Source organism: Saccopteryx bilineata, chromosome 1 (assembly GCF_036850765.1).
Source record: "Saccopteryx bilineata isolate mSacBil1 chromosome 1, mSacBil1_pri_phased_curated, whole genome shotgun sequence".
NCBI classification, from domain to species: Eukaryota; Metazoa; Chordata; class Mammalia; order Chiroptera; family Emballonuridae; genus Saccopteryx; species Saccopteryx bilineata.
Window position 1 is genome coordinate 90,336,035 of NC_089490.1, and position 135,701 is coordinate 90,471,735.

The 135,701-nt window shown below is 46.6% G+C and overlaps 1 protein-coding gene across 1 annotated transcript; it reads left to right on the forward strand.

Moving 5' to 3' along the window:
- Positions 1-2,689: 2,689 nt before the first annotated feature.
- CACNG2 (calcium voltage-gated channel auxiliary subunit gamma 2) lies at positions 2,690-117,083 on the forward strand. Its single transcript, XM_066259290.1, has 4 exons — positions 2,690-3,951; positions 103,112-103,195; positions 115,290-115,430; positions 116,493-117,083. Exons 1-4 carry the CDS (start codon positions 3,741-3,743, stop codon positions 117,026-117,028), a joined length of 972 nt encoding a protein of 323 aa, XP_066115387.1. The 5' UTR covers positions 2,690-3,740; the 3' UTR covers positions 117,029-117,083.
- The last annotated feature ends 18,618 nt before the right edge of the window (positions 117,084-135,701 follow it).

Below are 135,701 nucleotides of genomic sequence, written 5' to 3' on the forward strand. Positions count from 1 at the left end.
TTTATTGAGTGCCTACCAGGTACCAGGAACTTTACCTATATCATACCATTTAACCTCACTATGATTACTCAGCCATTGTGTATCAAGTATCTACTATGTATCAAGCCCTAAACTAGGTACCAAAGATATAATGGTGAATAAGACATAGCTACTGACTTCTAAGGCTTAAAAGTCAGTATGGGAGTTGACACATACACACTAAGGTCCTACACACAGAATGATAGAGGCCTGAGCTGGGTGGCAGCAGTAAAAGGGAGGGGGGTAACTGGGAATAACTTCAGCAAAAAAAAAAAGAGGCAGGTACTAATGTGCCCATTTTAGATATTGTAAAACTGAGGCTCTAGGAAGTGGAATTGTTTGGAGTCATGCAGTTCCCTAGTAGCAGAGTCAAATTATGCCCTCAGATCCGTTCTCTCTCCAGAAGTCTCTCTCTCCACACTGGCAGCCTAAAACGTTGACCTTCTTTCCCAACCCCCTTTCCTTTGCTCAATGATTATCTGGCCAGATGATTAATCAAATGTTGCTAAAACTGTGGCCACTGGTAGTGGCTGAGATGTTAGCAGCTTCTGTAGACAAACAGAAGTTTCTGAGCCTCTGCTACTGATTTTGTTTGAGCAAAAGACTCAAGAGTTGGCCTGACCAGGTGGTGGTGCAGTGGATAGAGTGTCAGATTGGGATGCGGAGAACCCAGGTTCGAGACCCCAAGGTCACCAGCTTGAGCACGGGCTCATCTGGTTTGAGCAAAGCTCACCAGCTTGGACCCAAGGTTGCTGGCTTGAGCAAGGGGTTGCTCAGTCTGCTGAAGGCCCATGGTCAAGGCACATATGAGAAAGCAATCAATGAACAACTAAGGTGTCGCAACGAAAAACTAATGATTGATGGTTCTCATCTCTTTTCGTTCCTGTCTGTCTCTATCTATCCCTCTCTCTGACTCTCCCTCTCTGTCTCTGAAAAAAAAAAAGACTCAAGAGTTGGTGTGAAAGGGTGGGGAGATGAGAAGGAGGCTTCTGTCTCCAGTCTAAAGAAACTTCTAGGACAGGTCAAAGGCAACCAAGGTGACAAGAGTAAGTGAGGGCAAGCTTCTTAGGCATATGTGGCTATGCCAAGCCTCTCTCCACTGCTCCCAAAAGGCCTACCCAATCTAAAAGATCTTTCTGCTTGCCCCTTACTTATTCTTCAAAGAAGGAAGCCGAGGAAATCACCCACCTGAACCACTGGCTGAACTTGCTAGGTTTCCTGCTGAGCAGGAGCCAAAGATCTGCCCCTCTTCCACCCAATTTCCAACCTGGAGAAATCCTCAGTCTGCAAATGTAGCTTTTTCTATACCCTAAAGGCACCTTAGTAGAGGTTGCTGAGATCTTGGTTCTGTTCTCCAGACACCAGGATCCTCTCCAGGTGCCCGGAGCACAGCAGTCACCCTTCATAGGAGTCCTTCCCTTCTGAGAAGAGAACAGAGAGTGAGAAAAGTAAGTTTAATGCAGAATGGCAAAACAGTTTTTCTACACAAAAAAGAATGCATTGGCTGTGCCTGCAGACCAGCTCTGAGCTAAGGGAAAGAAGTTAGGCAACACTAGAGAAAGTCTCATGTTAATTCAGTCATCTACTATACACTCTTTAAAAATCACCAGATCACTGAGAAATTATCAAGACAAAAATGGAGAGAGAAGAAAGTATGGAATAATTGAGTTATGAAGTTACAACATCTCTAACCCCCAACTGACCCATCAGACTCACAGCTTTCTCTAGGCTCCTCCCTTCCCCAAAAATTAAAAAAAGCAAAACCCCCATCATGCCTCACGTACTCTCACTCACTTAACTACGAGGCTGATCAGAGAAAAATGGAACCAGTAGCAGCAAGGATTTGATGTGCTTCTTTTCCAGGGTTCACATTAAGAAAGAGTTGTACATAGAGAAACAAGAGGTGACACTGTGATTAACCCAGGATAAGGATCCTGCAGAAGAAAAGATGTGCTATGATGTGTTTCAATGTTCACAGCAAGGAGATTTTTATCTCTTCCAATCCAGGTTATGAATGGCATGGGAAACTTAAGAAGTATTCACATTTCACTCACTTCCCCCACAAACATATTTGTCCTTAAGATAAAAATCACTGCCCAAGCCCCAAGCCACCATTCACCCTTCCGCACCCTTTCCCACAAATAATCTTTCCAAAATGTCTGCTTGTAGAAGCAAGATTTGGAATTTCACGGAAAACTACAGAAGAGACACACACAATGCATTAAACACCCCCAGTTAGCCAAAGAGAGACCAAGATATGAGAAAGGAACAACCAAAAGGAGACGCAGCTAATGTGCCAATAAAATAAAACAAATCACCGAACAGCAAAGTGAAAAAGATGATTTAAAAAACACATAAAGATCGTGTTTGTAATTACCCATCCAGGTTATATTTTCACCACTTTCAGGCAGAGAAACGGCTGGTTGAAGTTTTGTGCCCATCTGATTGTAATGGGAGGGTTGTATTTGAAGCTCTGGGCACGTAGAGATGGCATGAGAAAGAGGCTGAGCTGGAAGAAGCACCAAGGGGGTGGGGGGAGTGAGAGAGCGACGGGGAGAGGGAAAGGGAACGAGCTATCTCTAGCTACGCCTTCCTCTAAGCTCTGGGAGCCCAGGAGAGCGCTCATTTTAGGATTTGGGAGAAGGGTAAAAAGAGGAAAGGCAACCCCGCTCTGCCCCGGCCTCGCTGCCCGCGAGGGGAGGGAGGACTCTGGCCCGCGCCCCCCTCCTGGCCGGCCGCCCTGCCAGCCCTGGCGCGCGCGGAGCGGGAGGCGCGGGGAGCTGTCCAGTTCAGCACCACCCGGTAATGCAGTAGGTGGGAGCGCCTCTGCCGGGGCCGGGCCGGCAGGGAGTGGGGGGGCAGGCGGGCGGCCCATCCTGCAGCAAGACGCCGGCTCCCTTGTTTCCAGGAGCTTTGCAGATAGGGGGAGGGAAACCCGCCTCGATTCTTCGGGAGAAACCCCTTCCCTCCCCCACTTCGCCAACACTACCCTGCAACCAACAACAATAACCGCCGCCGCTGCTCGTCCTGCCGCCGCCGCTGCGCCTGCCCGCCCTGCTGCCGCCGCTGCTGCCGCTGCCGCTGCCGGGGCAAAACCATGGAAGGCGAGACCCCCGCACCTGTTCAGCTGAGATCAAGGGCTTACAGAATACTGGGAAATCTGGTTTGAAACGAAAGCGCCCGAGACCCCCCCAAGGAAGAGAACTGGCGAAGCCAAGGATTTTCATGGCGCAGGCCGCAGAGACGGAAGGTTGCATCTCGGCTTTTACAATCTCTAACTGTCTAGGTCCCGAACCATGAGAGATTGTGTTGAGAATGCGGCTGTTCCTTGGTTCACTGTGGAAGCCATCTCCAAATTAGCTATCACATATGGAAACTGGAGACCAGAATTTTAGGAAAAGAGATTAAGGCATCTCACTTGGGGGGTGGGGGGTGTCTTTTTATTTTTTCCTTTTTTTAAAAAGAAAAATCACTGCAACTGGAACAGTTTCTGATCTCAAAAGGCAAGCCTCTCTTCCCGTGTGATCTTTATAATTTATACTCTTTTCCGTGAGCTTTCTTACCTCCCTTTTTTTATATCTCTCCATATTCTCTACTCACACATATATCCATTATATTAGTAGTGAAATTATTTTTATTTTATTTTTGCTTTAGTACTTGCACCCTCACACACACACTCCCAAGAACCAGAAGTCGGTTGGGTGTTTATATAATGAAGAATTATGGGGCTGTTTGATCGAGGTGTTCAAATGCTTTTAACCACCGTTGGTGCTTTCGCTGCCTTCAGTCTGATGACCATAGCTGTGGGAACCGACTATTGGCTCTACTCCAGAGGGGTTTGCAAGACCAAAAGTGTCAGTGAGAATGAAACCAGCAAAAAGAACGAGGAAGTTATGACCCATTCTGGATTATGGAGAACCTGCTGCCTAGAAGGTACTTGATTTCCCATCTCCTCCCTCTCTCCATCCCACCCCTCCCCTTCCCACTCCCCCTCCCCACCCTCCTCCAAATAAGTCCCCTTTACATTCCACCATTTTCTTACTTCACTCCTTCCACCACAGATCAAGGTTGCTTGGGTTAGTTTCAGAGGAAAGGAAATCAATAAGCAAAAACCATTCTCAACTCTCAAGCCTCCACCACCTCCCTTTCCCCAAACCTCTTCATTGGAATAATCTATGACATGATGAAAACAATCTCTTGTTTAAAAGTCGTATGTGCTCTGCCTATTTCGGAATCATTAGGATTTGCCATTTGATGTGGTCTTGCTGTCTATGAGGGGGGGGAAATAATTGCCTCTCTCAACGCTGCTCCGCTTTTCATAATGAGGAATTTAAAAATGATCTTCCTTTCCCCCTCCTCTTCCCCTTTCCCCCAAAAGTCCCAGACACATCATTATCTGCAAATCTCCTTTAAAAAAACAATGTTGTTTCTAAGAATCCTTATTTGGTAAATCCTAATTATTCCAGGATCTCAAGCTGAGTTCAAGAGCATTTCGTAATGCCTGTGAGCCACACATCGTTGGAGGCGACTGGCTGTGTGTGCATGTGTGTTTTAACATTTACAAAGTCTAAAAATACATACGTCTCTCACAGGAAACAAGTCCAAGTTCTAATAAACACTTGCAGGTTAAGCTGGGAGCCAATTCACTTCCACGCAGAGTGACATGTCTGTTATCCAGAAGCGAGTAGTCAGCATTGCAGCCAGCTGGAGAATCAGACATTGTGCAGGGAGGCCAGGAGGAAGGCGAGGGCATGGGAGGTGGTGGTGGGGGGGGGACGACGGACAGGAGAGCAGTGGGGCAGGGGTGTCAGCTGTTTGCCTTGATCTTACAGAGTCTTTGGGACATGTGTGCTGTTGATGCATGTGCTGTGGGAAAAGGGGTCCCCACAGTGCAAAGCCTGGGTGATCAGGGTGCGGATGAAGGAATGTGCTTCTCAGACATGTTAATAAGGACTGAAATAAAACTCAAGCTGGTCATACAACCTGCATTTAGCAAACAGACTTTAATGGGAGGGGCTGCATTTGAATGGGTACATATGTCTGTGTGTACAAGCTACAGCCACCCATAGAAAGACGTGCACAGAGAGATAGATACATGTTTCGTGTGGACAGAAGGCTTATGTGCTTTGCTTCCGATTTGAACCAATACCGGAGGCTGTTGGAGGCAGCGTCGGGAAGCAGGACTGCAGGATTGTTTGTTAAGCTCAACATGGGATGGTGATGCAGGGAGTGGAAGCCAGAAGATGAGGGAGAAAAGAGGAAAATGGACAGGAGAGGGAGAAACTGATATGACCCTAGGGTCTAACCCAAACTGAGCAAAAGCCGCTTTTTGGGAAATGGTTGTGTTTGTGAAAGAGTATCAGTTCTGTGCCCCCCCTCCCAACATTCTTGGTGCAAGCGGTTGAGTGATGGCTGAACATGTTTTGAATAGCTAAGTGACTTCATTGAGCGATGGTCTATTTGACGCATACTGCATTTGGTGCCCTTTCTCAATCCAAACTGCTGCCTCGAACATAGTCTGCATAGCAGCTCTATGCTGAATACTATATGCTCTTCCCAGCCAGAGAATCAATATCAGGAAATTAATAGAGACTGTTTTAAACACACCCCTCCTTTAAAAAAATGAAGAGCCTTTCATGCAGCTAGTCATTAACAGCAGAAAGACTTCCATTTAATTAAACATTTATGGCAGACTTTTATTTCAAAAGAGAAGAAAAGCAAAGTGAATGAGGGCTGCTATAGGGAAATGATCATGGTAGCAATTTGCTTCCCTTGAATTTGAGTTAGATGGATGGAAATATGTGGCCAAGAGATTGGAGAAAAGGCAGGACCTTCTTATAGGAGAAAAATACCCAGAGATGGGTGACTTGGTATACATAGACTTCTTTATGAGGCTTATATTTGCAAATTCTTAATACTATGATCTTTTAAACATTAAATAAATCCCAGAAGAGAAGAGGACTAGACGGAGCTTTGGATCATTGTGCATTAAAAAGCTTAAGTATTTTCATTAAAATTCCATCTGTTTGGTGTCCACATTCCCAAACATGCTGACCAACCTCTTTAACTTTCTCTCCAAACCACATACCCTCTCTCTCTCCAAATCATCCTTACGAAGGTTAGAACTGCAACACTTCCCAAGGATTGTGTGATGTACACAGGAGCTATGGGTTTGGCCCCTCTCCCAAGGCCTGGAGCCTCCAAGCAGTGCGGGGAGGGCTGGGCCAGCCTCCCTTCCGGACTAGCATTCCGTTTTCACTTGTAGCCAAGGCCCAGGCAGGAAGAGCGAGTGTCCAGGCCCCTTATTCAACCTGGCCTTTAATTTCCAAAGCCTCTGTCCATATAGGGCGTTGCAGGTCCAGGACCCCCTTAGGAAGTTGTACCTTGGCTGCTTAGGAAGTAGTTTGAAGATTTTAAGCCACTTATTTTCAAAGATTGTGCTGATTTCCAGAAATTGTAAGTGTACTTGTTTCTGAAGGTTGGCACAGACGGTTGTGGGGCTTTCCTGTCTTGCTTTTTTGTGCGTTCACAATAGGGCCATCCTTTACAGAAATCAAGTGCTCAGGGCTTCAGTTTCCCCAATCTTTGTTTTTTGTGAGAAGTCAGACTTTCAAAAAAGATCCCCCATCATCTCTTTATTGTGCTTCCTGTCCATACTTGAGAGCTTGTGAACAGATTTCGAATCTTCTCCCCAAGAGGCTGCTAATGACTCCAGACGAAAAACAACCCTGTCTGCTTCTGATCTCTCCTGCTCCCTGGCTTCACTCTGGCTTTAGCTCTTGAGGTTTTTTTGTTTTTTTTTTTTCATTTACTTCTTGAAGAAAATAAGAATCAGGAAATATTTCCTTGCCTCTCTTTGATGCTTTTGAACTGAACTGGTCTGCTGAAGAATGTCAAGGGACAGGACCACCTGTTAGAGGCAGACACAGTGGGAGGGGAGGGAAATCAAGGAGAAACTACCACCTTTATTTTTCCCTCTGCAGAGTCAATAGCAGCAGTGTCTCTGTGTGTGAACCTGAACCTCTAGCAGGCTGGTGTCCTTAGTGGGATTGAGGGTGTAGGGGATGGGATACACGTGGATACACATGGATACAGGTAGGTGGAGAGTGATAGAAGTTTCTGAACTTTTCACGAAAGCTGCGTTAAGAGCCTCCTAATGGAGAGATGAATTTGGCCATTTCAATAAAATCTTCGACAGGACACTAAAACAGTTTGTTCCAAGCAAGGTATCTGTGGGTGTGCAGTGGTTTGCTGCCTAAGACATTAACCTCTGTTGTCACCAAAAGGAATCATTGTTTCTGGGGACAGCAAGAAATTCACCCCTTGTGTTTATTCTCTCCTGGCCTTTTTTACCCTGTCCCAGCTGCATGTTTCCCCCAGAGGCTGTCCAACCCTGCAGAGGAGCAGCCCCGTGGTGCACATGGTCTGTAGCAAAAGCACACCCTGCTTTCTCTCTCCCCCTCTCACCCCTTTCCTTGCTGCGAGGCACAGCCAAAATCTTTCTCTCTGCTCAGGCTGTAAAATTCCCTCTGCTGAATTTCTGAGCTCCTCTGCCTTCCATGGCTCCTCCTGTCTTCCCCTCCACATGCTACTTCTCACAGAGGCTGTGCCGTTCTTCTACAGCCCTGCTTTCTTTGAGCAAGCCGTGTCTGTTTTCCTGAACTGTCTTTTCCCAGTTCGCAATTGCATAGCCTTTGCTAGGCCTGCGAGGTGGCAGGTGCTCTATGCTGGGTTCAGCCACAGCTCTCTTGTCCTGAAGAGGAAAGGATATGTCTTGTATTTCAGGAAAGCCAACTGCCTTCCCTAGCACTCCTGCCTTTACGTGTGGATGGGCTGAGTATGGAAGTTACTCATTGCGTTCACACTGTGTACATATGGCTCCATAATTCCCAAGATAATCTGACTGTCTTTTGGTACTTTGCACACAGTAGATGCATAAAAAGTAGTTATCAATGGATTGACTCAGAAGTTCTTAAAATCATTGAAATTAATTCAAACATCATAAGGACACGTGACTATGACAACCCAGGGGGAGAGAGAGAGAGAGAGAGAAGGATGAGAAAATCAGGCTGGTTTGTTTGTTCTTCCTGGAATTTTTTTTTTAAGAATAATAATGAGTCATGAATTCATTATTATAAAATAAGAGAATTCAAAAGGAGTCAGTCATTGGGGTTGCAACAGCTCCTAATTGTTTAAAGAAAAATTACCAGTACATTCGGCCTCTACAGGGAAGGAAAAAATAACCCATTGATTTTCTTCCCTTTTCTGCTTTTAAAGTATATCAAAGGCCCGTTTGATCTTGATACTCAACAGAATAGACACTTTGGGCAGAGAGCAGGCATTCTGGAGCATCCCTATTTAGCTTACCCAGAACATTCTATTATTTACCACCAATTCTATTATTCCCCATCAATTCCCAGGACCCTGAGAACACTCCCCAAGATCTTGGGTTTCACTCAGCAGTTTTCCATAGAGCCAGGTCCAGCATCCCTGCCAATCTCACCTTGGAATGAGGAACAGCTCTGCAAGTCCCAGGTGGGACTTGGTGGATACACTGCCCTCCCTGCCCCTGCCTCCCTTCACAGGTGATCAGAATGAGGCACACTGTGTGACACAGGCATCAAGGCACACGGGCAGAAAGTGGCAGAGCCAGAACTTGAATCCAGGCCTCTCGTGTCCACCCTTCAGGCCTCCAGTGGGCTTTGTGCACAGCCCCTGGCCTATCTGTACTTACCTTCATAACTAGTACTGGACTCTATCTAGTCTATCTGCACCCCACGGAGCATCCCCCACTGAGTGTCAGCCTGACCATGTCAGGAAACCTGAGTTCTGACCTACATGACTCCCTGACATCCTGTTACCCTGCACCATGCAGGCTGACGACAATTCCGTCCCCAAACCCTTTATTCCCACGAGGCTGAGAGAATGCAACAATGAACTTCAGGTGCCTCTCTGGTTCCACCCTTTCATTTCAGAAGTGTCCTCAATGGAAACTATCCACTGATTTTATGTTTCCATGCATTTTGCAGAAAATGCCAAATTTATGTCCCCTGTCACCCATGAAAGTTTTCAGATGAAGCTTTGTGGGGTGTGGTACAGTTGAAAGAATCCTGCAGCCACACAGACCTGGGTTCACTTCAAGCCCTGCAGCCTTATGAGCTTATTTAACCTGCTAAGCCTCAGTTTCCTTTCTGTAAAAATAAAGTATAATAGTCCTCTCACAGGATGGTTGGTGGTTGAGGAACTAAACAAATGGATGTCTGTCACCTGCTTTCTGCTGACTGCCTTGCCAGAAATTGCAATCAACACCCCCCAGCCCCTTCCCCTCATCCATCCTCCTTATTCTGTTTTACTTTTGAACAGAGTACTTACCACCTTCTGGCATGCTATGTAATTAGCTCATGGTGTTTGTTGCCCATCTCCACCACCAGACTGTCAGCTCCACAAAGGCAGGGATGTTTGTCTGTTCTGTTCATTGCTGTAGCCACAGCAACTATGACAGTGCAAGACGTCAATTCACCTTTGCTAGAGAATGAGCAAATGGCAACCGCCTGCTACAGGGTGGACATTTAGAGATGGTGGTCCCTTCATCTCATCAAAGAATTGCTCTTTAAATTATACACAGGCAGCGGTGCTGGCAAAGGCATCATATTTTTGACATTCTAAAAAATAATGACCCTAATGCAGAGAAAGAAGGGGAAGAGGGAAGGGGGGGGGCTCAACATACAAGGAACAATAATATAAAGAAAGATAAAAAATAAAAGAAAGTGGAGAGAAAAGGAATGCCTGAGAAGGAAGTGCTGGGGGTGAACATCCTTTAAATAGATCCTGGCCATGTTTTTCTGCCGCCACACATCGAGTGCGTCTGTCAGAGATCCTCAGGGAGCGCTCCCCATGAGTGTTGGCTTTCAGGTCAGTGGGGGAGGAGGAGACATACACCCAGACGGATAATGCACAAGAGTCTGAATTTTTTTCAAAATTCAGTGGCTCCTTTTAGACCTAACTAGATATATTTCAGCCAAAAACCCATATTCAAATGAAATAGGCATTTTTGAGTTTACAGCCACAGATCAGTCAATTTCTTCATTCATTTATTTTATTTATTAAATGTTTGAAGAACCCCTGCCAAGTGCCAGGTGCTGGGCCAGAGCTTAGGGTCATAATGGGAACCAGCACCCTTCAGGGTCATTGCCCTCAGAGTTCTGAGAGCCTAATGAGAGAGACAGACCCAACTTCAGGTAAACTCCCCAGTGTAGACACAAATTACAACTATGATCAGTGCTCTCAAGGAGAGTCACATGGGACTGTGCGTTTATAATATTAAGATTGTATCTAATCAGAGACGGCATCCCTGTATGTGAATGGGTTTCTGAAGGATGAGTAGGAGTTAAATGGATGAAGAGAGCAAGAGAGAACGTTCCAGGTTGGAGGGCAGCAGGTGCAGAAATGAGTGAGGAAGAGAATGAGATAGCATGGGAGAAGGCCCCGGCGGCTGGAGGACAGAGGCGGGGGAGGGAACAGTAGGGGGACGGCTGATGGTGGATGGTTTGGGAAGGAGGATGCCGGGTAGTTAGGATCCCAAAGTGGGAGCTTGTTAGTCTTGCTAAAGAGTTTTGCTCTATGACTTCAGGTCTCTTGCTTATAAGCTGTGTGACCTTGAGCTAGTTAATTTTATCTCTGCACCTCATTTACAACATCTCCTTAATGGAGACGATAATGCCTATCCCGAGGTGGTTGTGAGGCATAGAGCACTGCTCCCTTCTCTTCTTTGTCATGCTCTTTCCATTTCCACCCAAGTCAGATTATGGTGTCTCTTTGGCCTCAAAATTTCCCCTGACAGCACAGAAAAGGGGAGAAATAGACTGATTCAACTCCAATGAACAAAATTCAAAATATACTCACTGGAGGTGTTTAACCAACCCTGTGCTAAAAATAGGGAGGCAGTGGTGGTGAACAAGACCCCAGCCTGACTCCAGGACCCTCCACGTGAGTCTCACCCAGCAGACCCAGCGATTCTAAAGAGCAGGCACCTCACAAAACAGCTCTTCGTATTGGACATCTGACATAGCCTATTGCCACCTCTCCTCTCCTGCCCACACACTCAGAGGGATTCCTGGCATATTTTATGATCATTGAGAATTCAAGCTGGAATTTAAATGAGACTCAGTTATAGCATCAGACTTTTTGAAAATAAGAATGATAGTAAAGAGATGTTGACAGTATTTCACAACTCCAAAAAATTACATGTCAACTTTTGTAGGATTTTCTTTTTCCTTTTTGAATTTATTGGGGTGGCATTGGTTAACAAAATTACACAGGTTTCAGGCACACAGTTCTACAACACAGCATCTGTACACTGTATTGTGTGTTCACCGCCCCGTTAAGTCTCTTTCCATTGCCGTTTATCCCCCCATACCCTTCCCTTCACCTCCCCCCCAGCAATCACAACACTATTGTTCATGTCTATAAGGGTTTTTTCCTTTTTCTCTTAATTCCCCCCTCCTCCCAGCCCAACCCCCAATAGCTGTCACACTGCTCAGTTCTGTTTTGCTTGTTAGTTCCTTCTGTTCACTAGAGTCCACATATGAGTGAAATCATATGGTACATGTCTTTCTCTGACTGGAGTATTTCACTTAGCATAATGCTTTCCATGTCCATCCATGCTGTTGCAAAGGGTAAGATTTCCTTCTTTTTAATGGCCAAGTAGTATTCTATCGTGTGAATGTACCACAGTTCTTTTATCCACTCATCTACTGATGGACACTTGGGCTGCTTCCACATCTTGGCTACTGTAAATAACGCTGCAATGAACATAGGGGTGCTATATTCTTTAGAATCAATCTTTCATGTTTCTTCTGATAAATTCCCAGAAGTGCAATTGCTGGGTCACAAGGCAGTTCCATTTTTAATTTTTTGAGGTAACTCCATACTGCTTTCCACATTGGCAGCACCAGTCTGCATTCCCACCAACAGTGCACAAGGGTTCCCTTTTCTCCACATCCTCGTGAGCACGTGCTGTTTGTGTAGAATTACTGACAAGCCTCTGCGGCCTAGCATCCTGGTCCTTCCTCCTAGGTATATAAAGGACTTTATCCATCCGGTTCCATCTTCCCTCAGTTCTAAGACATCATCAATTACAAAATGAACTATCTACTCAAACAGCTTTCAGGGGAATGGAAAAGGAATTTAATGTACAAATCAATTGTAAAACACTCTAATTTCAGAAATGTTGAAACTTAAAATACGTGCCTTAGAATCAAGGGAAGATGGTGAACTCTCTTGCTGGCAGAGAGAAATGCAGGCAGGGTGCTGAGGGAGCCCAAGGGATTTCTTTAGCATGCAGCTGGTACCAGTGCCGTGACTCAGGAAGCAGCAGAGATGAATGTGGCTTTACCAGCACCTTTCTTAAGAAGGAACAGGGCAGTAGTTGATTTTTGTTCAACAGCTGTTCCCTGAGCACTTTCCAGGTACTACATGAGAGTCAAGGACAGAGTCAAAGGCTCAATCTCTGCCCTCGAGGAACTCTTAGCCGAGTAGAGAAGACATACCAGTGAACAGACGACAGTGATGGTGCAGGGGATTCTGGGAGCAGAGGCTGGGCAGGGAAGGATGTCAGGGAAGACAAGAGTTCTGAAGGTTGCATCACAGGGGTGAGCAATCTAAAGAGAGGAAGAGCACTTCAGACAGAAGGAATGGCATGAGCAGAAACACAGATGCCCAAGCAGACCACTATGCACAGAAGCAGAGAGAGGTAGTGGAGACGGGATCCATAGGGGACGTAAATGGCTCACAGAGCAGTATGTGTTTCAACATGGAAGAATAAGGAGACCTAGAAAGCTGGTGAGCAAGGGAAGGTTGCAACTAGCTTTGCCCATCAGTGAGATCACTGAATGTTGAGGCTCTAATGAAGGGATCCGGGTCAGAGCTGGTGAGACTGACAGGGACAGGACAGGGGGAGGCACCATGGGGAGGATGTTGCTGTAACCAGGTGACCTACACTAAGTCAGCTGTCATAAATGGAGAAAAAAGGGAATAAGGTAGAAGCTTGCAAGCGATGTGCAATAGAGGTGCACCAAGATCCTCTCTTCTGTACTCACATCCCAGTATAGCAAGCCTCTGCTGCACAGAGATTATGTGCTAGGCCTTGGGGTTCAAGATACAGAAACTCTCTGCTTACATGTCACTTCCCCAAGAACCTTCCTAACCACCCTAATTTAAAGTAGCCCCCAGTCCCATGACCTAGTTTTAGTTCCTTCTTGAACTTTTTTTTTTTTCATTTTTCCGAAGCTGGAAACCGGAAGGCAGTCAGACAGACTCCCGCATGCACCCGACCAGGATCCACCCGGCATGCCCATCAGGGGGCGATGCTCTGCCCCTCTGGGGCGTCGCTCTGCTGCATCCAGAGCCATTCTAGCACCTGGGGCAGAGGCCAAGGAGCCATCCCCAGCGCTCGGGCTATCTTTTGCTCCAATGGAGCCTCAGCTGCTCCCGGGAGGGGAAGAGAGAGACAGAGAGGAAGGAAAGGGGGAGGGGTGGAGAAGCAGATGGGCGCTTCTCCTGTGTGCCCTGGCTGGGAATCGAACCCGGGACTCCTGCACACCAGGCCGACGCTTTACCGCTGAGCCAACCGGCCAGGGCTTCCTTCTTGAACATTTTAACATCAACTTCTTTTTCTTTTTAGCATTTATTTATTTGTGACCTGTGTCCCCCCTCCCCCCTGTAAGACTATAAGCTCCATGAGGGCAGAGGCCATGTCTGCCTAGGCACAAACCAGGACTTAGGAGCTACATGTTGAATGAATGACTAAGGAAAAGTGGTGCCTGCTGTCAGGGAGCTTCCATCTAAGGAAGGAGATGGGCTTTGAAACAGAAACTCCAAGCATCCTGTTGACCAGTCTCCCCCCCACCCCATCCCCCAGGCTTGGCTAGGGTCACATTCTTGAGAATAGGCAAGGGTTTTCCTTGTACTCTTAACTTGGGAGGCTCCCTAGGGGGGCCTCCTGGGCCACAGCTCTGCCACAAAGCTTTGGAGAGCTGATCAGCCGCTGCAAGCCTGCCCCATCCTGCACAGCACTCTCACCTCTCCTCTGAATCCTTGTTAGTTATTGCCTGGCCCAGAGCTACTGACTTAGCAGCCCTGGGTGCCTCTGAGGAGCTGCCACACCTTTTCCTTGACACTATATTTATTCACTCTTTCCTGAACTTCCCAGACCTTGGGTAGTCTTCTGGCTGCTAAAGAGAATGCCAAGGATCAGGTAAAAGATCCCAGGTGCACAGTTGCTGTGGCCTCATTGTGTAGGGAATCAGCACTCTGAGTTTGAATACCCCACTCGCTGTGGCCTTGCTATTGGGCAAAACTCACTGGTGACTGGCTGTGGCTGGCCCTGAGACCTTTCCTCCTCCCATTCGGCCCCATTGCTCTCCTTTCTTACTCTCTCTGCATAAAGGGCCATTTATTCTTTTCTGTCACATTTCCCCCCAACCTGGATCTCAGTCTGCACTTACATTTTATCCTTCTTGAATTTTCCCTAAGGCTGAGAACTCTCCTCCCCATTTTCCTCCAATGCATGTTACAAAGAAGGAAACCTTGAAAAATGACCATTCTAGCATCACTCCAATACTAAGAATAACAATAATAATAATAATAACAAATCAATTGAGTGCTTTCTTTGTGCTAAGCACTTTTTAAGATGCTTTCCAGAAGTTAACTCTTAGTCAATCTTCACATTTCACATGGTATGTGTCGTGATATCCATTATCTTCACCTTAAGAGACTCAGAGAAGTTAAGTTACTTGCCCAAGGTAACACAGCAAGTGGCAGACCTGAGATTCCAACCCAAGTCTGTCCAACCCAAAAACCTGTGCATAGACTTCTATTATATTAATTAGATTTACAATTTTCCCCTGTCTCCCCATCTATAAATAAATATCTTGGAGAAATTGAAGGAAAGACTCAGCAGAAATTATACTCCATACACAATGAAGTCTTCAGAAGCTTGAAGATTGAATTAGGATATGCTGTTTACCCAGGGCAGAATGGGGGAAAGGGGAGGGGCTGCCGGGTTTTCTCATTACTGTGAAGACAAAAGGACGCTTCAAATGCGCTATTGCTCTCCTTGAAGTCAGTGGAGAGGGAGTGAGTACATGTATTGCCTCTCCCTGCCCTCTGCCTCCTAGAGGGCTTATTCCAATCACATTCTACTTGTCTTCAGGACTCAGCCAAGTGGTCGCTTCTCCCCACACCCCTGCTGCCTCCCATCCTGGTTGCTCCTGGGTTAGGTTCCCTCCCTCTTTCTTTCCATAGCATCCACACATGCCTCCAACAGCATCTGCCATCCTCTCTGTTGCTTGTTCCCATCTCTGTCCCCACCTCTAGACCATGAGTTCTCTTGTCTATTTCTTCAACAAAATGTACTGTTACTGCCATGTGCCAGTTACCGTACTAGGCTCCTGGTTACAAAGGTGAAAAGATAGGGCATCTACCCTCAAGGAGCTAATGCTCTAGTGGGGAGTATAGGGACACAGCAGGCATGCACAGGGGCGGAGGGACTTCCAGGAAGAGGTCTGAGAGAGCATGGGGTGTTTAGGAAACCATGCAAGGTTTTCAGTATGGCTGGAGGACGGGTGTGGGAGGGAAGGTAGAGGAAGGTATTAGTACTGAAGGATGAGATTAGACAGGCAAGAAAGATTAGACTAACATGAAGACTGCATCATGAAGAGATGGTTATATGGTGTAAAGAAGCCAGAGAGGAGAATGTGGAGAAGGAAATGATATGCTGAGATCTGCATTTTAGAAAGATGGCTCAGGAAGCCGTGTGAAGTAGAGATGGGGGACGAGGAGGACAGAGCAGGGAGTCCCGGAAGGAGATGACTGCCCAGCCCAGTGAGTGAGGAGCAGCTGACCCGGGCAGGGGCCTGACGCGAGAGGGTTACAGGACCTGGGAACTGTTACTCATGTTGAGTAAGGCAGTGGTCCCCAACCCCAGGCTGTGGACCGGTACCGGTCCGTGGGCCATTTGGTACCAGTTCGCAGAGAAAGAGTAAATAACTTACATTATTTCCGTTTTATTTATATTTAAGTCTGAACAATGTTTTATTTTTTAAAAATGACCAGATTCCCTCTGTTACATCCGTCTAAGACTCACTCTTGACACTTGTCTTGGTCACATGATACATTTATCCATCCCACCCTAAAGACGGATCCGTGAAAATATTTTCTGACATTAAACCGGTCCGTGGCCCAAAAAAGATTGGGCACCACTGGAGTAAGGTGTGACAAAGAGTGACCTTCACTGAGACAGAGCAGAGGCGAAATGTGCAGGGAGAAGATGGTAACTTAAATCTTGGCTAGAGTGATTCCACACCTGAGTTCCCAGGCCTAGCCTAGTGCCTGACATGTAGTCAGTGCTCAGTCAGTGTTTGTTGAATGAACAAATAATACAGAAAAAAAGAAAAAGCTTTGCATTAAGATTAGGATGCATATTTAATCTCAGATTTTCTCCAGCACCATCATAATGAAAGTACGCATCATGTTCTAGCCACGCCTGGAATCCGTGTCAGCTTTGATATCTGACAGCCTGGGTTCAAATCCTAACCTTATCACTTACCACCTATGTGACTTGGACAGGAATTTCACGGCTCTAAGTTGATTTTCTTGTGTGTAAATGAGGAAAATTATATCTCACTCATGAGTGGGTTGTGAAGTTTCTGTGAGATGCTCCATGCTAAGTGCTTAGCAAGGTGTCGGTACCTAGTAAGCCCTGGATAAACGCCAGGTGCTGTTAGTACCAGAAGTGTGTTTGTTATTGATTGTACTACCAGCAGCAAATAGTGACCTGCAAGTGCATTTTTGGGGGTTTTTTGGCTGTCAAATATTCTACAAATTGAGAACTTTCCTATATTAAAAAAAAAATTCCTATTTTGGGCTTTCCTTGAAAAAAACATCAGATTTTTGTCACTCTGGGCCCCATTCCTGCTTGGCAACAATCAGCAGGAGCTGGGCAGCAGATGTCCCTTCAGGTGTGGCAGATGCTCTGCAGTTCCCCAAAGTCCCCACTGCTCCCAGCTTTTCTCCTCTGGCCTTCCTCTGGCCTCTGTAGCGTCTGAGTTTGCAAACACTCCTCTCCACCAATGGCAAATCACAGGTGGAGTCTTTGTCTCCCAAGGGCTGAAAACATTAGCAAACATCACCAGCCCAAGCAGGGTGTAGCAGCTAGGAGGGAATAAACCCTGGCTTCTGTAAATAAATGCATAAACAGCCCACATTCCCAAGCAGTGCTCACTGATAAGACTCAGGCAGAAGGCGGGGCCATCTACTCCCTTTTCCTGTTCATCTCCAGAATAAGTTCTTGTTTTTAAAGAGAGAGCCCCTCATCCAACTGATGCCAGCCTCGTAGCTCTCTTTCAAAGAGTGACATTTTCCGACCTTGACCTCAGTTTGGGAAGTGCACCCTGTTGTGCAGACCACGTGCCGCGCTTTGTTCAATAACTAAATGACAGGCACCAGGGAGACAGTCCATGTTGTCAATGTTGGCTGAAGAGAGGGGGATGGGGGCTGTCGCTGAAAATGGGAGTTCTTTACTTTGAATTTTTACCTCGGAAGACTTCAGAGAAAAGAAGGAAATTTCAGAGGCTTTCTTGGCAGGAAAACAATTGCTCAGAAAGGATATGGATGCACAAAAACGTGCAATTTGGTTGGGGAGAATGGTTGGATCTGATCCAATCTGACAATATATGAATGATATGCCAGGTTCTGTGCTAACTCATGGAGCACAGAGAGAAGTCAGCTCCTGAAGTGGTGGGGGAGGGGGTGTCCTGATCCTCCCAGCTGATGTCACTCATCTTCTTCCCAGGTTCTCTTGCCAAAGTCTATTAGTTCTCTCCCAACCAGAATGTGAGCTCTGTGAGACCAGGGTCCTTGCCTGTCCTATTTACTGCCATAGCCCCAGGACAAGCCCAGCACCAGGCACATGGTAGGGGCTCAGTCGATGTTTGTTGGATGACAGAAGGCACACTCCTGCTCTGAAGGAGGTCAAGGCCTAGAAGAAGAGCCAGGCATGTACTGAGACCATCCCCACTTAGCTCAGGCCTGATGAAGACATGTGCCAGGGCCAGACAGAAGAGCAACTCTACTTGGGGAGGTCAGGAATAAGGTCCCCCCTAACCTTATCACTTACCACCTATGTGACTTGGACAGGAATTTCACGGCTCTAAGTTGATTTTCTTGTGTGTAAATGAGGAAAATTATATCTCACTCATGAGTGGGTTGTGAAGTTTCTGTGAGATGCTCCATGCTAAGTGCTTAGCAAGGTGTCGGTACCTAGTAAGCCCTGGATAAACGCCAGGTGCTGTTAGTACCAGAAGTGTGTTTGTTATTGATTGTACTACCAGCAGCAAATAGTGACCTGCAAGTTTTGGAGGATGAACAGGAGTCTGCCAAGTAGAACAGAAGAGAAAGGTGCAAACCAGACAAAGGAAATGAAATCACCTGAGGCTGCTCCCAAAAAGGTGAGGTCAAGGGGAAGGCAGAGCACTGCAGGTCTAAAGCAGCACTTCTCAAGTGTTAATGTATACACTAACCATCTGGGGACCTTGTTGAACTGCTGATGCAGAGGTCCAGGCCAGGGCTGAGACTGTTTCTAGCTTCCGGGTGAGGCTGATGCCACAGGTCTGTGGGTCACACTTGGAGAAACAAGGCTTTGAAGTCTGGCCAGCAGTCTGTGCTGGATGTAGATCTAAATCCTACCTCTGAGCCTGTTTTCCCACCTCTAAAATGAGGATGATGACCTTCCTCCCAGCTACTGAATAAATTCAGAGTGCGTGAATTTGATAAAGCCATTAGTTCAGTGCTGAGCATTTCACATAATCTATTTCAGCTAATGTTGTCATTTATGGCTAAAGGTGGTGACTAGAGGTATGAGGAAGGGATGGTTTTCCCTGAGAGTTAATGTTGTTTGAGGGTCTTCTGTGTGTTGGGCCCTGTGCTAGGCCCACACAAATGTCATCTTCCTTAAGCCACATAGTATTCTATAACATGGCTGTTACCATGATTCTCATTTTACCACAGGAAACAGAGTGAGTGAGTGCATTAGTCTCCTATTGCTGCTGTAACAAATTGCCACACATTTAATGGCTTAAAGCAACACAAATGTATTGTCTCACTGTCCTTTAGGTCAGACATGGGTTTCCCTGGGCTGAAATCAAAGTGGTGACAGGGCTGAGCTCCTCCTGGAGACAGGCTCTAGGGGAGAATCTGTTTCCTCGCCTTTTCCAGCTTCTAGAAACTGCCCACATTCCTTGGCCAGTGATGCCTTCTTCCATCTTCAAAGTCAGCAGCATCAGAGTCCTTCTCATGCTGTGGCCCTCTGATACAGACCCTTCTGCCTCCCTCCTCCATGTTTAAGGATTCTTGGGAGTACAGTGGGTCCATCTAGATAATCCAGGCCAGCTGATTAACAACGTTGATTGCCCTCTGCTGTGCAGTGTAGCACAGTCACAGGTTACAGGAACTGGCAGGCAGTATTCAGCCTAGCACAGAAGAGAGTGCTTGAAGAACTTCCCTGATGTCGCAACTTCAGAATGGCTCACCTGGAAAGGAATTTAGAGCTTGTATCAGGAAGGATTAGATTTGATTGCAAGTAACAGAAAATGAAAATTAAAAGTGGTTTAAATAAGACAAAAAGTTTCATCTCTCTCAAGTAAGCCAATCTGGAGACATGAAGTCCAAGTCTGGTCTGGAGGCTCTACAAACCGGCTAGCAGTGCAGGCTCCTACCAGCCCGCTGCTCCAGCATCCCTACAGTGTGGTCTTCAACCTCACAGCCCAGTATGAGCCAGAGCTTCAGCCACTGCTTTCACATCCCAGGCATCAAGACGGAGATGGCACAAAGAGACAAAGGCAAAGGGCACCTGTCACCTGGCTTTTGAAGAGACTTTTGTAAAAGATGGCACACATTTTTGCTTTGGTCTCATTGGCCAGAAGTTTGTCATGTGACCACACATTAGCTATAAGAAAATCTGAAAAGTATAATCTTTTTTCCAGGTGGCCACATGCTCATTGAAAAATTAGAGGCTCTGTTGCTCCAAAAAAAAGGAAAGAAGAAAGGCAACTAGCAGTTTACAGCAGGGTCCTCGAATATTGTTTCATTCAAAGTTGTTTCCTTATAGCATTGATGAGAAAAAAAAATCTGATTCTCTGCAGGGGCCACTGTCTGGGAGAGAACTTACTGAATGAAACCCATGAGTAAACATCTGCTCCCGTGTTTGCATGGGTCTTCTCCAAGTACTCTGGTTTCCTCCCACATTCTGGAGATGTGGACGTTAGGTGATTGGCGAGTCTATACTGTCCCAGCCTGAGTGAGTGTGGGTGTGGGTGTCAGTGCCCAGCGATGGAAGGGTATCCCGTCAGAGTGGTTCCTGCCTGGTGCCCTGAGCTGCTGGGAGAGGCTCCCGCCACCCACAAGCCTAAACTGGAATAAGCAGGTTGAAAAATAATTCTCTTATTTGTTTTTATTAATCTTTCTTAAATGTACATGTATGGTTCACATTTATTTCAATGCTTAATATCAGAAGTGCTTTGGGTTTTTATATAGAAGTTTGGTGATGCATTTATGGCCAGAAATATGCTGTGGGAATGTAACTCTTGTTTCTATTAATTAGCCTATGGTCAAACTGGTTTCGTTATAAGTCGTTTCACTTAAAGTCGCAGTTTCCAAGAACCTATTGACGACTTTAAGTGAGGACTTACTGCATCCCGGGAGCTCAGCTACTGCAGGCTCTCACCTTATGACTGAAGAACCTGAGGCCCAGGGAAGGAAGGGACTTACAGGTGCCATAGAGCCAGCTGGCACCAGTGCTGAACTAGAACCCAGTGCTTGTGTCCCAGTCCAGCCCCTAGCACAGTGTCTGGCGCACAGTAGGAGCTCACAGAGTAGAAGCCTGTGGAACTGAGGGGGTCTGCCATCCCAGAGCACCAAACATTTCCCTCTGGACCACACACTCTGCAGCTGCCTGTCAGTGCAGATGAAACCCTACCTCTGCACAGGGCCAGCTGCTCTCCTGGGTCTCTTTATGCCCCTTCTCCCGAGCTTACAGCCCTGTTGATGCCCTGGGTGAACTCCGCGCTTCTCGCTCCATCCCACAAAGTCACAGGAGAAGGCAGCAGGATCAGGTGAAAGGGAGCCCTCAGAGAGCACGAAGAGGTGGAGCTTTTCCTTCTCCCAGATTTGTGCTACTATGGGGACACCGACTTTAGAGATGGGGCTTCATATCTGAAGTGGCTGTGGCAGGAAATGGCATCTACTGTCTTGGCATCCACAGCCTTCATTTTGACAGAATGAAGAGAGGGATGGGGACTGATCAACGCCAGAAGCCATGGGGCAACTCTTGCCCTTTTCCCACAGGCTGCAAAAACCAAAGAGCTCCGCTCTGGGGTGCCTGCTGCCCTGAACATGCGCATGTGTGTGAAGAAGATCTGTGTACTTTCCTGTACTTCTCAGGTTCAAGTCTTTGTCTCCTCAACCAGAGAGTAAGGCCCTTGAGACGGATAATGTGAAGTTTGCCTCTGTGCCCTGTTGCCTGGCACACCACGAGGACTTGGTGAATACATAGGGGACTGGCCAATTCATCAGGATGAAAAAACTATGGCAGGGTCTGGCACATAGTAGGCTCTCAGCAAAATCTTTTCATGTAAGAAGGAAGAAAAGGTGAAAGGAGGAATGGAGGAGGGGGGGGGTGTTAGCTTGCCAGGGAAGCAACAACCCGGAGAAGAAATAGTGGAATCCCTCCCCTGACCACTGACTTGTCAGGAGAACATGAGAACCTGGCCCGGAAGGTCTGTGTCAAAGGGCCTCCCCTCCATCTTGAGAACACTGTGCCTTTCCTGCTTTGCAATGGGCCTCAGCAGCCACAGTGCCCGGCACAAGGATGTGGCCAGAGGCAGAATGGCTGGGGTGGTTGATGTGGAAGAAAGAGTAACGCATGTCTAAGTCAGTGGCTTTTCAAGCCAGGGGAGAGCAGGCCACAGGAGTGGGAAAAGGATGACAGGAGACAGAAGCTCAGCATAAGGAGGCTGGGGTGGGGGAAGGGCAGGAGCACAGAAAGGATGGGCAGAGGCTGCCGGGAGAGAGGGGAGATGCGGGCACATCCGCTCTCAGAGCAGATGGAACACTGGAGCCAGAGGGCTCGCGACAGTTGGTCACAGCAAAGAGAAGCAGCAGCGGAGTGTGGAGAGAGGACAGACACCCCCTTCTAGCCCCGAGAGACTGCAGAAAGAGAACTCGCTGAGACCTACCAGGCAGGGGAGTAGATATTATAGACTGAGCAAGGAAGCCACAAAGCTTGTGGCCAGGACTCAGGCTAAAATTACAGGCTAGACGATGGGACCGCACACCACAGCAGCCCAGGACCATAGATTTTCCCTGGAACCCAACCACTTCCTGCCCTAGTTTCTTCCCGGGTTGACTGGGCAGCAGGATCCAGCAGAAAGAGCCCTGTCTGAGCATCAAACAGGCTTGGGTTCAAATCCCAGCTAGCTCTACAATCTCAAGCAGGTACTTAATCTTGCTGAACCACTGTTTCTTATCTGCCACAGAAAACAGGAATAACAGTGCTTACTAAGCAGTGTGTTATAAAAGTTTAAATAATCTGTATAAAGGCTATGCACGCAGAGTAGGGGTTTGAAAGATGGTTGACTTTTAAATCAAGATTTCCTACCCTTCAGTCATTTGGGTGCCACCATCATCATTTTGGTCACATCCAAGTACCACCTATATATTGCTATTAATCAAACATGTATTTTTTTAATTGATCCTGTCTTAGCTTTATCGTAAGCAATAACATTCAAGGAATCTCTGGTTTAATCTACTAAATTTTCAACACATTAAAAATATTCAGTTTAAATTTAAATGTCATCCCTATACGAATTAGAGTCATCTCAGATTCCACATGGTCCACCACTCGCTTTGCAAAAGCACTGTTCTGACTAATAACCATCCATGGAGTTTGAAAGAGATGGAGGGAATGTTGTCTCTCCAACCTCATTACTCACCAGCTTTACTCTTTAGGTAATAAAAGGGCCCCAGGATGGAAAGTGAAGAGAAAGGTCAAAGGCCAGCCCACAGAAATTGCTTGGATGCCAAGAGTCTTTCTTTGGTGTCAAGAGCACTGGACTCTTAGTTACAATCTGACCCATTCTTCCATCTAGAAAGCACAGTGGTGTGGATGACAGCCCAGGGAGAGAGGTGGGGAGCCTGCCTCCCTTCCTGAAACAGTGGCTTGAGCTGAAGAATTTTCCCTTTTCCTGCAGGGTCTTCAGATGTCCCCTCCCAGGACCACCAGAATAAGAGGAATTAGCTCTCTCCTCTGCATCTACCAGAAGTTAAGGGCTTTCTTTCTCCACCCTACAGTCTTTCAGACATAGAAGACTTTGCCCCTAGTATGAAAAGATACGACTTGGAAGAAGCTATGAGATTTCCCAGTAATGATTGTGCCAGGGATTTGGGGTGGGAGAGTAGAGGAAAGAGAGCCTGGTAATAACAGTAATGACTATCTCCCAGGACAGGTGAGAGAGAGGATTTGGGGGAACATAGGAACAGTTTGGAATCATGGGACACAGAAGTCCAAGAGTCTCGAGGGTTAGGAATCCACCAGGCATTGGGTCAGAGGAACACAAGTATTTCCTTCTATAGCTTTTGTCCTGACTCAACCACTTAGTTTCATGGGCTTTACCACACACACACACACACACACACACACACACACACACACACAACTTTGTCTATTAAGCATGCATTGAACTTGAAGTGTTGAACTTCACTCCAAGTCTGTTTATCCTGAAGATCTAACACTGTCTTGTTACAGCCTACACCACTGAGAAGAGACAGCTATTTCTTAAACAGTTAAGCAAATCAACACATTATTAGAGATATAAACTAATTTCTAGGCATTAACGTAGGAGCCTGGAAATAAATCACAGCTGGGACCGGGGAGGCCAGGAAAGAAAGACAGGATGCCTAAAGGAAGAGCTGCGAGCAGCGCGCTTCCCCTTTGGAGGGCCTGAGCTGTCATGAACGAGTTGGCTCTAAGATTCCCCTTTGGGATGGCAGGCATGGGGGAAGTAAGCGATCTCGCAATGAAGCTGATGAGATTTTAATAGCCAGACAGATGGCCTGAGAAAAAAGGAAGATTTTTTTTCAAAATGAGGGAAAACACTTCCATAGCTTCCCTTCAATTAAAACAAAGTGAGAACCCTCCGTGTCGGGAAGATTTATCATCATTATTAGTATTGTCAGTTTGAAGGTCTTCTTTTTAATAATTGCATGATTGAGCATCAATAATAAAATAGGGTAGTATTTTCAAACAAATTAGAGGGTGTAGCTGTCCACTGACTTTCAATGCAGTTATTATTATTTTGGCTTCATTTGATTCCACAATTTAATAATAGTCCCAAATAATCGTGATGTTGTTCTTATTTGTGCAATCAAACATCTCTCATTTATTGGATTTTTAGTGGCCATCCTCTTAACAACAGGTTCCATACAGGTCAGCCATGAGCAGCCAGCATTTCTCAAAATCTGTATCACAAAACCTGGGAAGAAAAGGAAATATAAAGAAAAGGAGACCTTCAGAAAGAAAGGATAGAGAGGGAAGGGAGAGGAAAAAAAGCAGTATCTCTGGCACACCTTCCTATGAGCCCATCATTTTTATCGTATCCTCAGGACAACACGCAGAATCTGTTTTAGGATCCTCAGGTTGCAGGTGAGGAAACTGAGGAGCTGAGAGATTATGTAACTTGCCCAAAGTCACACAGCTAACAGTTGCCGAAGAGAGAGTCAGGTTTAAGACACTTTCCTCCCTCTGGCATGAGGCTTCCAGCCCTGTGGCCCCTCCTCTAAGCATCACCTCTGTGGGAGCCATCTCCGTCTGTGGAGATGCACTGTCTCAGAGCATTCCAGCTGAGAATAAGGGACAGCAAACTCACAGGGGAATTCTGCCTGCTGGTCCGCCTATGTTACACTTCCCTAATTCAATTGTCAGATTCTCCTAGTGGCTGAACATTGCAAATATAAGCTGATGGTAGGGCAAGAGTTGATCCCCAAGAGCATGCAGCCCAGGCATCCTTTGCCTGTACCGGAAATGAGCATGGTAGAGAGATGAGGAGGTGGTATGCAACAGGAAACATAAAGGTACGGGCCCACACCTACTATGGCTGGATGCTCTGGGAGCAATGAGATACATCTTATTTTACTCAGTTTCCATAGCATTCCTGTATGGCAGTGACCCCCATTGCACAGCGGAAAGAATTAAGGCCAAAAGAAGTTAAAGAATTTGTTTTCAGGTTAGTCACTGGTGGAGTCCACCCAATAGACTCTAAATATTAATGGTCAATTTTATGTGAGCATCAGAGTCATAAATTTCGATAAAAGACAAAAGGAAGCAGTGGGAGAAATTAGGGATGTGACCCAAAAAGAGATTGAGGATAAATGTGGCTGCCCAAGGCCTATGGATTTAACTCTTTTCCTTCCCCAAAGCTGACACTCAAATTCAATAAGCAGTCTCTGGATGGTGACAAGATGCTCACCATGGGACTGAAGTGCCAGGTGCCGACCAACATTCTGACTTACTGCCTTTTTTCCATTTTAGAAACGTTTGACTCTGAGTAAAGAGATGTACTCTTTTTCCCCACAAAATAATAATAATAATAATAATAATAATAATAATAATTTAGTTGCTCTTCACCAAATAGGAAAGGTCTGGGTGTCTCTAGTGGGGTATTTGGAAGCATCCTCTATATTCTAAGATGTTACCTTTAGGCTTTAAACCAACTACAAGTGAGGGTGGAGGGGAAAAGAAACAGAAAAAGGGAAGAAAGAACCAAAGATAGAAAGAAAACAATAGATATGGGTGATAGGTGATAACAGACAGATGCTGTAGATACAGAGATAAGATAGATCAATAATAATAGAGATCTTAAACTTCTAACTTGTGAAGAAAACAGATAAAAACTCTCATAATAAAATAATAAAAGCAGGGAATGATTTTTCTATGTTTTATTTTTATTCTTTATAAAGGATAAATTTACAAGTGAAGGGGTTGGTAGGATAAGAAAGGGCTTGAGGAGGGGAAGGTCAGGACCACAGCTGGTGGGATGCGCGGTGGGGGTGACGGCGTTCCCAGGGAAGGCGGTAGAGAAGAGGTTGCGGCAGTGGTGCTGATATTGACAGTGACCGCGATGGTGACTGTGATGGAGCTGGAGGGGATGATGTTGATGGTGTCGGTGAGGAAGAGGTGATGAAGGTGAAAGTGGTAGAGATAGTGGCGACTGTGATGATAACAGAGATTGTCATCATAACAACTAACATTTAGAACACTCTTCACAGTTTTTAAAGGTTTTTAACTGTATTACTTCGTTTTAGAAGAAAAACTGTTCACAATGATATGCTGGATTTTTTCAGAACAATAACTACTTCCAGTCCTATTTCCCCGTGGAGTGTCACTCCAACTCAGATAAAAGAGAGTACTGCCATAAGTCCTCTCTCCATCAAATGTAAGTGGGCAGTTCGATGCGGAAGAATGGACACTTAGGAAACTAGGGAAGTACCTCAAAAGCCTTCTCCATTTGCCCCCACTCCAAGGTTACTCACTCAAATCATCCCGCAAATTGATAGTATGCAATGCCTTTGTCACCTGATAGCTGACTAGTAGCTTTTATAAAATGTGTAAGTGATTGTAGTCTGGCTCCTAGCGATGAATAAGGATCATTTGTGTTCATTGAAACATATTTACTTTCAATTAAGTAGCAGCCCAGGATAAGTCGCCCATGGAGAGCTATCTCTTACAAGCTCTTAAGGAGTCCTACTGACAAAGCCAGGGCATGTTCGGTGCTGGTGCATTTGCCCTTTTCTACCTTTTCTGTAAAGAATCGTATCTCCTGTCAGTCCACCACACTTCACTGAGAACTTTTCACACAGCACTTAAAAAAAAAATCGAAATGCTGACAGATATGCTGCCCACAAAACGATTTCTTTAAAAATAACCTAATACTTGAATATCAGATCAAGGCATGGGTAGCTGTGCAGTCTCCTCTGGCTATGCCAGGGCTGCAGTAATTGCTTGCTCTGAGTTACACAGCAAACTTTACTTGGGAATGCTGGCCGTGTCAGAGCACTGGACATCCCAGCAATGACAAACTGCGCGTCCTTGAGTAGAGGGAGTGTGCAGTGAGATGGATGACCCCAGCAGGGTTTGAGTGAAACAATCAGGTCAAATTCCCATGAATATATCTGGGAAGACTAGAGGTTGCTGTGCAGAAGTGAAGCGGTGTCTTCAGTATTTTTGGAGAGGGGCCGATGTCATGGCTGCAGGGGGAGAAGGTAACTGTTCTGGCTCTGGTCCATCGGTGTGGGGGAGGGGACAGGTGTGAATGACTAGCATGGAGGTAGAAATTAGGTCAGATCTGTAGTGTGGGGAGGTGTAGGGGGAATATTATCGCATGTGCATGGGGAAGGATGGAGGCAAATTGGGTCACGTCTTTGTGGAAATGATGAGAGAATTGGGTCAGAACTGTGGGGGAGAAGGCTCAAGAATTGGGTCGAGTCTTTGGATAGAAGGGGGAATTGGGTCAAATGTGAATGTGTGTGGAAAGAGGGTAGTAGAAGGTGACAGAGTGGGCTGAGTCTCTAAGATCAGAGGGGCCGGGGAAGGAGGAAGCTGCTTTGATTCACACAGGGGTTAACACTTAGCTTCCATGTTCTGGTAACTTCCTCTCAATTCCATTGACTTGCTGGCTTCCCTCATGGAATGTCAGATAAACAAGGCTCTCTTTCCCTACCCCAAATTGTGTGTCATAAATCTCCACCAGGACAGGGTGTAATTTATTCTTCAGCACTTTGCAAGCCAACCTGAATTGACATTTGGGGAAGTCAACAGTTCTGTAAGTTGATGTGTCCTCATTTTACTCAGGGCGTAAGCCTGGTGAGAAGCCACCCTCCCTCTGGGTTTCCGCATATCAACAAACTCAACACCACTGTCTCTTCTTCCTAACCATTGGCAGCACTGCATGACCACCACATGACTTGGAGCCTCAAAGTACATTTTGTAAATAAAAGCTGAAGTAATAAGTTCATTTTAGTGGCCTTCAAACTGGCTTTGTTCAAATCCATGCAATCACAGGGCAAACCACAACAATACTCAGAATTGTACTTAAGAGGCATTTACTTTTATCCATTTACTGAGCTCCTATTGGCTACCTGGCTGAACACAACTACACTCAAGGCAGAAACGGAATGTCCAACTCACAACTCTGTCTGATGTGACAGACGCTCTACCCGACATATATTAAATCCACAGAACTTGATTACAATTGAACAGGACCACGGGGTCAGGGTATATTTCTCTGGTAATACCAGCTTTATGTATGCTCATGTGGGTTAGGTAGGGTTTCTATTGATGCATTCAGTATGCTCAGGACCTGTCCTGTACTTATGGGACCTGTGTTGGAGTTATAATGAAAAACTTGCTCAGATAGGGCCACACTGGCTAACTACTATGCATTTTGGCTTCTTCTGAGAATTCCTTTCTATTGATATGAATCACCGTGATTAATGAGATCAGCGTGTAAGTGGTTCTGCAGTGTGTGGACCACTCTGACCCACCCAGAGAAGGATGAACATGTGGGCAGTGCCGTGGAGGGGAAACCATCACAACATTCCCCCTGTGAACCAAAAATACAGTAAGATCAAGACGTGAATGTCTCCTATTCTTAAGTTGACATTTAGTGGAATTTTGGAAGTACAGGGATAAATATCTGACAAACACACTTTTAGATCAAATAATTTGACTGGTTTTTCTTGACTTTTGAAATCCTTGAATGTCGAAGGATCTTGCAGATTCTGAAAGCCTTTGCCAGGAAATGAAGAGAGAGAGGGACTAAAAGGGAGTCGTTCTCTCTGCAATTCAAATCAAACCTTATTTTCTCCCGCAGAGTTATTTTAAGTCATTCATTATGATTTTTCCTCTGAAGCGGAGGCTGATACTGTAAGGTTGTTAGAACCAAAGAGAGTGAGGAGGACACTGAAGTATATTATTCCTGCTGCAATTTCAGATGAATTCGGTACTGACAAAAGATTTTTAAAATACACACCTGCGCATACACACACACACACACACACACACACACACACACACACGTTGTATTATAAGAAGTAGAAAGAGAGACAAGCTTCCACAGGCAGCTGAGGGAAATGAGGTCCCTGCCATTTTTCCAGGGCACTCACGGAGACTGGCCCAGCAGATGTTCCCAGGGAGTGGGGTAGAGGAAACGGTACCGGATGTGGAGACAGAATCTGGGCTAAAGGCAGTCTGCATCTTCTACCTCTGAGTGCTATGACCTTGATCAGGGCTCTTCATCTCAACCAGCCTCTACTTCCTCCTCTGTAAAACAGAGGGAGCAGATAACACCTAACATTTTGGCAGCCAGCGCAGTTTATGACGCCCCCTCCCACAGCCCTTCACATCAAGCTCTAAGGCCTAGGTTTCATGGGAATTGGGATCTGAGAATCAAATGACTTGAGCTGGTGACCTCAAGGCTGTTGTTTAGCCCCTCTTAGCCTCACATTTCTCATTTGCAAAATGAGTGCTGTTGCTATTTCAGTGAGATCCTGAACTAAGGTATATGCATGGCACACTGTAGATACGACATAAGTGGTAGCAATTTGCATCAGGTACACATGACAGACGCTATTCTCCTAAAGAGGGGGCCATGGTCCCAAGAATCTGTTGCTGCCAATAAAGATTCAGCTTTAGGGGAACTTCTGAAACATTAAGGAAAGGCCAAAGTACAAACTGCCGGTGCAAGGTTATAGCCACAGGGAGAGCAAGGTCAACTGTGTCTGTAAAAATTCCTGTGGGGCAACAACTCTTCTGTGTCTGGCCTTCCCAGGAGATAAAGTGGGGGCACCGACTCCACACAGGTTGGGGTGGGACCACACAGTGGCATCTCACAAGCCAAGTGTGACTAGTAAGCATCCACCACGTCACAGCCATGTGGACACAAACCTACTTTACCTCTCTGGCCTCCTAATACAGAGATAATGGCCACACTAGTGTCCACGGGCCGTTGCAGGGATTCAGCTCAATAGTACAGATAACACACTACTTAAGAACAGTGGCCGCTACTATCATCTTATTATTGTTAATAGTCACTGTTGTTACCGGTAGTAACAGAAATTAAAACCTGCCTTTCCCTCCCTCTCCTTCCCCTATCTCTCCCTGTGGAGAGTGAAGAGGTGGGGCAGGATGCTGCAAGAGCAAGGGAACAGGCTGAAGGCAGGCGAGAGGCATGGCAGTGAGGGAGCTGTGAGCTGGGCACTTCGGCACCCTACTCATCGGCACCATGCCTTCAGCTGGCTGGGTGACACCAGAACTTTACCATAGCCCAGCAGGCCCCATAGTTGTTTGATGGGACATAACTCCTAGGATTGTTATCCATATACAGTCCATACTCGCCATCTTAGAAGTACTCCCAACTCTTTGAAAAAAGTAAAGACAAAAAAGAGTGTGCATGTCCTAGAATGGAATTCATTCCCACCTCGTATTAGAAACTGATCAGAGCTTACCTGTTGGGCCAGAGAGGAGAAAAGGGAAAAGGGCTATTATTTGTCTCATAAATTACCTTGTTCATCCCTCCCACCAACTCTATGAACAACAAGAATGCAAATTTATTGAGCACTTACTATATGTCAGATATTGTTCTAAATGACTTACTTGTATGATCTCATTTTAATCTTCACAACAATTCTTTAGGAAAATTAAACTTGTTCTACAGATGAGGAACCTGAGGCCAAGGAGACTGAGTAATTTGTTCCAGGCCACACAGCCAGCGTGCGTAGGGCGGGATTCAAGTCGGGCTCCCGGATGCCCACTTTGAGCCTCTAGGCTCCTTCCCCTGCAGCACAGCACCGAGGGTCAGAGCATGGTCCAGAACTAGGACCGCCTCTGCTCAGGCCAGCTCTCTCAGTGGCCTGCACTAGGCCTTGGTTTCCTTTGTCTATAAAATGGAGGATAAAAAGGGTCCTTCTCACAGGTGTGGTTTAAGAGTCAAGTGTGAAGGAAATGAGTTTATATCGGCTCCATGCTGAGGAAAAGGTGAAGTAGCTTTCCCATGGCTGACACGCCCCTGCTCAGAGGTGGTGGAGCCAAGATGACTCTAAGTAGTAGAGCCTGGTCAGAGTCACCCGTGGCACCATCAGCTGGGACCAACATCAGCCTGCCGCTCTCAGTCTCAGGGCAGGACCCCAACCAGGCAATCTTGTCAATCACCAGGCCTGACTTGGCCATGTGTGGGCACCGCCAGACCTCTTCCTTATTTGATCATGGCAGAGGGGTGGCTACCAGCTGCCCCAAGTCCCATGGACCACCGGAGATCAAGTGCCATCACAAGAGATTAACACAGGGCCCCATTACCAGATTGCCCTGTCCCCTCCCTGATGGGCACAGCTTCCAGGTGCCTGCTGCCACCTCTCCTGCATGCCTGAGTATTTTCATTTCCAGGAAATGACAAATAGACACAACATATGTAAAACCTCTAGACCAAGGGTCGGGAACCTTTTTGGCTGAGAGAGCCATGAACACCACATATTTTAAAATGTAACTCCGTGAGAGCCATACAACAACCTGTGTCCGTTATGCATTATCCAATAAAAATTTGGTGTTGTCCTGGAGGACAGCTGTGATTGGCTCCAGCCACCCACAACCATGAACAGGAGCGGTAGGAAATGAATGGATTGTAATACATGAGAATGTTTTATATTTTTAACGTTATTATATTTATTAAAGATTTGTCTGCGAGCCAGATGCAGCCATCAAAAGAGCCACATCTGGCTCACGAGACATAGGTTCCCGACTCCTGCTCTAATGCTTCATTGGCTGTAAAGCATGCCCCTAGTGTGAAGGCTTGGTATGAAGGCTGGGGCCTCTGCATAGAGCCCAGAGCCCTTCTTCCCTGCCTGTGCTCTCCCACCTCCAGCCCTCTCCAGCAATGGTGCAGCAGGAGGGTGGCCAGCATCTTGCGTTCTCGCAGCTCCTGGAGTCCAAGCCTTCTCCTTCTCCTGTCTCTGCCTCTCCATCTGTCCACCATGCTCGTGATGGCTCTTCCCCTGGACTGGGTCCTCCACGGAGATGTCATTCTGATAGCATGTAAGAATTCATACCAGAGATCAGCATGTGCTCTGTAGGATGTTTTGGTGTGTTTTTAATAGGCAGGCTACTATCTGCATGAAAGTTTCACCGATAGTTCTGACATGATTGGAGTTCTGAGGATTGAACTTCCAGTCTCTTCCATCTTCTCCTAATCCTTGCTGCCTACTCAGACTGCACCATCTCTTTTCCTTTCACTGGACCCCCCACCCCACTCCATTGTCTTTGTTTCTGTAAAGACTCATTAATTCACTCCTTCAATATACATCTGTTGACATCCTATTATATGTCCAGCTCTGTGCTTCGGGTTCGAACAGCCAGAAGGTAGGCTATATTATATCCTTAGCCCACAAAGTCTATAGTTCGCTCCTCAACTTCGCTCCTCAGACTTCAGCATGCACAAATCACCTGGGGTCTGGTTAGGACATGGAGTTGGGTTCAGAAGGTCTGTGGTGGGGCACTGCTGTGGGGAACCCACATATAAAAGGGAGTCCAGTGAAGTATAACAGCAGTGACATGGGGAGCTGAGGGTTGCTGGGAGCTTGAGGAAGGAGGACTGGCCGCATGAACTGAAAATTAGACAGAAACTGAAGCTGCTCCCAGGTTCTAGGTCACCCCAACAAGCTGGGGGATGTGATATCCTAAGACCCAGCTAATTAGAGTAGCTGCCACCTGCACTGAAGCCAGCCTGGTGGAAGAGACCACGTTGCTATGGTTGCTCAGGCCCCTCCTGCCCTCCCACCTCCCAATCAAAGACAGCCCTGCCCCAGGCCCCTCCCTGGCTTCCCTTCCACACTCTCCCAGCAGGGGTAGCTGTGAGATCTCTGTTCCCCTTATCTCTTACCTCCGGTCTAAGAAAATGGTCTCTACCCTTTCTGAGAAGCTGCCTGTTTCCTTCTTCTCATCACCCCTATTGCCCTTCTTACTGCTTTTTGTTGAGGTAGTCACTGTTTTACACCCTCCTAGCCTCCGCCCCCCATTCCTAACCTCAAGATTCTACTTCTTTTCTCTTTCCTGCGAACAGGCTGGCCACTTTGCCCACTAGCAGAATTTTCTTTCCTGGGCAACAGGAAAGGGGTCCTGCTTAGTAGCAGAAGATCTAGATCCCTGGTGGCCTGATGGAAACTGTGTGCTGGAGGACGCAGAGGCAGGGGCCCCATGTGGACCCTTGGGACACGCAGCTCCAGCCAGGCCAATAACATAGAGCACAGAGCCTTCAGGTGCCCCAGGAAGCACCATCAACCCTCACCCCTGGGTGCACAGAAAGGCTGGGAAAGTACATATGTTCAGAATATCCCAGAAGTTTCACGTTAACCATTCAGTGCTCTACAGAAGAGTGAGATCCTAACACACAGATTCACTTTAGCCACTGGGATAGGGGACAGTTTTGAGCCTCTCTCTGGAACATGTCAGCCTGTAGTAGCCTGTCAATCACAGGCTCATCAAGCAAATGCCAATTCCAAGCGATAGGCCTCGGGAAAGGGTATGAATTATTTAAGCCAATCAGCTATCTTTGAGTGGAACAATTATGGGGGTCAAATCCAAGGGGAACATAGAGTGGTATTTTGCAGCCTGCTTGGAGATTGTCAGATTAATTCCCACTTATTTATTTCTGACCTTATAGAAAATGTATTACCACAAGGTCACAACATCTTACTTTCTCTATGATTTTAGAACTTCAGAAGCAGAGAGATAGAGACCAGTAAAGAATATTAACGTGACCTGGTCTATAATTCTGGCTGCCCTGCCCTTTGAACAAATTATTGAAATGACTGACCCTCAGTGTCCCCTTCAGAGAAATAGGTATGAGGAATCTTACTCTAAGAGAGTGGTCTGGACATCAAAGACATTGTAAGGAAAGCCTGTTTCAAAAGCTTAATTACTTGGCTATTATGATAATCATTCCTTTCATAATAGCTCAGCAAGATTGTCAGGTTATAAAGATATAAACTTAAACATAGATCCCTCCAACAAGCCAACTAGTCAAAAGATGCTAAGCTATATCATCTACATTTAGACTTTATATTGAATTTCACTTGTGATTGACAGTATAATTTGGTATGGTAGGTCAAGAGTTGGGATCGTGGAGCTTTGGGTTTCAAAAGATGAACTGGCCCTATTCTGTTAGTTTTTCTCTTAACTCTCTTTTCACCTTTGCCCTCCCAGCAAGAGTCAACTTGGGGCCTGGTCCAGCACCCTAGAGCTGGTCACGGTATCTGGTACACAGTTGGTGTTTAATAAATGTTTGCGGTTGCTTTTTTTAATGAATGAAGTTGTTAAGGAAAATCTTATCATTACAGCAGCATTCTTTTTTTTTTATATAAATAAATTTTTATTTTAATGGGGTGACATCAATAAATCAGGGTACATACATTCAAAGAAAACATTTCCAGGTTATCTTGTCATTTAGTTATGTTGCATACCCATCACCCAAAGAGAGATCGTCCTCTGCTACCCTCCATCCAGTTCTCTCTGTACCCCTCCCCCTCCCCTCCCCCTCTCCCTCCTTCCCTCCCCCCACCCCCCATAGCCACCACACTCCTGTTCATGCCTCTCAGTCTCGCTTTTATGTCCCACTAATGTATGGAATCCTGCAGTTCCTGTTTTTTTCTGATTCGCTTATTTCACTCCGCACAATGCTACCAAGACTCCACCATTCCGCTATAAGTGATCCAATGTCACCATTTCTCCTAGCTGAATAATATACCATGGTGTATATGTGCCCCATCTTCTTCATCTAGTCCTCTATTTTTTTTACAGTGATTAAAAGCCTTTAAGCAAACTCTTGGCCAATACAGCAAGAATCCATAAATGAGTAGTGTCCTTAACATGTTCCCCAAGTCCAAGTTGGCCCCCTCACCATGCCAAATCCCTGAAAAATGCAACCCAACCACAGTTCAGTTTGTTAGGAGCTGTCACAGGGAGCAGGAGTCCAGGAAAGTTCCCCACAGGAAAAGTCCGTATGGCACTGGAATTGTTGTCACCATTCTATACTTTGCAGCTCATGTCCAAGTCCCAATGACCGCTGCTTCTAGCTGGTAATGATTCAGGTAGACTGGAAAAAGCCATTTGCAGCATGCGTGGATATGGAGCTTCTGTTTTCCTCTGCCTGGAGAGTTGAGACCAGGTTGCTTTTCCCTGGAGCTCTGTGACTGTGGCCTGGTAAAGAGAACCTTGGGATACACTAAGCTGGGTGGCAAAGGTAAATTCATAATACAAGTTGGCAAAAGGAGGAAAGAGAGCTCTAAATTAAGAGTAGGTCCCAGCCTGAAATATGAGTGGGGCATTGAGGTAGGAGGAATAAAGGAAACACTATATATTAAGCAAAGCAGCAGAAAATAGGACTATCAGCACCCACAACAGAGATCTTTGAGGGAAGAATAAAGAACCTGACTATTCAGGCAAAACATAGTTAAGTGGCCCTTGTGCAAATGAGATCAGTTTACCTGCTTCTTGGAAGAAATACCCTAGGCTCGTCCACAGTGTCGTAGATGGGGTCGACGGCCCTGGGCACCTTCAGCCTTCAGTGGCAAACCCCAGCATTCTGGGCAAGGTTAGGTCATAGGTGGCTGGAGCAGGCCTGGAAGAGACTGAACCCTCCCTTAGAGGAGCGAGGGGGAAGCCCACCTTCCAGTGTCCCTGTTTCCTCACAGTAGAGGTGTGTAAGCCTGGCAGGCTTTAGCTCAATGACCTTCCTTTCCACTATTGAAGCAGGACCCAGATGGCATCCTATGAGACCCCTTTGGGGTGCTGGAGCCTTTAAGGGTGTATCCTAAAAGCTGGTAGTTCCCCCTGATCTCTATTGGGCTTTTTCTGCCTCTAGGTATCTTAAAAGCCATGCTCAGAAGATCTCGCTGAGTGGTTTGAGGATCCCCATCCGCCTATATAAATCTTTTCCATATATCTGGAGCTATTTGGAAAAAAGACAGAACAGTGTTATTAGCTAGATCTAATAAAGAAGGTAGATTTGGTGTCTCCTGTTCATCAGCTTTCAAAAGAAATGTAAATTTTTTTTTTTTAAGTAAAAAGCATGATATGGTAGACCCGTCGGAGTCATTGGCCTGGTGTGCAGGATTCCCGGGTTCGATTCCCGGCCAGAGCACACAGGAGAAGCGCCCATCTACCTCTCCACCCCTCCCCCTCTCCCCCCTCCCGGTCCCTCTCCTCCCGCCCACAGCCAAGGCTCCACCGGAGCAAATCCACCCTGGGCACTAAGGATGGCCCCATGGCCTCCGCCCTAGTTGCTAGAATGACTCCGGTTGTAACAGAGCAACATCCCAGATGGGCAGAGCATTCCCCCCCGGTAGGCATGCCAGGTGGATCCCAGTCAGGCGCATGCAGGAGTCTGTCTGCTTGCCTCCCCATCCCCATCCTCAGAAATATACAAAAAATAAATAAATAAAAGAAAAAATACAAAAAAAAATACAAAAAAAAGGGGGGGGGGCATTCCCTTGTGCTAAAGCACCAGGAAGCATGGAGTGAGCTTGAGTATGTCCTATGAAACATGGAGCTCTATGTTTACCTATAAGTCTTTGAAGAAGGAGGAACTCATTACAGCAGCATTCTATGGAAGCTGAGAGACAAAGAGACTTGATCCCTATATATTTAGTTATAATCTAAATATGGGAAGAAAGCAATCACATGAACACACACATACATGCACATGCATGCACGCACACTCAACCACTGGACCGCCAAACATTAAAGCAGGTGATTGGGACTCTGATTGCAACAGAAGTTCAGAAAAAAACTTTCTGGAAGAGCCTAGACAAAGCCATGCCTTGGTGGGTGCATGATGGCTATAGACCTGAGGCAAGAGGGCATCCTGGGGTGGGCGGGCACAGGGAGGGCGGAAAGCCTGTATCACCCTGGAGCTCTGGCTTGTTTGTGCCTGGGAAACCACGTACCCTGCATGACCAGGATGAGGGGTGAGCGTGGGAGATGGAAACAAGGGTAAGGAAAAGAGAGAGGCCAAGGGCCTGGTAGAAGTGGCAAGAGCCCCGAAACAGTGAGCCTTGGTACCCTCCACTGTAAACTGGGGACAATAATATCACCTGCCTCCTAGGTTGTGCAGAGATCTGAGGAGTCCCTGTACTTAAAAGACTTAGGACAGCGCCAGATGTGGGGTGGGAGCTGGGCATGCTCGCTGTTTGGTGGCAGTGGTTAACCTTATCTTTGAAGATCTTGAGAAGTAATGCCATGGATGAACTGTTTTAGGAAGCCAAGTCTGGCAAAGCAAAAAACCAAGATAATTACCAGATATTTAGGCCAGAAGAGAACTGATTAGCATAGCTCTGTAAGGCACACTTAACAACACCCAGTGACCTAATTTCTCGAAGGAGAAACACGAACCCTTGTTTTATTCCTCCCCGTTCCAGAGGCAATGTGATGGCAAAAGGCAGCGTTCCTTCCCCAGCTCTTTGTCTCAAAGGGTTTTTAACCAGGGAAATAAACTAAACAGCCTTTCAAGGTTTTAACATTTTCCCATCACTAGGGATGTGCTTACTCTATAATAATAGCAGGCCTTCTGGCCTGCACTTTCTCCTTTCCAGTGGCCTGATCCATTCGGCAGCTGCTGACTAAGGCATGGAGCTAAGTACTGGGCAGGACTGGGGATTTGGAAATGATAGAGCATGGGCCCTAACTGTTGAGTGGGGCGAATAGTCATGTGAATGGCTCAGAACAATAAAATCATAAAGGGGCAAGGCCAAAATCTAGAGGCACAGAAGAGGGAGTAGTGAATTCCAGGGTGAATGAGGGGTCAGAAAGTTCTGTCGAAGGTGGGAGCTGATTCCTTGTTGAATATGGTGGTGGGGGGGACAGTTTCTGAAGAAGAGGAAGGACTAGCAAGGCCCAGAGGGATGAAGAAGGTGCTGGCAGGGGCTGCTGGTCACTGGGTCCAGCAGGAATGCAGGCATGGACAGAGGGAGCAGTGAAACAGAAAACTAGAACTAGCAAAGGCTGGGTTGCAAAGCCTGGAACACCAGCTACAAGGTCGGCCTTCCTCTAAGGGCAACAGAGAGCCTCCACTCACAGGTTTTAAAAAGGGTATAGTATACACAGATTTAAAATGACAAAATTTCATGTTAATTGAGCATTTACTATGTGCCAGGCACTGTTCTAAGTGCTTTATGCATATTGGCTCATTCAATCGTCATGAGAGCCAGAGTCTGGATCTCCTTCAACCCTCACTTAGAGATGAGGAAATAGATGCTCCCAATGGGCACCAGGCTTCAAACCTAGGCAGCTTGGCTCCAGGGCCCACATGCTAGGCACCAGGCTTTACTGTTGCTAGAAAAAAACGCTCTGTCTGCATGTCACAGTGGACACTGGAGAGGAGCAAGGAAGTGTTTGAAATAAATCTAACAGCTTACCCAGGTCTTCACTGTAACTTGCTTTCACCACTCTCCTTCCTTCTAACAAGTCTCTCCCATCAGCCCCTCTGCCCATCCCAGTGTCTTTCCAATGGGACCTCCCACTCTCAGCAGCTCCCTCCTGGCACCAGCCTGACCTTTCAGGGGTTCCAGGCTCCCCATGCACCAGGCATCGCCTCATCAGAGCTGAGCTGTAAAACCAGAATCACTTTCTTCCGAGTCTATTCTCTTTTCAGTTCAGCCTGAAACACATGCTCTCCTCCCTGGAAGTTCCTATCTCAATTTTGCTTTCCTTCTCTGTAGACACTAGGAGATGATGCTTATGAGAGAACTGTTTTATTACATTGCAGTCTAGCAGACATAATCGAATTAGGTGACGCCTTACTTGAGCACACTTCAGCTCATTCTTCCCAGGGTTGCGCCATCCCTCTCAGCCTGGGTTTCTCAGTGAGCTCTGAGCAGTAAATAGAAAGAGAAGGATCTGGAATCTAGGTCCACAACCTAGTGGGCGGCCTCGAACAGGCTGACCCCCCTTAGAGTGGGGGTGCAGGTAGTATCCACTCCCTTTGCATTATAATGTGGCTTTAGTGAGCTCGACCCTGTGACATCCTGGCTCCAGGTGGAACTCTCCTACTAGAACACTGGAGTGAGTGTAAGCTCTGAGGGAATAAGGACCTTGGCAAGCCACTGGCTCCCCAGCACCTAGAACCGTGCTTAGCACTGAGGAGGTGATCAATAAGCACTTTTGAGTGAATGAATGATTGAATGAATGATGAATAAATGTCAAAACATGCCTCTCCACTTGTTTATGTGTGTGTGTGTCTGCCCCTGCAACTTTCTAGGCCCTTAAATCCTTATGGTAAAACTTGGCAATTTTGTTGGACCCTCCTGAACTTACCTTGCTATTCCTGACTTATTAACTCAGTGGGATTTGGCCTGCATGATATCAAGTTATCTGACACCCACCAATAAGGAAGGAGGAATGGGAGAAGCATTTAGTCAGGCAGTGGAGGGGGGCAGTGAATGGAAATGAGGGTGCTAGTTACTGGATGTTCTCCTTAATGAACTCAGGTGTGCCCCTCCAAGGCATAACTTGTGCCTGTCCCTGCAATGGACAGCCTGGTTCTTCTGAGCCTCTTTGGGGCACTGGTGCCCTTAGATGCAGATCCATGTGACCGAGGCCCGTGTCCTGAATTTTTCTTGTCTTCCAGCCCCCCACAGATGAGAGCTGGGTTAGGACTGCCTTGTTCTTGCCCAGGACACAGCGGGTTCCCATGCCGTGGCCCTGCTAGACTCTGAACAGTATCAGGCAGTCATCTGAGGCGCCCGGGGATGCTGAGGACTGCAGGCAATGCAAGCTCTTTGGATGTCTGCTCCCCACAGCTTGAGGGAGAGGCCCCCTTGCGAAGCATTAATAAAGATTAAAGGTCTATCTAGTCCCTGTGATCTTCGCCATGTCAAAAGGAAAGAGTCATTTTTCTATCCTTCTCTCTGTCCTTTATTAATATTACAAGGCTTTGCTCTAAAAAGAAAGAGGATGCCTGGAGAACATGAGTATTCTGCACACTTGGAACGTTCATTTCTTCTTTGCTTTGTCATTTCTTCTCTTGCTTATGTGTGTAAGCAGTCCTCAGACATCCAAGTTCCCAGATTTGGGGAAGAGTAAATATCATATATCTCCTTCCTCTAAGAACCCGTTGGCAAAAACCTTGGGGTTGGGGGCCCCAAAGTAGATGATTCACAGAAAGCAGAGCTAAGATTTAACGCATGAGGGCAAAATGCACCTTCCTGTGGACTCCATGTTTTCTGGGTCCCTACCCTGCAGCAGGCACCAGAACAGACATGCACTGGCTGACTCAGGCAAGGGTATCCTCTCACAGGGCTCACGCTCCTAATTAGAACTTGTCCTAAACCAGTGAGGAGGATGAGAACCTGTGGTACTTGATTGAGATCTGTCCTTTTAAGAAAAAAAGAAAAAACTATTTTTATTCTAGAAACATTGAGTACTCAGGATTCATTCAACAACTATTGTCTGAATACTATGTGGCTCTGCAACCTTGCAACATAGACAAGAATGACTATGTTGAAGAGCACAGGACACAAAAAGAGTGTATGTGTAAGAGCCTGGCAGGTGGAAAGTGCTGAGCAAGCTGTATCCACTGTCACTGCTCAGGAGCAGCCTGCCTGGGTGAGGGCAGCCTAGGCTAAAAGGGTGCCTGCCTCCTTGCCTAGGCAGGAAAGAAGGCTTCCTGCTGGAGGAGACTCCTGACCTGAGTGGCCATAAAGATGCCATGAATGATTAGGTTATTCCCACTGGGCAACCTCACCTCCATGTTTATTTCACAACCCACACCGCCCAACCTCTAGCACCTCTTGTGGGTGAGAACTGAGTGAGCCAGCCAGGTACACACGCTTCCCCCTCTCACATGGGCAAGGTGGGGGGCCCAGGCTGGCAGAAGGAAAGAGGCCACCGTGCTGAAAGTGGCAACATCTTTGTTTGTGTGGGAACTCAGTGCCATGTGCTCAATTCCGCTTGAATCACATTGGCAAGAATTCCAGGAGCAGCGTGGAGTTTCCTTGTGATTTTCCAAGACAGAAAGTGAGAAAGGGCTGGAATAAAACCAGCAATCGAAAGCATCAAAAGGGAAACAATGCCGAAATGTGGCAGATGCCTGTGTGCTTCGCATCCAGGGGCTGCTTCTCAGGGGACTTCTCAGTGGGCTGCTTCTCAGGGGATTCTGTCTCCACAGGGTTTCATTTTCGTCCACAGGCAAGGGTAGTGGGGGTTTACTGTTTGATTCAGAAGGGAATTCAACAAATATTTGCTGAGCAGACCCTATGTTGTGCCAGGTCCTGCCGTGGGTACTGGGGACCGGAGATGACTCAGGCACATCCCTGCTGTGCAAGAGCTCACAGCCTAGTGAGGGACAGTGACACATTAACATACAACCACATCAATAAAGCGGCACAGGTATGTGCTAGGCTGATCTGTGAGCCTAAGGCTTCTGCAGGTACCAGGAGCAGAGAAGTGAGGGGATTGTTCCAGCTTGTCCCTCAGAGGAGACTAGGCAGTCAGACCAAGCTGAGAGGTACGGGGCCACTGGGCCACTGTCTTCCCTGCAGCTTCGGTGGCAGGGAGCCAAGGCGAATGAGTCAGGCTCTTCTGAGGGACTGCTTACTCAGGCAGCCAGAGGCGATAGGAGCTGTGGGGGCCTCCGCTCGCTCAGGGTAGCAGGCTGGGGGAGGGGCTGCATGGGGAGTTAGGATATTTGAGTGTTCCCTCTACCTGCTAGATTCTAGCAGTTGTCACAGCTGGGACTTAAAACCAGATCTGTCTGGTCCCAAAAGCAAAACCCATCTGAGGACACGAGTTCCCTGTGTCCCCTCACCATCCTGCTCCTGCTTTCACCCCTCCTCCAGAACCCCCCCCTCCAGGTCCTGCCATTTTGATCCCTCCCTGCTGATCGCTCCCACTCAGCCGGGTTCATAGGAAAGAACTTGGGTTTGAGGATCAAGAAGACAGGGCACGCTGTCACTAGCTGAGTGACTGTGGGCGAGTTACTTTGTCTCTCTGAGCCTCAGTTTCCCCATTTGTATGATGAAGATAGGAGAGGTCTCTAGGAAGTGAGGCACCTGAACCAGTTAACACGGTTCTTATGGCAGAGCAGGTGTCTGACCAGTGTCACCTCCCTTCCTCCTGTCCTTTTCTCCTCAGTGGGAAATGCCATCAGAATCTCTGTGGTGGACCGACCTCCACCCACACAGGGCCCCCACCCCACTTCCCACTCCCACATGACTGCATCCAGCCTCTTTTCCAGTTTGGGGTCAGAGCTTGTGCTGTAGGAAGACAGGTTGCTCATCCTCAAAAGGGTAGAGCCCGCCTTCCCATTTGCCCCAATAATGCATTATTGAGGGGGCTCAACACTATCTACACCTATTAGGAAGCAGTTGCTCCTTTCGGCCCCCACCATCTCTTAGCCTTCCAAAGGCCAGAGTTTCCTACCCACTGTATAAAGGGTGTTTCGTCTTCTGACTGGAATGCCACATGTCAGGGAGGAAAGGGTAGAGAAATACCTTCGGCCTCACTCTCTCTGCTCGCTCCTCCTTAGCCTCGCAGGTGTTCCCTCAGCTCCTGTGACATACAAACCCCCTCCCTTCTCTGCTGCTCCCCCAGCCTTCCCATGCTGGGTTCCATCGCAGTCTGTAGGAAGACAGTCCTGACCACACAACCGGAGGATCTCCCGACCCACAGTCTTCCCCCAGCATGCACCTTGTTTACTTCCTTCACAGCACTATTGTGATCTGTGCTTGTTTCATTGCTTTGTTACTTTGTTCACTGCCAACACCCTCCCCTGCAACAGACTAGAAGCTCCATGAGAGGAGGAACATTCCTGCTTTGGCCACTGCGGGATACCCAACCCAGTACCTGAGCATAGCCTGGCACACTGTGGGCACTGGATACAAATGTGTTGAAGGCACAGTCCAACACTTAGAAGCAAATTATCTAGTATGTGAGCTTTATTGTTCTCCTCTGTACAATGGGATAGTAATACCATGTCAGCAGTTTTTAAGGTTCTCACATATGTGTAATGCCCAGTATGCTGTGAGGGCTCTTTTCTGCTCATCTTCCCTCCCCCAGACCCCACAACCGTCTCCAGAGGTCTTTCTGGTGGTGCCTGTCACTCCCTTTCCCTTTGTGCAAGGGCAGTATGTTCCCTTAATGTTATAGGAGAAATATGCCCTGACTTTGCTTCTTGTCCTGGTTTGAGATTCAAAATCCAGGGCCCACTCAAGGTTAGAGTGTCCTCCCTTTACTGCTGCCCATACTTGAGTTCATGGGCCATTTTTTGTTTGCTTGTGTGGCTTTGTGAGATATCTGTTCATATTTGTAGCCCTTGTATTTGTTCTATAGGGGATCCCCCTGAACCTCACTAGCAGCCTCACTGCAAACCAGCATAGGCTAAGTGTTATACCCCATCGCAATACACTTATATAGGACAACTCAGATAGATGTGCTGGAGAGCTCCCTAGAAATGGCACATCTATAGGCTCACCTCCCAAAACACAAAGTCCCCACCAGCCCAGGGTCTCACTAAACCTCGCTCTGAGTGTCTTTGGGGCACTCAGAACAGTTGGAAGTGAACCAGGATTTGAAAACTGCTATGTTCCCCCTGGGGCACCAGAACCACAACCTTTATTTTACCACCTGTGCCTGGTTCACTCGGGCCAGACCCCTCTGTGCCTGCTCAGTATTCTGGAACTAGAAGCTTCCACTCCCTGGGTTATGGCAGAGGAAACAAACCTCAGGATGTCCTCCTCATCACAACACTGCCCATTCACAGGCCAATCTCATTGTGTCCCGTAAAAAAGTTTTAAGACTTATAAAAATAAAAACTCTGTACAGGAAAAAGAAAAGTTATAGACATAGAATGCTGATCCAGGGTCCAGCCCCATCCAATTCCAGAGGTAAATCTTATGAAGACAATCTCCTTGATCCAGAGAACATTCATGCAAGTGAAGACGATCCCGGCCCAGTGTCGCCCAGCCTGACATCCAGACCAGCCTTCATACTCCCTCCCCTCCCAGGCGAGGCTTCCTGAGCCGAGGCCAAGTTCCTCTGTCCTTGACGTGGGTGCCACATGTGTCTTCTGGAGCCAGTGACCCTTCTCCTCTGAGCTGGGTTCTATATACCCTCAAGTCTAACCACAAAGCATAATCTCTTCTTTCTCCATCCACGATTGTACTGAAGACGTGGATGCCTGGGTTGTCTTTTGCTCAACTATCCTTCCATGCCCAGAGCCGACTGACCTCTTGTAAAGAAGGCAAAAAATTAAACATTAACTTTTAACAATTAAGCTATAGACTTTTCATACAGAAAGACAATCATCTCAGCATGGTCACAGTAAACATCAGACACCAAGGCACAGGCCACATGGAAATGACCCGCCTACCACCTGTACCAGCTCTCGAGACTCTACAATCACTGTCGAGCACTAACTTCCAGTGCCAGCTGCCATGCCGGGCATTAAGGTGCAATAATGAACAGAGCAAACATAAAGCCTCACCCTCATGAAAGACCCCATGTTCCACTGAAGATAGACAATAAACAAATAAAAAAGCAAAATGTAGGTTGGATGAAGGGAAATGCTATGGAGAAGGATTTAACAGGGAAGAGGGCCAGGAAGGGGCAGGCAGAGGAGCTGTACTTTGAACTGGGGAGACCAAGGAAGGAAGGCCTCGGCAAAAGAACCTAAAGGAAACAAGGGACAGAGCCACAGGATATTTGGGGTGCAGGCTCGCACAGCAGGAGAAACAAGTGTCCTGGCCAGTTGGCTCAGTGGTAGAGCATCAGCCTAGTGTGTGGAAGTCCCGGGTTTGATTCCCAGTCAGGGCACACAGGAGAAGTAGCCATCTGCTTCTCCACCCCTCCCCTTTCTCTCTCTCTTTCTCTCTCTCTCTCTCCCCCTCTCGCAGCCATGGCTCATTCGAGCAAATTGGCCCCCAGCACTGAGGATGATACCATAGCCTTGCCTCAGGCACTGAAGTAGCTCAGTTGCCAAGCAACAGAGCAATGGCCTAGATGGGCAGAGCATTACCCCATAGGGGCTTGCTGGGTGGATCCCAGTTAGGGCACCTGTGGGAATCTGTCTCTCTGCCTCCCTGCCTATCACCTAATTTTTTTAAAAAAAGAAAAAAGAATGTGCTCTGTGCATCTGAGGAAGTGCATAGAGGCCTCCTACACTAATGCTGGAGCTGGGGGAGGCCAGGAGGCAGCAGGGCCAGATTGAAAGGATTTTCTTTGGCTTTTGCTCTGAGTGTGATACTGTTTTTGAACGGCTTTGAGTGGAGAAGGGTCAGGATCTGGCTGGTGGGTGGGGAACCGATCGCAGGGGCCAGAGTGAAAGTAGGGAGACCAGTAAGGAGACCTTCACGGCAGTCCTAGTGAGCAACTATGTGGCTGAGACTGCAAGGAGTGGAGAAGGTGATGTGGCCAGACTAGGTTTTGTGTTGAAGGTAAAGCCAGCAGGATTTGCTATGGACTGAACGTGGGTTATGAAAGACAGGAGTCAAAGATGAGTCTAAGCATGAGGACCAGCTTAGTATCATCTGCAAACTCGCCGATGCATAATCTTCTCCTTCTCTGGATCATTTATAAGAAAGAGAACTACAAGGGCCCAACATTATTTCCTGGGAACATTCATTTCCTAATTTAAATCACCTCTCAGAAGCAATAAATTAGAGTTTATTTATTAGACCACTCCATCTTATACTGTCTAAATGTCTTCAGTAGCCCTTAGTATGAACCTAGTAAAGAGATTTGAAAGACAAGTAAATTGCACCCATTGGTAGCCTCATTCATTTGTTCAACAAAACATTTCCTGAGTGCCTATTATGTGCCAGCTATGAGCTATATCTATAAAGACCAATGAAATAGTTGGTTCCTATTCCCCAGAGCATTGTGGCCAAAGAAGGGAGAAAAACATGTAAATTAAAAAATGGCTGTACAGGGAGTTCTGTACTGGAATAAAACCATGAGCAAACTGGTGTGGGGGCATCAAAAACCTAACTACTTGATGGAGGAGTAGAGAAAGGCTTCACTTGATCCAGATTTTAATTACTTCCTCAAGATCTCAGGTAGAACAGTTGGTATTCTCCTTGCAGGAATTATTTTACCGAAGTCCAGTAGCCTAAACTTGTGTAACCCAAACAAATAATAGACTCTGCCCAGCAGAGGGTCACATGAGAAGAAGCTAGTCGAAGAGTAATTAAAAAGGAATTCCAATTCAATCACTACTCATGATCCCTAAAGGACACTAAAGAGGACTCAACTCATAACCCATAGAAACTCCTCTCACTTCTAGAGCCTCCTACACTAATGCTAAAGCCCTCTGGCACTGTTCCCACCTGCATTCTGCTCTCTCCCCTCCCCAACCCTGCCGCCTGCAGTCAGGATGCACTCGGGCTTCCTCGCTGATCCTGTCCCCTTTCTGCTCACCTCTCTGCTTCTCTCCACACTTTCCTGATTCTGCACAACAAAGATCCAGACTAAACTGGAATGAAGAACAGGAACATGTCCCACCACGTTGTATAAGACATCTGAGATCCTGCTTTTGACACCTAGATTGCCCAACATGGAAAAGAAATGCAATCATCTGCAGTTCTAAAAGATCCTTTTGAAATTCTCGTAGATGAAGCTCACTCTGACACCAGAACATGTCTGCATTAAATTGAAACACTTTCATAAAACCGAAGTTAAGCCTTTAATGGACTGACCTATCTGATTTTTAAATTTTGACTTCTGAAGGTCATAACTTTAGCCACAGTATCTCCAAACACACACACACACACACACACACACACAAAACAATGAGCCATGTCATAATGGACTTCTTATAAATATGGGTTTTAAAACTATAGGAAGAAAGGGAAACTTGTGGAATCAAGCATGCTCAAATTCACTAATTAGTACAAGACAAGAAGGAATAAAAAAGATTCCAAAAAGAGAAAGGTTGACTCGCCTTTGAGAATATGGGAAACGTTATTTATATGATGCAGGTCTGAGTTTGATACACAGATCTTGCAGGTATGAAAGCTGAATTACTTTATTTGTTCTAAAACAAATTAAATCTATCTCTAGTACCCCACGATACACACACACACACACACACACACACACACAACTTGCAGTAGCATATCTATATACAGATATACATACAGATATATAAAAATGACATCTATAATGTTTTTCAGGAGCTTCTTCCTTTCCCTGTTATCATGGGAGAATCCTTGAAGTCAAGTCTTATACCATCAAGAACTTCTAAGAAAGGGCCTGTACTCTTCAGGTCATCCTAAAGGGGCATCTCCACAGTTTCTATAAGCTTGGAGACCGGGGATGGGCCCCAGCTGGGAGCCCAGGGTTAGGGTCTCCCACAAAGCCCAGAGCCTTTAGAGTCTGCAAACACCTCTGGCCTCCCCAGGCTGACTCCTTGACCTTTCACAATCCTTGGAGCCCTTCTCATTTCAGATAATCCAGCTCTGTCTGTTGCCTCTATGAGCCGAGGCTGGATACCACAGCCTCCGGTGCACAGAGAGGCCAGGCAGGTCGCCTGCTGGCAGAAGCATTCCAGATGGGAACTGTGGGCATCTGCAACACACATGCCCAGCCAAGGCAGACACAGCAGCCCGGGTCAGCTCCAGTCAACTGGCGCACTGTAGGCCCAAGGTCGCTGGATCTTTCCATTTTTCAGAAGAAGCCAAATATTCAAATTTGTATGTGAAACCGCCCAATTTTTCAATGCTAGCAATTTATCCAACTTTTAAAAAAGAAAAAAATACCATGTGGGTCAACTGTGCTTGCCAAATAAAGCATCTCTGCTTACAGCCTGGGCCTTCCAGCATGGGAACCACATTGCACCTTGGTCCTACAGCCCAATGCCATTACCATGCTTCCTTGGGATGGGGTGTGAAGACTAACTATCCAGTGAAGATACAACCTAAATTAATTTCTCAGCAGGGTATCCTGCTCCACATTCACTCATTGCAACATCACTGAACGAGCACCTGTTATGGGGCTGGTGGCAGCTTGCAGGCAATGGGATACAAAGGTCTCAGAGGGGTGTGGTCCCTGCCCTTCTAACCTTATAGCCCTATGGACAAAAGAGATACCAATCAAGAAGGCACACCCATTACTGTCCAATCATTATCATGATAAGTCTTACAGAGAAGAGGCAGTTGGGTTGGATGATCCCACAACATAAATAATAGGGAGAGTTCATTCAGGGGTTCAGGAAAAGGGTTGAGGGCTGAGGATGAGCAAGAGTTAGAGGGAGTGAAGGGTATTCTGGAAGCAGGGGATAAAAGGATTTGCATGCAAAAATACAAAAGCATGCTTGCAAGGTCCAAAAAGGCCAGGAAGCTGCATTACAGAGAGGAAGGGCAGAAGGTAACAAAAGAGGTGGACAGAGCCAGCTCAGGGAGGGCCTTGAGGTCATGCTAAGAACTCTGACCTCTTTCAGGGCTCTATGGGTAAAGGCAGTAACTATGGGGAATGACTGGAGACGACATATGGGGATGTTAGAGGCCAGATGGGAAGTGCATTACAAGGAGGCATCCAGGTAGCCTGGCCAAGGGTGATGCAGAGAAAATGGAGGGTAGACATATTAAAAAATATGTTTAAGAAATAAAGTGAATAAAACTTGAATATGGAGTTCCAGAGAAGTTGATAAGTATCAAGAATGACTCCCAGATATTTAGCTAGTTTAACTGGGAGAGCATGTTTATTCACAAATATTTCTGAGTATCTGCAATATACCAGACTCAGTCCTAGGCACTGAGGTTACGGTGACAGACAAAAGCAACAGATACTCTTGTCCTCATGGAGCTCATTTTGTAGCAAGGGAAAAGCACAAGTGATAGAATATGTCAAATATATAGCATGTTGCTAGGACCAGCTACATAATTTGTGGGACCAAGAGTAAAATGAACTTATAAAACCCGTTGTTAAAAAATATATTAAGAATTTTGAGACAGCAACACAATCATTAATCCAAGTTCAGGGCCCTTCCAGGCACGGAGTCTATGTGACTGCATATTTTGGACATCCATGAAGCCACCCTTACACACTGCATGGAGACAAGTGCTACGGAAAAGAGTAAAGCAGGACAGTGGGCTAGCATGTTTTTGGGGAAAGGAAGTTGCAATTCTATACCGAGTGGACAGGAAAGGTCTTAGTGAGAAGATGATGCTTGAAGAAATACCTGAGGAGATGAAGGTCAAATAATGTCTAGGAATAATACATGTCTAGGGAAAGGTGTCTTTTAGAGAAAACAACCAGTGCAAAGGTCCTGAGGAGGAGTGTGCCTACTATGCTAAGGAGCAGCAATGAGACCAGGGTGGTTGGAACAAAGCAAGCAAAGAAGAAAGGAGAAGATGGTGAGACTAAAGAGGTATCACAGTGAATAGGGGGAAGATCACATACGGTCTTACAGGGCATTGGGAGGACATTAGCTTTGACTCTGAGTGAGGTGGGAGCCACTGGAGGGTCTGAGTGGAAGAGCTACCTAACCTGACCTATGTTTTTGTATCATGACTCCACACACTGACTTGAGAATTTAATGCAGGGAGAAGGGTGGCTAATGGAGAGACAAGTACAGAAACAGAAAGATGAGTTAGAAGGCTCTTCCCATGGTCCATGCAGGGGTTGGTGGTGACTTGGACTAGGACAATCAGTGGAGAAACTATTATGTCTATGGCCATACCATCCTGAACGCACCAATCTCATCTGGAGAAACTGTAAGAAGTGGCCAGATTTGGGGCACATTCTGAAAGTAGACCTGACAAGATTTGCTGGCTGACTAGAAATAGGGTGTGAATTAGAGGGAAGTCAAGGGTAACTGAGCTTTCTGGCCTGAGCAGCTGAAAGGGTGACATTTCCTGAGGGGCAGGGGCTGAGGAAGGGACAGATTGGGGCTGGGGGAATCAGGAGCTCAGCTGAGGACATGTCAAGTTTACGGCGCCTGATGAAGCCCTCAAGTTGAATAGGTCCCAAAGTGGATTTAGCAGGAAAATGAAAAAGGCAAGAACCAACTCCCGTAGGGTTTTGTAGGTCACGGAGGAGAGCTTGCATATTTTTCTTGGTAAAATGGGAAATCACAGAAGACTTTTAAGTACAATTTAGTTTACTTCTAGATGATTATGCTGACAACTGAGGGAAGAATGGAGGGGAGGGGCAGAGGAGAAGTCCCATGGGGAAACCTCTGCACAGAAGATGATGGTTAAGATTTGGTTGTTGGAGTTAGAGACAAGGAACAGAAGGGGGACAAGACTTGCTGGTGGATGCAATGAAACTGGGGTAAGAGAGAGGAGAAAGAAGCAAAGAAGATCCCTAGGGTACTGTCTTGAGGAAAAAGAAAGTGTGGAGGAGGCTATTTACTGAGATGACTAAGGAAACATTAAAACCTCAATTGGATTAGGAATTGTATTTGAATAAGGTATTACTTGGGCAAGGAAATGATAATGAATGTTCTTCCAGGGGCCTTGGAAATGGATGGGCAAAGAAGGAGATGGGTAAAGGGTAGATAGTTTGAGGCAAAGGAAAGCACATGTTCCTGGTGTGGACTTGCTTGAGGCACTCTGAGTAAGACTGTCCGGAAATATAATATATGAACAGTGAATGGCAAGACAAGGTAGAAATACCAGCAGGAACCTCATAAGAGGTTGTTTACGTCATGTTAACAAGAGCAATGGATGTCTAGGACATTCCACATTGATGGGTTCTGGGTTATTTATTTAACCAATAAAGAACTGTCAGTGTACCATTGTATGGTAATTTTTTTCCAATGCTTGATTTGGAAATCATGTGCTGTTTTTACATTTTTTATTTACATTTCATTTTGAGCCTCTTGGACACTTGCCATGACTTGAGGGAATCTTTTTATGAAGGGCTTAACTTATACCGGGAAAAAAATTGCATCATTTCTCAGGTTGAGACCAAGGACTTGCTGAGAGTAGCAATGCTGTTCCCTGGCTGATCCCCACCTTCCCAGTAGTTGAAAAGTAGACATTTAAGCATGTAGATTTCTCCTCTAGTTCCTGCTTTATTAGAAAAAGATCTTAAATTTATCCTAGAGTTATTCATCCATTCATTTATTCAACAAAAAATTTTTAATCATTACTTTGTTCCAGGAGAGCCTAAGCTCTGGATATCAAATGGAGAGCAAACAACAGATTTAAACACACACACACACACACACACACGCATACACACACTCAGTGCTAAGTGTTGCCAAGAAAAAGCAGAGGTTTAGCTAGCCTGGGGGAAGCTGAGTTTTAAGGGATGACATGGTAATTAGGTGAAAGGTAAGGACAAAAAGAGTGTTTCAGGCAGAGGTATCCACATATGCAAAGGTCCTGAAGCAGGATAGCAAATTGGGATTATTAAAGACCAGGAAGGAAGGCAAAGTCGCTAGAGCAAAGAAAGTAAAGCAAGACTTGTGGAAAGTGAAAGCAAGGCAGATGTTTATTTTTGTCCTTAAAGCAATGGGAACCACTAACAGATCTTATGAAACCAAGAATTGATTTGATAAGATTTGCATTTTTAAAAATATTCTTTAATTCAATACTATTTCTAGGACTTTACCTTAAGGATGTGAGAAAATATGGCAAAAAGTTTCACATTAAAGAATGTTCATTAATGTTATCTATAACAAAAATGAGATCTATCTGGTGCTGACGTGGCTTCTTCTTTTATACCTTAGTCATAGGACTTCTGTTCAGCTAGTCTGCAGATAGTTATCCAAGTTGAATGTTCTATAATTTAATTGTAATTTCCATGTAGTCATTGGATGAGGTGAGTGCAGCATCCACCTTCTCCGCCAGCTTGCCCGCATCCTAGAGTGTGTGTTTGAATCCAGCATCTACGAGGTGGGCAAGTGACTTAACCTCTCTCTGCTAGCTCTGCTCCCCTGAATAAGGATACAGTGACTCTTAATAGATGGGGACACTGAGTGATTGCCATGTCCATGGCAGTGACTTTATGGAAAAATATCAAGTATGAAGCTCCAAATGTATTTTAAAAAATTGTACATGTATGTGTACAAGAACCAACTGGAAAATATAATTTTCCTGATGCCTCATTTTTAGGAGACTGTAAATATCTTTTTCTCAGTAGACATAGACCTGCCCTCAGAGTAAGCATGTCCATGCACACTTGGGGAGACCTGTCCTCGGCGTAAACATGTCCATGCACACTTGGGGAGACCTGTCCTCGGCGTAAACATGTCCATGCACACTTGGGGAGACACTGCTTGGGCCAGAATTCTGGGCCCACAAGGAAATTCGCTGTTTCTTATGAAGCAGGAAAGCAGGTCTCAGATGCCCTGGCCTGATGACTTATGGCCAGCAGGTGGGAGGGAGCTGGGAAGAGAGTTTTCTTTGCTAAGGGGCTGCTAACATTAGTTTGTGAGGCCAGGCCCCATATTGATGGCCATTCATGGAGCAAAAAGAACCTGCTATACTGAGAAACAACACACCTCTGACAAGGAATGAAAGGAGCAGGAACAGAGAAGCCTCCCCCTCCATCATGAAAGTATCAGTTGCCAGATGCTAAAGCAGCATTCCAAAGGCTGGTGGGGTCTCAGGGGCCAGATGGGGGTCACAGCAGACCGAAAGCACAGGCAGTGGCTAGAGGAGCTGGCAGTACGTTGTGTCTCTCAGAAAGAAGCAGTCAGAGTGGATAGAGCATCGGACTGGGATGCAGAGGACCCAGGTTCAAAACCCCAAGGTCACCAGCTTGAGCACAGGCTCATCCAGCTTGAGTGCAGGCTCACCAGCTTGAGTGCGGGGTCACTGACTTGAGCGTGGGACACAGACATGACCCCATGGTCACTGGCTTGAGCCCAAGGTCATTGGCTTGAGCCCAAAGGTTGCTGGTTTGAAGCCCAAGGTTGCTGGCTTGAGCCCAAGGTCACTGGCTTGAGTAAGAAGTCACTCACTCTGCTGGAGCCCTCAAGTGAAGCACATATGAGAAAGTAATCAATGAACAACTAAGGTGCCGCAATGAAGAATTGATGCTTCTCATTTCTCACCCTTTCTGCCTGTCTGTCCCTCTCTCTCTCTCTCTCTCTCTTGCTAAAAAAGGGAAGGAAGGAAGGAAGGAAGGAAGGAAGGAAGGAAGGAAGGAAGGAAGGAAGGAAGGAAGGAAGGAAGGAAGGAAGGAGGGAGGGAGGGAGGGAGGGAGGGAGGGAGGGAGGGAGGGAGGAAGAAAGGAAAGAAAGAAAGAGAAAGAAAGAAAGAAAGAAAGAAAGAAAGAAAGAAAGAAAGAAAGAGAAAGAAAGAGAAAGAAAGAAAGAAAGAAAGAAAGAAAGAAAGAAAGAAAGAAAGAAAGAAAGAAAGAAAGAAAGAAAGAAAGGCCTTTACCTGGCTCAGTCCACTGACCTTGGTGAACTAGTGGAGCATCTCAGTACAAGGGTATTCTGAGGACTTATTGCAGGAATTGGCTTGTGTTCTTAGGTGATTTTGGAGATGTTTCAAGGAAGCAAGGCTTTGCTCTGGATTGGGTGTTCTCATGATGTGGGTGCAATTCTGATTGAACATAGGTGTTAGTTTGCTCATGCTGCCACAACAAAATACCACAGACAGAGTGGCTTAAACAACAGACATGTATTTTCTCACAGTTCCAGAGGCCAGAAGTCCAAAATCAAAGTGTTGGCAGGTCTGGTTTCTCCCAAGGCCTCTCCCTTGGCTTGCAGAGGGTCACTTTCTTGGTGAGCCCTCACATGGTTGTTCCACTATCCTTGAGTGCCCGCATGCCTTTTTTTAAGATTTGCATTTTAAATTATCCCTCTGGTCATAGTGCAGATGAAGAGATAAAAATAAGCAAGAGTGACTGAGGGCAGGCCTGTGGGGAGGCCACTGCAGCTGTCCAGATGAGAGATGATGGTGGCCTGGACTTGGCAGTGAATAGAGAGGAAGAGATGGGGAAGGATTTGATAATTAAATCAATAGGACTGAATACAGTTAAGTAAGTGACAGCATCCTTAAGAATTTAAAATGAAGATATGCCAGAATCATTTGACTTACAGATCACTCGCAATATAGCTAATCCACTAGTAGCAAAAGCCATCCAGAGCTGTTGTGAGCTGACAGTGACTGGATGGTTTGAATAAACAGTATCACTGCCTACTCCCACAATCAGGCCACCATATCAAAGTCTAAAAGAAAATATAAAATAAGGGTCCCACCCTGGTGAAGTAAGACCCATCTCATTCATACTAAATTTTCATTCCAGTGAACTTGGTTTCTTTCTTTATTTTTCAGTATCTCAAATCCAAATTACAAAACAAAAACATGAAAGGAAAATGGGTAAATTTCATCAATAGTAGTCAATCATACCTATAAACCTGGTTATTTCCCTGTAAAATAGGGGAAATATATAGTGAAGAAAAAAAGAAATGTATATACAACCGTGAAAAGGTATTTCTAAGTTGTGAGCTTGCTGTTAGTCATTTCACACAGTTTTCTTTATTTTTAAACAAAATCAAGCCAAGCCTAATTTTTTATAGATTTTTTTGGTGGAGGCACCCAATACATGATTTTAATTGTTGGAGTTTATGCCTATACCTAACTTCTTTTGTTTATACTTCAAAATTTTATTTCAACATTAATGTTGCTCTAACTTTATAATAAATTAATGAGAAGAATGGGGGTTTTTTTGGCTGTGGAGAAGAATGTTTTATACATAAAAAATGACTCGCCAAAGGAAATTTTATATAGAAATATGTATTTGACCTTTTTAAGTTTGAATACACACGGTTGCTTCTTTTCAGGCAGTGTGAGTTCAGAGCCTGTGCTGTTCACTATAAAATTCACTGTCTTTCCTGCAGGGCAAACTGAAAAAGTACACCAGTGGTCCTTGGGCAGAAGCCTCAGTGCCCTGGGAGACAGTCTCCTGCAAGGGATGTGGGAGGGAAAAAAGAGGAAATTGGATATTGGATATGAAATGCATCAGCTTTTAGGCCCAAGACATTCCAATAGCCCAAGAATGGGAAAACCAGAGCTGTTAGTTCCCAGGCTGAAGATGACCTGGATTAAACTGGTCTGACAATTTGCAGTAATTTTCTGGTGTTAAAAAGGTATGATTTTAGTAAGTGAAAAGAGTAAAAAAATCCCTTTTATATATATATATATATTTCTCTTCACGTTTGTTCAACTGTGGAAATAGGAGTTGAATGAGGGGAAGGATTCAAAACTAAAAGAGGAGATGATTTATATACATGTTCCATATGAGATCCTTGTAGCTCTAGAGATGCAATGTCTCTATAAAGTGATTTAACATACATAAATCCCAATTCACACAGCATTTATCTACTGCCATGAAAGAAAAAGATGTTCTCCAACTTTCTCTGCCCAATAAGTAAACTTCTAAAACAATGACAAGCACATGTAATAATAATACAGCAACTTGCATTTCTATAGCAACTTTCACTAGAGAATTTCCTGGTACTTTGCAAACAGTAATTAATTAGAGCCTCTAACATCTCCGTGAGGGAAACCAGAGATGTGGCTGTGCATTGAACAACCCCCAACACTGACTCACTGTCACCTCTGGGGTGGATGAACAGCTGTTGTTTAAAAGCTGTATAACAAACAGAATTCAACGTTTTAGAAAATTATTGGACTTAGTATTCCAAGATGCAACAGAAAATTGGATTTGGTGCAGGCTTTTTGTTTTGTCACGTAAATGTGCTCCAGAGGGATGAGAGCTAGATACTGTTTTCTGTGTCATCTGCCATTACTGCATCCCCTTAGGCTAGATCTACCCTATGGCATGAACTAACTCTGCCAGGTTCATCATTCCCGAGATGACCTCATTACCAAACTATTTTGCCCCAAGGAATGTAACTAACTTTCTTGATAAACAATATATAGGACCTATTATTTGCCAGACAATGTTTTAAACATTTAGTAACTTGTAACTCATTTGATCCTCTTAGCACCTCTTTTTGGAGTATTATTATTACCATTTCATAAGTGAGGAGACTGAAGCATAGAAGGTTTAAGAAATTTGCCCGAGGTCACTCAGATAGTGAGTAGCTGAGTCAATGTATTCTAGTTCCAGGGTCCATGCTATAATATCCTTTACCCTCTCCTATCTTTTAGGGTTGGCATCACCTAAAAGTAAATTTGAAGGCTTATACATTGGTATATTTCTCAACTTGGTCATGCAGATTGTCTCCTTTTTCACTGAGTGGTTTTTTTCCCATTCATGTAGTTACTAGGAGTAGTGACTCAGAGGGAAGAAGCCAATCTGAAAAGAAGGAGGAAAATTTTTTCAAAGAAGGAGAAAATAAAGGGCCTCTTGTTTCAGCACCTTGGAGAGCGCCTTCTAACTGCTCCTCCTGGCAATACAGCCTCTCTTGGAGCCCTAATGAGGCTCCACAATAACTGGGTGGGCCTGAGGACAGGCAAGAACCACATTAAAAGGGATTCTTTTTACTCTTTTCACTTACTAAAATCATACCTTTATAACACCAGAAAATTACTGCAAATTGTCAGACCAGTTTAATCCAGGTCATCTTAAGCCTGGGAACTAACAGCTCTGGTTTTCCCATTCTTGGGCTATTGGAATGCCTTGGGCCTAAAAGCTGATGCATTTCATATCCACTATCCAATTTCCTCTCTTCTTTCCCTCCCACATCCCTTGCAGGAGACTGTCTCCCAGGGCACTGAGGCTTCTGCCCAAGGACCACTGGTGTACTTTTTCAGTTTGCCCTGCAGGAAAGACAGTGAATTTTATAGTGAACAGCACAGGCTCTGAACTCACACTGCCTGAAAATTCCTCTTTGCTCTGCCACTTCCCATAGGTGACTTTGGGCCAGGTACTTAACATTCGTAAGCCCCAGTTTTTCCATCTGTAAAATGGGGCTAATAATGATCATAAGATCATCTTAATCATCTTATTATCATGGTCATAAGAATGTTCTAAGGCTTAAATAAGGTAATATGATTAAATAACAGATTTGATTATGAGAAGAAATAGGGTAGTAGCAATGTCCCTTTCTGAACAATGAAATTCTTGTGACTGATACACTTTCCCTCGCTGCCTTGGTTGTCAGAGATCTTTGGGCCAAAGTTTCCACTTGGCATTGTCAACTATATAGGACCCTATGACCTGCTCATTTATATTTCTTTTTTTCTCCTCTGGTGCTCACCTTCCCTTCTGATTGACAAATTCTGTGAGCTTGATTCTTTTTTTATTTTATTGCCTGTGTCATTTCAAGTCATTGTATGAGATGACTGGATAGTTGTGGACCATTAGAATATGTAAGCCCCAAGTAAGCAAAGAGTTTGACTTGTTTTTTGGGACAGAAAAAGGCAACAGCATCTTTCCTATAACTGATGCTCAAAATAATCCCTTCATTAGGGTTTCATACAATCACTAACCCAACCCCACTTTGCATTGATGCTGCATTAGCTAGTTGTTACAACTTGGCTAATTACCCATAATTCCACCAGTCTGTGCCAGGCAGATGAGCTCCAGGAGAAGTTTCAATGATGACATTGTTCACAGTGCAGTCTGTCTTTCCCCTGTTCTCTAAAGACAGGAAACAAGGAAGCAGGGTAGGATGCTGGTTGGGGAAATTCCTCTTTATCAAGATAACTGATCTCAAGACCTCAGCTGTTGTGAGCCTCTTCCCTAAAAACCTAACAGGATTTTACCAATTTGATTAAAAAACAATAGTAGTAAAATTAGTTGCAGCAAAAACATTCCTTTACTCAAAGACCCAGTGTGGGCAAAGCTGTGCCATGACCCTGCCAGGGAGGTTCAACTGGAAAGGGCTGGATCCTGTGACACAGCCAAAGACTTCGACGCTGCTGCTACTTGTGACACATTATTAGGCAATATGAACGCACTGGAGGGTTAGGGATGAGATTCAGTCAACTCCCCATCCAGATCACAGCAGCTAACACAGCCCCAAACCCTCGCCAGCTAAATTCAATTCCAGTTAAACGTGTTTCTTGAGTGCTTACTATATGCCAGGGCAAGGGAGCAGCTGGAGGTAGCAGATTTTCAGATATTGGGTTTTAAAAAACAGAGCTGGAAAAGATGGTCACACATTACTCTCTCTCTTCCACCTCCTCCCATCATTCAGTCAGCCTTGATCTTAAGATTTTAACACCCTCTCAAGTTGGAGTCAGCCTCCCTTCTGGTTTTTGGAAGGAATCCAGTCTACGCTCTTCTCTCTCTCAGCAGGTAGCATACACACAGCAATTCCAACCAGGCAGGGAACGCTCTCTCTGTCCCTTCAGGAAATCTTCCAGCTCTGGTCTCGTTATAAGAATCTTGCATTCAAAGTCTCACTGGGAATAAACACATGTTTCTGATAACTCTAAAGATTAAGCCAATGAAATAAAAATTCATTTTTGAGACATAAACTGTAAATGACCGGGATTTTCCACAGAAATATTGGCACTTTGGTGGAGGCACGGCAGCCCTCAAGTTGACAGCAATTTGCTGCAGCATACCAGGCAGTCCTGAAGTCGTTCAATAGACAAGACATCGTCAAATATCACATCTAAATTCTGTTCATATTATTAGAATGAAAAGGGTAATGCAATTCAATTGCCTGGAGAATCGTCATCCACACAGACATAAACAGAACTGGCCAGAGGCAAAATTACTTAGCAAGTAAAGTTTGTCTACAGGGCCCTTTGCTTGCCTTCTCTGCCCTCCCAACTCAGCCTTCCCTTTGGTAGGAATGCTGTGTGAATTAAATCAACATGTTACCCCTCCCAAGGGTATTTGCTTTTTAAATGTTCTTTCCAGTTTAATAATGAGGGGATTAAAAACTCACATTTATCAAACACCTACAATGGACCAGGCATATTTTCATAAACAATGTTAATCTTTGTTGTATACTATACACTTGTTCATTCAAAAAAATCCTTATTGGCTATCTACACTGAGCCAGGCACTGTGCTGGGTACTGAAGATCCAGCAAAGATCAACAAGTCAGATCCTCCTCCTTATGGGCTTGTAGCCTAATGGGAAGAAAGAAGCAATAAACTGACAAATACATAAACATTTGTCAGGCAGTGATAAGTGCTATGCAGAAAGTAAATCAGGGTAAGGGGATAGGGAATGACAGAAAGGGAATGTTACATAAGACAGGACAGCCATGGAAAGTTGCTCAGAGAAAGTGACAATTAAACAGAATGAACAAGCCATGATGATTTCTGGGGAAGCGTATTCTGGGTTGAGGGAACAGCGAGTGCAAAGGCCCTGAGAGGGTTCGGCGTGTTCCCAGAAGGGGGCAAGTGGGAGTGAGCACAGGGGATGAGGGGCAGAAATAGAGGCGAGAGGAACCAGACAAGAAAGTGCTTGCAGGTTAGAATGAAGAATTTACTCTGTGAGACGTCAGAATCCATTGGAGGGTCTAAGGAAAGGAGTGACATCCAATGACTTGGGTTTCAGAAGCTTGCTCTGGCTGTTGGGTGGAGCACAGTCTAGATGGGAATGAGTGGTGTGGAAGCCAAGAGGCCTGTTAAGAGACAGTTGCAATAAAGGCAAAAAAGAAAGGTGGCCTGGAAAAGGAGTGAATCAGAGGAGATGATGCCAAACAGTCAGACCCTACCCTCTGATGTGGCGACTCTGGTCCCCATCATGCAAGAGAGGAAACCAAGGTACAGAAAGGGCAGGTAATTCCCCAAGGCTACCTGGTTAGTGAGCAGCCAAACCGAGTCCCACTGACTGCCCAACTGTGGAGGCCTGGCTCTCTTTATTCTGCCTCGAGCTTCTCCGCTAGCACACAATGAAAGGTGTGATTCCAGGTGGAGGAATTTTACTCCTCAGAGAGCCAGAAGAGAAGGATTTGGGGAGGCTTGTGACTTTTCTGGGCCTTTGTAATCTCACACCAGCCCTTGCTTTGAAAGGTTTCCACCAAGAGTTAATAACAATAGTTTCTAAGCTATTACTATAGATCCAGCAATCTAATAAGTGCTTTCCACTTGTTATGTAACTGTTCCTCCCAACAGCTCCCATAAAGGAATACGATTATCATTCCCATTTCACAGATGAGGAAATTGAAGCTTAGCTATATTAACTGGTCCAAGGTGACAGAGCTGGGATATAAACCCTAACAGTCTGGTTCCCAGAGACCCGACTCTTAAACATCATACTATTTCTTCCTTGAACAGATGTTTGCTTTTCAATACTTTTGTTCTGAAATTTGAGGTGGGAGAATGAAGCTCACATTACTGATAACACATTTAAACTGACTCTCATTGATGTGAACTTGGGGGACATTGGAGAGTGGCCAGACAGGAGCTAAATGGCCCCTCCTCAAGGGTACTGCCAGGGACTTCCTGCCCAGGATGGAAGCTAAATGAGATGCCCTCAGGATCCCCATTCATCTCCAAGTTGTTGCTGTCTGTCCCTATATATCATTGGCTTGTCCATCCTGGGGCACAAGTCTTCCAGATGTTAGGAGAGAAGAGCTGAATAGTCATTAATAAAACCATGGCTGCCAACTCCCAGTTTCACTTGATGGATGACAGAGATGTTTCCAATCCTTCATTCTTCCCAGTTTTAAGAAGAAAGGGGGACTTGAGGTATAGGCTTGTATAGGGAAGATAAGAATGGAGACAGGGATAAGAGCAGAGGAGGATGAGGGGAGGAAGCTCAAATTTTCAAAAGACAGCCGAACTACTTTGGGAAGAAGAGAGGATGGTGCACACCCCCCAGGGAGAGCAAGATACAGGGGAATGCTGATTCTCAAAGTACCGCCGTCAGAGGGTCCCCAGGTTTCCCTCTTTGCTCTCACCCAAAAAAGCCTTCCCCTCCTTATCCCCCTTGCCTCAAAGGCCCTTACCTATTTATAAGAACTTCTCTAATGCCCCGCTCTTAGGAAGAATTTACCCAACTCCCCTTTATACTCCCCTCACATAATAAAAATAAACAATAATAACAAAATCTTTTCTTTATTAAGCTTTGCTTTTACATGCTTCATCTCCCTCAATTTAGCATCAGCACAGCCCTACAGGATGCATATGGTTATTTCCATTTTACAGATGAAACACTCAAAGAAGTGCCCAAAGTCACACAGTTGGGTAACCGGAGGACCAGTGCCTCAAACACAGAGCAACCAGACTTGGAAACACAGACCTTTGCCCCCACGGGTTTCCACATGTACCCCACCCCACCCTGCACCGAGTTACTGGAGGGCTGACACTTTTATTCGTTCACTTTTGCATTCTTGGCACCCAGTTGGTACTCATTAAATATTGACGGAAATAAGGTACAGGTGAAGAAATAAATAAAAACTGAATTTCAATGAACTGGCTTCTATAAATATGCTCACATGCACTCACATTGTCAGGGACAATGCCAACAGTCTTTGAGAACCATTTATCCATTGGACAAAAACTTTTTAATGTGCTTTTTGGAAATCCATTGAATGCCAGGCAATGTGTAAGATGTTGGGGAAATTTCGGGGGACAGACCATCCTGGCCCTTAACCTTGCAGAGCTCATAAAATTGAGTGGAAGATAAACCAAAAACAGGCAAACAGTCAGTGATGTCACAAAGGAAAAGATAGTTGCAAATTATGAAAAGAGTGACGAAGAGAAAGTGCAGGGTACTGAGGAGATGGCTATGATTAAGACAGAAATGTTCTCCAAGGAAGAAATACTTAAGGTTGACTAGAAGTCATCCAGGAAGAAAGTGGGAGAAAGTGTTTCAGGCAGAAGGAATGGCATATGTGAAGGCCCCGAGGCGAGACTAAGAGCTCAGAGACTTCCAGAAAGTACAGGAAGATTAGTGTGGACAGAGCCAAGAGTGGGAGAGATAGGAGACAAGCAAGGGACACCTGCAGGGCCTCATGGGTCTCCTTAAATATTTTGGATTCTAGCCTAATGCAGACGGGTACCCTTTGAGGGGTGAACCAAGGAAAAGCCATCCTTCCATCTGTTTGTGCTATGTGGGCCATGGCAGCAGAGAAGGAAATAGAGAGACTAGTTGGGAGGCTCTTGTCATCAAGCAAATAAGCACCACTCAGGCCAGGGGTGGTGAAGAGAAATGGATGGATTTCAGATTCCTTCCAGAAGCAGGACAGTGAAAACAGAGGATAATATTGACATAACTCAGTCATGTCCACAAATGAATCTATAATGTACTAAAAGGCAGTGTGGACTTGAAGCAGATGAGATTCTAATCCACGAGTCACCTTTTATGGCTGTGTAGCTTTAGGCAGGTCTTTGAAACTCTTAGAGCCTCAGTTTCCTCATCTGGAAAATGAGGATAAAGAACCAGCCTCCTGAGTATGTCATCATTGAATGAGACAATGCATTCAACAGTGTGGATGGAGCACAGTCACTTTCCCCTACAAGGGAACACCCCTTTGCCACCTCCAGACACAAGAAGTCTGACTTGTGAACTGCCCTCCTGATTACTAGGCTCTACTGCCCCCAGTAATCATTTTAAAAGAAAGAATCAATCCCCAAATATTCCATGCTAAAGAGAAAATGCAGGATGGCCATTAAACAGCCCGCCAGCCTCATGCCAGTAACACTTGTCACTGACCACAGCCTCTCACTGCTTTAGCAGTAACTCAATTACCAGTCCCTGGGCACCTTCAGGCACAAAGCTTCTCCCATGGGTCCCCATTGTTTTCCAGAGAAGCCCAGGACACAAGTCGATTTCTCGGCCTTAATAAGAGCTTTTCAACACCTGACAGTAGCTATTGAGCATGTGCTAAGTACAGCCTTAAGGCCACCCAGGCTGACTCCCAAGATTGAGATCCTGGCCAGCAGAGAGGTGCAACGTGGTCTCTGGCATCAAAGCCTCACACAGCAGATGTTGCTGCCTTCAATGCTGGCCCAATTATGATGTTAACGCCTGGACATTAATCCCTGGGTCCCTGCCAGCCAGGATCGGCTCTGCTCTGTGGCTTAATAACACAAGTCCTCCGGAGGATAAAGGAAGGGTCTTGGAAAAGCCACACTTTCAACAGCTCAGGTTCAAAGCCCGACTTCTCTGCATCTCATTCAATCAAGGACTGAAGGTGTCCATGTATTTTAGTGTGTGAATGCCAGCCCCAGTAACCACAGGGCAGGCAGCAAGGTTCTTATTGCAACTGAGACCCAGAAAATTAAATGTCTTACTCAAAGAAATAAAACACATTCTTGGGAGCTCTCTGAATACAAATTTGCTTTCCTGACACCCAGGTTTTTGAAGTGTGTTACATAAACAGTACGCTCCACAAGAGTAAAGGAAATAACACAGTGTCTTTCACATAGGAAATATTTTTGACATGAATGACCAGCCCTGATTCAAAGTCAGTATCAGAACTATATGGTTTGACAGTCAGTCGTATAAAGGTAAATGATCCTCTCTGCATTATCAATGACAACTGTTTTTTTAATACCTGGCCCTTCACCATCCAGGATGCCCCTAAGCCACCTTTTCCTTGTTTAGTCATGTGTAAGCACAGAGGCAGGTCCCAAAGGAACCTAACGGGTGCAGGACCATGCAGGGCTTCCTTGTGGTGACTGAGTCTGAGATCCAGGGCATAAGCAGATGCGAACCTGGCAACGCTACATTTGGAGTAGGGGAGCAGGTTTGGAAAGTGCATTCCGAGCAGAGAGAATATTTGTGCGATGTCTTGTGGCTGGATCGCGGAGGAGGAAGAGGAAAATAGAATGAGATGAGGATGGAGAGATGGGCAAGGCTCCGACAGTGAAATACTCAGTGGCCATGTTAAGGATTTTGGTCTTGATTCTAAAAACATTGGGAAGTCATAGAAGTTCTGGGGGTGAGGAACAGCAGAAGCAAGATGATTAGATGTCACAGACTGGAGGAGAGGAGCCGAGGTAGCCTGCAGGAAGACCAGTCTGGAAGCCAAGCCACAGTCGAGGTGAGAGAAGGTGGTGGTTTAGACAGAGGAGGTAGCAACAGAGATGGATTTTAAAAAGATTGAGGACCCAATGAATTAGTCATCATGACTAGACATGGGGATGAGGGAGGGAGACTATCGAGGATGATTCCCATAATCCTGACTCTCAACTGGAGGTGGTGAGGCAGAGGAGGCTGGAAGAGGGACACATTGGAGGGATGGGAAAGGGGTATGAATCATAAGCTCAGATTTGGGAGCACTGAGTCTGAGATGCCTTTGAGACATCCACATGGAGACATCCTATTGGGAGTTGGAGATATGGGAGTAGAATACAGGAAAGTCAGAGCCAGAGACATGAATGTCAAAGTCATTGATGTTCAGGTGGTAATGTAAGCTGTAGACATCAATGGGATTTCCTAGGGACATACATCAAAGGGACAAACCATGTTTTAATTAAGCATTCTTCTGCTATTGAACATTTGTTTCTGGTCTTTTGACATTATAAATGTCCCAGTAATAAATATCCTGGTCCTAATTTATAGCTTTATCAATATTCTAGGTTAATTTTCTAAATAGCCTACCTTTTTAACATGGTTAGCAATGAATAACTGCTAAGAGAATGGATATATCATGCCTCCAAAATAAAACAGAAGCTCTTTTTTGATAGACCATTATTTGTGATGGCCTGTGTACTGCTCTCTTTCAACACCTGGTGATTTATTGTCGCTCCTAACCAGACCAAAGGGACCTTCTTCCTCTGAATTTTAATGGGTAATCCCTAGGGCACTCACTCCACTCTTGTCCTTCATAGACCGATTCCTTCCCCATTGTAAGTACCTGGAACTTGAGGGTTGGAACTGTTTCATACTTCTTGACATCCCCTTGGGGCCTAGTAAAACTGCGCAGGGTCAATGTATTCAATATAATGACTACTATAGATAAACTAACTGGGCGAGAGGATGGTAAGAACTATATCTATTAAACCCCTGCTACATACCAAGATCTATTCTGGGAGCTTTAAACATACCCATATATTCCAATCCCCCCCAAAAAATGTTTTATTCCCATTTTACAAAGATATTAGGGTAATAGTAACTGATATAACAACTAAACTCCCAAATCCCAGGAGGGTTAACACCTAGAAGTTTATTTCTCACTCACATTTGTTTCTCACACACTGGAAGTTCAAAACAGCCAGCTCTACTCCAAGCAGATTCGGGAACGTAGGTCTTTTGATCTCGGGGTTTTCCCTCTCTTCAGCACACAGCTTCTAGAGGTGCCAGGTTCCTATGCCTCAAACCACAAGAGGCAAGAGCATGATAGAGGAGCCGTGAAAGGTTCTTTCAGGCTGTGCTTGGAAGTAGCACAGGGCACATGCATCACATTCCACTGGCCAGAGCTCAGCCGTGCTGTCATACCTACCTGCAAGGAAGGCTGAGTGCTAGACTACAGGGAGAACAGGCTTGAGTGATACATAGCAGTCTCTGCCATGTGAGGGTAGAAATCAAAGCCCAGAGAGGTTAAATAACTTTCCTGATGATACTTAGTGTATGCACAGCAGAGCTAGTATTCCACCCCAGTCTGTATAACTCCAAAGTCCATGCTTTCTTCGCCATACTCGACAAACTGACAGCAGCCATTGGGGTGGTTACCTTCTGGGGCTTCTAAGATGTGTCTATTTGAGTTACCTTGGCAATCATTTTATTTCACACATATTCTAACTTCAAAATGCAGTGAGAATGACAGATTCACCCAAAAACCAAGGCTCAGATGTACTCTGCAGGTGCATCCTCCATTTCTTCCAGCTTTGTTACGGGTGTCCTCCTTCAACAAGAAAATCAACTCGCTCACTGACATGCCCTCACATTAGGTAGGCACGCATTCCTGTTCTAAAGTCTCTGCCTTAGAAACTTGACATATTCAGATGCTATGGCTTTTATCGTGAGTAAATTAAAGCTTTTAAAATGTCAGAATGTTTTTGTTTCATTTGACATTCTCACCATAGGTCAAACTGCCTCCAAAACAGACATGTCTTAAATAGCTGTCTAACCATATTGCTCAGGATAGCTTTTTAGGAAGTCTAGGATGTCCAGGAGCATGGTGATCGGAGGCCCTTGGGGATCAGTAATTCTGTTTGGATCTGTTCCCATGTAAGCATTTTGCAGGGCACCCGCTGTGCTATGAATCTTGGGTTTGCAAAATTGAAAGGAATCTTGGGAGGGCGTTGAATCTACCTCTTGATTTGCAAGCATAAACCACAGAATCTTAAAGTTGAGAAAAATAATACTTCTCATAGTAACAATAGCAATAACCCTCAATGAGTGTATTCATCCACAAAATACTGACTGAGAGCCCATTCTGTGCCAAACACCGTCATAAAAGCTGGAGATAGAACTGTGGATAAAACCAGATCCCTGACCACATGAGACTGACATTCTGAAGGAGAAAGAGCTGGTGCACACATAAATATATACTGCACTGCGTACCAAGCGCTGTGATGGCCAATGAAGAAGAGAAGGTGCAGACCTAGGGGGTGGGTGTTGCTAGGTTATGCAGGGTGCTGGGGAGGGTTTCTCCAAACCCGCAGCGACATCTGAACAAAGACCTGAAAGAAATGAAGAAGCGAGCCTCTCTATAGAGGGGACAGTAGTAAGTGAAGAGCCTTGCTGGGAGAGCATGCTTGGCATTTCTGAGAAACGGCAAGGAGTTCAGCTGAGTTGGAGGGAGAGTGGTAGGAGAGGTGGCAGAGAAGACTGGGGAGGGGCTCAGGTTGGGCAGAGCCTGTAGCCCATGATAAGGAGGTTGGGCTTTTTTACTTGGACTGAGATAAGGAGCCTTGAAGGGTTGACTATAGCTAAAGAAAAGAGGTTTGAGGATCAAGTCCTGGGGCACACCACCACTCAGGGTTTGGGAAGATGAGGAGGAGCCAGTAGAGACTGGGAAGGAGAAGTCAGAGAGGGAGGAAGAGAACCAAATGAGGGGTGCCTAAAGGCAAGCAAAGAGAGAGTTTAAGGAGGGAGCAGTTGATCTGATCGAATGCCACTGCTTGGTCTAACAAAATGACAGAACTAACCATCAGCTCAGACAAACAGAGGTCATTGGTAACCATATCATGAGCAGCGGGGTCCTGGTGATTTATGCCTCATGGGAGAGAGACTGAGAGAAAATGGGAAAAGAAAAAAGGATTCTCTCTCTCTCTGTCTGTCTGTCTCTCTCTCTCTCTCATGATCTCTTCCTCCCTTCTACTGTTTTCCAGGCACCATCTAGATTCTTTATATGAGTTCCCCAAATTTAATTTACAAGAGCTCCTTGCAGAGTGGGCAGTTGTTTTCTCTGTTTTACGGGGAAATAATGTAGCTTATAAGTGTGAGAGCTGGACTCGGCCTTCATGTGTGCCAGACCACAACGCTCCCATCTTCTTTTCTCTGGGTTACTTTATGCCTCTTAGAGGTCACCTGGGGCAACCAACACAAAATGAGTTCCCACTTTCAAAAACCTCAGAAAATAGGTCATTCAGCTTCTCTTTGAACAGTGTCTGAATCATTTTAATGATGCATCTCTCCTTTAGATTCTTAATTGAAGAGGTTCTGTAATCCACCCTGTACACTACCACACCATAGAGTGTTATTTAAGGAAGTTCTTCCTTTTATTACTCCACTTCCCTCTACATTTAAAAAAAAAAGTCGTATTTGAATAGGGAAACAATGCTATTAATACTAACACTCAGAAGAGTGTGAGCATTAAGAGTTTTTTCCATCTCAGACCCACGCGTGGACTCCAGGCCTAAGCAGAGCCCATGTGCCTGCTGGAAATCACCTGGATGTCCCACTGGCTCTTGTGTCTATTTAGATGTTTGAGCTGCAACTAAGAGAAAATACAATTCAAACTGGCTTCACAACATGGAAATAGGGTTGCTCACATAACTGGGCAGCTCCAGCCTGTTGGCTTGGGTTTCTCATTATCCTCAGGGTGGTAGCAAGACAGCCACAGTGATTTAGGGCTACCCATCTGCAGAACACGACACCCAGACAATCGGAAGGTATCATTTCCACGTGCTCTTTCAGGTAAAAGCAAAGTAGCCTCTTCCCAGTAGCCACCAGGAAACCACTCCTCCCATCTCATTGGCCCAAGTTGGCTACGTGACCATTCCCATGCTAATCATTGGCCTGGGGTGGGTTACCTGCCTAGACGGGAGGGCCATCCCTAGCACTGCGGGTGAGTCAGCTTCCCCTGAAGGACATGGACTGCAGAGAGGGAGGGGAAGGGAAGCAATTGTGACAAATCAGCGTTCAGAGAGGAAGGAGGAAGAGCCAAGTGGGTACCAGGGAAGCAACACACTGTATCCACTATACCCTGAGTCCATAACTGAACTCCTCTCCTCAACCCCCTCCATGCTCTGCGCTGCACCGCAATGCAAACACCAGTTATGAAGGTACACAACCGAGATAAGAGTTCACCATCTTCCCCATCTCACACGTGAGATGAGTCACTATGTCCAGCATCTTCCACCCACTAAACAGCCCAAGAATCCACCCACTTCTATCCATTCTACTTTATGTCAGGCAACAGTCAATTCTGCCTGGACTGTTACAGCATCTGAACTGGTCTCTCTGCTTCTCACCACATCCTTCTAAACAAGCATCTATACTAAAAGGTCATCTCTCAAGAGATGAAACCTGGCAGTGTTGCTCCTTTTTGTAAAAGCTGTTGTTGACTACCTAAGGCTTCAACCTTGTGTCTGGCTCTCTCACAGGGCCAACAGGATCCTCCATGACCTCTTCCTGCCCCTCCTGCCACTTTGCATTTTTCTATTAACTTTGGTTTATGCCATCCTGAACCATGTGTAGGTCCCCAAGTGCTTGCTATCACCTGCTTCAAAAAAAACAAAACTCCTTCCTCACATCTAGAAATGGCCAGGCAAAATACCCCAGAATTAGTTATCCTTGATTCCTCTCTTTCCTCCTCCCATCATATCTAATCCTTCTATGGATAACACGGATCTGCCTCACAGAAACCATCACCTCCTGTCCACATACACAACTATCACCTCAACCCAGGCCACCACTGCTTCCCACCAGGTCTATCACAATAGCTGGCCAACTGGTCTACCTACCCATTCTTGCCCCTTACAAATCATTTTTAAAGTCCTCACAAGGGCCAGTATGTGTTCTGGCCCCTGCTTACCTCTCTGACCACATCACCATCTTCCACTGTCCACCTCACTCACTGCCTCTTCTGATACTTAAAGATACCAAGCTTGTTCCCACCTAACAGCCCTTACGCTCACTATTCCTGCCACCTAGAATGTTTCCCCAGGCCTTTCCACTGCTGATTCAGGACACAGTGTGGCGGTCTCATCTCTGAGATGGCCTCCCTGGCCACCTTCATGCCCATCACATCCCCAGATCACATTATACTATCTTATATTCTCCATAATACGTCTCTATTTAAAAGCCTGTACTTTGTTGATGCATTCACTTGCTTGTTCATTGTTCTCCAGGAATATAAGCTCTCTGAAAGCAGGGATATTGTTCACATTGCTCACTCAGTTCTTGGGATAGTCCTGGAACACAGCGGGAGCGCAATGTACAGGGTGGGGCAAAAATAGGTTTTACAGTCGTTCATATGGGAAATAATACAATAATTAATAAATACAAGAACAAGCTGTGTTTTATATACTCACAACTGTAAACCTACTTTTGCCTCACCCAGTATGCGCTATATGAATGAATGAATAAATGACTATTTCACCTGTCTGGCTTATATGCTTCTCATCATCTGGCCCCCTTTACCTGCCTAACTCCTCTGTTCTTCAAACTTAGCCTTGCCAAACTTCAGCACTCTCTGTCCTCTCTCTCTCTCTCCTCTCTCTCTCTCTCTCTCTCTCCTCTCTCTCTCTCCTCTCTCTCTCTTTCTCTCTCTGTCTCTCTCTCTCTCTGTCTCTGTCTCCCTCTCTCTCTCACACACACATAATGTTGCCTCTCCTCTATCTCACACAATAACACCAGCATGTATGCCTATCACTATGTATAACACCCTGCATTACAGCTCTGGCCGTTCCCTTCCGTGGTCTGGGCTCCCAGGGGGTGGATCTCAGTCCTCCCACTCTGCGTCCTCACCCAGCTCACAGCCTGACCGGAGAAGGCTCACAGTGACTACCTATTAGATGAAGAAAGGAATGTATTCTTCTCTGATCTTAGGACTTTCATTATTCTTTAAGAAAGAAAATTAGACCTGTACTATGCATATTTCTCAGCCTCAAAGTTTGATACTTGGGTGGAGGAGCATCCTAAATACCCTCTGAATGTCCCTTTAGTCTTTATTCTTGCTGTAACCAGCTAACACTTCTCTGAATTAAAGCCTCCCTCAACATTGTATTTCTGATTGGTTGCTATTTGTTTTGACAGTTGTCAGATACTTTTATTTATACCAAGCTCTCTCTGGGGCTTAGTTTACTGCAGCCTCTCAATCTAACACCTAGAAAGAAGAGAAAATGACTTACCTGTAAATCTATTTTTATGGAAGGTGTATCATAAAACAGACCTCTTTCCCCTCACCACTCTCCCCTGAGATGTAAGGATTCTTGGCTTGCACTGTTGTCTTTACCACTCATTTTGAAAGGACAGAGCAGGAGGAGGCTGGAAAGGCTTACTAGCGCCACCCGAAAGGCACTGTCGGGCTCACGCTCCCCCTGCCAGAGGACCCAGAGAGAGGGAGCTTTCAAGGGAGTTTCTGAGAATTTCATAACCGTAACACAGCAAGCTGAGGAAATTTACTGTATGACACACATCCATAGAGCAAAAATGACAGGTCATTTTCTCCTATCTGTCCCTTCTGTTTGATTTCTGGCAAATGCACATTGGTAAGACCACTAGTTCCACCGGGAAAACAAAACTCTGACTATAAATGAGGACATTGGGGACTCCTGCAGAGAGAAACTTTCTCTGGCTCATTTTAACTGTTTCCACTCATAAGAGAAAGTGCCAAGTTGAGGCATTTGCAGGAAATGAATATTTTAGAAACTCAAATAAACATTCCTTCAATATGTTCCTCCCACCCCCCTGACCAACAGTCATCCAGGCTAGAATGTTGGTTAAGGTCAACAGGAAATTGCTTAATACTCTGCTTCATTTTGTCTCTGTGCATACTACTCACTATGTACTATTTCAAAAACATCTCATCCCCAAATAGCAGCCCTTTTTTCAAAAAATAGTATATATTATTTTTGACTCTATAAGCAAAACATACTCATTATAAAATCTTAGTAAATACAGAAAAATATAAAGAAGACAATTAAAACAATTCACCCAGAAACAAGGACTGATAACATTTTAGGAGAAATACTGAAATGTCTTTGTCTTTTTTTCTGTGAATATAGATACATATCTTAATCAAGACTCATCATATTGGATACAATTTTATGTTCTCTTTTGTCTAAACATCACATCAAAAAATTTCCCATATCCCTTGTCTCTGAAAACATGACTTTCAATGAGCTAACCATATTTTGTTAGCTTTAACATTCATCTTAGATCAAATAAACCCAAAGAAGTAATCAGTGATCCTACTAGCCCCCAGTGACAAAGAAGTCCAAAATTCAAAAATCAGAGTTATTTATGTTAACTGCTTTCTGATGGTCTCCATGGCAACTCACCAACAGGCAAGACCTAGGTGAGTTTAAGGTAGCAAACCTGAGAATGTAGACCTCAGAGTCCAGCAATGGGTCATGGTTATCTCTAGATTGTGGGATTATGGGCTGTTTTCACTTCCTTTATTATCCCTTTCTGTACAGACTAAATTTGTTACTATGAGCATGCCTTGCTTTTAAAATTGGAAATAAACCATAATACTATTTTCATTTGGAAGCAAACAATACCTAATTATACATTTACCCTGGTTCTCTCATCTCATTCTGTCTTTGTATGTACACACACACACACACACACACACACACACACAAAACCAGGAGTCCAATTCCTACCTCCTATTTTTCCAGGGCACATCCTCTAGCCCTGGCCATATTTCCCTCCCTGCTCCTGGTTGGGCAGGGGTGAGATAGAGTGGGGGGCTTTCATCTGACTCCTTAGTCTCTTCCTGCTTGGCTCCAATCCACCCATCTCAAGCTTGATGCCAGAAGGCAGCATTGCTCAGCAGAACGGAGGCAAGCTTATGAGGTCAGAAGGGCTGTGTCACTTCCTATCTGTACGACCCTGGCCAAGTCACTTAACCTCTCTGAACCTCAGTTCCATCTGTAAAACAAGGATAAGGATAGAAGTTTGCAGGATTATACTGTGATTAAATGAAATCATCTCTGACAAAAGCTTGCACCAAATGAATGCCTTCACCACTGACCATGTTGGGGCCTTAGTTTTACTCTAAAACTGTGAGTTCTTCTTCTCACCACGGCTGAAGCCAGGTTCTCCTGAGCTACCACCACAGACTCTAAATCAGTTGAGACTGTTCTGCTTGGACAAAGGGGGTACATTTTAATGTTAGAACAAGAACCTCACCAAGAGCTGGCAATTTGGTTTCAAAAGCAAAACACTGCCTGACCAGGCGGTGGCACAGTGACTAGAGCATTGGCCTGGGACACAGGACCCAGACTCGAATGCCAAGGTTGTGGCCTGAGTGCAGGTCCACTAGCTTGAGCACGGGCTCACTGGCTTGAGCGTGGAATCATAGACATGACCCCATGGTTGCTGGCTTGAGCCCAAAGGTCACTGGCTTGAAGCCCAAGGAGTCCAAAGTCGCTGGTTTGAGCAAGGGGTCACTCTCTCTGCTGTAGCACCCCAGTCAAGGCACATATGAGAAAGCAATTAATAAACAACTCAGGTGCCACAATGAAGAATTGATGCTTCTCATCTCTCTTGCTTCCTGTCTGTCTGTCCCCATCTGTCCTTCTCTCTGTCTCTGTCACAAAAAATTTTAAAAAAGAGAAACACTGAGTAGACAAAAAGCAAAATTTCACTCAACTCTCAGAAAGCTCTCTACTGGTTGGTTGAAGTTCTCAGCTTGACTTTGTTGTGAAATCCACAAAGATTTTTTGTAAATATTATCTTCACTGATAAAGAAGGAAACAGACCAACAAAGCCTAGATAGTTTCTATTTTCTAATCTCAAATTTCTCCAATTAAAAAAATAAGAACTAGGAGGAAAGGGAAAAGGTGGAGAAGAAGGAAGTAAAAGAAGGATAAAAATGGGAAAGAGTGATATGGATTAGAAGATGATTCTTTAAGAAAGAAACAATAGGCAAGACTGAAGTAGGTCAATGCTGTCATCCTTTGCCAGAGGAGCAAACTTGGGTCGAGCATTTAAGTGACTTGTTCAGAGGCTAAAACAAGTCAGGATCAGAAATAAGATTAGAATTTGGAGCTCTTAGTTGGTCTGCAACTGACACTAATTTTAAAGATGTCAATGCAATCTATAACCAGGTTTTCAGGCTCATTCTGCTAAATTTTTCATGATTGTGTCTTTAAATCCCCAAGCAGCATTGCCTGTGACTGAATAGCACTTGTTTCCTTTTTTTTTTTTTTTTGCTTTTTTCCAAGAAAATGATTAGAGATAGAAAACTACATATAGTCAAATAACTCTCTGAAGGTTTTACTAAAAATTATTTTTTAAAACTGTAATCAAAGATAAACACAATTTCTCCAAAGCTATGTTATTTTATCAAATAAGACAAAGCACAATACAGTTTCTTTTTAAGAACCCAGATTAGCTACTATCGTTGGTGATTATCTAAATGTATTATGTTACAGTTTGCAGAATGGAACAGCCTACTATACACTTTGAGGCATTGTTCATTCCTCCTACACTCTTCTCCACACAGAATTAGTGAGAGGAGCTGCCTAGATCCTGGGGACACTAACCAAGCCAAATGAGGGGTACCAGTGCTCTGCCCTGAAGGACCCTGACCTTCAGCAAGGGGGTGGACAGGTTCCCAAGCAATCTGAAGACAGAATGTAATCTTCAAATTGTATAGCCAGGATGGATCATCTCATCCAACCCTCATTTAAAATGGGTCACAGAGAAGGGAAAGGACTTGCCCAAGGTCCTTTCTTTGGCAGTGAGTTATTGGGAAAGCTAGAATGAGTTCACAGAGTCCATATCCAGTTCTCTTTCCTCTATATAAAGAATAGATTTTAGTGTAATTTTTGAAATGTGCTGAATTCCACACCTGCAATTATGAGAACCTAGCAGAACTGCATAAAGCCCTTTCTAACACATTTTAGGACCCTAGCCTCAAAGAATATTGGATCCAGAAGGGGCCCTATGGTTCATAATCATGAGGGCACATTACCGCAGAGCTACCAAAAAGAGGCATAGGGATACAGTAGGGTGGTAGTCACTGGCATGGGATTGGGAGGCAGACAGGCCTGTGTTCAAATCCTGACTCTGACCCTTGAGCTGGGCTTTGGGGGACCAACCTGACCTACCTGGGCCTGCTTTCTCGTCTGTAAAGGGAAACTTTGCATCTCCTTGCCTCAAAGACTTGCAACAAGAGCTCAAGGAGCTCAGAGGATGGCATGCGGTGCCAGACACACAGTCAGAGCTCTACAAAGGAGAGCTGCTGCTCCCACTGCCAGGGTGGGCTGAGAGGTGCCGAGAAACCTCTGCCTGCTGCACAGCTTCCCCTCGGGCCATCCCACCACCTCCCACACAGAGCCCGCTGTTCAAAGGGGCTGCATAGTTTGGAAATGATTCATGAGGTGTCTAGAATTCCAAATCACTAACTCCAGGGAGCCTGGTACTTTGGCACCTGAAGCTCAAGGGAGAGGAGCTTCCCACTCTGGGATCGCCAAGGTTTTAAGAACTGATGTGTCTTAATGATGTGGGATGAGGGCTCACCAGGTAGGAGCAGCACAGCCCTTAGAATATCAAGACCAACTCCACCTTGGAGGCCCAGAGAGGTCAGGCAACTTGCCCAGGGCCACAGAGTGTTAATGAGGTCAACCAGGTAGGGCCTCAGTCTCTTCATCCCAACAGCAGAGGGAAGTTGGGACTACTGAGAGGATTCAGTGACATTTTACACAATAACTGTCCCACAAATGAATCAGTGAATAATACTAACAGCAATTCACATTATTATTATTATTACCATCATTATCATCAATATTATTATCATCAGATTTTAAGCAATTCCCCAGACTCTCAGTCCAGTTCCTTCCCAGCAGCTTGAATCTCAGTCTTTCAGACTCAGCCTGCTGTGTTAACCAACAGTTAACAAAGTCATTCACCAACTCTGGGCCAACCCTGCTGCTCTAAGTCACTTGGTACTCACAGTGAATGTGATAAGGTAGGTATTCCTGTTACCCCATTTCCCAGATAGGGAAACTGAGCACATGCCTGAGATTACACCACCAAGAAGGAGCAGAGCTGTGATTTTTCACTGAGCAGTCTGGCCCCGCATAGGAATGTCAAATGCATACCCTTAACACTTCAGAACTTCTCCAAAGTTATGCCTTTGTTTCTTCTCCAAATTCTGCGGACGAGTAAGAAAGATATCTTACCTTGTCTTTTTAGTAAGTTAGTGTCAGAGCAGGACTGGCATATAGTAGGGTGTTAAAAATTGTCACTCTTCCCCCTAGAATTCCAGAGCTGAATTTCTGCTTTCACTGGGCATTTTTTATCCCCAGGCTCCACCCATAGATGGCTTGTGTCTACACACATTGCTGAACTGGCTTTTCCTATTCTAAGGCTATGGTAGTAAGTTTTAGACCAATGGATCCCAGTGTGTACCCCCAGACTGGCACCTGGGGAACTTGTTAGGGAGGCAGATTCTCAGGCTTCATCTCAAACTTACTCAATCAGAAACTCTCGGGTTGGGGTTCAGTGGTCTGTGCTTTGAAAAACTGTCCCAAACATTCTGGGGCATACTGACAATTCAGAACGACTGAGGCAGTGACATATGTCACACCTAGTCGGTTCCCAGTGCATAGTAGGAACTCAAGAAATATAGGTTGAGCCAACTGGTCAGTTTTGAATCCTGCCCCTTCACCAACTAGCTAACCAACCTTAGAAAAGTCACTTAACCTCTCTGTTTCTGTTTCCTGTCTATACACAGGGAATGATAGTAATACCTGCTCTTCCATCATGTTTGGAGGTTTAAATGAGAACATAGACATAAAGCATCGAGTAGAGTAAGCAGCAGATAGCAAGTACTCAGCAAATGTCACCTGCTGTTTCATTGTTGTGGTCATTGGCTAATACATGAACCAGTCTGCATATTTAACATGATGGAAAACAGTGTGGATTGCCTTGCAAAGATGTAAAGTTGTCTTAAATGGCTGAAGCTCCGGTTGTCTTTTTAATTTACCTTTATTCAAGAAATAGTTACTGAGCATCTATTATTTGCCAGTGCCTTTTCGATTCTGCAATGCCAGGATGAATAAAACACTGTCCCAGGAGACAAATGCAACTTCACTGTAGGGAGGATGAGGAGTGGGGAGCAAGACTGGGTCACAGAGCCTGTGGGCGCATGGGACGGAAAGGGAAGGCTCAGGGAGAGTGTGTGTGTGTGTGTGTGTGTGTGTGTGCGCGCACACAGACTACTTAATCTTTGACTTTTCAATAAAAAGCTAAATATGGGCATTAGGAATGGAATTTATACTGTCCCCCTGACTTCTTTATCAATTTCAAGAGTGAGTTCAATACCTATGTGACATCATTACTAGTCATTCATCCAGGCACCAAGCTTAATCCACAAACAAAAGTCATCTTTGTCCCCAAATTGTTTTCATCTCATACAATATAAAAATCTTAAAGACAAAATCTGTGACCAGAACAGACTGGCTGGACCGGTTGGCAAACCCAGCAGCCAGGAGAAGGCTTGGTGAAGGCAGCTCTTACTGTGGGCTTCTAGAAGTGGAGAAGGCTTCCCAAGGGAGATGCAACCCAAGGAAAAAGACTTAAACAGTAAATATTCCTTTCTTTGGAGCTCCTACTGGCCTCTGGCCAGATGCAAGAGAAGTTGGGGGACACTGAAAACATGAGCATGCACTGGCTCAAGGACTGAGATGCAAGGCCCCGTGCTAAGGACTTAGTATGCAAGCCCCCAGTAGGTGGTCACACACTACCACCAGCACCATTTTACAGATGAACAGAAAAAAAGGCACAGAGAGGTTAATAACTTGCCCAATGTCACACAGCCAGTAATTAGTGTTGCTCCATTCAGATCCAGGGAGCCTCACTCATAAGTCTATGATCTTAAACATTCCACTCTCCCATAAAACGAATGAACTGGCAAAGGGATCAGAAGGGATTTTCTAGGTGGTGATTGTTTATTTGAAGGAAAGGAGAAAAAACATTAGAATCCTTTTTTCTCCAAGTACATCTGAGTGGATTCATTCCTCCCTGTACACTGTAAGCTTCACTCTGGAGTGAGGGTTTTGCTTTCACTTGGTTGAGAGTCATTCAATTGCCTCCCAGAGGACCAGCTGCCTTAAGTTCTCATGCCAGTAAGGGAACACTTCTCTGAGCCACCTGCCCTCTGCAAACAGACAAGGGAAATCTGTGCTGAAAGGTGAGAGCCCAATTACCTGTCCTTGGTCTAATCTGAGTGAAGTCACAGGAGGCAGGGAGGATCTCCCAGGGTGAAGTCCTTCCTAGACTGACGGTCCAGGCACTGTGTGTGTGTGCACATGCTTCCATGTGTTTTCTGGTTGATGATAACCTTTAAAAATCCACTTCTGCATAACTGGCTTACATAGACCTGTGAAAGCTCCTGTGAACATCATGTCAGTGCTGGAACTTGCCTTTGTGTTACACAAAGCAATGACCCCTAGTGACTGCAGTTAACTTTTAAAAGGTTGACAAACGTGTCCAGCTGCCACCAGAGAGGCAGGTATGTCCAGCTTTCAAGTGACAATCATTGGCCCCTGAGTTGAAATAATTTACGATATAAAGACTAAACTCTCCTGAGGTCTGCGGCAAGGGAAAGTCAGTCATAGAAGAATATCACTTATACTTTTTAAATTATTTAATAAATTGAGACTCTGATTTTACATCACAAAAGTAGTATCACTGGGCAGAAATTTTACTGCTTTAATTGTCATAGACTAAGAAGAAGAACAGAAGTGGCTGGATGGTGGGCTCCCGTGAAATGAGGACAAATGACAGGGTGGTAGGTAGTCTTTACATATGAGGGTCTTGAGATAATTCAAAGTGAAAATGTGGAGACAGAGTGCTCACTTGGCATATATTGGCCAAGGCTTAATGAGCTCAAGAGAGGCTCCAGCGGAAAGACATCCATCACATGAAATCAATGTTGTTAATTTGAATTCAATTAGTATTGCAACTCTGTATTTCCTTAGTAACTTTGTTTATAATTTATAGTTTATAGTCATATAAGTGCTATAGCTGTGAACATTAAGAAATTTACCTTTTAAACATCAGATTATCTAAAAATCTCTCATCCTGCAGAGTCATGAGTTGAATACACCCCTACACGACTCAGGTTGGACAAACCCTAATGCAGTGGGACGAACACAGAATCGGGGGTCCTGACAGAACTGAGTGTAAATCCTGCCTCTGCCACACAGCTGCTGCGTGATCTTGGGCAAACCCCCGATTAACCTTTCTGGGCCTCGGTTTCCTCTGAATGGGAATCGTCTCACTGGCATCACAAGTCAGCTGTGAGAATTGAAGGTGTTTTGAGGAAAGTGCCAGGCGTGTAGTAGGCACTCACTAAAAGTGAGCCTCCTGTCTTTTTCTCTAAGTTTATCCCCACCCATGCCACTCGGTTGTTTGTCTATTTTCACAAGTGGAGGATGGGCCAGGGCGTGCAGCCACATCCATTGTCGGTGACGACCTTGCTCACTCATGTCCACGGTACTCTCTCTGGAGCGTGTGCACCAGGGGCAGACAAGCCCCAGCAGCCGTGAGGGAGGTAGTGAGGTGGAGGGAGACCGAGCACACACAGCTGCCACCTGTCTCTCCAGGAAGGGGAAAGCCAGTCATTCGTGTGGGGCAGCCAGCAGACCTGGCAGCAGATCGGGGCAGCCTCGGCGCCTGGGACGTGACAGAGGAGCAGCTGCCTCCGAGGGGCCCCTGCAGGCACACTTGGCTGCTTTCCTCGGGGTTCCACCCAGGTTCCAGCCCAGCTGAAGACACGGCATATGGCAGCAGACTCCTCTTTGGGAAGAAAGGGGAGATTGTTCCTTCTAAGATCCAAGGGAGCAAAGTCACAGAGAAAAGACTGGCCTGTCCCGGACCCAGCACCTTGGAACCATCCAGAAGCCTCCAAGTATCACCTGCACACAACACAGAATATACTGCTTGCCCCTCCCCCTCCACCCTCTATCTCAACACCCACGTAGAGTGGCATTTAGCCACATAAAATCAGAGACAGTCATTCAGCACATGTTTATTGGTCAGCCACTGTGGCTGGTAGACATGCTTATACTCTTGACAAGCTGCTGAAACACACAGGGCTTCTAAGTTTTAGATTGAAGGCTAACAAAGTGTACCAGACCCTACAATGTAGCAGGTTTTCAACATAAATTACCTCAACTAATCTTCTCAGAAATCCTCAAAAGCAGGAGCTGTTACCCTATCCTACAGGTGAGCAAACAGCTCAGAGAGGTTAAAGTAGAGGGCTGATGAGGAAGACCGAGGTACGTCTTTGGATGGTCTGCTTCACAAGCTCACATTCGATCCCACCACCCATATTGCCTTTTGAATTTAAAGTGGGAAAAGAGACTGATGTGTGGATGAACATCTTCTAGGTGCCAGAGATGGAGATTCTCATAGATTTCACCCTTTTATCTTCATAATAAGCCTACAATGCAACTGCATGAAAAAAACATAAGAAATTCAAGGATGGAATTCTAATAAGGGAGAATTTCCATAAAAATTCAATATTAAAATGACTCAACAAGAATAAGTAGCATTTAAAGAGTTCTCAGTATGTGCCAGGCACCTCTCCAAGCACCTAACCAAATTAACTCCTTCACAGCAGCTCTATGAGGCATAAACTTTTTTTATCTCCTTATCACAGATGAGGAAACCAAGGCAACAAGAGATTAAGTAATTCTGGGACATTGTTATTCCAGAGATACCAGACTTGGAGTCTTTGGGGTAATGACTGTACTTTTCTGAGCCTTGGGTTAGGAAAATGGGAAATGAAGATTCTACCTACTTCCTAACAAAGGAGTCAATGAGTAAACACATAAGCAAACAAAAATACAATTGGACATTGGTTAGTGATTAAATAAGAAGAAAAACAAATCCAGCTAAGGAAACAGAGGACCACGGTCAGAGGACTTTTGATCAGAGCCCTGAATGGCATGAGAGATGCACAAGAGCACTGCAGGCAGGGAGCCCTGAGGGGGTAGCCTGCTTGGGGTGCTTAAGGACAAACTAGGAAGCCTGTGTGTCTGAATCAGAGCAAATAAGGGAGAGTGACAGTTGAATGTAGCTGTCATCACAGACTAACCCAGATGAGGCCCTGTAGGTGTGGTACTTATGAGATGCACAAAAATGTATACAGTAGGTGGCAATTCATGCAGTTTGTTCATTGGTCTTTTCTTTGTGAGATTCCAGCCAATCACCACAAATCTTGTGCTCACTCTTTCCCTACTATCCAATCTGATGGGGCCTTATATACTGTAGCGGGCATATGGCTGAGAAAGCATTCATTCAATTTATTCATTTCCCCGGATATTCACTGAGCACCTGATGTAAGCCAAGGTCCTTGCTGAGTGGTGGGGATACACTGTGAATAAAACATATATATAGACCCCATTCCAAGTGCAGGCATCCTGTATTGAAGGAGACAGGAAATAAACCAAGTCACTGTGCCTGGTGACAAAGGCCCTTGCTGCCAGTCTGGCACCACCCAAGAGGTAAGAGAAGGCAGAAGAGAAACTGGGAAAAAATTCCATTCTGCCTCCAGACTCACAGCTCCTTCCTCCTGTGCAGGAGGTCCCAGCCCGCCATATGTAAGTGCTGCCGATTCACATCACAGCCAGTAATGGGCAAATGAATCATTGCAAACCACAAAAAATCCCCCTGCCTCATTTGAGTCAATACTGGCAATTGTTTCCCTCCACAAGCCTTTCACTAGCTACACTAACCCAGCATAACTGATTGTGGCATGGTAGTTCCCCCTACTTGTTGCTCCCACCGCCTTGCCCAGTCTCTGGCAAGGACTGAGATGCTGCATGGGCACATCTGGAAACACACGAAGGTGGGCAGCCTACCTTTTGCCTAAGGACATGATGGCAAACACAACAGCTCTTTAAGAGGCTTACACTCCAGCAGAGGAGACAGGCAGGGAAACAGACCAACGTGCCGTCTCAGTGTGGTATAGGAAGTATTACAAAATGGGCAGTGTAAGTGTTATGGGAAACAGAAGAGGGGCCAGCCCATTCTTTGGAGTGATGTGGGGGAAGGAACAGACTCCAAGGAAGCCTTCCTAAAGGAAATTATACACAAACTGAGAGCTGAGGCGCCAATGGGTGGTATGGGAGGGGACTGAGAGGACAGAGTTGTAGGGAAGTAAGAAAGGAGGTACAGGCAGAAAGCACACGAAAAAGTTGGAGAGGGGAGCCAGTGCAGTCGACCGAAGGAGTCAGAGCAGCTCGGATGGCTGACATGATGTGGCTTCTGAAGTTCGATGAGGCTGGAGAGCTAAGCAGCAAATTGTGATGGTTCATGATGGATCCTGCAGACCTTGCTAAAGAGTTTGGGTCCTATCCTTTAGGAATGGGGAGGCACTGAGAGTCTTTAAACAGAGAAGAGGCAACCCAGATTTCACCTTTTGCGGATCAAAGTGGCTGCAGAGTGGACAGTAGACTTGAGATGGATAAGAGGGGAACAGAGAAGCTGCTGGGGGTTGGAGGTGTTATAGTAATACATAGAAGTTCATTGGTGGTCTGGGCTAAGGCATGAATGATTCAAGACATGTTAAAGACTTGGCGATGATATGAGAGTGGGGATGAAGAGGGGGAAATCAAAGACTCCCAGATTTTCAGTCTGGGAAAGCAGCTAGATAAAGGTGCCCTTTATTAAGAGAGAACCCCTGGGAAGAATGTGGGAGGGGGCAGTAAGTTCAGGCTGAGGTCCAGGTCTCTACAGGCTATTCATAGGGGGATGTAAAAAGAAAGACCTGAGTTGAAGAAAAGACTCATGGATCATCAGTATGTAGATGAAAACTAAAGCCATGATTAACTTACATAAAGTGAAAGAGAAAGGGACAAAGGGAGAGCCCCCAGGACACCAAATTTACAGGGTAATCAGAGGAGGAGGAGCTTGCAAAAGAGTCTGAAAATGAGCTGGAAGAAAACCAGCAATGGGGGTTGGGGGAGGGTTGTTTCCCAGGCCCCAAAGGAAGAGAGCACATTAGTAGACTGGAGTGTTCGGCTGGGTCAAATGATGCCAACAGGGCATGGCAGAGGCCAAGGAATACTGTAGGAGCATGCGTAAAAATGCCTCCCATGCTAGCTAGCACTCAAGGGGGAAAAAAGTATTAGTATTGTACCCTACTTTTTCATTACCCTCTTCCCTGCATGAATATATAGATCAGGGGTCCCCAAACTACGGCTCACGGGCCACATGCAGCCCCCTGAGGCCATTTGCACTTCCGGAAGGGGCACCTCTTTCATTGGTGGTCAGTGAGAGAAGCACATTGACCATCTCATTAGCCAAAAGGAGGCCCATAGTTCCCACTGAAATACTGGTCAGTTTGTTGATTTAAATTTACTTGTTCTTTATTTTAAATATTGTATTTGTTCCCATTTTGTTTTGTTTTTTTGCTTTAAAATAAGGTATGTGCAGTGTGCATAGGGATTTGTTCATAGTTTATTTTATAGTCCAGCCCTCCAACGGTCGGAGGAACAGTGAACTGGCCCCTTGTGTAAAAAGCTTGGGGACCCCTGATATAGATGTACAGGTGTGAGACCTAAGATTCATTTAGTGCAATGTTTCCCAAAGGATGATTGAAAGACCACAGCCCCATGAGATAAAACACACACACACACTCACAGGCTGTGTAGTGAAATAAATTTTTAGAAAGGTTGTGCACTACTATACTCCCACATTAGAATCTGATGGTGCAGTTAGTATAGTAAAGGCTCTAAAAAGCCCTACAGTAAGGAAACCTGTTTAACCTCTATTAACCCAGCATTTCCCCAAGTTATTTGGCAACAGAGCTCCATTATGGTGTATCCTGTACTAATATTTCTCCAGCTGACATTAGCAAAACATACTTTGGAAATCACAGTGCTAATGGAAAAGGGTGTGTTTGATGAAACATCTGCAGCTGGTAAACCACTGGCAAAAAGCATCCTCCTGAGCTTAAGACAAAAGACTTCCTTGGTCTGGGGTTCCTCATTTGTTCAAAGACTTAAAATGTGCTGGGTGCCTACTAAATGATGGCACAGCCTGGAGGGTGGGGAGACATGACACATGTGGGGAAATGAGGACTGAGGAGACCTAAGGAGAGCATTCTTTGAGCATGTATGGGACACTCCTGGTGAGGCTGTGGCTAGCCAAATAACTAGGCAGATCCTGGCCAACTGGGAGGAAAGAGAGAAGAAGCCACACCATGAGGTGGCCTTCTCTCCTCTGAGAAGTATGATGTGTCTGGGACTAAAAACAGTATGGAAAACACAGGGTGATGAGGATAATAAAGAATACTGGTGAGGACCATTCTCAAAGTGGTTATAGTTGCTATCATTTATTAAGCACGTAGTATATGCCAGACACTTTACACAATAATAATACAGTAACCACTAACTTTTATTGAATTCCTACTAAACATACCTAATTCTATTAGCTTATTTATCCTTCCAGCAACTCAGAAGATGTTAATGACATCATTCACCAGATAAGGAAACTGAGACAGTGAGAGGTAACATTTCTTGCCTAAGGTCATGGCTTTTATGTGGCAAAGCTGCAATTTGAACCTACACAGTCTGCTCCAACTATTACACGCTTTTGTGTGTGTGTGTGTGTGTGTGTGTGTGTGTGTGTGTGACAGAGACAGAGAAAGGAACAGATAGGGACAGACAGACAGGAAGAGAGAGAGATGAGAAGCATCAATTCTTCATTGCAGCACCTTAATTGATTGCCTTTTCATATGTACCTTGACTGGTGGGCCATAGCAGACCGAGTGACCCTTTGCTCAAGCCAGTGTCCTTGGGCTCAAGCTGGTGAGCCTTGCTCAAACCAGATGAGCCCACGCTCAAGCTGGCGACCTCGGGGTCTCAAACCTGGGTCCTCCGCATCCCAGTCCGATGCTCTATCCACTGCGCCCTACCTGGTCAGGCCAACTATTATACTCTTAAACTCTACATTCTACTCCCTTTGGAAATGTCCCACTGATACTTGAACTTGTATTACTGGAGTTTGAATCTAAAGTGCTAACCATTAGGCCCTGCCACCACCCACATTATTTATGTCCTTTGACTTTACAAAGTTTTGTGGTAGGTGTTATTAACCCCCTTTATAGTGGGGGCTGAGAGTATTAACACAGCTCATAGCGGGCAGTGCTAAGGTTCTTGAATCCAAGGACAAGGACTGACTTCAAAGCTCATGCTTCTACATCTATAACCTCATGCCACACAGACTGCCGTCATATTTAGAGGCTGAAATTGGACGACTGTCATTGTAGACCACAATCGCTGGGGCCCAGACCCTGATCAGGCACAGTGGGTGCTGGCCATGGTGCTGGAACTGCATCCTGGAGAAACCCTTGTGTCAGGCTCCAACACCTGAGTTGCTGGGATGGAAGAAAGGGCGTGTGGCAAGGAGACCCTGGAGGAGGGGTCAGTGTAGCCTGGGCAGTAGAGAGAAAGGGAATTTGAGGTGTTCAGACAGCAGTCATATTTTGGCAGCCAGTGTATCTGTATCAGCACATACCTGTAGAATGTCAGCCTTTGCTGTGATCAAAAACACAGCTGTTTAGGTTTCCAGCAGCCTTGACCTTCAATGCCCCTGGGTGCAGAAACAAGTGAGTTTAAAGGCAGTTCCCCTATGCATAACTGGCCTCCTCTGAGGAGTCCTAGGATCATGACCTTGAGCCTCAATTTTTTTTTTTTTTTTTGCATTTTTCCAAAGCTGGAAACAGGGAGGCAGTCAAACAGACTCCCGCATGCGCCCGACCGGGATCCACCTGGCATGCCCACCAGGGGGCAATGCTCTGCCCATCTGGGGCATTGCTCCGCTGCAACCAGAGCCATTCTAGCGCCTGAGGCAGAGGCCATGGAGCCATCCTCAGTGCCCGGGCCATCTTTGCTCCAATGGAGCCCTGGCTGCGGGAGGGGAAGAGAGAAACAGGGAGGAAGGAGAGGGGAAGGGGTGGAGAAGTAGATGGGCGCCTCTCCTGTGTGCCCTGGCCGGGAATTGAACCTGGGACTCCTGCATACCAGGCCGATGCTCTACCACTGAGCCAACTGGCCAGGGCGAGCCTCAAATAATTTAGATTAACTTGCGCCATCTTACAGTCTCATGTGGCAGTCCCAATCCGAGAAAATGCATATTTTCAAGCCCAAAATGGACCAAACCCTCCATCACCTCTTCCATAATTGCCAAAAGCAGTGCCCTTGAGCCAGAATCTATAGGTCTCAACACTGGGAGGCACCATCACAGCCCCGGCAGCCCCTCCACAGCGCTGGAGACACACACACACACACACACACACACACACACACGACCCTGAAGTAGCTCTTAATTGAAGGACCTGCAAAGCCCTCTGTGCATTGTGGATCTAATTAAGTTTTGACATCACATCAAATTGAATCCTTTTATTAAACATTTATCTTCAGATTCCAGAGTGTCACAACACCATATTGTTTTAGGTGACAGAAATGCAAACAGTGTTTGCCTTCCCAACAGCAACAAAAGTGCTGCTCTTAGCAGCCAACCGTGGGCCAGAGGCAGTGGCAGGGCAGCTCTTTCCAGAGCCTGCTCACTCCTCTCCAGTGGTTGGCAGAGGCCTGTGGTCCCCTGAGAGCTTTCCTCCATCTCTCTCATGCACACCCGTCAACTAGTACAACCAACTCCCCCTCCCTCCTGCTCTTTGTCCTCTCTGAGCTGTCTGGATCAGCTGCAACTTCTCTCAGTAATTTTCCTCATCCCTCAAGAACCTTTTTCCTCCCAGGGATTGTGGTGGAGAGGCAGAAGGTGGCCTGGCTGTCTCATCTGCTCCTCTCTGAGTACAGGCTGGCTTTGTGGGGCCAGGTCTCACTGCACCCATTTCCCGTCCTCCCCCCCCCCAGACCCCTCAGACTATGAAGGCTTCAGAGCAAAGACTCAGACTTTTCCATCCCTATCTGCTTCCCTAGCAGAGTGCCTAGCACAGAGAAGGCTGCCAATGTGTTCATAATCAATCAAGTAATCAATCATTAAAAACCAAGTCCTGACCTCAGCTTTATGGTTTTGAGAATTTTCTTTGCCTTTTCCTTTTCTTTGTCAAAAGGTAATCAAGTCCACAGGGACTGATACCTGCCAATTAGACTCCTGGGATGCCCACATTTCCACTTCTACAAGTGGCTTCTGAGGGAAGAATCTCTCTACTGGAAAGGGGGACAATCCTAAGGAAATCACAAGCCCTGAAAGGGACTCACCCATCTTCCTACCTGGATGATCTTTTTAAACACCTTGAAATACCAAGACACATTCTAATCATTGTTTTTCCTAGATATGGCAAGGCCTCCACTCCTGTGATAGCAACAACAACAACAATAGATAACGTGTACTGAGAGCTCATGAAATGCACCATTCTAAGAGCTTTATACATACATTAAATTAGCCCTCACAAGAACCGGGAAAATTGGTAATATTATTATCCCATTTTACTGTAAGAAAACTGAGGCCCAAAAGTGATGAAGTAGCCTGACCAGGCGGTGGCGCAGTGGATAGAGCGTTGGACTGGGATGCAGAGGACCCAGGTTCGAGACCCCGAGGTGGCCAAATTGAGCGCGGGCTCATCTGGTTTGAGCAAAAAGCCCACCAGCTTGAACCCAAGGTCGCTGGCTCCAGCAAGGGGTTACTCGGTCTGCTGAAGGCCCACGGTCAAGGCACATATGAGAAAGCAATCAATGAACAACTAAGGTGTTGCAAACGCGCAATGAAAAACTAATGATTGATGCTTCTCATCTCTCTCCATTCCTGTCTGTCTGTCCCTGTCTATCCCTCTCTCTCTCTCTGAAAAAAAAAAAACAAAAAAAAAGTGATGAAGTAACTTCCCCAAGACTATACACCCAGATGTTCTGATAGCATTTGTCCTGAGTTTTTACTAGAAAGAGTAGCTAATATTTGCCAAGTTCTCTGAGCCTCCAGCCTCTCATCCGTAGAGTGGGTCATAAACAGAATGCACCCAAGGGACTGATGTGGTAAGTAAGTCAGGTGACATGTAAAGTCCTGGCACAGACAGGACTTTCAGTAGCTATTAGAGGCCCCCACCACCCCTGAGAAAGAACAGACAATGTACAGCTCAATCCCTGTCCTTGATGCACACAGAATGCTATTAGGAAAATGACACATAAACTGGTGAAATTTGAAATAACAAGTCAGGACAGAAATGCAAGTGCTGTCACAAAGCAGCTTGTGGTTAATTGCCAGACAAATGACTTTGGAGGTAAAAGCACAGTTGAAAGGAGGAAGAGGCAGTTCTGAGCTGCAGGGATTGGGGAGGGTTCCTCCAATCCTAGACTCCAGGGAATGAAAGGCACCTCAGAATCATCTACTTTGCTTCCCAGAAACGCCTTCTTTCACATCCTTAAAACGTAGCTGACCACCCTCTGCATGAACTCCTCCAGTGACTGGGAGACAAGCTCACTACCTTGGGAGGCAGTTCAGAAAACCCCAACATTCACCCAGGTACCAATCTGACATCTCACTCTCTCCTTCACAGGGCTGGACTCAGGTGAGGTGAAAAATTGAAGGAGGTGCTCTGTGCACCTGCATGACCCTGACAGCAGTGCCTCCTTTAATTTGAACCTAGGTGCCTCACCTAATCTGGCCCTGGTTGTAGAATTCCCACCCATGGCTCCGAGCTCTCCTAGCCCAGGAAAATGGGCATCATTTTAGATAGAAAAGTACAGAGAGCTTGGTTTGGCTGGGAGGGAATGTGTGAGCAAAGGTGAAGCATGGGGAATGGGCAAATGCTTTTCTGAGACCAGCGTAGCTGGGAGAGAAGAGTCAGAGCAGATAAGGTGGGAAGCTCTGGGTTCAACGTAGCTGAAAATGTGTGAGTCCTAATACATCTGCTCTTTGAACTGCAGGCAATAGGAGTCTTGGAGACTTCTAAGTGAAGGAGTGTGTTTGGCTTGAAAACAAGAGTGTGGTTAGATGGATCCCCAGGCCTATGGATCCTTGTCACATGAGATGTTTCTTTCTGTGGGTCAGTGGTTTAGGTGGCATTTGACTACTTTGGCCTGGATCTCTGCCATAAAATTGAATGTGCCTAAGGAGATAAAAAATGAACCAAGGGGTGTTGGGAGAAATCGGTCAGAAAATTAAGGTGGATTTTGCAAAGAAGGAAAGGCCATTGGCATTTTTTCATTCCAGAGAGGAATCAGGACACCATATTAGAGATCTTCATGGCATGCTAGCAGGAAGGAGTATCCCTCAGGAAACAATGTCTGTGGGACATATCCTGGCTGACAGGCCTCATGACCTTTGTGCATAGAGCAGCAGAAGAGAAGCTAGCTCTGTAGAGATATTTATTTCCCTAGCATTTAATTTGTGATGGGCATGGTATCCATCCAGCATTCTTTATACATTATCTTGTTTTTTTTTCTTAAGTGAGATAAAGTGAGAGAGAGTGACATACAGGAAGGGAGAGAGATGAGAAGCATCAACTCGTAGTTGTAGCACTTTATTCATTGATTGCTTTCTCATATGTGCCTGACTGGGAGACTCCAGCCAAGCCAGTGACCCCCTGCTCAAGCTCGTGACATTGGGCTCAAGCCTGTGACCATGGGGTCATATCTATAATCCCATGCTTAAGCTGGTGACCCGCACTCAAGCTAGTGAGCCCGCACTCAAGCCAGCCACCTCAGGATTTCAAACATGGGTCCTCAGCAGCATCCCACCATCGACGCTCTATCCGTCTGGTCAGGATATCTTGTTCATTTTTACAACAACCTTACTCCCACTTATAAAGGAGAAGATCAAACCTTAAAGTGGGAAGGTGACCTGCCCTAGGTCACACATAGTGAGTGTTAGAGCAGCAATTTGTCCAAGGTGTGGAAAGTGTCTACATGGAGGGAGAGTGGCATGTCTGGCACAGACTCAGTCATTAAAGGATGGTTGTGCATGCTAACTGGCCTTCACTTCTGCACAGGGTTTTGCAGTTTACACAGTGGGTTTATTAGCTCTCAATTCATCTGTTCAATTCCACCATCAGAGAAGCAGCGCTAGCCCAGTTCCCCATTTTGCAGATAAATGACCTCAGTTGACTTCATATCCACCCACTTCAGTCCACCCCCACTGCACCCGCCCTGCCAAGCCTACTCCATCTCCCTCCTGGACTATTCCTGTCACAGAGGGCCAGGCAAGAGACCCTGTGGCTTTGACTGGGCTCATGGCTTCCAGTCTTCCCCTCCAGTCCATTCTGCAGTCAGACACCAGGGCCATCAACCTAAAGCACATTCATCCCTGGCTTAAAACCCCTCTGTAGCTCCCAGTTGCTCTTAAATTCATACTTTGAATAACTTATTAGGCCCTGAATAAGCTGAACACAGCTACTTCTCTCCCAACCAGTCTGTCTCTCTCTCTTTCTCTCTCTCTCTCTCTCTCTCTCTCTCTCTCTCACACACACACACACACACACACACACACACACACACACACACACATCCACACCAACCATCTGTGCCTCCAGATCCCATCTTCTCTCTCTGGTTAACCCTTGCTCTTCTCCCTAGCACCTCCCTGTCCTCCATTCATCTGCCAACTTTTACTTATCCTTTGTGGCTCATCTGAGATGGGGCTTCTTCCAGAAAGCCTTCTTGGCAACCCACCACCATCCAGACTGAGCTATGCACCCTCCCACCCACCCTCCTGTGTCCTGTGCTCTGCCATAACAGTAGAGCATAGTGGTCACCTAGAACTCACTGTCTGGCATCAAACCCCAGCTCTCTCAATCACAAGGGCAGCGAGTCCTTAGATGCATTTCTTCACTTCTCAGTGCCTCCATTACCACACCTTTAAAGTGGAGAACATAATCAAAGGGTTCCACTGATGAAATGGAAAGTACTAACCCAGTGCCTGGCTCATGGCAGTTTCTCCAAGGTGCCGGCCATCACCATCCCTGCCCTTGTTGTTGTTTATTGTTTTCACTCTGGGTCACATAAGTTAATTATGTGTCCAGGTGTTGCCTAGACTCAGTCCTTGTGGACAGAGAATCCTGCTGTATTGATCTCTCCATTGTGACGCCATGTTCAACCACCATACCTAGGTAGGCACTCAGTGAATTTGAGGACTAGCCAAAATACTGAATGAGTTTAAAGATGAATGACTTGCCCAAGATCACATGGTTAACGAATGGCAGAAAGAGGGCTCAGAGGCAAGCTCTCTCACTAAGTAGCACAGCCATCTTTTCACTTTCCAAGATAAATGTAGAGCTGTTGGTAAATGACAGTATTTATTCATTATCTGCCTACTCCTGGGGCTCTGGTGTTGACGCAGTCACTTGAACAGTCCTGTTATGTAGGATCTAAATGTATCAGGTTCCCGTATTCCCTGGGCATGTCTCCACCAGGGAGCTCTCTTGAAACATCGGAGTGTAGTCGCCATTCTCTGACTAGCTTGTGAACTTCTTGAGGGCAAGGACTGCTTGTAGCCCATCTGTACCCCCCAGCATGGGTCCCAGCAAAGGGAAACAGCACCCACCACTTACCAAGCCCCTACTAGATGCCAGGAACTGTGCTAAGCCCTCTCAATGCAGAGTTTTATGCAGTTCTCACAATTCTGTGAGATAGATCTTTCTGTCTCCCCACTTTACAGACAAGAAGACTGAGGGTCAGAGAAGTTCAGTGGTATAACTGGATACAAACCTAGGAGGCCCACCTCCAGACTCCGAGGCTTAAAAACTGACCTTTGCTGCCTCTCTAGTAATAGGAGCTGAATTAATCAAACTGTATTTTGGGAAGGTTCCTTCATGGTCTATTTCATGGAGTGTGTTTTAAGTTAGCTTGTTACCTGTGTCAAGTGTCCTTAACCTCACCAAGAATAGGCTTTCAATCATATAGGGATGTGAAGTGGGTCTGAGGTTTTCCTGTCCCTGGGGAGCACTATGGGGAGTGAGGAACAGAGCTCGAGGCTGTGATGAAGGTGCCTTGAAGTTCAGAACCCAGATCCTCCCAAAGTCTCAGTCTTGGTGAGGTCGGACACATATCAATCCACCAGCCCATGGGCGCCCCCACCCCTCGACACCCTGAGTCCTCACTGTGGGGCCCTGACCACCATCTCTGTGGACCTCCTCCATAATCTCTAAGCATCAACAATCAACAGTTGTAGTTTGCTTATTGGCACAGGGATCTAATACAGCCTTCCTGTCTGAGGTCAAACCCACCATCTTACACCCCTTCCCAGCCCCCTTAGTCCAAGGGTGACGTACCCTGTCACATACTCAGTCTCAGTGATGCCCCCTCTTCCCATGTTCATGGCCACAGCTGGCACTGTTCAAGTAAAAAGTTTATCCTGAACAAAGAGGTTGTGAGGAACACTGAGACACCTTTCAATTCATTCAGTTATTCTACAGATATTTAATAAGCACCCCCTATATGCCAGCACTGAGGGTTCTATAAATTGCCTTCTTTAAAATGTGTTTGATATTAAATACATATAAAAGACTATTTTAGGCCCTGGTTGGTTGGCTCAGTGGTAGAGCATCAGCCTGGCATGCAGGAGTCCCAGGTTCAATTCCCGGCCAGGGCACACAGGAGAAGCGCCCATCTGCTTCTCCACCCCTCCCCCTCTCCTTCCTCTCTCTCTCTCTCTCTCTTCTTCTCCTGCAGCCAAGGCTCCATTGGAGCAAAGTTGGCCTGGGCGCTGAGGATGGCTCTATGGCCTCTGCCTCAGGCGCTAGAATGGCTCTGGTTGCAACAGAGCAAGGCCCCAGATGGGCAGAGCATCGCCCTCTGGTGGGCATGCCGGGTGGATCCTGGTCGGACACATGCAGGAGTCTGTCTGACTGCCTCCCTATTTCCAACTTCAGAAAAATACAAAAAAAAAAAAGGTTATTTTAACATGTATGATTGTGTTTATTAGGATTAGATTCAGCTACCATATTTTTTTAACTAAAATTTAAAAGATGGTTTATTTTTCTCTCATTGCACAACTAGAGATAAGATGTCCAGGACTAGACTCCATAGTGGTGTGGCCCAGATGCCTCTATCACCGTGCAGCTCTCCATTCTCAAGGTTGTGTAGTGATCCAAGATGGCAACCTTTGACCTCCAAAGTCCATGTGCCAAGAGGAAATAGCTGAGAAGGGTACATCCCATAAAGAACATTTCTCAGAAATTTCTCCCACCACTTCTACTTACATCTCATTGTTCAGAACTCAGTCAGATGGCTACCTCTAGCTGCAAGAGAGTCTAGGAGCAAAACTCTACATTCTGGAAATCATATGTCCAAGCAAAATGCGGGAAGATAGAACAGGATACTAGGAAATAGCCAGCAGGCTCTGCCATAGAGAGACACAAAGAATAAGCAGCTGTGTATTCACCATCAGGCTAAGAATTAGAGCGTCCTCAGTGCATTAAAGTCATCACGTGCCCTCCCTGCCACATTCCCCACCCTCTCCTACTCTGTGTCACTCTGACTTGAATGCTGTGTGTATCATCGCCTTGCCTGACTTTACAGCTTCACCACAAGTGTATGTATTTCTAAGCAATCTGTGGTCTAGTTGTACAAGTTTTTAATTTCATGAAAATAGAATTATACCATACGCATTTTCCTGTGGCTTGACTTTTTATGTTGAATATTATGTTTGCAGAATTCACCTGTGCTGACATGTGTAGCTGTAACCCACTCACATTCACTGCTGACCCCATTATAGTAACATACTCTAAGGTACTATCTTTCCTCTAACAATATTAAAGTGGGCTGTTCCCAGTATTTGGCTGTTACAAGCAGTGCTGTTACAAACATTCTATACTCATCTCCTTGTGCATATATGCAAGTGTTCTTTCTTCCTAAGTAAATTTCTAAAAGAAATTGCTAGGTTGTGGAGTATGCCCACATTTTTATACTGTCAAATAGGCTTTTAATAAGAGAGGTGTGCCTGACTGTGGTGGCGCAGTGGATAAAGTGTTGACCTGGAACACTGAGGTCGCCAGTTCAAAACTCCGGGCTTGCCTGGTCAAGGCGCATACGAGAAGCAACTACTATGAGTTGTTGCTTCCCACTCCTCCATTCCACCCTTTCTTTCTCTCTCAAAAAAGGAAGAGGCACAAAATCTCCTGGTGCCCTGGGGATTCTAACAGTTGACATAATGTTCATCTGTTTAGAAGAATGGAATGTGTAGTATACTCCCTGCCTACACACATGTGTGTGCACACACACATGTACACACACACCCACACTGACTCATTCATTTGTCCATTTGTTCAATAAACATTTGTCATGTAGCCGTTATCATTACTTATAAGACACATCATCCATGTAACAGTGATTTTTCAGGAGAAGAGAGACACACTGCAGTAAATGAGCCCATCGGTTATAAGACACATCCCAACTTCAGAAACACTGAACTAACTGTTCATGTGAGCATCTTAGAATCAAGGGAAATATGACATGTTCACATAAGAATTTCTCTTTAAGAAAGTCTGTCCTTAAGAAGCTTACAGACTTGTAGCCATGTCTTCCTAAACAATGATACCAGAATGCAGAGGATGACAAAACAGATACAAAGTGCTTGAAAGCCTCACAACCCAGCCCAAAGTGTGGTCCCTCGGGGACCCTGTGGTGTCAGCACTGCCTGGGAGCCTGGGAGAAACGCAGACGCTCGGGCCCCACCCACACCCACGGAGTCTGGAGTCTGGCTTAGCACGATGCCCCGCTGATTCCTACACTCACCGAAACCCAGAGGCACTGCACAGCAGCTGTGGGAGGGAAAAGTCTTTCCAGCTCAGGGCAATCAAGAATGGCCTGCCGAAAGAGATGCCTCTTAAAGAAGAAAGAGAAGGAAGAACAACATTCACAAAGTGCCTGCTCTGGGTTAGAAACTCACTAGAGGGCTTCACTTCTGTCATCCCATTGAGTCCTCAGAATCACCTGACAGAGATTAATATCCCTTTTTTACAGCTAAGGAAACTGAGGCACAGAGAGGTCACATAACTTGCTCATGGCCACACAGCTCATTGCTAGTAAAGTCAGGCTGAGAAGCCAGATCTTTCTGAGTCTAAAGTACATTCTCTTCCCCCACATCACATAGAAGGAATTAAAGAAGTAGCTGTGATGACAAGAATGATAGGAATGAGGACAGGATACCAATGGAGATTGTATGAGCAAGTGCTCACTATGGGGTCAGGACCTCTGGGAGGTGACAGCTTAGGGCAAATGGAAAGGGCAGACTCAGGGAAAAGAGGAAGGAGCCACAACAGACTCCTTACCCCATTCTAACCCCAGCCAGTGTCCGCACAGGACCAAGTACATGGTAGGCATTCAGAGCAATCCAATGAATGAATAAATGAATGAAAAAGTGAACAACAGGTAAAAGAGCAAACCACATAGACTTGTTTCAAACCCTCAAGCACCAGCTGGTGCCAGGGCTGTACTGGAGGCTGGTGTTCTAGGAGGGACAAGCCAGCTATTGCTCACCCACTCAAAGTTCCCTGAATCCCTGCCTTCAGGGAGGGCCCTGCCAGCAAAGCAAGGAGCCAGGAGCAGAAAGGGTTCAAAACACAGAGAAAGCAGCTCCCACCAAACCCTTCATTTACTTCACTTAGAAAATTACTGAGCCAGCCTCCTCCCGGTGCCTCAGCCCCTCCACCCGCACCCTCCCGGCTCCCATGCTGCTCCCTACAACTGCTCATGAGAAGTAGAAAAGAAAACAGCGTCTGTGCAGCCCCTAATGACCAGGTTTATGAAGAGCTTATTGTATCTCACAGACATGAGACAGCAGTTGGTGTTGTGAGATATTAATGTGCTTTTTACAAAGCTGATGAAACCTCCTCCTAAACTACTTAATACCTGCAAGCTGAAATTTCCAGGCTGAGACAGTAAATTCCCGGAGGCAGAGCTGCAGCAGCCTTAGGCACAGCCCTTGGCCTTTCTGTCTTGACTTGGCCTGAAGTCACTCAGCTCTGGAGTTGGTGCAGCATCACTGCCCTTCTGGAGTGGGGGTTCGGCAGAGATTTTTGTGGCTGTTGGGCCCCTTGGCAGAATAATCACTTAGAGTTCATGAAGGGAGAGTCTCCCCTACACTCTCTCCTTATCCTCCAAATGCTCAAAGCCAATGCCTGTGGGGGAGTGGGCAGTTCACCTGGGACCACAGGCCCCTGTGGGATCTGGCCCTTGTCCCTCTCCAGCTGTCTCCTGCTTTCATGCTCGGCCATCCTGCACTGTAAATGAACCAACGTTTTTGGAAATCTCCAATCCCACTAGGATGTCATGTCCACATCAGCCGAACCCTCACCCAAGATGGCCTTCCATCCAGTGGTGTGCTGGTGAACGTGTAACCACTGGACCTCTGGGCCGTGAAGGGGATCTTGAGAAGTACTATTTGCCAATTCATGTGGTGCAAATACTCCCACCATGGCTGACTTCAAGTTTCTAATATAAGTTAGAAAAAACACCAGGTCAGCTCCCAGGAGCCAGTACAAGCCAGCTCCAGCATTCCACTACTTACCTCCAACTCTGCCCTGGGATACTTCCTCAGACCTCCTCCTCCAGACAGTCTGTTCCTCCTGTGTGCCCAGCACTTCCCTGCTTCCCTGACTTTGCTCTTGCTGGCCCCTTTTCCTAGAATCTCTCCTCACCCTCCACTACTTCCTCATCACACCCCAACACACACACACACACACACACACACACACACACACACACACACACGACCTGCTTCTCCTGGCTGACTCCCTCTCCGCCTCCTGGAGCGGCTCAGACAGCTCCTCCTCAGGAGGCCAGTTTCAACACCCACACACTGACACACCGAGATATGCACCTACTGTGTGCACCCAGGCAGGCTTTGCTCTGTCACAGCACACACCCTGCTACACCACAGCACCTATGCTCTGTCCCCCACCACAGGCTGCAAGTCCTGTGGGCACAGGAAGTATATTTTTCTCTGTCTTCAGCAGGTCACAGGGAGAGCATTGCATACAGTCGGTGTTCCATAAATGTTAGCTGAACAACGCTGTTCCCATAAGGCTTGTACATCCATCCCTCTAATATAGTATGTGAGGCATTACATTCTGTGTTTTCTGTCTCCCCCCACCCCCAGACTGTGTCCCTGAAGGGCAGGGGTCAGGTTAGATTTCCCTCCACACCCTAGTGTCAGGCACTTAGCCCATGCCTCTGGGCCTGGAGATGGTAGGACCCTCGCTGCTCCTCACTGCTGTTTTGAGACCATTCCTCAGCCTCTTCTCCAAACTCCCTGCCTCGCCGAAAATCATCCCAGCCTTCTCTACCAGAGTTCCGAAGCCATCATTCCCTCCCAGCACACCTCCTTCTTTGAGGAACTAGCACCACCCTGCTCAAGGCTCCTCTTGTAGGCAGACCTCCTGCAGATTTCGCAATTGGGCAGAGGGTCCCCCCAGCACCTGGCCTCACCCCCTGCCTCAGCCAGCAGGTACTTACTAGTCCTGCCTCTCTGGTCATTAAATACTGACCTCCTACCTATGGCACCAATAAGCCCCAGTAAGTCTGGGGAGAGGGCTGGGCAGGGGTGGCTCCTGGGTTTTTTAGGCAGCGGGGGGAGGGGCTGGACTAAAGCCCCATCTCCTCCCCCTCCTCCCCAAGGATGGGTAGAGGGATAAGCCCTGAGCATCAGGCCCTGCAGCTCCACAAACCCTGAGGCCCAGCCCAGATACACCTATGGAGAGGTAGTCAAGGGCCCAGGAAGAGAAGATCCTTCCTACAGGCCTGAGTGGCAGGGCCGGGCTGTGCTTATACCACTGCCCTTGAAAGCACTACTTCGGAGGCTTCCCCCTCCCCTCGCCACACTGCCCGCACTCCGCCACTCCCAGCACCATCAATCCCCAGGGGGTGTGAGGAAGAGGGCCCTTTTCCCAGAGAAGTCCTCTAGCTCAGTGGTCCCCAACCCCCGGACTGCGGACCGGTACCTGTCCGTGGGCCATTTGGTACCAGTCTGCAGAGAAAGAATAAATAACTTACATTATTTCCATTTTATTTATATTTAAGTCTGAATGATGTTTTATTTTTAAAAAATGACCAGATTCCCTCTGTTACATCTGTCTAAGACTCACTCTTGATGCTTGTCTTGGTCACGTGATACATTTATCCGTCCCACCCTAAAGACGGATCCGTGAAAATATTTTCTGACATTAAACCAGTCCGTGGCCCAAAAAAGGTTGGGGACCACTGCTCTAGCTGACCAGATTAGGAGAAAATTCAGTACCAAAATTCAGCACTCACTCTACACTCCAGCAGAGAAGGACCCAAAGCAGCCGGTGTGGTTCCCTGTGTCAAATAGTGGTTGAGACAGAACCACCATTCAGCGTTAAGTGCCTCATCATTGAAAGATCACACCAATGATTTCTAAAAGCCAACCAGTAATTTGGGGCTTATCAGAACAATTTGATAAATCAATTTACACTTCAAATTTTAACGTAGTAAGCAGTTTTGTAATATATACATGATGTACATAGAAAATAAAAATGAGCTTTAGTTTTGTCTTATATATTAATTTAGATGAACTTTCCAGTTGCTAAATACTTTGAATGTCATCACTACCTCCTTTCAACCTGAGCCACTCAGTTAATGGCCTTACACTTGACCTGAGGTGATCAATAACCACACTCCACAATCTGGCTTTCGCATCCACCCTTGGACTCGCATGGCCCACCCTTTCGGTTCACCCCATGAGCCCCTGACTCTGACAATTCTCTGACCCCCACCCCAGGCTTCTGATGCACCGACGCACCATCTTTTCACTGCCCTTGTTACCCAGCCGAGGCCCTGCCAGTTTTCATAATCACTCTCTGCCCTTCTTACACTCATCTCACAGACCCCCATCCTGGTTAAAGGCAGCCCTCCAGCTAAACTGCAGCGACATGCTAAATGGGGCCTGAGGAAACCACAGAATCGCAAGAGGGACCTTGAAGCCACCAACAGGCATACTTTGTTTCGAGCCTAGTCCATTCTCTCTCCCACTGTCATGGAGGAAAGTTTGACTCCCTTCGTCCTTCATCGAATCTCCAACGCTGCCTCCCCCTCCTCATTCTCAGTTGATGATCCTGCTTCCCATTTTATCAAGAAAACAGAAGCAACCAGAAGAGAAGTGTCACAAGCTCCCACCATGTCTACTCACAAGTTTCTCCTGCCCAACTAGTGCAGTGAACGTACTGTCATTCACTCCATCAAAGGCCACCCTTGCTCTTGTGTCCTGGACCTCATCTCCCCTCAATTCCTTCTGCATTGCTCCCCCTTTCTCTGGGTCAATTCTCTTCTCTACTGGAACATTCCCACCAGCATCACTCATGCCTTAACATCTCCCCCAACACAGAGTAGTCAAAAGGGTGATAGACATCCCACTAGCACAATGCAGGGAACAGGGTAGAGAGAGACAGAGAGGAGACAACAAAGGATGTGGAGGGAGCTCAGGCAACCAACCAGCATGTGCAAAGATCCTGTGGTAGGAAGGAACATGTGGAAGGAAGGCTCAGATGGCATGTGCACAGAGAGGGAGGTGGATAGGAGGTAAGACCAGACAGTGGTTGGGTCAGGCCCCGTTAAAGATGTTAAACTTTTCACCCTGGCCAGGTGGCTCAGCAGACAGAGTAACATCCTGGCACACCAAGGTCGCAAGTCCGATCCCTGGTCAGGGCACATACAGGAAGCAATCAATGAGAGCACAACTAAATGGAACAACTAAGTGGGACAACGAGAGCTTCTCCCTCTTGTCCCCCCTCCCTCCTTCTGTCTCTCTCCCTCCCTCTCCTTCTTTCTTCTCTCTCTCTCTCTCTCTCTCCCTCTCTCTCAAACAAAAGAAGAAAATAAAAAGTATGTTGAATTTTCCCTAAGAGCACGGAAAAGTCATTGAGTATTTTAAACCGAAGGTGGCTTGATAAGATTTGATTCTCAAAGGATCACTATGATAACTCTATAGAGAGGGACAAGAGTGGGTGCAAAATGACCAGTAGGGAAGCTATTGCAGTCCTCCTGGAAGCAAGGAAGGTGGTGTAGAGGTGGGTGATGCTGTTAATAGAGAGAAATTGATGAGTTCGAGAGACACTGAGCAGCAAATACAACAAATGTCATGATGGATGGAACCTGCACTGAGGACGAGGAGTTGGCGATGACAACTGGGCTTAGACTTTGCACCAAGAAGTGATGGAGAGGCATTTGCTGAGCTAGTTGGTGCCTCCAGAAGACTAGGCTTGAGATAAAGACCATGAGTTCAGGTTTGGACCTGCTGAGCATATGGTGCCTTTATGACATCCACCAGGAGACATCAAATGGGCAGTTGAATACCCAGATCTAGACCTCACAGGAGAGGTCTGGGCAGCTGATTATTTTCGTACAGCCTCTCAACAAGCATCTCTTCTCTGTTCTTTTATGCTAGGCACCATGCTAGGAGCCAACGGTCAGTCAAGGATGGCTGAGTGACAGGCCTGTCAGAGTGGCAGCCAGGCTGCATGGGGAGCAGGTGCAGGTGTGCAGCCCTTAAAAGAAGGATGCGGAAGTTCCGCCTGTGAGCCCTTGGTTTGGGTTGAGCACTGTCCCCAACTTGTTAGGAGACTTGGGGCACATCAGGATCACTCTCTGCACCTCACCTCCTGCAGGCTTCCTTAGAAAGGTGCCTGGCATAGAGTTGGCGCTGATGAAATATTTGTCAGATTGAGCTGAGAGAAAATGAAAGTGCTTCACAAAGTGCTTTTAGAACACATTGATTTGTAACTTTAACAATTCGGAGGATATTACATCCTCTTAGCAGCCAATACGAAGACACTTCTCAGGAGAGAGGGGTATGCGATTGGAAAAGGGAAGAAGCCACTAGGGGGAGGTTGAGGTCTTCTGTTAATAGACCAAGATGCACGAGGGCAGAGGGGAGATGTGCTCGGATGACAGAAGCTGGAAGACAGCAAGGTCAGGGGAAGGAGGGAGTAAGAAGAGGGACTGCCCAGAACACTCAGAAAAGAGACCTGCCTTATGGGAGCATTTTGGGTGAAACCCTGTGCTCTTAGGACCCTACAAAACTTCTGTGAAACTACCAGAAGTTCCAATATGCTCTGGGGAATTATTTTTTTTTGCAGAAGTCAGGAAAGGAGGTAAATTAGGTACAGAGACAGTGAACGGGAGCTGAGGGGGGGGGGGTCAACCATTTTCTCTGTAACATGTAGCATAGAATAGAAGCCAGAAATTGGCCCTGTCCCATTGGCTCAGCAGTAGAGTGCCAGCCCAGCATGTGGAAGTCCTGAGTTCGATTCCCAGTCAGGAAAAACAGGAGAAGTGACCATCTGCTTCTCCACCCCTCCCTCTTCCTCTGTCTCTCTCCATCTCTCTATATATATCTCTCTATATATCTTACCCTCCTGCAGCCATGACTTGAATGGTTCGAGCAAGTTGGCCCTGGCACTGAGAATGGCTCTATGGCTTCACTCAGGCACTAAAATAGTTCAGTTGTCGAGCAACAGAGCAGCAGCTTCAGATAGGAAGAGCATCACCCTGTAGGGGGCTTGCCAGGTGAATCCCAATCAGGGTACATGTGGGAGTCTGTCTCACTGCTTCCCCACCTCTCAAATAAATAAATAAATAAATGCCAGAAATACCTAAAATACTCATCTTCATGTAAGTATACCAGTGCCCTATATATGCACATGTATATACAGATCTGTGTTATAATGCTTTAAAATTCCTGAATAACTTCTATTGTACATAATGAGACCTTCTTTATGGGATATGAGGCTCAGAATTCTGTAGGAAAATAAATTGCTAACATGTACAGAGCACTGCATTAATTAGGTTATATTAGCTGCTTCAACAGAAAAATCCCAAATGTCAGTGGCTGAATATAGTCAAAGTCCATTTCTCCCTCACAGCAATGCCCTCAAGCATGCTCACTAATGTGCCAGGCACTGTTCTGAGCACTTTATATGTGTCAGCTCATTTAATCCCCATGACAACCTGCCAATGCAGAATTCCTATGATCTCCACTTTCAGATGAGGAAACTGAGGCATCCCAGTGAGGCTGAGCTGGACCCAAGTGGTCCAGGTCTTGAGCCTGCCTCTCACCTCCTGCACCATACTCCCAGCATAGGTCCAGTTAGTCATTCATTTAGGGAAAGTTAGCCCGCATTTGTGGTACCTATGCTAGTATTGGGGACACATAGTCCCTGCTGTCATGAGGTGGACACGGCTGTAACTTCTGCCCCACACCTCTATTTTCATGGAGATTGCATTGCGTAGCTCACTCATTCACTAGTGACTGCTGGGGAGGGGAGGGCTGCTGTGGCATTGCGTAGGGGTTTTCACCGCAGCTGGTTCTTACCTATCACCGAGCAAATATTTAGAATCAAAAGCCCTGAGTCCGCCTGACCGGGTGGTGGCGCAGTGGATAGAGCGTCGGACTGGGATGCGGAAGGACCCAGGTTCGAGACCCCGAGGTCGCCAGCTTGAGCGCGGGCTCATCTGGCTTGAGCAAAGAGCTCACCAGCTTGGAACCAAGGTCGCTGGCTCCAGCAGGGGGTTACTTGGTCTGCTGAAGGCCCGCGGTCAAGGCACATGTGAGAGAGCAATCAATGAACAACTAAGAAGTCGCAACGCGCAACGAGAAACTGATGATTGATGCTTCTCATCTCTCTCCGTTCCTGTCTGTCTGTCCCTGTCTATCTCTGCCTCTGTAAAAAAAAAAAAAAAAAAAAAAAGCCCTGAGTCCATCATTTCCTGGCATGAGTACTTATTCAGTCACGTAGCCCCCTGAGCCTCAGTTTCTTCATCTGTAAAATGGAATTAATAACACCCCCCACAGGCCTGTGGTAAAGCCAAAATGAGTCTAGTCCAAAAGCTAGGCAGAGGCCCTGGCCAGTTGGCTCAGCGGTAGAGAGTCGGTCTGGCGTGCAGGGGACCTGGGTTCGATTCCCGACCAGGGCACACAGGAGAAGCGCCCATTTGCTTCTTCACCGCCCCCCTCCTTCCTCTCTGTCTCTCTCTTCCCCTCCCGCAGCCAAGGCTCCATTGGAGCAAAGATGGCCCGGGCTCTGGGGATGGCTCCTTGGCCTCTGCCCCAGGCGCTAGAATGGCTCTGGTCACGGCAGAGCGACGCCCACAGAGGGGCAGAGCATCGCCCCCTGGTGGGCAGATCGTTGCCCCTGGTGGGTGTGCCGGGTGGATCCTGGTCGGGCGCATGCAGGAGTCTGTCTGACTGTCTCTCCCCGTTTCCAGCTTCAGAAAAATACAAAAAAAAAAAAAAAAAGGCCAGGCAGAGGGCCCAGTCCCCAATGGGGGCTCATTCCCTGGATTTCAACGCTCTTGGGGGCTGGGAGCTGTGAATTCCATGCCACTGCAGATGGGATGGTGCTTTGCAAGCTCATCTAAATTGCTGTGGGAATGTTTGTCAGCATCAGCCTGGGGTCTGCCTTCTTGGGAAAGCTATCTGCTTTCTCTCATGCAAATTGCAGAGTGACTTCTGGCTGAACTGGGGCACAGAAGCAGCCACAGGTAACCGGTTCATTGTTCATGGGCCTCCTTAGTGTTGGTTCCCAGCCCTGAATCAAAACTCCATCATCCTCCAAGCTTCAATTAATCCTTAGAAGCCTCTATGAAGGGGTGGGAGGCTGAGTTTTGAAGTCTTAGGCCTTAGATCCTCACAGCAGCACTGCCGGGGAGGGGCGTGTTTGATTCCCCAGGAGGGCATCCAAACAGACAAAGCAATGCCTTCCTTCCAGGGTGAGGGAGAGGGCTTAGCCAGCTTCAGAAGAGTGAGAAGTCAAGAAGAGGCCAGTGAGCACCGAGTTCCAGAAACTATGATGTCTCATGTGTTCTATCTCCCCTTGTTTTCCAGGGAACTTCAAAGGTCTCTGCAAGCAAATTGATCACTTCCCAGAGGACGCAGATTATGAAGCTGACACAGCAGAATATTTCCTTCGTGAGTGCATGTAATTTTTTATCTCCTTCCTGGTGATGCATTCTGCTCTCCAAACTTCAGAGCTCCAAAGACCCGCACTATCTTGAGGTTCCTTGTCTCAGCAGAGGGCAGGGAAACGCTGAGCCTCTCTCCTTTCCTCCTGGCCAGGGGCCATACCTTCATGCTTGGGTCCCTCTGCCCACAACACCTTCCCCCCTCTTCTCTGTAGAGCAAACTCCTACTCATCCTCCAGCTCTCAGCTGAAGTGTTATCTCTTCCAAGAAGTCCTCCATGTCCTTAAACAGATTACCAGAGCACAACAGTTTTTCCATGCTGTGGGGTCCTTGCCTACTAGAGCAACCATTTCCCGCATGGTCCTAACCAACACTGCCAGGCCAGGGGCTCTTCCTATCTTGTTTGTATTATATTTTCAGCCCAGTGCCCTCAGTAAACATTTCCTGAATAGCTGAATGAGGAAATTCTTCAGGCAGTGCCAGATTAGAATTTCTACTGAAACAATAAATGAGAGTCTTTCTCTTCCACCACTTGTCAAGTCACAGTTAAAACCTGATGTAATAGCTGAGATCTTAAATCCACCTGAGACATACCTATCAAGAGACAGCATTTGAGTCCCAGAGGAAATTTCCCAAGATTCGGCAAAAACTAACAAGATGAAATGTTCCTTGAGAAAGGGATTTCCAAGAACAGGGCTGAGGGTCCTTGACACTCGGGACAGCAAAGCCGCCCAGAGCAGGAGTGGCTTCAGGCTCTGCTTGAGGCTCTCAGGCCCGCTCTTCCAGAGCTCTCCTCTCCTCCCAGGAGCACCCCTCTGCCCCTTCCCTCCCCGCAGTGGAGTGATTAGCACCACCCTCAGATCACTATTATGAAAAATGTAGGAGGCATTTTATTATATGGATCACCTGTCTCTTTCAATAATTATTCCTCACATCAAACCAAATCTCAGGTCAGCCTGGAATCTGGGTTTCATTGAAAACTCCATGGAACATGAAGTCAGCCAGGCAATTGGGAAGAGAAAGGCAGGGAACATGGTACAATTTATAGATTTCTTTTTAAAGGAGAGAAAATATCTTACAATGCTCATCGCTTTTTTTTTTTAATGAATTCCTGCAAGACGCTGCTTTTAACTGGAATTCCTGAAGGGCCTGGTTGTGTTCCCTGTTACCATGTCTGGGGCTCACAAAAAAGTTTGGCAGTGGTGTGAAGGCAGATTGAGCACCTTCTGATGCTAGACCCTGTGCTCAGGGCTGAAGAAATCAAGATGAATGAATGAGACACAGTCTGTGGCCCTAGGGAGACCATGAGGCACACAGCCAGGTGGGGAGGACCCTCAGAGAAACAGCTGGACTGGGAGACCCACACGGCAGACATGCAGCCTGCACACAGAAGTGGTAGGGGGAGCCCCACACCCACAGCCACACTGGTCGAGCACAGCGAGGGTGTAATACTTTATCAGCTAGACACCAAACGCTTATCGCAGAAACAGTCTCATTCTCTGCTGTGCCTAGAACAGTTCCTGGAATACAGTAGATGCTTGGTCAATGCTGTTTGTTAAGTAAAGGAAAGATATAGGTTTCTTCAGTGACTATTCCTACCTACTCTATATCTCCATTTCTTTATTCTTTTTTTTTTTTTTTTTTTTTTTTTTGCATTTTTCTGAAGTTGGAAACAGGGAGAGACAGTCAGACAGACTCCCGCATGCGCCCTACCGGGATCCACCCGGCATGCCCACCAGGGGGGGATGCTCTGCCCATCCAGGGGGCTGCTCTGTTACAACCAGAGCCAGTCTAGCGCCTGACACAGAGGCCACAAAGCCATCCTCAGCGCCCGGGCCATCTTTGCTCCAATGGAGCCTTGGCTGCGGGAGGGGAAGAGAGAGACAGAGAGGAAGGAGAGGGGGAGGGGTGGAGAAGCAGATGGGCGCTTCTCCTGTGTGCCCTGGCCGGGAATCGAACCCGGGACCTCTGCACGCCAGGCCGATGCTCTACCACTGAGCCAACCGGCCAGGGCCCATTCTTTATTCTTAAAGATAGAAGAACTTAGTAATTGGCTCATTTTGGCATCCCTGGACAAAAGACTTGAACATATATTAGCAGTGCAAGATCCGAGTGTCTGAGTTGACTTAATACAACAATATTTCTGAGCATCTATAATAGGAGGTCAGCAAACATTTCCTGTTTATTTTAGGCTTTGCAAACTATAGTCTGTCCCAACTACTCAACTACCCTTGTTGCACAGTGGCAACAAAGACAATATGGAAGCAAATTAGTTGTGGCTGTGCTCCAATGAAACTTAACTACTTACAAAACAGGCAGGAGGATGCATTTGGCATAATTTGCTGACCCCTGATCTGTAATATGCTAATCTTGGGCTAGACAATAAAAGTAATTGTTTAAAGCTGGAAGATGCGAGTTCCTATCATTATTAAGCTCTAATCTAGTTGACTAGAGAAGCTAGAAGACAGGGATCATTCTTGAAGGATCCTCTGCCCCACTGAGGTGGACAGAGCTGGGGCCCAGGGAGGTTTGCCCGGCTTCTCCTGAGGTAGTCAGAGCTATAATGAAAGGTAGGCGGGGCTGCATCTGAGTGGGTAGAGCCTGAGTCAGCTCTCTATTCAAGTCTGTTAAACCTATCTGCACGATGCACCTGCCACACAGGAGGCTGTGAGAACCTAAGAAGCCACCCCTGTCCCTGAGGACTCACTGTCTGGAGATAGACCCATGAATGTAAGGTGTTATGCCATGACATGAGCTAGAAGGAAGTGTGGAGTGCAGGAGAGCATGGGTCCTAACCCAGCCTGAAGGAGGCCATTCTAGAAGGGGTCCCTAGAGAAGCAGCACCAAAGCTGAGACCTGGGCTCTAGAAGCATTCATTCGTTTGTTTGTTTGTTCATTCATTCATGAGTCATACACTAAGCACTCACTATGTGCAGGGCACTGTTGTCAGTTAAGGGGATCCAAAGAAAGAGGGGGCCTCCATGAAAGTTACATCCCAGTGGAAGAAACAAGCAATAGCAAGTGAAAACTACCCCCTGCATAGTTTCAAAGCGCGGAGAAGAGATGGGTGAAGAGTGGAGAGGGAGGGGGCAGGCCCAGGGCAGAGAGGCGTGTTACCTAGATGGGGGGGTCAGAACAGCTTCTCTAAATGAAGGAGCTAAGATGAGTTTGGGGAAGCAAGGATCTGAGGAGGGAATGGCAAGAGCAAAGATCTTATTAAGGCAGGAACAAGGCAGTATGTTTGCAGATCAGAGCCCGGGGGGTGCACGGAGGGCATCCATGAGCAGAGGAGCCCAGTCCTGTTAGGAAGAAAGTGGATCTCACTCCGACTGTGAAGGGAGCCACGAGCAGGGGCACTGATCTGGAAGGTCAATGCTGGCTGCTGTAGGGGAGGCAGGGGATCGCAAAGGGATACTCAGGAAGGCAGGGAGACCAGATGACGGCTGTGGCAGCCATCCTGGTAAGAGGCAATGGCGGCTGGGACCATCGTGGCTGTGGTGGTAGTGAGAGTGAGATGCTGTTTGGGAGGCAGAGCTGACAGGGCTAGAGGTGGCCTGGTGATTATGGTGGGCAGTGGGACAGGACACTGCTGGGTTTCCAGAGGACAGTAGAAGACTGTGAGGATGGACAGGGGTCTCAGGGGTGGGGGATCCAGGAAGGTACAAATGGGCTCAGCAAAGAGAGGCACCAGAGCCCTGTGTGCCCAGACCAGGCATCTTTGGCTCTGACCCTTTGCCCTCAGCCTGCCTCAGAATCAGAGGGGCAGGGGGACAGGCTGGGTAGGCTCCAGGAAGGACACTGGCACTCCTCCTGTGGCCAGGATCCACTGGACTCTGCTCACCTTAAGGGCAGGATCTGTTCTGAACCACCTCTGACTCCCCAGTGCCCAGCACAGAGCCTGGCATAGGGCCACAATATCTGGAACAAACGAAAGTATAAACATGTGTAAGTGTGGGACTGCAGGCCCTGCCAGGCAGAGCCAGAGCTCCCGAGGAACCTCTAAATGTTTTTTCCTGGGTCTTTGGGGCCAACTATCCTGGTATTCAGGAGACCAAAAGAGATCTGAGCTGCCCAGGGGCCCTGGCTCCTTCTTGGTATCCAGCAGACCTGAGGTCAAGGGACAGCTCAGCCCCTGATCTGCCTGGTGCTTTCACCTCTAAGAACCTAGTCTCCCCATCTGTAAAAGTAGAAAATTGCCTACCAATTAGTAGAATTGTGAGATGCAGTTGGTCAAGGGTCTGAAATACCCTCTTTTCCTTGTTCCTGTCCCAGGCCTTCCTTCTTCCCCCACTTTTATACATATCAAGTTTGAAAGACCACTTAGAAGCAGATTATATTGTGTGCTGTGTGTGTGTGTGTGTGTATGTGCGTGCACGCACACGCTCGTGCGCATGTCCCTGGAGATTCACATGTATTTATTCATTCATTCATTCATTCATTCATTCATTCATTCATTCAATTATGGGGCAATGTGTTCTATGTCTTTCCGTGCCTGCATGTCCATTAGTCTGAGTGTCTGCCTGTCTGAATGGGTAAGTGCCTGTGTGTTTGCACATGTCTGCTTGTGTGCATGTGGGTCCCTGCATGGTGAGTGTTTGTGTGCATGTGTGTGTTAGGTCCAGGAAATGGGAGTGGTATCACCCAGCTGTCCCAATGTGATTCGAAGCAGGGGAAGAAGATCAGAGGAAATGAGCTCCCTTCCAGTCATGTATTAGGCACCTTCTGCGTGCTAGACCCCAAAATCAACTGTATTGCAGCCACCTGTAGCCCAGGACTACCGGGTGGGGTCTGGCTCTCCTGGGGCTGGAGCTGATGGGATGTCCCTGACACACTCTGTCCAGGGGGAATGGAGGGGTCCCATTGGAATGACACCAAGAGGTCACACATGCACATGCACATACACACAACACAGCTGCAGTAACAGGGCCTTACTGTGTCAAACACTCTTTTTGCAGAGCCAGAAGTGAATAGAAGGGGAGGGGAGGGAGGGCTCTGGTTAGGGCCTGCCCCTCCCCACCAAGAGAGGCCTCATTTGATTATACTTGAACTAGGAGTTTACACCTTCCCAAAGATTAAACGACCACCCAAGAGTATTTAACCACACAAGCAGGAAGAAAGTTCCCGGGGCTGGTTAAGACTAGGAGCAGACACCTGCAAGAAAGGGGAAGTGAAAAGCTTCTGAGGCTGGGAAGACTGGCACGAGGCTTATTTGGAGGATAAATTTACTGAGCTAGGACACAACAGGAGGCAGGAGAACATAACAGCAGGCTTTAGCACACATTGCCTGGGTTCAAATCTGACTCTGCCACTTCCTTGGCCTCAGATTCCTCACAATGGAGATGGTGGTTATTGGTACTTTCCCAGTGTTGTAATGATGCTTAAATGAGTTAATATAAGACAATTCTTCAGACCAGCCTCAATTGTAGCAGGCACTAGCACTAGGTAAGCATTAGCCATTATTGTTGCATATATTATACAGTGAAAAGTACAAAGGCTATAATTGAGCAAGGAAGGGAGAGGGCGTGTCCAAAAAGAGGGCTTCAGTTTTCAGTGGCGTGGTCAGAAAGGAAGGAGATCTAAAGCAGGTGAGGGAATCTGTCTGGTCCTGCAGGTATACTGGGAAGAGCATGCTTGGCAGAGGGAATAGCTATTGCCAAGTGTCGGAAGCGGGCATGCTCAGAAACAACCAGGAGGCCACGTGGTTAGGCAGAGGGCGTAAGCAGGCAGGTGGGAGGCCAGGATTTGTCGGCCTCAGTTTTACTCTGAGATGGGACCTCGCAATGTTCTGAGCACAGCAATGGTGAGGACAAACATCTGCGCTAACTGCTGCTTCTCTCTGCGTCTGCTGGAGGACTGACTGTGGGGTCTGAGCAGGAGCAGGGAGTCCAGGAGATGATAGCCATAATCCAGGCTAGAAATGCAGGTGGGGGGACTGGGGTGGGAGTTGGAACGGGGTTTGAGAAGGAGTCTGATCCTGGATGTATTTGAAGGCAGAGCCAGCAGGACGTATTGACAGCCTGGATGCAGAGAGGTGGGAGAGAGAGGACTCACAGACATCTAGGAGTCCTGACTGAGAGACAGTGAGCAGTGCTGCCCCTCTCTGAGGCTGGGAATGTAAGAGGAGGCTGGGTTGCAGGGAGGTGACCACTGTGTTTGCCAACCTGCATGTCATAATTTCTGATGTGGATTCTTCTCCCCCCCTGAACTGTGAACAAATACTCCTCTGAGTAGCTTCAAATAGAGTTCTCCCTAACCCCCACCCAACCCAGCAGAAGGCCTGTCCCCAGTCAGGCGCAGGATATGTCTGCTGAATAAACAAACAAGAACCCACCTTCCCTAGTGCCCCTGGCATATTCACCCTTTTCCCAGAATGAGGACCAAGGTGGACGCTGGGTCTGAAGCTGAGCCAAAGCCACCCTTCCCAGCCTTGGAGAACGCCCCTCCGTATCCCCCCTTCACCACCCCCTCTGCCAGTCCCTGCAGGCACTGAGAGATTTCCTAGGTACCTAAGTGTGGGAGGTATGGAGAATACCAGGTGTCAAGGTCTGAGCTTGAGATTTAGAGTGAAAGGACCTGAATTCAAAGTGAGGTCTTAATTCTGCAGCCTTGAACAAATTACTCAACTTCTCTGAGCCTGGATGAATACCAGTCCAACAGGGACTCTGAGGACGCAGTGAGACAAGGGCTAGGCTGGTGCTTTGTCAGGGCTCCCCAGCTGCCCGGTGGGACATGTGAAAGAAGTCTATCGCTCCTCTCCTTCAAGTAAGAGCTTAGAAACACAGCAACACATCCTCCCCGCTCCTAGAATGCTGGTGCTACACACAGTCCCAACCTCCTGCTTTACAGATGAGGGAATATTGAGGCCCAGAGAGATAAAATGACTTAACCTAGCCCAGCACACTTTCTGAGATGCCACCTGCCTCCCGGCAGGTTATGCAGGGCCAAGTGAATGTTTATTCCAGGCTTCCAGCCTGGCAGCCCCTTCCAGCAAAATTGTTTAGAGAGACATTCCCACCAGAAGTCATCATGGTCAGTCAGCGTGGCTAAAATTGTGACCAAATCTTGCAGTCAGGGAACCTCCTAAGCTGCAGCTGGCGCTCACGCACTCCACACACGCAGAGCCAACGTCTCACAACACGGTGCCTACCTTGGCCCACTCGCATACGACGGCAGTCTCTATTCTGTCCTTGCTGCAGCCACCATGCTGACGTCACAAGCTACTCATGAGTCACAACCTACACTTTAACCAACACCAACCGGGTAACCACAGGCCCGGGAGGAGCAGCAAAAACATGCTCTGCCGTGGGGAGAACCAACATCCCCCGGTGCTCATCGGGTACCGGGCCCTGTTCTAATTGCTTGAGATGTGTTCACTCATGACCCCTCACTGCAGCCCTCTGAGCCAGGGGTCCGACCCTCTCCCTTCAGCACAGGAGACAACTGAGGCTCAGGGAGGGCAGGAGACACCGCTAGTGAGAGGCACTCAGGCTGACTCTCTCCTGAGCCCTGTAGCTGCTCACCAACCCCAGAGACACAGGAACTGGGAAAGCACCCAGGACCTGCACAGATGGCGCTCCCGAAGGACACTCATATGTCATTACATGTAGCAAACATTCATTGGACACCTGACAGTGTCTGTGCCAGGCCTGGCACTTTTATACATTATCTTCATTATTTGCACAAACACCCTGAGAGGTAGGTACTACTGGTGTCCCCATTATACAGATGAGAAAGGGGAGGCACAGAGGCCACAAAGACAGTGAGCGAGCCAGGATGAGCCAGTCACCACTCTTGACTTCTCTCTCTTCCCCTCACCCACCATCTTCTTTTCCCTCTTCCTCATGCTCTGAGGTCTTTCTCTCCTCTCCAATAACCCCTTCTCTCTCTCCCTCCCCCTTCCTCTCCTTCTTCCTTCTTTTCTCTCTCCTTCTCTCTCATCTCCCCCATACTCCCACACTCACACACTGTCACACACACACTCACACATGCTTTTGCTGCGGCCCACCCCATTTCACAGTCAGTGGCTTCCCTATCCAGCACAGTGTGGAAGGGTGGAGGGAGAGATGCCCAAGAGCCTAGAAGCTCCTCCCAACCCATTAGAAAGGATCAAATCCCAAATGGGACAACAGGCATAAAGAGCTTAACACCGTGCCCACAAAACCAGGACCCACCCTCCCTATATCTGATCATGACAACTGTTTTGATTAAAGGCCACGACTTGCACCCCTGACAGCAGGCTAGTCTGCCTGAGGGGAGGCCTTGGAGGACAGAGAACCTTGAAGATCATATAGTCCAACCCCTCAGAGTGCAGACCTGGACCTACAGAAGGGAAGCCTGTGCCTGGGCTCAGTGCTGGGGTTCAAGTAATTTAACAACTGGTTCTCTGCCCTAATGATCATTTTAAGTATAAAAAAACGATATACCAAAAGGTAGTTTATTATTTCATGCATTTAATACTTAAATAAGAATAAAAGAGGTACACAAAACTAGATTGTTTTAAGAGTTTTAAAATATTAATGAAAAAATATTAAATAATGCCTGACAAAAACAACAAAACTGTTATTTAAGATATTTCTATAGTACATCTTCTTCTGCTTTTTTTTGTTTTTTGGTTTTTTTAGCAAGAGAGACAGAGAGAGGGACAGACAGAAAGGGAGAGAGATAAGAAGCATCGATTCTTTGTTGTGGCACCTTAGTTGTTTATTGATTGCTTTCTCATATGTGCCTTGATGGGGGTGGTGGGCTCCAGCCAAACCAGTGAACCCTTGCTCAAGCCAGTGACCATGGGATCATAACTATGATCCCACACTCAAGCTGGTGAGCCCATGCTCAAGCCGAATGAGCCCACACTCAAGCCAATGACCTCAGGGTTTCAAACCTGGGTCCTCTGCGTCCCAGGCCGACGCTCTATCCACTGCACCACCACCTGGTCAGGACATATTGCTTCTTGATTGGTGTCCTCACTTGCAATTTTTTTCACCTATAGACAGAATAAACATTACTACGAACACTTAGAATACACTGTTGCACAAATAAACGTTAAAAAAGAGTAAGGAATAAAAATTTGTGATTTCCACATTGGGCGGCTGCCCAGGCACCCATCTTAGAAAGAATCCTGATTACAAGTGCCATTTTAACAACCAGTACACCAAACTCAACAAAAAGTTTGGTATGGGTTCTACTGAACCTATGCAAACCGGCTGAATCCCACCTCTGCCTGGGTTCTGTGGAGAGACAGGCAAAGAGGCCTGGGCCTGCCCTCCCACCACTCCTACCCCACAGAGCACCCCCCTCCTCCTCTGCCTGACTGAGTGAGGAAACTTCATGCTCAGACATCTGCCCCATCCTCCAACTGTGGCCCCATGAAGATGGATTCACAGCAGGATGGCCATAGGTGTTAGGGCACACTGGGGCACTAGATGGTGAAATGATTTGTCTACAGAATTTGACTCAAAAAAGGATTAGTATAGAATTTTTTGCTTAGAGCACCCCATCCAGAAGGTAAAATGTCATTCCCTCTTGGTTACTAATGACACTCATTTCTGTCACTGACACAGAAAATAATAAATTGTTTATAATTTATCAACATTCTGCATTTTCAAAAGCTTCCAACATTCTTCTTCCTAGTTACCTGTAACCCCGTGAGATCGGCTGAGATTGAATTTCCATCCCTATTTTACAGATGAGGAAATAGAGGTCCAGGGACACCACGAGATTTGCCCAAGGTCTTCCCAAGCTGGTCACTAAACATTATTCTTCCATGGGGGACTCCTCTGTGCTCAGTTATGTGACTCCCGCCATTTACAGCTTCAGCTCAACCCACACGTCTGTGCCCCAAACCTGCACATCCAATTCCCTTCCACACTCCACACTCACGCTCGCAAACTACCTCAAACTCAGCATGAGCCAAACCAAACCTTGCTCTTCCTCTCCTCACTCCTTAAGCTTGATCCTGTCTCACAAGCAGTTTTATCCATCCAGCTGGCACATCTGAGAACGAGAAGTTATCCTCGAAACCACTCTCTTATCCACCCATCACCAAGCCTTAACTCACCTCTTCAACATCCCTCAAACCCACCCACCTCCGCCCATACCTTCCGCACCCACCCTAGTCTAAGCATCTAAGCTTGTCTGGTTAGCTGCAATAGCCTTCTCACTGGTGCACTGAAGCCACCCTTGGCCCCACGTGCTTAAGATGCAAACCAGTTTGTGACAGTTCTGCCTGCTTTGAGCCCGTTAATGTTTCCCACTGCTCTTGAGATAAAGGTAAACTCAGAGCATGACCCAGAGATCCTTGTGGATCATGCTCTGAGCTTATCTTTATTTCAAGAGCAGTAGGGCCTTACAACAGTCCTGCGAGCCAGATATTATTAGTGTTCTTCCCACTTTACGGGATGGGGAAACTGAGACTTAGAGAGGTAAGGACTCTTGCCCAAGGTCACACACATAGTAAGTGACAAAGCTAGGATTTGAACTCACATGAGACTAACTGCAAAATCCCCATTCTGACTCACTAGCTGAATGGTCTTACTTCAACCTCTCTGAACTTCGGTTTTCTCATCTGTCAACTGGAGCTAAAATCACAACCCTGAAGGGCTGTTATGAGAATTATATTATATAATGTATGTTAGCTATCCACTCAAAACCTGGCACAGAGTGGGTGCTTAACAAACATTCTCTCTCTCCTGGGTCTTCAATAAGCTCTCACCGACCCTGTGTGCTCAGGATGGGAATGCAGGTAGCTGTGAGTGTGCATGTGCAGGCACACACGTGTGCGCGTGCAGGTGTAGAGGGGTGGAGGGGTCAGGTTGGGGATACAGTGCCTTATCATAGAAACGATGCAGGGAGAGAACATCTGCTCAGGTTTGAGGAGGAGGCACCCCTGTCCCTGCCTTGGGGGGACACGGTGCTGAGAATGCAGAGTAACTCAGCTGCCCTCTACCCTACACCCTCATCCTCTTACCCAGCGAGGGTTCACCCCATACATGCCCACCTGGATACTATCATTCATCAAATGTTTACTGTATGCCCTCAAAGACTTATCTAAGTGCATTGTCAGAACCACCTCATCTAATCCTCACAACAATCTTAGGAGGCAGTTTTACAGATGAGGAAATTGAGGCACAGAGAAGTGAGATAATTTACCTAAACTTACACAGCCAATAAATGCTAAAGCCAGATTCAAATCCCAAATCCAGGCCATGTGGTTCCCTAACCACAAATCACTGCCTCTTAATGTGCCCCAAGTACCCCAAAGAGCAGAGGAAGGAGCTAAAAACTTTGCCTAAGGATGTCAGTGAAGGCTTTATAGACAAGGAAGCTTTGAGTTGAATTTTGAAGGATGAACAGAAGTTTGCTGAGTGAAAAAGAGCAGGGCCTGACCGGGCAGTGGCACAGTGGCTAGAGTGTCGAACTGGGATGTGGAGGACCAAGGTTTGAGAACCCGAGGTCACCAGCTTGAGTGCGGGCTCATCTGGTTTGAGCAAAGCTCACTAGCTTGGACCCAAGGTCGCTGGCTTGAGCAAGGGGTTACTCGGTCTGCTATAGCCCCACGGCCAAGGCACATATGAGAAAGCAATCAATGAACAACTAAGGTGTTGCAACAAAAAACTGATGATTGATGCTTCTCATCTCTCTTTGTTCCTGCCTGTCTGTCTCCCTATCTGTCCCTCTCTCTGACTCTCTGTCTCTGTTAAAAAAAAAAAAAAAAAAAAAGTAGGAAAAACATTCTAGTAAAAAAGCTCAGTACATCAAAGTCAGCAGCATGCGATGACAGGACATGAGAAGTGTGCTGCGGCTGGACAAAAGGGAACACAGGAATGCGGCTGGAGCTGGGCAGAGGCTAAGTCACACAGGACCCTGTGGGCCTCAACAGGCACTCAACTTTGGGCCTGTAGGCAGAGACAAGCCTCTGAAGGGTTGTGAGCTGGGCAGTGGCCTGCTCTCGCTCCCTCCTCCCTCCGCCCTAGTATTGCTAAGCAACCTCACTCTGGTCCTGTGTCCATAAAACCCCCATTCCTGTGTGTTGCCGCCTCTTCCCTCCTGCATGCCTCAGTCTCACAGCCATGCTCTTTCTCTCTCTGAACCTCCCTGTTCTGCAGGGGCCGTGAGGGCCTCGAGCATTTTCCCGATCCTGAGTGTGATTCTTCTTTTCATGGGTGGGCTCTGCATCGCAGCCAGCGAGTTCTACAAGACTCGACACAACATCATCCTGAGTGCCGGCATCTTCTTCGTGTCTGCAGGTAAGGAAAGGCCACTGAGCCAGGCAGGCCAGAGCCCAGACCCACCAGTGGGGAGAAGGCTGAGGTTTGGGTGCTCATTGGCTGGGAGGACCTGGAAGAGAGAGGAGAGGAGGGAGGAAAGGAATCTCTGGGCCTTGCAACAGGTCATTTTGAGGGGAACTCCCACCTGAGCCCCACACTGAGTCCTCCAGGAACATCCTGGACCCCATCCCTTAGCCCAGTGGCCCATCTTCTTCCCATCTCTCAGGAAAGCGCTCAAATCCCACGTCCCTCTCAGGGCACGGGACCTACTCTCACTTCTGCTCTCCCTTCACTACCCTACCCAGGTGGAAGTGGATAGGCACCCAAAGCTACATTTCTCAGCCCTCTTACATAACTAGTCACATTTGCTTCCAATTCCAGAAAAAGAACATTGGCTGTATGTAGCATGAGCCACTTAATAATGACTAACGTTTAAGTAGCACTTAACCATTCCCAAACTCTAACAGCTTTCACATGTATTAATTCACTCCACAACCCTACAGGAGCAAGGCCTACCACTGCCCCCATTCCACAGATCTGGAAACTCAGACTAAGTTTACCTTGCCAAAGGCTTTGAACCCAAGTAGTCTGGCTCCAGGAACCAGTCCTAACTCCCTGATACACCAGCTTCAAATCTCCTATGCAGCTTTGAGCAAGTTACTTAACCCCTTTGTGATCCATTTCCTCACCTGCAAACCCTTTGAAAAGCACTTATCAGCAAAGGAAGGGGGTAAATGCTCACTAAACAATTTACAATTTCTACTATAATTATTGTTACTCAATAGTTCTAGAGTGCCTCTTCTCTCCCCTCTTCCGATATATCTGTTCCCATTAGCTCTTCTCTTTGTGGCTCTCTCCAAATAGAATAATAAAGTATTAAGGTGATGTTTGCCAATATCCCTATATATTCACCTATTCACGTACTGTGAAAACAAAACTGTCCTTTAATACTGTCCAGTGCCTGGCATTCTGCTTGGAAATTAACATCCTTCTCTCTGATTCTGCCCCGCCCCTCCTCCATGTCCATCCTGTGCCCCACAGGTCTGAGTAACATCATTGGCATCATAGTGTACATATCCGCCAATGCGGGAGACCCCTCCAAGAGCGACTCCAAAAAGAATAGTTACTCATACGGCTGGTCCTTCTACTTCGGGGCCCTGTCCTTCATCATTGCCGAGATGGTCGGTGTGCTGGCCGTGCACATGTTTATCGACCGGCACAAACAGCTACGGGCCACAGCCCGCGCCACGGACTACCTCCAGGCCTCCGCCATCACCCGCATTCCCAGCTACCGCTACCGCTACCAGCGCCGCAGCCGCTCCAGCTCCCGCTCCACCGAGCCCTCACACTCCAGGGACGCCTCCCCCGTGGGCCTCAAGGGCTTCAACACCCTGCCGTCCACGGAGATCTCCATGTACACCCTCAGCAGGGACCCCCTGAAGGCCGCCACTACGCCCACCGCCACCTACAACTCCGACAGGGATAACAGCTTCCTCCAAGTTCACAACTGTATCCAGAAGGAGAACAAAGACTCTCTCCACTCCAACACAGCCAACCGCCGGACCACCCCCGTATGAAGCCACCGGGCCTCCGCCAGCTGCCGGGTCCCAGGCAGAGCCCAGAGTGGGGGCGTGGCCCGCGGGGTGGGTCAGGGGGTGGGGGGAGGGTGGGGAAAACCAAACCATCCACGGGGGGGGGGAGGGGGGGGGGAACCTTCCAAAAGCAAAAAAACAAAAAAAGAGAAAAACATAAGTAAATTCTAAAAAAAGAACAAACTATAAGAGGAACAAAGAAGCCAAACAACAGAAAATGTGAAAAAAAAAACATAAACGAGGAAAGGAAAAACAAACTTTAAAAAAAGCAAGAGAGGATAAAAATTAAAAATAGAAAATAAATCTAAAAGAAAATGCATGATTTCCCATGTACCATTATTTTAACATTTAATAAAAACCAATTTAAATGAAAAAATAAAAGGGAACCAAGATAACATTAAAGCAAAAAAGTGAGAAGGAACAGAAAGGAAGGGGGATGTTCTTTGCATTTAATCAGGGCTTTCTGTTACTTGTTTGTTTGTGTTTTTAAACTCTGGGAGAGTTACTTTTCTGTTCCTTTTAACCCCAAGCGGCTCTGCCTCCCTGGGTGAGTGGGGGTGGAGACTCAGAGGCCCCGGGGCCAGGTGAGCTTCTCGGTCACTGCCAGGTCCCTGGAGCCTCTGGGTGGGTGCCCCAGGAATGCTGGGCAAGCTCCTGGCTTGGGAGCCCGCTCCGCCCAGCATCAATGGGGCAATTACAGGCCTCCAGGTGACCCAAGAGTCCTTGGTCCCTCCTGTCCGAAAGGTGCCTGGAGGGGGGTGCACTTGGGGCTGCCCCAGCCCCCAGGTTCCCAGTCCTTAATGGTCCTTAACCCACTGTGATGACTTCCTAGGCCTTGAGGGAAAGGAAGGAGAGGGGATGGCTGCCAGTGGCTTGCCGAGATGCCCAGAAACCCCGGAATCCTCAGGGTGAGCCTCTTGGGGTTACCACCCCAAGCTCCTGTCCTTGGGGGCAGGAGATCCCACCCCCCGGGGGATATAAAGCAGCTCTCCCTCCTCACCCCTCACCACAGGGCCACGTGATGACCCTGGGGCGATGGTGGACCCCCAGACCCATAGGCCCCAGCCCCCTGGGAAGGGGGCTCACTGACCCTTTGGGGGTCCTTGGACTTGCTGAAGCTCCTTTGGGGTTCAGTGAGTCCAACAATGACATTGCAAAAAGGTTTCTTTTTACAAAAGAAAAAGGAAAAACAAGTGGTGATTTTTTTTTAATAAAAAAAACCACAGACTATAAATAAATGTAAATATATAATAAGTGGATTTACTCGCAAGAAAATCAGATAGTATTTTTCTTTTAATTCTTTTCCAGCTTTAAACTGTGAAAACAAAAAATAGGGTGGGGTGGGGGACTTAAACTTTAGCAGGGAACTTGTAAAGAGAAAACAGAAAACAAATATACAAATCCATTTTTAAAAAATACTGTTGTGAGAGATGAGAGCTGGGCTCAAAGCAGGAAGGAGAGACGAAAGGCCCTAGGGAGATGCAGGGAGTTCCTATAACAAAAGATCTCTTCCTTATACCAGGAAGCTGCTGCTAATGTGGGAGAGAGAGAGAATTACGAAGGAGAATTGGTCTTCACATAGGAGATCGCACTACACACACACACACACACACACACACACACACACACTCCTTGAAGCTCAGTGCTAGAATCACTCACAAGGACATATATGCCATCTAAACCTTTCCATCCTCATACACAGGCAGAGGAAGGGTTCAGAGAAGACGGCTTGTGCCCTCCAAAGCCACAGGCAACAACAGCTCCACACCGGCTTTTATGCTCACATGTGCCCTCCCACCACATACACAAACACCACTTGCATGCATGGGAAGGGCACCAGTCTAGAATCCAGCTTTGAATTCTGGAATCCTTTGCTGTGTAGCCTCTCTGGGCCTCGGTTTCCCCCTGTGTAAGCATGTGGATTGACCCAAATGAGCTCCAAAGGCCCATTCTTGATGACTTCTAAGATATGCCACCTGCCCCGAGGAAGATGCCAGAGACAACTAAAATAGCTGCCATCCAGCCCCCAGACATTGAGAACATTTCCAAATTATCAGTCAGCTGTTCAGACACACACACACACACACACACACACACACACCATATGCCTCCTCACTGTGCTCCCAACCCCCTGCCCCTACATCCAACGTCAAGCAAAAATTACATACATGTGAGCAAACGTATCCTGCCGTTCAGACAGAGAGAGAAAAAGCACCAGAGGTCCTCAAAGCCACTTTTTATTTTGTGCCCCCTTTGTTTAATGCCATAACCCAGTCCTAGAGAGGGAAGGGGGCTTCCCTGAGAGAAGAGACCAGCCACCATGCTTCCCCACTGTCTTTGGAGGTCAGAGAAAAAGAGGATCCTCCGAGGTGTACTGGGATTGGTTAAGGCCAGGGGATGGAGAGGAGAGCTTTACAAAGTTTGGTCCCAGGGTGAGGACCAAACTCAAAAGTTAAACTTATACCACAGACTAAAGTCTGGGGCATCCCATGTTGCTCCCCTTTCTTCCAAGAAGACAAGGGCCAGTTCAAAATGAGAGAAACCCAAAAGCTTGAATTTCAGCCCAGCCTGCCAGTCACTCTGCTGAAGGTAAGGGGCCCTGCTGCCTCCATCTGCATGTCTTGGTTTGCCTCTTTCTTGACACTGCCCTGGCCTGAAGTCTCTTAAGTTGAGCTCTGGAGAGTTGGGAGGAGTGGCTAGCAAGGCTTTTGGGGTTTGCACACTCCCAGCCCCCCTTCCCATCTTTTGTCTGGGAAAGGAAAGCTCTGTTCTCAGGTCAGCAGCAGCTGGAAACCCTAAATTCAACCTGAACCACAAGGCAGAACATGTGCCAGGCCAGCCCAGAAGTTCACGGGAAACCTCGGGGCCCCAGGGCAGAGCAACAGGGACCGAAGCCAGGTGTGGTTTCTCAGTCTGAGCAGAAATCATGATCTCTCCCTCCCCTCTCCACCAGGCCCTCCACCCCACCAGATTCAAAACCTGAAAGAATCAAGGACTAGGGAGAAGGGTGAGGTCCCAAGAAAACAACAAACAAGCGGGTGCTGTCCGAAGAGGAGAACTGGCCCCAATTCTCTGAGTTCTGGCAGTGTTTGGGATGAAAATCAGTGCTTCTCTCCAGGACGTGAGGCCTGGGTCCTGGGTCCTCTTGAAGAAGGCCACTGGGTGTGGGTAAAACCAGCTTGGCCGAGAAAGGGCTGGGGGCCTGGAGGGAAGAAGCCAGGATTGGGGCGGCAAGGGCGCTACTTGCCAGGGTAGACGATTGCTCATGTCCAGCTCAAACCAGTTTAAGAAACCATTTTATTTTCTTGGTGGGTCCTTTTTTTTCCAGACTGTTAACAGAAAAAAATTTTAAAAAGCAGAAAACTTAAAAAAGAAAAAAAAAGAAAAAAATCCTGGTACATGAAATAAAGATTTTTTTTATAGCTTGGTCCTCACTTCAGTGGATTTCTTTAACTGCTTTCCCTACTCCTGGCATCCCATTGAGAACAACCGCAAAGCCAGACTCTCAAGTTGAGGGATGGGAGGTTTAGAAGCCATGCAGGGGTGACCCCATAGTAGCATCGGGTCATGAGTCCTCTCCTGAATATTCCTTACTGATACCTGTACCCCTCCAGTGATGGGGGCTCACCTCAGCCCATGCTGGGCTGCACTCATGGTGAAAGTCTTCTCTGAACAAGAAATGTCAACCCACTCTTTCTTTGAATCCAGCAACACTGAAAGATACCTCCCTTTTCAGCATAACAGTTCCCCAAAAGATTGTGAGCATGATGTCCTTGAGTTTTCCACCTTTAAATAAATCAGTCCCACTCAACAACCCAATGACAGTCCAGGGATTCAGTTTTCTCCCATGAAAGTATGGGGCTCCCTGCACAGGAGGGTGTTCCTTGGAGGGGACCATGGATTGGGAGAAGAATGAGAAGGATCTTGGAAGGCACCCTGGGACTCTCCTGACTTGAGATGGGAAAGGCAAGACGGCCTATGATCTAGTCAGCTCAGGATGCTTTAAAAAAAATACCATAGACTGGATACTTAAGCAAGAGGTATTTATTTCTACAGTTCTGGAGGCTGGGAAGTCCAAAATCAAGGTGCTAGAACATAGGTTTCTGGTGAGAACTCTCTTCCTGGCTTGCAGAAGGCACCTTCTCTCAGAGAGTGAGGCGTTCTGGTCTTTCTTTCTCTGCTTATAAGAACACTAATGCCATAATTGGAGTCCCACCCTCATGACCTCATTTCACTCTACCTGCCAAAGACCCCACCTCCAAATACTATCACATGGGGTGTATTTTGAGGGGAACATAAACATTCAGTCCATAACAGAATGCTAACAGAATTCAACCCTTGACAGTAAAGAAAGGCCTCATTTCAAGGCAGTTAAAAGAGGTAGCCGGCCAGTGTCCAGGCCTGGTCCAGTCAGACTGCCAGGGTCAGCTGTCTGAAGGAGGGCTGTCCGTGTATCCCAAAATGCATTAAATACATTTAATTTAGTTTATTTTAACTTTAAAAAACTCATAACAGCCTGACCAGGTGGTGGCGCAGTGGATAGAGCGTCGGACTGGGATGCGGAAGGACCCAGGTTCGAGACCCCGAGGTCGCCAGCTTGAGCGCCGGCTCATCTGGCTTGAGCAAAGAGCTCACCAGCTTGGAACCAAGGTCGCTGGCTCCAGCAGGGGGTTACTCGGTCTGCTGAAGGCCCATGGTCAAGGCACATGTGAGAAAGCAATCAATGAACAACTAAGAAGTCGCAACGCGCAACGAGAAACTGATGATTGATGCTTCTCATCTCTCTCCGTTCCTGTCTGTCTGTCCCTGTCTATCCCTCTCTCTGACTCACTCTCTGTCTCTGTAAAATAAATAAATAAATAAATAAATAAATAAATAAATAAATAAATAAAAACAAAAAACTCATAACACATAGGATGGGAGGAAGAAAGATGTTTCAAAACAAATCAAGATTTAAAAAGCAAACAGAAAAGTATCGTAGGAAAATTGTAAAGATTTCTTCTCCTCCTCTTAGCACTTCCTGTGCCCACCTTCCCATCACTGTCCCTACTGAATTCACTGTCCTAGACTCAGAGATCAGGTACAAACTCACAGCCAATGCCATGACAAACAGGAAAGAGAAAAGCTGGCCAAAGCTTGTGTAACATGAAAACATGATGATACATTGCTCTGAAAAGAGAAAAAGGCTTCATTTCATCCTACTGACATCTCTCACTACAGACCAAAAAAAGCGTAGAGGTATTTTGATATTTTTATTTGGAGAAGCTGAGGTGATCTATAGGTGCCATCCAAGGCACCTTTGAAAAAGCCATGCTAACACACAGTGACGGGGACAGGGGAGCATCCCAAAAGTCACAACCCAAGTCCTAACACAGACCAGGGCTTCTTCACAGCTCCTGACAGTGGTGTCTCTGAGAGGGAAGACGCTAAGATGAGGGGGAGGAAGCACAGTCATTGTGCAGCTCTCCTTGGGGATAAAGAGAAAGGAGACGGCACCCTCTGAGCACACAGACCCACAAGCAGGCCAGCCCTGCAGGGTGGGACCCTGGAAAACTTTACTCTAGAACTGGCCAACATTCAGAACTCCCTGTTCAATTCAGCCCAAGTTCCCAGGGGCCAACAAGCATCTTTCCCTCCAGGCTTATCCCTAACATTTACAATCCCAGAGTAGCCTGACCTGTGGTGGCGCAGTGGATAAGCGTCGACCTGGAAATGCTGAGGTCGTCAGTTCAAAACCCTGGGCTTGCCTGGTCAGGGCACATATGGGAGTTGATGCTTCCTGCTCCTCCCCCCCTTCTCTCTCTCTGTCTCTCTCTCTCTCTCCTCTCTCTCTCCTTTCTAAAATGAATAAATAAAATTTAAAAAAAAATACAATCCCAGAGCAAGAATACAAATGGAGACCCACATACCATAAATCTAAAAATTTAACAGCTAAAAATCAAACTTTAGAATAATGTTCTATCCTTCTATCCTGACAGTTTAAATTTAGAAATTTCAACCTTCCCTAATTTCTATACCCAAAAGTGGCAGCAGGAGGCAAGCCTGTCCTGGGCCCTTGACCCTGACACCCAGCACACAGCCCAGCCCCCCTTTCCTTCCCACCCCCAGTTACACTTAGCACGTGCAGGGCCTCTACCACAAACAAGGTGCCCCTCCCAGCCTGCACATCCAAGTTCCAGTGACAGCCACTCCAAACAGCCACTCCTTGGCCACCTTTCAGGTCAGGCCAACCTCAAGACAGTGGTAGGCAGCCCTAGAATTTGCCACAAGTCCCTTTGGGGAGAAATTCAAAACACAGGTCTAGCATAGGGGTGTGGGCTCAGGGTGAGCATATCCTGTTGGCACAGGAACTCTTCCCACCATGGGGAAGGGCGTGGTCAGAGGAGGGCCAGAGTACGGGACTCTAAAGCCAGGGTTCCAGGCAGGAGCCCCTCCTGTAGTACATGTCCACAGCACAGCCTCCCTCTGGCCTTTGACTGTAGATTTAAACACTCAGGGCTGAATCCAAGGCCTCCGACTCCCAGAGGGTCAAGTAAGAAGCCAGAGAGCTCAGAAGACCTACACCTTCTTGGGAAAAAGGACATGATTAGAGTCCAGAGAGGACAAGCAATGTGTCCAGACTTGCACTGTCAGCTGGCCTCAGGCAGGTTCCAGGCCTCAGCCTCCTGACCCCTCCTGTCTTCAGCCACCCCTTCTGATGGAGGTTTGAAGCATTTCTTCTCCATCTTCCGTTCACATTCCAGGCTTAGAGCTTCCCCCTCACAGTAGTGCTGACCTCACCAAACTCCAAAGCTCCAAGAGTGTCTGCAGGGTGGCTGTCTCAGTGAGTGTCTAGACCTGTCTAACAAGAAGCATCAATTAGGACTAGCTTCCAAAGGCTGAAGAAGCTGGCTGGTAGCCAACCACTGCCTGCTCCCCTGGTGCCCAGGCTCTGAAAAAAAAATGTTGCTGGGTCCATTTCAGACTTCTTCCAGGCTGGAGGAGCTCTGCCCTACCTGACTTCCCCACCAACGGCTGTCACAGACACAAACCCAGCAGTGTGCTGGGGCCGCCTCCTACCAGCATCTCTTCTCAACTCCGTATTCAGTGAGTGAGGCCAGACTGGCATCTTGAAATTGGCCATGGTAGGAGTGTTTACACCACAGAAATGAGCAAATGCTACAAATCAGGGATTTTTTTTTTCATGAAGAGCTGATTGTCAAACATTTACCAGCATACTATTGCATAAATCTGTAGGTATGGTATATGCGTGAAGTTTCTCTTATGCACATCTTTGAGACACATTGCAGCCTCCACAGTGTGGGAGCATGCATGTATGTCCATGTACATATTCTTCTGTGCATACACACATACACACTCCTGGAATTAGATCCACTCACCCAAACATATTCATTCAGTCTGTCAGCATTTACTGACCACATCCCCTCCACCAGGCTTTGATCTTGGTCCCAAGTGTGCAGATATGACAACGTTAGGGACTTTCCTTCAGGAAGCTCTCTGTAGAGACAGGGCCATGGACAGAGAAACAGAAAAATGCTGAGAAAGATGAGAAAGCCACACAAAGGTGTGGAGAGGCAGGTGCACTTACATGGGGCAGGCACACATTAGAGATGGGGCCTCAGCGAGGATGTGCACGCACAGCACACACATTTCTCTACATACTCAATCTGCATGCACTTGTAGACCCACCCGTGCACCTGCATGTACAGGTAAGCATAGAGATGTGTATACTATGTCACAGATGCTTGCATCTGTGTAGACACATGTACCATATGTGCATGTGTGTACATATATATGCATGCTTATATGTGCCCAGAACATTGATCAAAACAAAGAAACACAACACTAGAGAGATGGCCCGTTTTTGTCACCAGGCATACCTAGCCTGAAACAATGAGACCAGCCTCTCTCTCCCTCTCTCTCTCTCTCTCTCCCTCTCTGTTAGTACCTCTCTCAAGTCTCTTTTTCATCTCCCCCTCTTCTTCTCCCTCTCTAAGTCTGGCTTTCCTTCCCCACTTTCTCCCTTGCTTTCTCTCCCTCCTCCCCCTCCCACCCAGTTAGTGACCTCAAGCTCATCCAGCCACACTGCAATACAAAAGACTCCAGGGGGAATAAGAAGTAAATGGTGAGACTAACCCAGGCACCCCTCTCAGCCACCAGTGCTCAGAGCAGAGGAGGAAAGAGAGTCGTGGCTGAGCTCTCTGGGCAGCCCTCTGTGAGAAGAAAAAGAATGAGCGTCTGGTATGAGGGGAGGAGAAGAGATCTCCTCCCATCCATCAAGTCAGAGTCCAGGATGACCTGTCAAGGCCCTTAAACAGTTCAAAATTTTATGGGATATGAAACTCAGACACCGACGTCAGGCAGGATGTAGTCAGCTGTCAGAGGGTGACTCCAGGTGGGGAGAGGGTAGCCAGGGGAGAGAAAGGGTAGGACTAGAGCTAAACTACTATTTCTCTCACTTAAAACCTTCAGTGGCTCCCCGGTGTCCTCACAATACAGTCTTCACTGTTCTCCCTCGTCTGAGTCCTGGCTGTCTATCTTACTTTATTGAGAGCCTACAGTGTGCCAGGCACTGTGAAATCATATATCATCACAGCCCCATTAAGCAAGTATTATTATTATCCCCTCTACAGATAAGGTAACAGGCTTAGAGAGGCAGTGAGGTACAGGGGTTAAGAGGGTGGGCTCTAAAGTCACATTGCCAGGGTTCAATCCTGGCTCTAACACTTACTAGTAGCACAACCTTGGGCAAGTTATCTACACCTCAGTTACCTCATCAGTAAAAGAGGAATAATAATAGAGCGCTGTTGTTATGTGGACTACATGAATTACAAGCACTAGAACATAAAGCATTATGCCTGATACAGAATAACAGTTATATATAGCACTTTCTAGATATGTGAACACTCAAGTGTGGGCCATGGTGCCAAGACCTGCTCAGAATGTGGCAGAGCTGTGTCCAGAGTCCTCATTTGTACCCACTGCTCTGTCCTGGCTTCATTATCTACGTACACAAACATGCAAGGTCTAGTGCATTAATAGAAGCTGTACAGGGCACAGAGGGACAAAAAGAAGGGAGGAGGAATTCTCCTTGGCAAGGGCCAGGGGGCCTAGGAGCAAAGGCAGTGCCAGGAGAGGCTTCGTTCTGGGGTGTAAAAGCCCTTGAGGGCTGAAGCTTAGGCTGTACCCACCTCCTTCCGGGTGCTACCCCAGCCTGGTTCTCAGGAACACTCAAGACTGCTCTGATGCCTTTCATTCATTCGTGCATTCATCCATTCATCCATCCATTCATTCATTCATTCAGTTCCTACTACATGCTGCTCTATGCTAAATGCTGGGGGTAGCAGCAATCAAGACAGACACAGCTCCAACCTCCTATAAATCATGTTCTAGAGGGAAAGAGGGAAAATTAGCAAGTTAAAAAAATCAAATAATATAATCACAAATTATCATGAGTGCTATGAAGTAAATTCATTTTTAAAATTAAATTAATTTTAAAAAGTAACAGGGCTTGTGGCTTAAAACAACAATAACCATTTTATTATCTGCTCAGCTGGGAAATTCTGCTCTGTGGTGATGACTGAGGGAAGTCATTTGGGGGCTTGCCTGGGCTGGAGCAATCACCCTGGCTCACTCAGGTGCGTAGTCAATGCTCACTGTTGACTGGGAGCTCAGCTGGGGCCTGAACTCCTCATTTCTGCACCCTGTGCCCTCTCTGTGGATCTTGGGCCTCTCAAGCATGTCAACTGGGTTCCAAATAGCAGAAAGTGAAAACTGCCAGTCATAGGAAGGCCTAGCCTCAGAAGTGTCAGCAAGTCACCCCGCCATATTCTGTTGGTCAAAGCAAGTCTCAAGGCCCATTCCAGGAGAGAAAAAATCAAGCCCACCTCTGATGGGAGTAGCAGCATATGTGTGAGAAATGAGTAAATGCTAGGGGGACTTCTTTGAAGGCTAGCTAACACAAACCCTTAAATAGAGCAGTCAAGGGAGGCGTCTCTGAGATGCTGACTTTCAGCTAAAATTTGAAGGGTAAGAGGGGTGAGCCAGACAAAAATGGGATGGAAAAGAAGGCAAGGTTCCAGGCACAGGGAACAGCATGTACAAAGCCTCTTTTCCTGAGGCAGGAAAGAAATTATTCTGTCAGTAGAGCTATAAGATGACCCAAATGGTTATCCCTGGTGAGCAAGGGACAAGTGACAAAGGGTGAGATGAAAAGGGTGGGCAGGGTTGGTACTCATGGAGTAGGCCTTTAGATTGTATTCTAAGTGCAAGGAGAGCCCCCCAGGCATGACAGGAAAAAAGACCCTACCTCTCCATGCAAAATTCACTAAGCCCAAGCCAGGGCTAGCTATTGTGGGGGGACACATATAAGTAAGGCAGGTTTCACCCCTGAAGCTCATAGTTTTATCTGATTTACTTCTGATTTGTGATCTGCACTTTTCCATTCAATTAACCTCTACTTATATAGCTCCTTTTATGAGTGGAACAGCTTACAATAACAGAACCATAAATAAAAAAGAATAGTAAGGGTAGAGAACCAAGGCCATGAAAAGGAGGAAGCAATATGACAAAAAGTACCAGCTTCCTGGCAAGCAAGGCAAAAACGGAAACACCTTAAATTCTGCAGCTTTTATTGTCAAAGTCAACACTTCAGTTGCTACGGAGAAGAAATTTTTTTCTTGCTCTCATGATCTCTAGAGAAAGAGAAAACACACATGACACAATAATTAACAACTCACAGCTAAAAGAAGAGAAGGTCAAAAGAGCACCCCTGACACAAACTGAGGTGGCAGTCTGAGAACCCCTGCATCTTAGAACACTCACGCCTTGAGAGGCAACCAAAAAGGGCAGGTGGGAAAGCATGGGTAGTAAAGGGAGGAAGGCCTGTGTCTGAAGCCCAGCTTCACCCTTCACCAGCTGGGTACCACAAGTAAGAGACAGCCTCCCTGAGCCTGCATTTTCTCATCTGCAAAATGGGTTCAATAATCCCTACACAGGATTAGCAGCTGGGACACTCTGTGCAGACACTGAATATGAAAGCTCCCAGCATAGTGCCTAGATGTAGCTGGTGCTCAATGAAGAAGAAGAAGAATCACAGCTAGAATCTACTGAGTTTCTCCTTGTGCCAGGCAATAATTGAAGCACTTTATATTTTAATTCTGACAGCAACATTATGAGGTAGAGCCTATTATTATCCTCATTTTACAAATGAAGAAAATAGGCTCAGAGAGAGTAAGATATATTTTCAAGGTCACACAGCAAGAATGTGGAGCTGGGACAGTAAGCCAGGCAGTCTACTGGCTCCAGAGCTCACATCTTCACCCCTACACGAACCCACTTCTCCACTAGTGCTCTCTTTTCCCTTTCTCTTTCCCTTCATCCCCCAGTATACACCCACTCAGTCTGCGAAGTCCTCACAGCATGGGAGCTCCTCCCACCATGGAGCCAAAATTCCCATCCTGGCCCTAGCCAGGTGGCTCAGAAGATAAAGCATCATCCCGGCACACCAAGGCCGTGGGTTAGCTCCCCGATCAGTGCACATACAAGAAGCAATCAATGAGGGCACAACTAAATGGCACAACTAAGTTGCACAACAGGTTGATGCCCCTCTCTCTCTCTTTCTCTCTCTCTCCATCTCTCTCTCTTCCTCTGGAAAAATCAAAATTCCCATCCCATCGGCTGACTTCACTCTTACCTCCTTCCCATGCTTTGCCTCTCTTGCCTTAGCACTGTCCTATAGAGCAGTGGTCCCCAACCCCTGGGCTGCGGACCGGTAGCAGTCTGTGGGCGATTTGGTACCGGTCCGCAGAGAAAGAATAAATAACTTACATTTCCGTTTTATTTATATTTAAGTCTGAACAATGTTTTATTTTTTTTAAATGACCAGATTCCCTCTGTTACATCCATCTTAAGACTCACTCTTGACGCTTGGCTCGGTCACGTGATACATTTATCCATCCCACCCTAAAGGCCGGTCCGTGAAAATATTTTCTGACATTAAACCAGTCCATAGCCCAAAAAAGGTTGGGGACCACTGCTATAGAGTTTGTAAAAATCACAGTAAACTTTCTTCTATGAGACAGCCCTTCAGAGTCAATTTGCTTCTGCTGAAGGGACTGGCAAAGGGTTAACAGAAGTGAGGCTCAAAGAGAGCCATAAAGGATGAGGAGGATTCTTCCCATGGACTCCTCACAGCAGGGACAAGATACACTTATCACTTGCTTGGCACATGGCAAGGCCTTATAATCTTATGAACTGAATAAAGGTGAATTGAATTGAATGGAATTGAACTAAGTTGAGTTGAATTGAACTGAATTGTAAGATTGAATGGATGGAGGGTAAAAAAATGGAAGGATAGATGGATAGTTAGTTGAATTTAAAAAAATGAATTTTTAGATGTTAAAATGATGGATGGATGGATGGATGGGACTAGAATTGGTGACCTAACTAGTAGGAAAATCTGGTAACTGAAAGTACAGGGGTAGGAATGACCAAGGTGTGTTAGGGAAACACTGAATATGTCAGTGTGACTGGAGAAGAGGGCTCACACCAGGGAGAAACAGGAAGAGTAAACACCCACATTGCCCCTCCTCTAAGGACAGCTGGAGGTGCCGGGGAGGCTGCCATAGAAGTTGTGTGCTTGGTGGCTGCTTGGGAGGGAGGAGTTAACCACAGGATGGCTCTCAGGCCAGCTGCAACCAGGGTGACACTGACGGATTGCAGCATGTCCTCCACACTAATAACACTGCGGCGTCCTCCTCCTACCGCTCCCCAGCCAGTTCCAGTGGATCAATACCAAGAGACGCACGCTGAAAACACTCGGCCAATTTCCTCCAAGGTTTGGACATGCTAAAGCACAGAACCGCAGAGTAGAAGGTACCTTAGAGATCAGTTCATTCCCTGCACTGGGAGCTCCTTGGGCCAGGGATGGTGTCCCATTCACCTTGGCATGCCCTGTCCCATCACAGGGCCAGGAAGGACAACCCACTCCGAAAGTTCGCTGAGTCAATGAATCAACCTTCTGGCCAATGCAGGAATCCTCACAAGAACATCTCTATAGCATATGGTCCCTCAGCCTCTACTTGCATACCTCCAGTGACAGGAGGCTCTCCACCTCCCCCAAGCAAACAGAGCATTCCTTGATCTGACAAATAAAAATGCCTGCCCATCAGGTTAGTGAAAGAAGTCATAGAGAGAAAGACAAATATCATATAGTTTTACTTAAATGTGAAACCTTTAAAAAAAACAAAAGAAAAAGAAAAACAGACTCAAAGAAATAGAGATCAAACTGATGGATGTCAGAGGGGATGGATGAAAAAGGTGAAGGAGAATATAAAGTCAATATGATTGCAATAAGTTTACAGGGTGACAGATGATAACTAAATTTAATGGGGTGATCACATTATAAGATACAGAAATGTCAAATCACCACATTGTACACCTGAGATTAATATAATATTGTATGCCAACTATACTTATATTTAACTTTTTAATATTCATTTTATTTTATATTTTTAATTTATAAATTAAATGTAATGGGGTGACATTGATCAATAAGAGTACATAGGTTTCAGGCAAGCATTTCTATAGCATTTGGACTATTTATTGTGTTGTGTGCCCATCACCCCAAAGTCAGGTCATTTTCCATCACCATATATTTGTCAAACACATTTTTTCTTGATAAAAATGTTTCATCATCTTCCCTATTTTGAGTTAACTTTTCTGCCTTTCATTTGCCCATAAGCTTCGATTTTCCCATTTCTTCCTCTTGCCTAGCCACCTCTGTTGCCTTCTCCCAAACCAACCAGTAATCCAGTCCTCCCCTCCTGAGGTGCTGAAGTCACATGACTCAGGAGAGAGAAGGGAATTCCCATCCATTGAACACCTGCTCTAGGTGATATATATCAGCAATCTACAAGTATAGTCTCATATAATCCTTGTGAATGTCCTGCGAGGTAGGTGCTATTATCCTCATGTCACAACTGAGGACCTTGAGGCTCAGAGAGGTTAAGTAAATGTCCCAGAGTCACTCAGGCACACTGGCAGAGCTAGGGCTGGAATCCAGGTCTGTGGGCTTCCAACGTGCCATTGCAGCCAGGGACACACAGCATGAACATTTCCTACATTTTGTTCTTGGCCTCAGGCAGTCTGGAAAAGACTTCACTGGTCCTCTAATCCTCAACCTCCAGGGGAAATGGAGGGACTTGCTCAAGGTCACCAGAACTAAGGCGCTGCCCAGATCGGGAGACTCTTCCTCCAGAGCTTGCCACTTCCTCCATCCCTCCAACTCAAGGACTGTGGCCTCCAAATAGCATTTCTCATGGAAGGGAACCAGGGCTCCGTGGAGAAATGGCTGATTCCAGGACTTGGGAAGGGAAAGTACAAGATGAATCTGGAACATTATGTTCTTCCAGAAAGCCAGGAAGTTACCCAAGACTACAAGGGCTGGTCACAAGGCTTAGTGTCCAACTTGAAGGGGCTTCCACAGACCAGAGAGAAGGCTATCTGAGCACCAGAAAGAATGAAAGGATGCTAAAGAACCTACTCTTTATTTTGAAAACTGATTTCAAAACAGGGGGAGGTGGCAGTCAAACCAAATAATATATATTACATATTATTAAACATATTATACATAGGCCAGATGTAGCATGTAACATCATAGCTCCATATAGGCCCGCCACACTGCCCAGGAAAGCTCTGCGCACCATGGACACTTGTTCGGACACAGCCTGGAAACCTCCAGCCGAGGCTTCTCCCGAGCCCTTCCACTCCTACCACCTGCCTTTCCCTCCACAAGGAATAACAACTGGGGAAATGAACCTCTGTGAGCACCAACTGGCATTGACAGCCTGGAGAGAGAAATGGCTTGCTCAGAATCCCCCACTCAGGCCAGACCTCCTGGACTCCTGAGTCTGTGGTCCCTCTGTCAGCCCAGTGCCAGATGCTCAGTTCTGGTGTGCAGCCCAATGGGCTGGAACAGATCCAGGGGTCAGCATGAGGCCTCAGACAGGGACTGTCCCAGCCCCACTGGCCACCTCTCTCCCCCTCAGTGCACCTCCACCCTGCCAAATGCCAGCCTGTCACAGCAACCCCTTTGCAGCCCGTCTCACTCCCCTCACCCCCTCTTAGTCTGTCTTCAGGCTCCGCTGGTCCTCAGTCTCCCCCCTCCATCCTGATACCTCAGCTGCCCCGGGTCCAGCCCTACACCATCTCTCTCTCTCTCTCTCTCTCTCTCTCTCTCTCTCTCTCTCTCTCTCTCACACACACACACACACACACACACACACACACACACACACACACACCCTTCTTCCCCTTATTCAAAGTAGAATTGAGTGGTAACATTCTTCAAGTTCACACACACACACAAAACCCCCACACAGTCAGGATTGGCCCCCTGTAGGTTGTTCCCGGAGCCCACGCTAGTGATTCATATGCACTTGTCTTTCTTACCTTTTGTGCTCGAGTCTGGATAGAAAGGCTCTAGAAGAAAATACGAGAAACCAGTCCCCTGGCCAGGTACTCAGTGATTAGAGCATCATCCCGATACCCCAAGCTTGTGGGTTTGATTTCCAATCAGGGCACATACAAGAATCAACCAATAAATGCATAAATGGGTAGAACAACAAATTGATGTTTCTCTCTCTCCCTTTCTCTCTCTCTCTCTAAAATATATAAATATATAAATAATTTTTAAAAAGTTTTTATTTAAAAAACTCATAAGAGTGGTCACTTCTGGGGAGCGAGGGCTAAGAGCAGGATGTCAAACCTATCTAAATTAATGAATTTGCTTTCTTAAAAGTGATCATTAAAAAACAAAAAAGGCCTGACTCTACCTTACTAGTTCTATGGCCTTGGACAACTTACCTAAGCAGTCCAAGCCTCAGTTTACTCAGCAATAAAATGGGGGTGATAATAGTACCTGCCTTGTAAGGCAAGTAAGAAGCTAGTGATCAGGAAGCACTTCACGCCACACACGCAAATAGGGCTCAGTAAACGTGAATGGTGGTCTTCTCTTTGTCTATCTTCACTACGAAATTCTGAGCTCTTGAGAGCAAGAGCCAGAGCATTCAACTTTGAATCCCAGAGCTCCTAAGTCTTGAAACGCTCCCTGACATCTATGGGACACAGTTCAGAGTCCTCAGGGTAGCTTCCAGGCCCTGTCTGGCTGCTCTGCTATCTTTCCAGTTGCACCTCTTCCCCATTCTCATCTGCACGAGGACCTTTGACAGCTCTTGCTTCTGTGCACACACCACTGCCCCTGACTCTCCTTCCCTCCACCTTTACACTCCTTTCTTTGCCTGGCAATCTGGAAAGGTTCCCTCCTCTGTGCAGCCTGCCCCCTGCCCTCTGCCCACTGCCTCTGGTAGATTCAGTTACTCCCTGACAGTATTGACAGCTACGTTTCTGAGCAAGGCCTGAATTGTTCACTATTTACCCTCTGTCTCCCCCACTGCTCTGAACGCTCCAGGAGGACAGGGGCTGTGTTTTTCATCTCTGTATCCCTAGCCTTTAGCATTTAGCAGGTACTTTGGAGATGTTTGTTAAATGAATAAATGAATGAATGAATTATTCCTAACCACTTGGCTATCTGGAGGCTTTAAGAAGGCAAATTTTGGTGAGTCACTCCTGCCCTGCCCAGCCTCGTGGTGAAAACAGTGACCTCTCTTTGCAGTCTCTTCCACCAGCTCCAGCCCAGAGGCTGCATCTCTCAGCCTGAGTGCACCCAGAGCCTTCCGGGCTGCCTGGAAGCTGCAGCTGGCACACTGTAAAGCACTGCAGCTTTGGGGAGACTGGACGGCCTGTATGGAGCCCCCCGCCTCCCTTCTTCCTGCTACAGAGGTCTGCTGAAGCCCTCAAGCAGGTTCTGTGTGTGCTAGGAGTGGGGACAGAATGGCAAATAATGCCCTCATGGACAAAAAATGACATGGAGGAGGTAGATGTCTGGTCTATCCCATTCAATCTACCATCTATGACTCATTGAGTCCTACCAATGTGCCACTCTGCTCTGTGCCTTGCACAAGCCCTGTCACTTCTCTCTGCCTCAGTTTCCCCCTCAAATGGAGATGGAAAGACCCACCTCATCTAGTATATCAGGATGGTTTAGCAAATGGAACCAAGTAACCTATGTAACTGCTCACCTATGAAAATTTGTATCAATGTTATTACTGCTGTTGTCATTATTATTAATACATTTTAGTATCGCAATAATGAATAACTAAAGGCCTCTCCTCGGCAACCACAGCGATGTGCACCTAGTAGGTGTTCAATGGATATCAGATGCATTGAAACACAGTCCAAGTGACAGTCATGGCTTCTCCAGCCTGGGGGAACACCGCCATCCAGTGGCCAGAGTTCAGAACACACAGACCTGGGAAACCGACCAGGCCTGGCGGCGGTAGCTGAAAACCCCACAGATGTCTTTTTAGGACAAATGCAAGAAAAGTCAGACACCACGGAATAAGGAGAAATCCTTTTGCCCTCAGAGGTGATACAGGCTCAGTACAAGTATGTTCAACTAGGGCAGGGGTCCCCAAACTACGGCCCGGCCCGTGGGCCACATTCGGCCCCCTGAAGCTATTTATCTGGCCCCCACCGCACTTCCGGAAGGGGCACCTCTTTCATTGGTGGTCAGTGAGAGGAGCATAGTTTCCATTGAAATACTGGTCAGTTTGTTGATTTAAATTTACTTGTTCTTTATTTAAAATATTGTATTTATTCCCGTTCTGTTTTTTTTACTTTAAAATAAGATATGTGCAGTGTGCATAGGGATTTGTTCATAGTTTTCTTTATAGACCGGCCTCCAACAGTCTGAGGGACAGTGAACTGGCCCCCTGTGTAAAAAGTTTGGGGACCCCTGAACTAGGGTTTGAAGCAACACATCGAATTATTTCTCTATAAAGGGGTCTTTGGGAGAACTGAAGTGCCCAAGGAGCAGCCCAAACTTGTGCTCAGGTAGCCTGACCTGACCCTGTGGACATGGACGCAGTTTCCCATCCTTCATCTAAGAAGGCTTGAACGCACTGTCACTCACAAACTGCGTGACCTTGAGCAGACCACTGCCCTCTCTGGACTCATTCTCTCATGTGCAATGAGGTTATAATCTCTGCACTAGCCACCTCAAAGAATCGTTGTGAAGGTCAAATGGAATAAGAAAAGCACAACTAGTTCAAAGATGGTAAAATGCTACACAAACAAAAAAAATTAGTAGTAGTAGTACACTATTTCCAATAATAGTAACAAATGGCATTTATTGAGCTTTTCTCACTGGGCTAAACCCTTTACCAAATTATCTATTTGAGTCCCCCAAAACTATATAAAATAGGTACTTTTAGGAAACCCATTTTGCAAATGAGGACATTGTGGTTTGGAGAATGCGAAATTTTGCCCAAAGACACACTCACACAATAAGAAGAAAAGCCAAAATTTAAACTCAGGATGGAGGGACCTCCAAATCGGGGTGGTCGACAACGCTGCACCGCCTCCACAGCTGCAGCCACTGAGCAGGGATGTAAAGGTAGCCCTTGACATGCAGCAGTGGGGGTCTTGAATAAAACAAAAGAAATATTGGCATTTCTCCTCTTTCTCAGGAAATTTCGCTTCCTTCTCATCTCTATCTTAGCAACTTCTTTGACCTTGGATCCTCCTGGAAGGAAGC

Excerpts from the sequence above, each read along its gene's own strand:
- CACNG2 (XM_066259290.1), top strand. The coding sequence starts at position 3,741 with ATGGGGCTGTTTGATCGAGGTGTTCAAATGCTTTTAACCACCGTTGGT. Across the intron at positions 3,952-103,111 it reads GAGAACCTGCTGCCTAGAAG|GGAACTTCAAAGGTCTCTGC; the intron begins GTACTTGATTTC and ends CTTGTTTTCCAG. Across the intron at positions 103,196-115,289 it reads CACAGCAGAATATTTCCTTC|GGGCCGTGAGGGCCTCGAGC; the intron begins GTGAGTGCATGT and ends CCTGTTCTGCAG.